This window comes from Biomphalaria glabrata, chromosome 14 (genome assembly GCF_947242115.1).
Source record: "Biomphalaria glabrata chromosome 14, xgBioGlab47.1, whole genome shotgun sequence".
NCBI classification, from domain to species: domain Eukaryota; kingdom Metazoa; phylum Mollusca; class Gastropoda; family Planorbidae; genus Biomphalaria; species Biomphalaria glabrata.
Genome location: NC_074724.1, coordinates 21,034,653 through 21,178,831, shown reverse-complemented (window position 1 = coordinate 21,178,831; position 144,179 = coordinate 21,034,653). Strand labels below are relative to the sequence as shown.

At 36.4% G+C, this 144,179-nt stretch overlaps 2 protein-coding genes across 2 annotated transcripts; both read left to right on the top strand.

The window, feature by feature from the left end:
- Nucleotides 1–17,829: 17,829 nt before the first annotated feature.
- LOC129922933 (snaclec echicetin subunit alpha-like) lies at nucleotides 17,830–47,854 on the top strand. The gene is made up of 6 exons (XM_056011185.1): nucleotides 17,830–17,958; nucleotides 31,885–31,991; nucleotides 38,757–38,859; nucleotides 43,243–43,455; nucleotides 45,148–45,260; nucleotides 47,741–47,854. Exons 1-6 carry the CDS (start codon nucleotides 17,913–17,915, stop codon nucleotides 47,852–47,854), a joined length of 696 nt encoding a protein of 231 aa, XP_055867160.1. The 5' UTR covers nucleotides 17,830–17,912.
- A 10,153-nt stretch (nucleotides 47,855–58,007) lies between these two features.
- LOC106063926 (uncharacterized) lies at nucleotides 58,008–129,774 on the top strand. The gene is made up of 15 exons (XM_056011439.1): nucleotides 58,008–58,627; nucleotides 58,750–58,849; nucleotides 59,007–59,207; nucleotides 59,685–59,785; nucleotides 62,924–63,017; nucleotides 70,145–70,345; nucleotides 73,605–73,832; nucleotides 76,679–76,852; nucleotides 80,663–80,783; nucleotides 100,687–100,810; nucleotides 112,136–112,294; nucleotides 118,032–118,161; nucleotides 119,772–119,975; nucleotides 120,567–120,739; nucleotides 127,759–129,774. The coding sequence occupies exons 1-15, from the start codon at nucleotides 58,229–58,231 to the stop codon at nucleotides 128,398–128,400; spliced, it is 3,051 nt and encodes a 1,016-aa protein (XP_055867414.1). The 5' UTR covers nucleotides 58,008–58,228; the 3' UTR covers nucleotides 128,401–129,774.
- The last annotated feature ends 14,405 nt before the right edge of the window (nucleotides 129,775–144,179 follow it).

The following is a 144,179-nucleotide window of genomic DNA, read 5'->3' as shown; positions in this document are numbered from 1 at the left end:
TTGAAAGACTTTGGATTAAAACAAAAATAACTTAACCCTAACTTTCGGATCATTTTTTGGTTTAAACAAAAATACATTAACCCTTTGTTTTGAAAGATTATGAATTAAAAAAAAAACCTTAACATTAAAATTCTGAAAGACTTAAGAATTAAAAAAAAAATACATTAACCCTAACTTAAAAAGACTGGAGAAAAAACTCTTTAGACGAAAAATAAATATTATCGGTTTTTATCTCAAAAACTAAATCGACTTTTAAAAATTTATTTCGCCATTGAATGCATTCCGCTCACAATAGGTTACGTCTATTGAGGTTCGAAGCGATCACGTGACATCATTTTGGGTTGAGCCAAATAAAAAACTATTCCAAAGAGATTACAAATACTATAATTTAGTCATGTTCTTTCAAGTGTGCAGTTGGTTTCATTTCAACTTTGTAAGTTCCAATGTACAAGTTAATTGTGGTAGGTCAATTGTTGATGTTTTCTATTGTGTTGTATGAAAGGTGAAATAAACAAAAAAAAAAATGGTTTGATCAAATATGACCACTAAGAAGTAATCATTTGACTACATTACCTATCCCTTAATCTGTTGGACAGTAGGGGCACTGTGCAAGATTTGACGACCGTCTTTCTCCATTCCTCTCTATTTGCTTTAGTTAAAACCTCTTTCAATGGCTGGCCCATCCATTCTTTAATGTTGTCTTGACTACACTTTTATTTACTAATCAATTAATACTAATTGATTAATTTTTTTAATCTATGTATATCTGTATTTTAATTTGTGTAAACTATCTAGGCTAGTGCTGAGTGCATGCGAGTCTCCCACCAGCTCTTTACCGTTAGAGTTAGTTTAGGTGAGTCATGACCTGGCTCTATAAATAGAACGGATGGTGCCGTGTCTTGTCCCTTTTTCCTGTTTGGGCCACTGGTCTGTAGGTAGCTGGTCTGTGTGACCATGTAGTGAGTGTTAGTAATTGTGTGTAATTTCAGCTGGGACCGCCTGTAAGTTGAGGAATTGTTTTATTTTTACTTTAGTTATTTTTAATTAGGATTGATTTTTTTTTGTTTTGATGTAAACGGATTAGTGCCGTGCATCACCGGCTTAATTACTTAGCCATTATCTATGATGGAACCGGAAGCTCCATTAATCTGGATATCGTGACCCTTCCCCCCCCCCGGAGCCATCCCCAATGATCCCCTTATTGTTTTTCCATACTATGTCTATTTGTAAATATTTTATTATCTTTTGTTTCTAAAAGTATTTTTATTAATATTATAATATTATTAGGATAACGGCTCTAACAAGTTGGCATGTTTCTGATTTTAATTTTTAATCTAAAAGATGGCTGCGTCCTACCCAATGATCCATAATGGCGGCTTTGTTGAGCCTAGACCTAGATTTATGTTATTGTTGTCTGGCCCAACGTGTGTTGTGGCATAGGCTTTTAATTGGGTATCATTAATGTATAGCTTTTATTAGCTAAATGAAGGTGATTGTTATTACCTGCGTATATTGTTTTGAGTATGTGTTGATCTAGATCAGTGATTCCCAAAGTGGTCTATATAGACCCCCAGGGGTCTACGAGGACTTCCAAGGGGTCTACGGAAGTGAAAAAAATAAATTGGGGGTCTATGACCTGTAAATGTTGGTCTACGATAGTGGTTCTCATTTAAGCATGTCGAGACTTTATATTTCATTTCCCATTAATGATTTTACCTTAGTTAATCCTTTCAATTGTAACTCTGTTAGTCTAATGAATTTTTTAAAAATATTTTTTAATTTTAACATCTTATTTTAAACATTGTAATTTTGTTTACATGAAAGTAACATTGTACATGGCCTAGTTAAAAAGAACTGTAGAAAGTACAGTGTTGGTTACTAGACATTTGTCTGTATTCGTCCTTGTCGAACAAGCCATTTCATATGTGCTTTTTGTTTTGTAACAAAGAAACTATCTAACCTGGAACACTATTTGAGACAATGACAACATGATAAAATAGATTGAGATTTGAAATACTTTCCAACACTTTTATTTCAGAACAGTAGAACTAAATGTTTGATTTAACATCCTAAAAGAAAAGAGGTTTGTGAGTGTCTTACGATATTTTTTCTTAGGCCTATATCAAACTCCAGAAAACTGCACTATTAAAAGCCACACATATCTGATAATCATAGTAAACATTTCTCTAAACAACAATACAGTTCAAAGGTGTAATGGTAAGAGGAGTTAGGACACTGGAAGGTTCTTATGGAACTACTTGCAAAAGACATACTTCTAAAAAAAAAAAAAGGGGACTGGTTAACCTTGCCCGATAATAATGTGTTATTATTATCATGTTTTCTTTTTGTTATGAATTAAGAAATCCATAAAGAACTGCTCATTGCCTGAAACTTTGATCAATTGCTTCATCACAATGAAGTATGATAGTTGTCGAAAGGCTTATGTTTGACAATATTTATTTCTGAGTTCTTGGGTGCTAAAAATCCAATTTTAACAGACTTATTTCATAAATTTAATGAGGGTAACTTACGCTACAAGGTGATTACCTAAATTTGATCAAAACGAAGGCATAATCTCAATGTTTCTTGTGAGGATTAAGTAATGAAGCATACAATAGATGGGATGAATTTTCCAAATTTTCAAATTTAAAACCAACATCATCTAATCGAGAAGTTATGATAGATTAAATCTAACTAAATTGAACCCTAATGTTGAAATGTTACACAAACTTGCTATCCAATAGGCCAGTGTTTCCCAAACTTTCAACATATACCAAATAGTCGTACACCTTCAATAATTTTCGTAAATCTCAGTACCGGTACCCCTTTCTCCCCACCCCCTTAAAAAATAGAATAATTGTTCAAAATAATAAACGAACTTTGGGAAATACTGCAATAGGCTTTTTTTTAGTCAATTCTTATAATGCATATTAAATCTTATTTTGCTTCATTTTAATGTGAATTTCATCAATGAATGGCCTAGAAATAAGTGAGAAAAACACAAATGAAGTTGAAGAATTTAAAAAAAAATGCAGGGGGTCTACCGAAGAATGGAAACATGGCAAGAGGTCTACGAGACAAAAAAGTTTGGGAACCACTGGTCTAGATCTAATCCATTATAATGATTATTTTGTATATTTTTATGTCTTATGTTTGTTTATATTTGTACTTGCAGGCTACAATTCCTGCTGCTAGTAGCTTACTGCCTGCTTTACTGCCTGCCTAAATGTCTGCTGGTAGCTAGTAGCCTGCTCTGCACTAGTTAATGTTTAGTCTGGGTTTAATAGTTCTGTCTGGTTGCTTAGGCGACTCTAGCCCCTTGGTCGCAGACCGAGGTGCACAGATTGGGCCCACCCAGTAGAGCTACCACCTGCCTACTGCAAATAATGAATAAATGTTGAGCAGATAAAAGGTTTGCCACTCAGCGCCTCCTGACCTGCTCACAAGTAGAAAAACCCTTGGATCTGATGATTGTGGGAAACAAAAGAAATTAATTTCTCATGTTCAACGAGTGAGATTCATTTTTTGTCTGAAATATTGACACAGATTTTGCTATTGGGAAAAAAAAAGCTTGAACCAGTAAAGCATAACTTTATTCGTCTTAAAATCATAATCAGCTCTCACTCTCTCTCTCTCTCTCTCTCTCTCTCTCTCTCTCTCTCTCTCTCTGTGTGTTTGTGTGCGCGCGCGCTATGTCAGAAAAGATAAATGATATTTAAATAATTAAAATTAGTTTTTTTTTACAAACCTTATGAGAGATGCGGAAAAATATGCTTGTCACAACTGGGTTTGTATAATCATGTGAAACACTTCTCAAATCCTTATTCTTCAAAATTGAAGACATCACCACTATTATTATCTATTGACTCAGTCTGTCTGTCTGTCTGGTAAAAGTTTGTTCACATTATTTCTACCACTCCCATTATCGGATCAAATTGAAACTTTGCACAGTTATTCATTGACACTGACAAGACATGAATCAATACAAAAAAATTAACCAGTTAGTCAATTAATTACTGGTAATATTGTGTCGGACATAGAGCGCCATATAATGTTTTGTTAACTGGTGTAAAAGGTCACTTCGTCTAAGAAATATATGATAAAAGTAATATATAATTTTACAGACTATGATCTACTAGCATGTTTCATTTAAAAAGTCAAGTGTTTAGGTTTCACTTTGTCTTGTTTTGAATACGTCAAGGTTAGCCTCACTGGGTCTCACAGCGGTTTTGACAGAACATTAGAAATACAATAAAAAGGCGAACAAACAAAATATCTGGAAAACAATATATTTTTTTAAATTAATTCTTTGCTTGACAAAATATATTTTTATTACCCAACTGATAGGAACATTATTGTATTAATTTTTAAATTTCTATTTAAGAAGAAACTAACAACATATATTGTAAAATAATGAACAACCTTCAAGAAGATTCTGCTATAACGTGGTTAAAAACTGACTACTTTGTTTTACCTTGACCGAGTTAGATCAAAGCTTCAATGGTTCAATGCAGGTGTTTCCTTTCTCTTGTTGCATAACTCAAACACAAAAAAGTCTGTCCCATCTTTCATTTCTGTCAGTTTGAACTTTAGAGAGATTTATGTTTTTGAGGAAATACATTTGTAATGAACAAAATAGTTTGAATGAAACTGGCGTAGCCAGCGTTACTGAAACTTCAAGAATTAACTGGGAAACAAAAAAACATTTAAATTAAAGCGAAACACACATACTTAGACCAAGACCAAGACTTAGGCAGTCTAATAAACAGATTACATTCAGAAATGATTCTATTGTAGGCTACTGTTCTAAAAAAAAAAGACCTCCCCCCCCCCTCAACTTTTGTTTCTATTTATTTTTATTTTTATTTTTTTTTTTGGGGGGGGGGAGGGGAGAAAATATTAGATTGTATAAAATAAAGTGTCTACAAAGTCAAACACCAAAGTAGGGGTGCACCGGATAGCATTTTTGATATCCTGCAGGAGCCAGTTTTGGCCAGATAGTAAGATAGAATATCTGGCCGCGGCCGGATAACTTACATACATGTATAGTTAATAGCAATTTACTTCATATTTTTAAATAACGTGTTAAAGAACATTACTATGTTCTATGTTTATTTTTTGTTTGTTTTCATCTTATTGTTTTATTCATTGATGAATTAAAGTTGATCAGCATTTATTTACAGACTAGCGTTACCCCACAGCTTCGCCCGTTCATTTGTTTTCAGGCTATTGTTTGTTTTGCCATGGATTCCTCTCATTTTTTTTTCTTTTTCTTCAATATAATGGTGGACCCCCTTCCTTTTTAGTACGTATAAACCTTCTGCATACATTCCCTTGGACAGATTTTCTATTACGTTGAATTCTATTGGCCCCCATCCCTTTTCTCTTTTAAAATTATATTGATAAAAAGCTTAACGCTCCCCCATACATTCCTTCGGCCAGCTTAATCTAGTACCTTGTACAATTAATTGGACCAGCCCGTAAATTCGAGTATCACTTCTCTCCTCCCCCCACTCACAACTCTCCTCCACGACAAATAGGGCCTAGACTTATGTACGCTATATGGACTTGTAATGAAACAACAAATACTAGTATACCAATACCATGGCTTTATTCGACAAAATTTGACCACAGTAAACAGTGAATGGAACCAGCACGTCTCGCATAACACTGATACACACTGGACATGAAACACACACACACTGGACATGACCTTCTGAGACGCTGGACGCACGCAGAAAATCAACTCAGTTACACTATAGGACTGTTCTTCTATTTTTCAGTTCTTATTTAGAATATTTAATAGTCTGTAAATCTATGATATTTTTTATCCTGTGTTCTTTTTTCATATTACATTCCGCATGTCATCAATTCTCCTTTAGGCAAGTGTATTCTATTCTAAGTTAAGTTGAAATGAAAAGGCCCGCTTGAACTCGCCTTTCCAAACACACTCACTTCTGGCCTGTTGAACTATAGAGCACTTTTCATCCATTACACCTTTTTTTTAAAGTACCTATTACATCTAATTGTCACGTGACGCTACCCCTTCCCAAACATATTGCTATAAATTTCCAGGAAAACACTCAACAGGTTAATGCTAATATAGATAAGGATTTAATGATTAAATAAATAACACACACAAACCACAGAATGTCAGTTTGTTCTAGATCTAATTCGATTCAACGAAATAAGCCGGCATCTACTATCATGTCTCCATTTCCTCCCTTCTCTTGTTCCACGCTCGTGTGGAACAGTGTCTAGTGCGCACCATGTAGCTCAGTGCGGGAATAGAGTTACAACTATATGTTTTGCTAGAACATTCGACTACCAATATCACTTACTCACCACACACACACACACAAACCTTACGTCTTAGAAAATAGTCCTATATCTTTCAACTTTTAATCGAATTATTTGAAAGGCTCTCTGGTGCTTTTAACACTATCAATCTTTTAATCGAGTGTTAAAAATCATCTTAGGATTGAGGTTATAAATCCTGTTTCAACTTTGATGTTGACCTAATTATTAAGATAAATAGTACCCAAAACGCTTAAAAAGTTTTCCGTCCCATTATGGGGCTGGACCTTTGACCCTCCGATGTAAAGTATGATGCTCTACCGTCTGAGCTAAACGACTGTTAGCAATGTAAGAGGAAATGACGCACACATAGTAAAAGGGAAAATGAAATTTCAGTTGTATGTTGGGTAGATGTATGTGTTCATTTATTTTTAGACCATCAAAAGCTATGAAAGTTATTAATAGTAACAATAAAACAACTAAAAACTACTTACTTTATTCATGGTCAACTAGTCACACAGACTAAAAACTAAAAATATATAGAGGTGTAATAATAGATGAAAAATTATCATATAATCCCCGTATTGATGAAAGCATTAAAACGTCAAGCAAAACATAAGGGTTTATTAAAAGAACATTTTTACAAATCATACAAGAACATAAGACTAAAATGTTATTTAACTTTAGTTAGACCAATATTAGAATATGCATCCTTTGTTTGGGATCACTCAGGAAAACAAAGAAACTGGAACAAATACAAAATAGAGCAGTGAGATTTATAACAAATTAATATTCCAATTACCTTTAGTAAAATCACTAATTTAGATACGATTCAGGCAGAAGAATAAAATTAAAGTAACTATATTACATAAAACACTAAATCCTATTTTACAAATAGAAAAACGAAACTAACTCAGAACCCGTGCAGAAGTGTGGCTTGTTTTCAGCCCCCCTAATTAAGATCTATCTCCAAGTAAACCAGCTTAGTTCTCTCATAAGATGGATAATAAAGATTATTACTATTATAATTATGTTAGAAACGAACGAGTATTCATTCTCTGACGCTGCCAGGGTCGAGTTTCGTTAAAGAGAAACAAAATTCATTGTAGTCCCTTTAGCAGTGTCCACTGAGGAATTTTCTGGTGATGTTGCAGTTCTGATGCAGTACCGTATTATTATTAGTAACTTAAATTTATATTTAAAAACTAAAAATACTAAAACACATAGAAAAGTTAGAGTCAAAATTAATACCACATTTTTACAAAGATTATATCAAGATTATCGACTCACTCTGTCTGTCTGGTAAACGTATGTACAGGTTATTTCTCCCAGATCCAATCTCTGATCAAGTTGAAACTTCGCACAATTATTCATTGGCATAGACCAGACATGAATCATCAAAAAAGTAACCAATTAATCAATTAATTACTGCTAATCAATTATTTTGTTTGATACCAACAAGGGAGAATAATCCTTCAGTATTCAGAGATATTGCTAAAATTGTTGGGTTTTAAACAAGGTTACAAAGACAGTTTGTTTGGAAACACAAACTCAGAATCCGCCCTCAAAGTGGTCCACCTTGAGCCTTCACCAGGATTCGATCACGGGACTTCCGGTTCCAAGTGCTTCGGTTCCAAGTGCTTTACCCTTCAGCCACAGCATCTCCATATATTCATTTAGCGTACACTTATATTTTTTTAAATAATAATTATTAACCTTATCCATACATTCAAAATTCATAACATGTTACATTGTAATAAAGAGAAACTAAAAAAGATTTATTCTTCTTACAAAATTAAATAAATTGGCAACACGAAACAAAAAAATTCTTGACCTACTTTAAGATACAATCTTGTACAAATGACTTGACAAGAATTTCCTCTCGCAAATAAAAATTAATATCTCCATTGTCATTTGTCATAGAAACTAGACATAGATCCAGCTAGATCTAGCCCTAGTTTTAGCTCTAAATCTACACAAAAAACTCTGCAAGGGTCTTTATCTGCAGCTGCGCAGATTAGATCAGATCCGACCATATCTGACAACGGAGTCAACAAAAAAGCTAGCTGTGGCATTCATTCTCTCCCCCTTGACTACTGCAACGCCGTGCTAGCAGGTATACCCGATGACAAAATAGCCAAGCTGCAACGTATTCAGAACAATGCCGCTCGAATAGTCCTTAGAAAAACAAGACGAGATTCTGCTACTACGCTCTTGCGCACGCTCCATTGGCTTCCTGTGAAAGCAAGAATCGACAAGGTGGCCACATTTTGTCATCAGTGTATGTATAAATGCCCCTAAACCTTAGCGAACTGATCACTCCATATGTCCCCCAGAGAGTCTTACGCTCAATGGACTCAACGCTTTAAGTGGTGCCACGTTTTTCCCTCAAGAGCTAAGGTCTTTTTCAGTGCACGGACCAAATGTTTGGAACTCACTCCCCATTGATCTCAGACAACATGCTACACTACTTTCAAGAAGAACATTAAGACCTACCTGTTTAAAACCTTTTTAGATTACTTTGTCATTTTTGCTCTCGTGTTTGTGTTTGTAATGTTAATACAGCGCCTTGAGCCTACATTTTGTTTTGTAAACAGCGCTCTATATATAAAATTATTATTATGTTAGAAATGAACGAGTAGTCATTCTCTGGCGCTGCCAGGGTCGAGTTTCGCTAAAGAGAAACAAAATTCACCGTAGTCCCTTTAACGGTTTCCACTGAGGAATTTTCTGGTGATGTGGCAGGTCTGCAGCAGTACCGCCCTCTGACAGGCAACGACGAAGATGTTCCTAGGAATGTTAAGGGTCTTGAAGGTGTCTATGAGGTCAGTTGTTATAATCCGCTCGGGTGATATAACAATGGGGTATACTGTTATTTTGGACAATTTCCATATACGCTTCATCTCCAAGCCTAGGTTCCCATATTTTCTTTGTTTTTCTATCTCAGTTTTTCTTAACTTATGAGACAGTGGTACGGCGATGTCGATAATGGTAGCGGCTTTTTCTTTTTTTTTATTAACGAACAGAAGATCCGGGCGTGAAATCTACCGTTTTGTCGGTCAGAATAGGCCTGTCCCAGTACAGCAGATGTTCAGTAGACTCGAGAACCTCTTGTGGCAAGTATTTATAATAAGGAGGAGTGTCCTTACCGATCAAATTGTGCGTCAAAGCCAAGTGTTGGTGTATTAACTTTGCAACTTGGTTATGGCGACCTAGGTAGGCTGATTCTGATAGGGCTGGACATCCTGCCATAATGTGTTCAATCGACTCACATTTCCCCATTTTCGGCATTTGTCGATAACATTGAGTTTCAGGATATGCTTCTCGTAATTTTTTGTCCTGATTACTCTGTCCTGTATTGCTGTAACAAAGCCTTCTGTTTCAGCGTAGAAATGACCTGCTTTGAGCCATGTTAAGGAAGCAGCCTTGTCGATGTTGTCCCCATGTAATAAAGCCGGGAATTTTCCGTGGAGGGTTTTTTCTTCCCATTGGCGAATCTCATGCCCTAAGTCGTCCAAACTGACATTGACATTAGCATTGTGTAGGTTCAGAGGGGTTGCTTCGGAGTCATATTTGCCTAGAAAGGAAACTAATTGATTGCTGGAGGCGAGCAGTTTTGCATTATTTTTAAAACTTGCATCTTACACAATTTGAAGATGTTCTGCAATCCACGACCCCCGATTATTCCTGGGCAGGTATAAACTTATGAAGGAGGACATTATTATTATTATTATATCGAATAAGGGAAATAGCTTGTACATTATCGATGAATATAGTTTTATGGGCGGAGTTCTTCTTCTTTAGATAAGCTTAGTATTTTTTTTAAAGATTTTTTTTTTATTTGGCAATTTATATTACATATTGAACGGTCAAAATCATTTCTGGTTCACCTCTGAAACTAAAGTTCATTATCAGCGGAATGATTCAGACTACCAAACGGTCCACACCCTTTCTGTCTTATTTTGTTGGATCACATTTTCTTTTGTAATATAGTCACAAATTTAGTCTAAATTTTTTTTTTTATTTCACAATAAGCATTATTGATTTTAAGTTCGTGTTCACAGTCTGTCCAAGTTATTTGCAGTGCTGTAAAGTCTTTTAGAAGTTGGCTCGATACTTGCTGAATTATTGAATCGCCAGAGAAGAACAAAGCAAGAAGAACAAGTGGATGTCAGAACATGTTGAATGGAGGAATTGGAGTTCTTAACATCTAAATAAATGTATCAAGTATTTATCTTACCTTAAAAATATCTCTTTAGAAAACGTTTCACACAGCAAACTTTGATCTCTTTCTGTGACTGTGTTTACTCACTTCACTACGCAATCATTGTGTCTTTTTTAGACGTCATCTGAGCAGCATCACTTGATCAATAATTCATTGTATTACAAAAAAAACTGAAACATTATTTCCCTTGTCATCAAAACATTTCTACTTTTAAGACCTGTACTGGACTGAACCCAGTCATGGTTACAATATCTCTAAACAAGATCACCAGCAACAGTTCTTTTCGCACACTGTGAATATTAAAATTTTGAAAACTTATTTCTAAAAGTTTACATTGTGTGATTTCTCTTTTTATTTTATTGTTTTTTTTTTAGTGTAAATTCTCCAGAGAACAGAAACGGTAAAGAAGGAAAGTAGGAAGAAGAAAATAAGGCGAATGAGGGAATGTGTGGGCACAGAGTCAAAGAGAAGTAAAACAAAATGGGAAAAGAAAGACAAGATCTAGGGCAAGACAACAATAAAGATATTAAATAAAAGAAGAAAACAGAGTTCAATAAGGATAAGAATATAAAAAAGAAATACTTTAAAAAAAAAACTTGCTTAGAAAGATTGAATTTTTTATCAATTATTTTAAATCAATCGTGTAATTAATTTTTAGTAGATCTAGACTAACAATAATACATGTGTGCGATTAGAAACATTTTTATAAACCTTATATAAACTCGCTCTGTCTGTCTGGTAAAAAAGTTTGTACACGTCATTTCTTCCACATCAAGCTGAAATTTTGCACATTTATTTCTTTTACCTGACAACACAAGAATCAATATTAAAAAAAATAATAAATAAACTATAGTTAATCTATTCTTTTGTTTGGTATCTCGAACAAGAGATAGAAATTGTACTAGAGTGAAGTGGTGGTACGGGCTGAATTAGTCCCTTTTATAGATCGCCACCCTAAATTTAAACAAACAATATATAACTATACCTCACTAGACATTAGCTGAGTGGTTAGCAAATAAGTGATAGGATCAGAGCGCATTGCGAAAGCTAAAAGCATTCAATAGCGCTAAACAAAAACAATAGGTCACTAATAGGTGAAAAAAACATTATTAATCACACAGATTCATTGTTGGTCTAGATCTATAAATAATTTAATTTCATGACTGACTGATACGATTAAACTGCGTATAAGCTTTGTTTTTTTTTTAAAGCATTGTTTTGTGTTTTTCTTGTTATGAATTATTTTTGTTCAGTGCAGCTATCTCGGTTATAAATATGTTCTGTGTGATATGGTCCAATCACTTTTGTCCACCAGTTGGGGGCGGGGGGGGGGGGGGGGGGTTATCTGGTAGAATATTTTCGTGCTACCTTCTCAAAAACGATTCTGACTTTGAACGCCATGATGGAAGGCCAACATATTTAACCACTCAGCGATCCAAGTACTTATAAAAGTAGATGGTTTCACAGTCTATTGTTTGTTTAAACAGTTTAGCAAAAGACCTAACTCTCTATACAAGGCTTATCTCCTCTTAGTCTAGTAGGCCCTACTGTCTCTATATAAAACAATTAATTAATTACGATTTATTAATTAACTAATTGGTTATTTTTGTGATTGATCTGTGTTTTCATCGACAATGAATAACTGTGCAAATTCTCACTTTGAACCGAGATTGAGAAGTGGGAGAAATAACATATAGGATTCTTCATAGACAGAGTGAGAAGCTTTGCAATATTTAATTAGTCATGTAAACTCATCAATGGGGGGTTAAACCTTTTCTTTATCTAATAAGCAAGCGTTTGAGTAGGACGATTGAGCGTAGAGAAACTATCTATGGCTTAACGTTGGCTGGGGTACATTTGTCTCCGTCATGTTTTGTGGTCCTGAGCTAACAGCCACTTTAGATCATGTCGACATTTTGTTTTCATCTGAGTAGATGTTTTCAAAGTGTACAAGTGAAGACTACCCGAGACTATATGACCAAAGGTCAAAGGTGCTCTCTCACTGGGGATCTCCTTATCTGGTAGTTAATATCTCAGTACTAGTTTTAGTACATTTTTATTATTAATATCTTATACAATCACCTCCATGGAAAACAAAAGAAAATGCTTGATTTGAGAAAGTAATTGATTGCTATGAAAAGTTTTAGTACAATCAAAGAAGTACAATGATCTTAGAAATAAACAGAAGCCTTCTTGACGGCCTGTTTATTAATTCTCATAGTTTACGCTCATTAAAAACTTCACATAGACCCCAAAGTTTGAGAACAGATAAATCTTAATGACAATGCGACCCTCTAAATGTGTTTTCAAACAAATTTGATAAAACAACAGCCCTCAACTAAATCACTTCAACTTGATCTGTAAAGCATTTGTTCCAAGACATTTATTTACAAGGAGCTCTGACTAATTATCAAAGATTAACTCTGAGGAGTGAGTCTTATACAAAGGAAAACGAGACGGACTTAAATGACAGATTTTTTGCTTTGATTTTGTTTATTTTAGGTGAGATTTTAATACTAAACCATCACTTGCCCAGGACAGCAAAGGGAGTTTTGAGTTTAAAACCCCTACCAGGGGGTTTTGCAGTTAAATTCCCCTTTTCTATAAAACAAAACAAAAAAAAATGCAATTGACAATCTCCAAATTCCAAGAGCATAGCTAAGAAAGATTTTGATTTTAAAACTCCTCCGAAAATTACTAGAAACCCCCTCTTCAATATAAAAAAACAAGTTACACACTGAAAATGCTATGAGCATAGTAGCCAAAAGGGTTTTTAGTTTAAACCCCCCCCCTTCAGCGGGGTTTAAAGCTAAAAAATACCTCTTCAATATAAAAAAAGCAAATTACACACTCCAAATTCTATAAGTGTAGCCAAAGGGGTTTTGAGTTTAACTCACCCCCCCCCCTCAAGTGGGGTTTGAAGCTAAAAAAAAACTCATCAATATAAAAAAAGCAAATTACACACTCAAAAATCTTTGAGAGTAATCAAGGGGTTTTAAGTTTAAACTCCTCTTCAGCGGGGTTTGAAGCGAAAAAATACCTCTTCTATAAAAAAAAAAGCAAATTACATACATACATATGATCATAGCCAAGAGGGTTTTGAGTTTAAACCCCCCTTCATCGAGATTTGATGCTAAAAAATACCTCTTCAATATAAAAACAAGGTTACAAAGACAGTTTGTGTGGACATACAAAAAATCGGCCCCCGAAATGGTCCACCTAGAGAAAGACGGACAGATCTAGACAATGATACAGGATAGAACATTTTAGGCTGTAAAAAACATATATTTAAAAAAATGCATATCTATTTTATAGGATGTGACTCACTCAAAAAAAATGAAGAAATACTTATTAACTAAAAAAAAGTTTCAACTGAGTTTCGAATCAAGTACCTTGTTAGGCAGATGTCTTTTCACCCAGAAAAATGTCAGTTATTAAGAGTAACAAAAAAATAAAACAAATTAATTCCACACAGAATAAAAACGCTAAATACCTGGGTGTTATAATAAATAAAAAAAAATGTCATGGAATCCCCATATTGATTGAGCTATTGAAAAATCAAACAAAGCATTAGGGTTTATTAAAAGAAATCTCTATAAATCAAATAAGAACATAAAACTAAAATGTTATTTAACTTTTGTTAGGCCAATAATAGAACCCTCAACTCAAGAAAACATTAAGAAACTAGAACAGACACAGAATATAGCAGTGAGATTCATAACAAACGAATATTCACATTAAACTAGAGTAACACTTTGGTAAAATCACTAAATTTAGAAAGCCTTCAGGACAGAAGACTCAAAAGTAAAGTAGCAATTATACATAAAACACTGAACCATAATATTCAAATACAAAAACAAAATTTAATAAAATACTCAGAAAGACACAAGGATAAAGGCACATTCCTCATCCCATATGCTAGGACATATTTGTACAAATACTCCTTCTTCCCTAGTGCTATTAGAGCATGGAATGGATTGCCTGAGCTAACCAGGAAAACCAGTGACTTGGCAGAATTTAAGTCATTGATTAATATGCATAACTGAATGCATGAAGCGTAGAACGTAATCATCTTCTTTTTTTGAAATAACGTCTGTATTATTTAAGATAAGAAGATCTACTATATCTAGACTAGAACTCGTAAATATAGCTATGTAGATCTGGCCTCTATTTATTGTAATTTAGATTCAGATTGTTGTCAAGTCTATAGCCTAATGAGGATGTGTGAAAATGGCGCGGGAAAAAGTAGTTGTTTTTTAAACTTACAATTGAAACGAAGTTCGTATTAAAATTCTTTTTAAAAACAAAATTCGAATCAGTATTCCATTCCATGAGTTAGTTAATAAATGGAAAATCTTTTTTAAAATGATCCATTGATAATTTTTCAAATATGACCTTAGATACATTTTTTGTACCGATGCGCGAATCTATGAATGAAGCTTGATTTATTAATGAAGAAGCTTGTGAACTTTTTAACAAAACTTACTTCCCCTGAAGTTTTTCATTGAAAAGTGGTGTAATTTTTTTTTAAATCTGCTTGCACATATAATTTTTTTAATTAGATGGTTCACTTTCGGAAAAGAAAAAAGTAGCCGTAGCATCAGAACTTTGAATGATCTAAAATATCATGATGTTCGATTTTCATTTTCTCTTCTAAATTCTGAGATCTAAACGGGACGGACGGACAGACGGGCAGACAGGCCACACAAAACTAATAGCGTCTTTTCCCCTTTCGGGGACCGCTAAAAAATGTAAAGTACACACTAAAATTCTTTGAGTTTAGCCAAGCCAAAGGGAAGGGGGGGTTGAGTTTAAACCCCCCTCCTCCAGATGGCTTTTTTTTTTAGTTTAAAACTACTCCAGATTTTTTTTAGTTTAAAATCCCCCAACAGAGAGTTTTGAGGTTGAAAACCCCCTCTTCAATATTATTCTAAAGCAAACTACACTCACCAAATTCTATAAGCGTAGCTAAATGGGAAGTTGAAGTTGTTAAAAAAAAAACTCCAGAGATTTTTTAGTTTAAAACCCCACAACAAATGATTTTGACGATAAAACTTCCCTTTTCGATATAAAATCTAAAGCAAACTATAGTCACCTAATTCCAAGAGCTTAGCCAAGACAGGTTACAAATTTCTACCAGTGGCTGGGCTCCATTAATAAAGTGCAGTGAATGGTCATCTGCCTAAATTGAAAAAGACTAAATGTGGCTCAACAAAAAATGGCTAAGACGGATTTTAGGAGTCAGTTATAGAGATCGGGTCTCAATCAAGGAAATCCTATGCCGAACTGGAACTCGACCCCTTGATAAGGTTGTGACAGAGCGTCTCATGAGGTTTGATGGACATGTATACCGACAAAATAAATTACGCATACTAAGAGTTGCGATGACATGGAGGTTGTCACGAGGAAATCGCAAACAGATACATCCTAGTACAACTTGGCGCACACTTTCATGGAGGTCCTCAGAGCAGGTGGGAAGAGGCTTCAGACATTACCAGTGACAGTTTTTTGTGGAAACAGCTTGCCGCCCAATGAGCCGAACGGCGCCGGAGGATCTAAATCAGTAAGAATAGCACAGGTTGTGAAATAAAACTTTTTAATAGCAGAATAATGCCCTGTAGATACCTCAGAATATGCATTTTTTTAGGCTTTCAATACCGGAAATAGTGCTTGGCGGCGAGGCTTCATTGACCCTAACTCCAGGAAGAACCTATTCTAGGGTATAATAAATATCTTCCGAAAGAATGAAGAGTCAGAATGTAATAAAGATTAATTATATACACACACAAAAATATATTTATATATACATGAATATAGATATAGATATTAATAATTTATGTATTGATTTTAATTTTAATTAGCGATAAAATGTTTTTGAAACTACAATGTAACGGTTTCTATGATAGGTGAAGTAGAGAACTCTTTTTTGAAAAATAAAATACAATAACTTTTAATTTCCATTGGCTTTTTCCCGAAGTTCCGTCAAACTTTATAGATACATAGAGGTTTCCTTAGCTAGACATTATGTACACATAGTATAGGAGTACGTACACATTGTAATCGAGTACGTATACATAGTATTGGAGGACATTATAATAGTTACACAGTAAATGGTTTTTCAATGTATTTCTAGTGGAGAAACAAGTCGTCAGAAAAACACAAGGGAAATAAAAAAAAAACATAGAAAAAATATTTTTAGCATACTTCAGTGTTTATAACTTGGTGCAATTGGTAAGAGCGTATACGTGTATGCATGTGTGACATTGAGCTACAGCGTGGTGAGTGTTGAGGGCGTGTGTGGTAGCATGGTGAGTGGTGAGGGCATGTGTGATAGCATGGTGAGTGTTGAGGGCGTGTGTGGTAGCATGGTGAGTGGTGAGGGCATGTGTGATAACATGGTGAGTGTTGAAGGCGTGTGTGGTAGCATGGTGAGTGGTGTGGGCATGTGTGATAGCATGGTGAGTGTTGAGGGCGTGTGTGGTAGCATGGTGAGTGTTGAGGGCGTGTGTGATAACATGGTGAGTGGTGAGGGCATGTGTGATAGCATGGTGAGTGGTGAGGGCATGTGTGATTACGTGTGAGTGTTGAGGGCGTGTGTGATAGCATGGTGAGTGGTGAGGGCATGTGTGATTACGTGTGAGTGTTGAGGGCGTGTGTGGTAGCATGGTGAGAGGTGAGGGCATGTGTGATTACGTGTGAGTGTTGAGGGCGTGTGTGATTACGTGTGAGTGGTGAGGGCGTGTGTGATTACGTGTGAGTGGTGAGGGCATGTGTGATTACGTGTGAGTGTTGAGGGCGTGTGTGATTACGTGTGAGTGTTGAGGGCGTTTGTGATTACGTGTGAGTGGTGAGGGCGTGTGTGATTACGTGTGAGTGGTGAGGGCATGTGTGATTACGTGTGAGTGGTGAGGGCGTGTGTGATTACGTGTGAGTGGTGAGGGCGTGTGTGATTACGTGTGAGTGTTGAGGGCGTGTGTGATTACGTGTGAGTGTTGAGGGCGTGTGTGATTACGTGTGAGTGGTGAGGGCGTGTGTGATTACGTGTGAGTGGTGAGGGCGTGTGTGATTACGTGTGAGTGGTGAGGGCGTGTGTGATTACGTGTGAGTGTTGAGGGCGTGTGTGATTACGTGTGAGTGTTGAGGGCGTGTTGAAAGTGTGTTGAAAGTGTTTGTGAATGGGGACATTCTTATAGACTACTTCCAGCATGATAACTCTAATGTTATTCAATAATAAACCAATAATCAATGCCAGGAAAGATGGGATGACAGATTCAACAGACTCAGTTTGACAGTGAACAAACTGTTGGCGATCTTAAGCCTATTTGAATATTAGTTCAGAGAGTAATATGTTCAGTTTTTCATCGCTTCAAATCTGTGGTGGGATTAAGTGATGGAGGAACTTATTCTTGTCTTCGCTCTGGCTCAGTTGGTAATAGGTATGTTAGGTCTAGTTCAAAGCCCAACTTGATTACTTTATTTTCTTGTGAGGGTGTCAGTGTGTACAAAAACGTTTGTATGAATCCTGTACCCAAAAAGATAAATAGTATAAATATATAAATGTAATTAGTAGTTTGGTCTCTATTATTCTCTAACGAAAACTAATTGTCTTTTCAATCAAATTGAGTTTCTAGAGCAGTGTTTCAACTTGTACATTTTGGACTCAGTCAAATAAAAAAACAAATATGACTTTACAGTAACGTAATTTGTTTATATCTGTAATTAGTATTAGATTTATTACACCACGATTTTTTAAAAAATTTTTAGCTCTATCGAAGCTCTTCCTAGAAAATCATTTATTTTTTTCTCTTTCGATCAATTACCTCAATCATTGACCAGAATTGAGTAATCTCAATTCTCCAAATATTTGAGCTTGGTAAGTTATAAAACGCAACCAACTTATCATTTGAACGAATTCTTTCAAAATAAAAACGAAATAGTTGAAGACTAAATCGTTATATCTGGTTTGTTTGCAATAAACAATTTCTACAATAATATATATATATATATATATTAGACTAGATATTTTTAACCCAGATTTATTTTTTCATCTTAAATGCAGATCGACATATCTGGGTACATATACACTATACCTCAAATAACTAGGGGTTGCTTGGCTGAGTGACAAAAGCCGCATGGTTACCTATCAAGGGATCTCGAGTTCGAATCTCAGGCTAAGATGTTTGCAAAGCGGCTAAAGTTAAACTATATGGGAACTTTCTCCCAAATACTCCCTCTTCAAACTAGTCAGTAAAGGAGATTGGACCGAAGCGCTTTCAACATGTTATGAGCATGAATGTTGCAAAAACAATTTTAAAAATAGATTTACCTTTTTTTTTTTATAAATCTCTGCAAACGCATCAAATTCTTTAAAGGGGCGCAATTTTAGAGGTAGACATACTGATAACATACTCAATAAAAATATAAATACTTGCCAACGAGACTATTTATATTTATATGCCAGCTATCATGGGCGTAGCCGGGGGGAACTGGGGGTTCACCCCCCCCCCCCGAAATGAAATCCCCCTCTCAGAGAGGTGGGGGAGTCGGAGTTTATTGACTGATTTTTAGCTATGATTTTGTTTATTTTAGGTGAGATTTTAATACTAAACCATCACTTGCCCCAGCGCAGCCAAGGGGGTTTTGCAGTTAAATCCCCCTCATCTATGAAACAATAAAAAAAAAAAAAAAGCAAACGACAATCCCTACATTCTAAGAGCACAGCTAAGGAATACTGTGATTTTTAAACCCCCTCCGAAATTAACGATAAAACCCTCTCTTCAATATAAGACATTCCATTCATCAGTCACCATATTCTATAAGCGTAGCCAAGAGGGGTTTTGTATTGCTCAGAATGTAATAAAGATTATTTATGTACACACACACATACATATATATATATATATTAGGGGGGGTCTCCACCCAAACTCCTCTCCACCGAAGAAAAATCCTGGCTACGCCCATGCCAGCTATTCATTATACTATCTTAATTGATAGGGGGAAAATACCAATGGTCGCTAAGGATTCTGTAAAATTCTCTCCAAAATATAACTTTTGATCTTCAGTTAAAACCCGAAAGATTGCTTCTGTACATAAAAAGGATCTAATCATTCTAGACACTAAATTTAGACTTGTTTATACTATCGGGGAAATTTCAGTATAAATAACTGACGTATGGCGTCTAATTCAAAATTGTATAGTCTAAGTCTTATAAGGAAAAGAATCCAGTTTTCTCTCGCACGTCCATTGACGCATAGTTGGAAGAAGTTGAGTGACTGTCACATATTTTACATTTAGTCAACAGACTGAAATAGGATTGAAAGCAATACACGTGTCACGGTGTTTATTATGATTAATGTTGATTGCCTCGAATATAACAAGTTCATTTGCTTGAAGTAGCCAGCTGGTAAGATGAATTAAATCTTATATGAAGATGTCAACTGATATATGTGACTTGCCGGGAATTCTTTATAATGCTTAGATCTAATGTTAACTGTTAGATTCAATGAAGAAGAACTTCTTGATTTAAATACAAGAACTTTAATTCTTAACTTGAAAACATTAAATGTATAAAACAGCAATTACAAAAGTGAACTGTATTTAATATAAAACATTGCTACAAGATAAACTAGATTCTAACTCAAGATAATACGTCTCTACCCTATCAATATCTCTCGATCGACTGAAGAATTAATATTCTATATCCCGCTTCTTTGTTCTCCATCTCGAGTCTGCTCCTCCCCCTTTCTGTGGCGCTACCAACAAAAGTATAGCTTTCTAACACGTGACAAGCGTATCATTGATTTGAGTGATGCTTGTCACATCATTGGCCTCCTTCAGTCGTAGAACGACCATGGTTCATCTCGCACACTTCCTCTTGTGGCTGTGGAGCCCTATTTGGGAGAGACACTACCGTCCACAAATATCGCAGGTTAACGTGGCGTTTGTTTCGGTGGTAGAGGGGCTGGCCATTGTAGGCATTGTCCGTTTTTCTTCCAGGGCTGAGGCCCATGTTCTTTTGCTATCCATAGCTTTCTTGGTCACTGTCTCTCTCCATCTTTTGCTGTCTAGAGCTATGTATTCCCAATGGTCAGTATTGATGTTCACTGATTTGAGGTCCCGTTTTATTACATCTATGTAACGGAGGTGGGGGCGACCAGTTTTTCTTGTGCCAGTCGCGAGTTGACCATAGAGGATGACTTTCGGGATGCGCTTGTCCTCCATCCGGCGAACATATCCAAGCCAGCGCAAACGGCATTGTCTGAGGGCTGTAAAGATGCTGGGAATACCTGATCGTGCAAGGATCTCAGTATTGCACACTTTTTCTTTCCATGTGACATTCAAGATCCTACGGAGACATCGCAAATGGAATGAGTTAAGTTTTATCTCTTGCTTTGTGTAGGTGGTCCATGATTCACTGCCATACAGTAGTGTACTCATAAAGCATGCCTTCTAGACTTCCATTTTATTCACTGTAGTGAGCTTCTGATTTTCCCAAACTCTTGACCTGAGTCTAGCGAAGGTCGAGTCAGCCTTCCCTATGCGTTTTTTTTTAATCCCCTCTTCTAGAGACAGGTCATCTTGACTTGTGGATCCCAGATAGCAGAATTCATTTACGGCATCCAGCTTGTTATCGTCTATGAGGATGGAGGGTGGTGCTGTAGCAGGTGGTCCCATAACATTTGTTTTCTTTGTGCTAATAGTTAAGCCATATTCTTTACAGGCCTGAGAGAAGCCGGACATTAGTAACTGAAGTTCCTCTGTGAGTGTGCCACTACTGTTGCGTCATCCGCGAAGAGCATATCTCTTATGAGGGTTGTTCTGGTTTTAGTTTAGGCCCTCAGTCTAGCAATATTTAGAAGTTTGCGCTCGAATCTGGAATGCAGTTATTTGCCTTCGGTGGATTTGTCAAACGCGTGGTGGATTAGCATTGAGAAGAGTATTCCAAAGAGGGTTGGGACCAGAACACATCCTTGTTTGACTCCGCTGCTTATATTGAAACTTTCGGAGCAGGCACCGTTAAACTGTACTGTACCCATCATGTTTTGGTGGAAAGAGACAATAATATTTAGTAGCTTGGGTGGACAGCCTATTAACTGTAAGATTTTAAAGATGCCATCTCTGCTGACTAGATCAAAGGCCTTTGTCAGGTCGATGAATACGATTTACAAAGGCATTCTTTGCTCTCTGCACTTTTCCTGAAGTTGGAGAAAATCATGTCAATTGTGGATCTCCCTGAGCGAAAACCGCACTGTGATTCTGGATAGACTCGATCAGCAAGTTTTTGTAGCCTGGGAAGTATCACTCGAGCAATGACTTTGCCTACAAAGCTTAGGAGAGAGATTCCCCTGTAGTCTGTCGCTTCGATAGTTACTACAGAGTAGATTACTCCCGCCCCTTTTTTTTAACGTGATATGTTGTGACTACGTGTTTTCCCCCTTCCCTCTTGTTTTCTCGTGGACTATCCGCAGAGTGATCTTTCCCTTACTCCTTACTACTCGTTTAAACTGTTCAGGGAAGAATAGAATTATATATATAGATTATTTAAAATGGACTTAGGTCGAGGTTAAATGTCAGGTCACTGGTTTTTCCTAGGACGTTGTGACATGCAAGGTTGTTAACGCCGGAAGTGGTAATGGTTTAAGCCCATCATTATCTATAAAATGCTTCCAATGACATGCGTCTCAAACAGCCTCTGACAACCACTCCAACTCCTGACCTTCACGAGTGGTTCAGATACTGAGCCTGGCGGAACCGTTACCACAGACAGGAAAAGGGGCAAAGGTGAGCAACTGGCGCCTAAACCAGTAAGCTTCGGGCAGGAGGGGGCTCGTTAGCCTTGGTTGGCTACCCATCTAGGAGAAGAAAACTCTGAATCCAAACCTCCGCTGCCTTGCAGCTATACCCAAACGCGGAAAAGGCTTCGGGAGACAACCCTGAGGAAAAATCAGGAGCTGGTGACCCTTAGGCAGATTGTGGCACACCGTGCTACAACCTGGCAGAGCCTGCGGCACTAATGATCCCAAACTGTATCGTATATTCCGTTCCTTTGGTCACATCAGCTGTGCGGAGAGGGGGGAACTGCTGTGTTGGCGACAACGTTCCGACCATAAACAATGCCCAGGCTTTCATCTCACTAATTCAAAGCCCTAACCCCAAAAAACTGGAGAGGACACTCCAGCTTCGCATTTGGCGTCGGCCAAACACGGGAAGTGGCAGTCACCGGTTATAAGCTCAAATGCTCAATTGACGTAGAGCAGGGCGCCAGGGGCCAAAATCTGAAAAGCAGGCCCAAAACGAATGTACCAGTCGACAAAGCCCCGACTCCAAAATAGTTTTCTTGCATTGTTCACTACAGAAACTTGACATCTACAGCTTATTATTCATCCTATTCAAAAGACCTTTTGAATAATATTTTACTTGAAAATTATTCTAATATGAATTTACAGTTTTTTTCTACATCGCTAATACAACATTGTTCTTAAAAAGATAAGATACCCAACATATTTAGATTAAGATTTTGAGGATCGCAGCCGATCTTTATTTTGTTACAGAACTATAATTCAAATCTCTAAATAAAACATTTCGAAAATGGGGGGATTCTACTCTAAATTTTTTGCACTTTTAGGATTTAAATATAGATAGTGAGTTATTGCCCAAATTTTTTATACAACAGAAAATTATCAGTATGAGTAAAGGTTTGAATAAGATGACTTGGAAAATTATATTTGGGTTCAGAACTCATCTCAATTTTTACTCTTATAATTGAAGATTTTGTATGAATTATAAATTTTCCAAAACAAAGTCTTATTTAAAATAATAAGATTAATTCGTATGCAATTACATAAACTCTGTCGCCACATTTGACTTTTCTGTTTTAAAACGCCATCTTTTCATTTCAAATGGGGAGAGGGCGGTAGAGTGAAAACGTTAATCCTCGCTCCTTTTTTTTTTATAATTTCTGCTAATGATTGCATTTGGCATTAAAGAATAGATGGTGGGGTTACTCGATAAAAGAATTTAATTTATAGCATATATAAATTATATTAGTGACAATTTTTTTTTCATTTTGTAATTTCTTAACTAAAATACAAAAAGAAAAAAAGGATTGGTTTGTCCATTGGGCGGAAGGCAATTGCAGGTATCACCTGGTACAACCCTTTTTCATTTTATATTTACAAATGATAAAATTTGAGAACAGAGTGTGGTTGCGATGAGAACCCATTGAAACCTGACGAAGTCTTTGAGAGACATTTGCAAGTCGAGACATTCCAACCAGGTCGGCACCCAACAGACGTTGGTCAGCCTATACAGACTGGAGAGGAAAGTCCTGATGGTGATCGAGAGAATCCAAGGAAGCCTGAAGTTGGCCCAGCTGCCAAGACCTTAAGAGGGAAGTCATGATGGTGGTCAAGAGAATCCAACGTGGATGGCGATGAAAGCACGACGTCGAGGCAACCATGTCAAGGCAAACTGGAGGAGAAAAAGGAAGCTGACTGCAACATGGATGGCTCCATCAAGCTCAAGAGGCAAGCCAACTGCCACCGATCGACCCCCACCTACAGCGATGAAACTTCGCAGCCAATGCCATGAAGCTGGATCTGCCCGGGACGGACAGATCTAAGGAGGGGGCAGTGTTATAAACCTGGTGGTGGCACAGATGGGGGTAGTGGTGTGTGTGTAGTCAGCCGACGCAAATCGCCCCAGGCCAGCGCTAGACGAGCGGTCAACCGTGACGAGTTACGACGATCGGCCGAGACGAGTGTCAACATGATGGTTCGGGAAGGATCGCCGTCGTGAACAGAGCTCAGGAGCGTCACGAGGAATGTAGTCATGTGACGAAGCTAGAAACGTCGAGCGATGTTCCGTCCGGTTCTAGAAGGCCATTAGGGACCCTATATAAGAGAGGAGGTGTCGCAGTCAAGACGGTCGAGAAATGGGGCTCAATACAGCAAAGTTCAGAAAAGGGGTTCACGACAGAAGGTTCACTACAGCACAGTTCAACGGTGTGGTTCTGTACGGAGCATTACGACGGTTCAGTGCGGAGTACTGTCAAGTACAGTTGAGACGACTGGAGTCTTGATCTTGGTCTGTGATCGAGTCCGACACAACGAGCCTAGTGTGTGAAGTCAGTCCTGAACTGTTGAACCCAGCGCAAGCCCGGAACGAGACGGAGAGGCCAGTGCAAGAGTTTGATACGGAGGTACGGTGTTATCGGAGAGATATTTGTACAGTGTACGTGTTGCCAATTGTACAGTGTTGGCTGTTATTTATTCAACTATTAAAGTGTTACGTTACTTTGGAGCCCTGAGTTGTCAAGTTCTTTAAGTTGGTGGTGTCTGGTGCAGTTTGCAGAGAGCCTGGATAGTGAGATTCGTAACAATATACAAATGGGTTAAAACATTAACACAAAAACTATGATTTTCCCATAAAAATAGCACCGCCCCCCCTGCATTCAGAGGGCTATAGTGGGGAGGACAACAGAAGCAATGCCCCCCCCCCACACCTCACCGAATCGGCTAAGAAACCAGTAGTGTAGCGACATAATATAAAAAATTATATTGTAATTTAACTAATTTAGTTCACAAACTATGATTTCTATTAAAAGTAGGACCGCCTCTCCACTCAAAGAGTTTAGGTTGGAAAGGCAGTAGATGTATTCGTCCCCACCCTCAAGCTGCTAACAGGGGAACGACATAATATTGTCACTAACTCGTCTTTGATACCTTCGCTCTTTATAAAGAGTCCTTGCTGGCCTTCTCGAAACGGACAGAATGCCGCTCGACGTTTCTGGGTGGTCAGATGACTACAATTCTCGTGACGCTCCTGAGCTGTGTTCAGGACGCCGATCCTTCCAGAATCGTCATGTTGAAACTCGTCTCGGCTGACCGTCGTAACTCGTCACGCTCGACCGCTCGTCTAGCGCTGGCCTGGGGCGATTTGCGTTGGCTGACTACACACACACACAGCATCCCCATCTGTGCCACCACCAGGTTTATAACATTGCCACTTTCTTAGATCTGTCCGTCCCGGGCAGATCCGGCTTCACCATGGTACTTGTGGAGTCTGTAGATGTGGACTACTTTCAGTTTGGACCTTGGGCTCTTCTGTATTCGATACACGACATCGTTGATTCTTTTTACCACGCGGTAGGGTCCTTCCCAGTCTTTTTGAAGCTTTGGTGACTTGCCTTTTCGTCTTTGTGGGTTGTACAGCCATACCAGATCATTCTCATGAAAGCCAGTGGCATTGGCCCGTTTATCGTACCTTGTCTTCATCTGGTCACTGTTGATCTTGATGTTTCTGCGGGCTAGAGCGTGAGTTTTCTCCATCCGTTTTCGGAGATTTGCGACATAGTCTGTCGAAGAGGCTGGCACATTTCCCGGAATCCCGAATAGCAAGTCACTGGGTAGTTGCAGCTCTTGGACAAACAACATCTTTGCTGGAGTGTAACCGGTGGTGCTGTGAATCGATCTCTATATGCCATAAGGAACATTGAAATATAGGTGTCCCAGTCATCTTGATGTTCATCGACGACTTTCGACAGGTGTTGTTCCAGTGTTCGGTTAAATCGTTCTACCATTCCGTTTCACTGGGGGTGAAGAGGAGTTGTGCGTGTCTTTCGATGCCGAGTACCTGGCACATCTCTTGGAATATCTTGGATTCGAAGTTTCGGCCTTGGTCGGAGTGTAATTTCTTAGGAGCACCAAAAACGGCTAATCCAATTCTCCACAAGTGTTTCCGCTATGGTGGTGGCTTCTTGATTTTGTATCGCATATGCTTCGGGCCACTTAGTAAAATAATATATTACTACTAGAATGTACTTATTTACTCTATGAGACTCAGGAAATGGTCCGGCTACATCGATCGCTATTCTTTCGAAGGGATTACCGACGTTGTATTGCTGCATACGTTCCCTCATTCTCCTGTGCGGGTCCTTTGCTGCTGCACATGTGTCGCACCTTTGGCACCATTCTTCTACATCATCTCGGTAGCCGAACCAGTAAAACCACTGGCATACTTTTTCAAAGGTCTTGTTGACGCCTAAATGTGACCCACTGGAATTATTATGGATTTCTTGCAGCACCTCAGAACTCTCACTTTGGGCAACAAAAGCTGTAAGCGATTGCATGTCCCATCTGCCGTTTCCCAGACTCTCTTGAGAACTCCATTGTCGATTTTCAGTGAGTCCCATTGCGCCCAATATGCCTTGGTAGCAGTTCTCTTATCAGAAAGGTGATGCCATTCCGGTCTTTGTCCGTCTTCCTTCATAAGCAGAATGGGAGCCAGATCTTCATCTTTTAACTGGTCTTCTCGGATTCTTTCGTCGGACCATGATCCGGAAGCTTGTACCCCAAGACGTTGGCAATCAATGTTAACTCCCTTTTCTTCAACCTTGCTGCAGTGTTTACATTCCACTCTGCAAGGTCGTCGAGACAGCGCGTCAGCATTCTGGTGAGTTTGTCCTTTTCGGTGATGTGTCTCGAAGTCATAGGTTTGCAAACGTTCAATCCACCTGGCGACTTGTCCTTCGGGATTTTTAAATGACAACAGCCATTGAATAGCAGCGTGATCTGTCCTAAGGATGAATTTTTGCCCATATAAGTATTTGTTGAAATGTTGTATGGCATCCACAACTGCCAGTAGTTCACGTCTGGTGACACAGTAGTTTCTGGGTGGTCAGATGAGTACAATTCTCGTGACGCTCCTGAGCTGTGTTCACGACGCCGATCCTTCCCGAATCGTCATGTTGAAACTCGTCTCGGCTGACCGTCGTAACTCGTCACGCTCGACCTCTCGTCTAGCGCTGGCCTGGGGCGATTTGCGTTGGCTGACTACACACACACACACACCACCCCCATCTGTGCCACCACTAGGTTTATAACAATATAAAGATTGGTTGAAATATCATTAACAAGTTTTAACTGTATGGATATTTATTGATTCCGTTAACAAGCTGTGGTTTCTTCAAATAAATTGGACCCCCTCCCCCATTCGGAGGTTTATGGTGTGTGAGGGGGCGGGATTGATGCCAAATTCTTCCGACTCCCCCTTCGGGGGTGGGAGTCGTCCGAGTGGGGAGTGGGCCGCCCCCCCCCCGAATCCGCCAGTGTAGTGTAGACCTATAAAGTAGATAGAGCGATTACGATCAGTAGGCCTACTAGTAGGTAATAGTGCACTATCCAGTTCGCATGGGAAACCGGTTACTTGTGCGGGGTAATTTTTTAAATTTTCTTGCCCTCTACTCCAATATATTAATCGACATTGTTGGGGAGATGTACGTATTTGGGAGCAGTAGCGACATTAGGGGGGTGCGAAGGGTGCGGTCACCCGGGTGAAACCATTTTGGGAATGACATCCAAGTTGACAAAGTTATATCTTGGCAAAAGCAGACACATAGGAAAAGATAATTATTATTAAAATCTCTAGATAAATGCCCAAACACGCCTAGACACGTCTAGATAGTAGTTTAAGTTTAAATATCAAATACCACTTCTGTCTTAAAGTATAACATAACAAAAGAAACCTGTTCAGGTGATGTTAAGTCCGTTTCTAATCTTAATTAAATGTCATTGTAAAATTTGCAATAACATTTGAATAAATGTCATAAACAGATGGATTTTATAATAGAATTGACACTCATTTTACATGAGTAGAAATCAATAATAGTAAGTAATCAGCTCACTGTATTTGTTCAACAAAAAGAACTAACTAGCAATAGTGTTTACTGAAACATATTTGAAGAAAATTGATGGGATGACACCTCGAGCTAACGCACCAGGTTTCCACCGACACGGGAGGTTTCCATTCTGTTTTTAGGTGATCTTGCTTTTATGTGAACAAAAAATGCGCAAATGCTTTTTTATAATTTTATTAATTCAAACGATCAAAAAAAGACTATGGCTTAAGTATTTTTGGTCCATTGGTGACTTCGATAGGGACCGCCTCTGTAATCTTGTTTGAATTTCTATTTGACGATACCAAAATACACCTTACTTTAACCATTTGATTGAGGGTATCTGGGGCTTCATGTGGTTATCTTGAAACCCCATTCAGAAGCAAACTCCCTATATCGATAGCTGTTGAATGGCGTATTGTCGCTCACTATTTCTTCTAGCAAAAAAATAACTTTCAGTGCCCCTGATAAGACATTCTGCTGTTTTGTTCTCCAATTGTTTTATTTCATGGTATTTAAAGATATTGTTAACAACTAGCATGTAGTCATTGTTCCACCATTCAAACAAATCTATCGCAACATTTTTCCATGGTCTGTCTGGTACAGCATGAGGTAGAAAATAAAAATTTTTTTTTACCTTTTAATTCTTTTAAACGTTGTATAAGTTGCGCATTTCATTATTGTCGAGAAAATATCTTTGGACTATCCTGGCCAAAACCTACTTTGTCTTGCCTTCGATCTGGTTTTCTCTGTAAACAAAAGACCTCATGTTCTTATAAAACAATATTCCATTCTCTTCATGAACACTGTCCTTTAATAGCCAATACACTTTAACTGTTTCATGAACTTGAGTTTTTAATTTTGGCCAACTTTCTCTGACATAATTAATTACTTGTTTCCATTTAACATCAGATTCAGTTTTCCGTCTGATTTCAACAAGCCTCGATCACTTCCTGGAAATTGTGCCGTTGCGCTAGGAATTCTCATAACCATGTCATCATCTGAATTTGAATGTTCCTGGCCACTGATGTACGCACGCTATAATGTATCAGCTATTTGCATTTTTGAACCTGGAGTGTAAGTTACTGTTTATATATATCTCAACAGTCTTAACATCATCAACTGAAGTCTTGGTGAAATCTTGTGTAAAGGCTTCATCACAATAGTTTGCAAAAGTCTGTGATCTGATTGTACAGTCACAGTTTGTCCGAAAATAGAGTGGTGAAAATGTTCAGCTGCAAACACTATAGCTAACATTTCCTTTTCTATCTGTGCATATTAGCACTCTGTTTCTGTCAATGATCTTGACGTATACGAAACTGGTTTGTCTTCTTGCATTAAAAATGCTCCCAACCATTTAGAAGAAGCATCACACTGAATAGTAACTGGTTTTTCAGGGTTAAACAGTTGAAGAACTGGAGCTTCACTAAGTTTTTTATTTATTTGTTGGAAAGCATTTCTTGCTCTGCATTCCCATGCCACAATACATCTTTCTTTAGTAATTCACGTAACGGACTGGATATTGTTGGAATGAAACTTGCGCTCTATTGGCATCTCCATTATTGCTTTGATTTGAGCTGGATATGGACGAATACCATCTGCTCCAATTTGTCTTCCGAGGTAAAACGTTTATATTGTATCTAGTTCTTGTTGAACTTTATATTGTTCTTTCTAGCTCTCTCCAGAACATTTTCAAAAATTTGATCATGTTCTTTTTCATCTTTTCTTCTTTTGCTGCAATCAGCATGTCATCTGACCTGATATGTACACCTGGGATGTCTCCTAATACCGATAAGCTCAAGAATCTATATATCTTCCAAACGGAGTATTGAATGTACATAAATAAGAGCTTGGTTCATCCAACTCAACTTGCCAATATGCATTCTTTTGATCAAGTATACTAAACACTTTTGCTGCTCCCAGTGAACTATTGATTTGATCAAATGTTGGTATAGTGAAATTTTCTCTCATTATATATTTGTTCAATTCTCGGGGATCTTTCTTCTTTGCTATGACCAAGTTATGAACCCATTCTGTTGGTTCATCAACTTTTGTGATCATTCCATCTTGTTGCATTCGTGTGAGTTTTTTTTTTTCAGTTCTTTCTGGTACAACTCTGAGCGCACATTGAATAACATACCTTCCATCTGACGACAGTTTAATGTGATACTTCATTTTATATGTACCGTGTCCTTCGAATACTTGCTTATATTTTTTTATCAACACACCTCATTTTGTTGCTTGACATCGTGTACTTCGACATTTCTCTTTGCTTCAATAAGTTTTAAAGCAATAAATGTCTTCAGACCTGGAAGAGAATTTATTTTTTTCTTGATCTCTTACAGATCATCTTTAACTTCAACATCGCTGACTTTAAATGTGACCGATGCCACTCACTTCAGTTCTAATGCGTCATTCCCAATTCTCATAGGGTAGTATTTGAGTGTTTCACTAATTCGGATATGACGTTGGCTCGTAATCCTGTGTCAACGATCCCATGTCAATCTTCATTTTGACTATTTCCCCATAATATTGACATCAACCATCCAAACTTTGACATTGTTGTCAGTACCAATTGCCTCAAACCAATTTCATCTTCCAATAAATCAACAGCCTTGAAATGTTTCAAACGACATTGTGCGTCGAAATGATTTCTCTTTTACATTTTCGGAATGTCTGACCTGTGGTTGTGTACTTCTGACCTGTGGTTTTGTACTTTTGACCTGTGGTTTTGTACTTTTGACCTGTGGTTCTGCTTTGTGACCTGTGGTTGTGTACTTGTGTCCTATGGTTCTGCACTTGTGTCCTGTGGTTTTGTACTTTTGACCTGTGGTTCTGCTTTGTGACCTGTGGTTGTGTACTTGTGTCCTATGGTTCTGCACTTGTGTCCTGTGGTTTTGTACTTCTTACCTGTGGTTCTGCACTTGTAACCTGTGATTCGGTACTTTTGACCCGTGGTTCTGTACTTGTGACCTGTGGTTCTGTACTTGTGACCTGTGGTTCTGTACTTGTGACCTGTGGTTCTGTACTTGTGACCTGTGGTTCTGTACTTGTGACCTGTGGTTCTGTACTTGTGACCTGTGGTTCTGTACTTGTGACCTGTGGTTCTGTACTTGTGACCTGTGGTTCTGTACTTGTGACCTGTGGTTCTGTACTTGTGACCTGTGGTTCTGTACTTGGGACCTGTGGTTCTGTACTTGTGACCTGTGGTTGGATTAGGAAGAAAATGTGAACTGATAGTAGGAATAGACAAAATGGCGATCATTAAAAATATTCCTAAAGTTTATTCCTGCTTGAAATAAATCATCAAAACTTAAAGATACTTCATTATATAAATTAGATACCTAGACTTGTCAGTCTTAACATGAAACTGGACAAATTATTTACCAAATTTGTAGAATCTTACACCAGCATACAAAATTGTTAGGCTATAGAGCGAAAGGTACTCAACTTAAAGTTTTGCCCATGATATTTAATTGGAATTTATACAGTTTATTTATATATAATGTTACATGTCATTAGTAACCTAAATCACGTGACAATGAGGAATGGGGTGGTAGTGCACTAACAAAAAGGCAGACAGACTGACTAACAGATAGATAGATAGAGAGAAAGAGAGAGAGAGAGAGAGAGAGATACTATATACACCTCTTATTACGTCTATTAAATGTCTTATTTACCTCTTAAGGTTCTAATAATTTCTGCTGGTCAGAGAACGGAGTTAATGACTCGATATATGTCAATGGTAAATGTTATCAGCTGTTTAACATTCCCCTGTCTTGGGATGACTCACAGGTAATTACTTAAATTTTCATTACAAGTAGCTAGTTATATTATTTATTGACACATTGGTATAACATTAAAAATTAAAATAAAATATAAAATCCTGGTTAGTAACAAACAAACCCCATTCAAACACTTCTATAAGAAAAACATTTTGAAGAAGTAAAAAGAGTTAAACCATGGAACTATACTAATGAAACACCAGCTTCGAGTTTTTTACAAAGGCAAAGAGAGTCGAAGTGCCGTCGCGCATCCATACCATTTTGAAAAATCGATGATGATGCCAAAGAAGAAATTTACTCCGAGAGTCACTTGGATTGACCTGCATTGAGAGTAAAACTTCCTTACTCTATATTTTATTAGATCTGTAAAAACTATATCCATTTTCTGACTATCTGATAAAATAGATCAAAAAAGTTATTTTTTTCGATCACCCTATAAAATGCCACTTTTTTTTCCAAAAAAAAAGAATCTGAATTCCGAAAATACAATCTTTCAGTGTTTCTGTGTTTGGTTTATTTACACTAAATCTGGATGAAGACCTGTCTACCGTTCCGCTAAATGCGTATTTGTTACGATATACTAAATTGCACGAAATAAAAATAGGAGGCCTAATACAGTTTTGACACTCCAAGCTACGCATTTCTAATCGTTTTTTTTTTTATTATTATCGAAAGGACTAAGCTATAGGCATACACGTCTGGTGGGAAACAAAGAAAAAGTTAATCTTGGTAATATTGTAGCCTAAATAAAATGACAAAAAAAAAACAAAAAAAAAAACTATAGCCTAATCTAAAATGAAATAGATCTAGCTTTATTGCTGCTGAGCTTTGAGCTCTTTTGCAGACTGTGCCAAGAAAAACATTTTTAAAATACATTTTTAAGAAAAAAAATACCTCCACTACACAGCTTAAATAACTAAAAAAAATAATTACATTTTTTTAAGCTTAAACCTGGTATCGAATTCGTGATTTTGAACACCGTGAGCTCCTTACTCAAACGATGCTACCCTTTAGGTCAGCGGGCATTGTATAGTTTACTAATTATTTGTTAGTACTTTCATTATATCGATATCTAGAAACAGATCAAGACTTCTGATTTACAACTCTAAGATCTAGTCCATATCTACTATTAAATCTAGAGTCTAAATCCAATACAGTTAAAGTTATTTTTAATAGCAACCAGGAAAACTTCTATTTCAGTATTCACAAACATGACTAAGTTTGTTGGGTTTAGTCCCCTTAAATAATTGTTAACACTATTTCTCTCTCACTCATTCTCCAATCAAGATAGTACTTTAAAAAATATTTATTTTACCTAACAAAACATGAATCAATAAACAACAAGATTACAAAGTGAGTTTATGTTATCACACAGAGAGAGATCCTGTCGGATCCCTATCTTAGCCGCATATTTGCAAAGAATATTCAAGACGTGATTTTGTTTGATTATCCAAAGTAATGTTTCAAAGATTTATCTGGCGTTGTAAAAAATGTTGTTGTTTGTTTTTTTTTTTTTTGTAAAATGTTTTACATGTTTCGGTTGTTCCTTTAAAAATTGAAGATAAACAACTTCCCAGTAGATCCTCCAGCTGAACGATGGGCGATGGAGGATGGCAGCGAGCATGTAATAAACCTGAGACCGTCGAGACAAATAGTCACAATCCATTGCTGTGAACGTAATAATAAACTTATAGTCTTTTATAGATAATGAGTTTTTTAAAAATACATTTTGTCAAGACAACTAGCGTATAAGTACAATATGTCAGACGAGCGATTTAAATAATCGGTTGGCAATGAATTTGTGATATTGAAACAAAAAATTATAATGATTTTATAAGTCTAAAAAATTAGATTACATCTAAATCTAGCGTGTACGTCTTTTTTGTAATACGAGTAAGTTGACGAAGTTTAATAAACATTGATGCGCCGTCTGCACCGAAGTCTTATAGCATTTTACATAAAGAATTTATTCCATAGGACATTAAAAAACAAGGTCACAAAGACAGTTTGTGTGGAAACACAAACTTAAAATCGGCCCCCGAAGTGCTATTTTCAGAAAGAACATCTAAATGGAATTAGGTCTATATCAAAGACAAATGAGAGATAAGAATGGAGAAAGAAGGTTAACAGATCTTGTGCAGTGCCCCAACGGTCCAGCAGATCAAAGGATAGGTGAAAGTGAATGTAAAGTTAGATGTAAACCTGGCCTAACTAGTTCCCCTTTCAGACCTTGTGGTCTATAGGGCAGATGATGTAAAGTTCATCTGTTTTTGTGGCTTACGGTTAACGAGGGTGTCATGTAGCCAGCACAACGACCAACCGCTGTTAATTTCCCCCAACTAATGTCAGGTACCCATTAGAGCTAAGTGGACTCAGAGGCGCCCAAAGATTCCAAAGTTGAAAATCCCAGTCTTCACCAGGATTTGAACCCGGGACCCCCGGTTCGGAAGCCAAGCGCTTTACCGCTCAGCCACCGCGCCTCCCCTGGCCTAACTGATGTCTTATAATTGATCTTATTGTTTTGAAAAAGCTTAATCTCTTATTCGAATCCTCAAAAAAAAAAAAATAATAATTCCGCAATAAAAAAAATGTTCACAAAAATGAACTTTACAAGATTACTATTCGTTTTAAATTAGGTCTATTTTATAATGCATACTAATTAGCTTTTTCTCTTAAGAAAACTGCTTGCATAACTGATTTTAAAAATTAGATTTTTCTATTTCAGAAAAAAAAAAGTAGCCGTTGCATCAGAACTTTGAATGGTCTAAAATATTGTGATGTCGGATTTTCAATATCTTTTCTAGTTTACGAGATCTAAACGGGACGGACGGACAAACAGACAAACGGACAGACATTTTGCACAAAACTAATAGCGTCTTTTCCCCTTTCGGGGGCCGCTAAAAAACACGGCCTAGTTGGATTAAACAATGTCTTTACAAACACGAGAAAGGGTTTTAGACATTCATGCACCGAGTTCTTATAGCATTCATTCAAATAGTCTTCTATACTATAAAGTAGAAACTAAGGCGTATGTATGTATGTTACGAATAGAAATCAAAAACGTTTGACCAATCTTGATAAAACTTGGCATAAATGTTCCTTGGGTAGTAACTGGAAACGTGACGTATGTAGAGTAGCCCTAAAACAAATTTCGGACCCTCAAAAAAAAAGTTGCCCAACTCTATGAAAGTATTAGTATTTTATGGATCTAGGCCAAGTTTACCACGTTTACATGAAAATATCGAAAGGATTTAGATCTAGATCTAATTTTAAGAACTACACTTTGCGCAGATTGTTTTTAACTTTGACACATGAAAATTACAAAATATATTGACTTCATTTAATAAAATTTAGCTTCAAATTTGTCTGTCAAAAGCATTTTTACATAAATTCGTTCCTTATATCTGCGAATTTAGAAGCCCTGGCGTACATGCTTTCATTAGACAAGACTGAAATGCTACACATCTCTATTCCTAGGTCTAAAAGTCTAATTCAACTCTAAGATGATAGAACTTCTCTTCGAATAGATAGTTTTATACTTCAACACACGAACATACTAATTGAACATAATAATTATAGACCAGTCATTTCATATTTTAATCAAATTAATTTGTTTTCCTAAAGCATTTTTCATACATTCGTTCGCTATATCTGTGAAGCCTTGTTGGCATACATTTTAATAGGTCCATTTATGAGTCGCGCACATCTAACAACCGTTTCATTCATTCCTTCATTAGAAAAGACAGATAGGTCACGCATGCGCAGAGCGAAGGCTCCACGCACGCAGAGAACGAACTCTATCCAAGTCAATATTTATCTCTAGATTTATCTCTAATTCTAGATATATTTCAAAGATCATAGATCTACTTTATACTTTAACACAAGAACATACAAAATAAAGTCTATTAATTATATATTTTTATTAAATATATGTAAGCCTACAAGCAAATGTTTTTATTTGAAAAAAATGGATTTATGTCGATTAGCTATTTTGATGGCTCCATTCATACTATTTTTACATTCACGCACTCGCTTTATATATATAACATTATTATTTCGTTTAACTGTTTCCTAAACCCTCTCAGTGACTATATCGACAGTGATACGCAAATTAAGACCCGCGGGCCGCTGGTAACATATGGCTAGTAGGGCCTATATATATATATATATAATGCAGGTATTTCCCGTTGCCTTTGTGAGTGACCTCCAGCTGTCTCGTTCTGAGACTGCATGTAACCAGGTGCTCTCTTTTTTGTCAGCTAAGGTAAGTTGGCGCCTAAGTTGGTATTTGAAGCGTTTCCGTGGAGCGCCTCTGTTACCTCGACCACCTTTTGGCGATGATTGGTAAGAAAATTAAAGTAATATAGGTCAATTTCTTTTTCAAAACAAAATCAGGAACATTCATTGCAAATGAAAAGTTTTTTTGATGCTTAAGAAAGAAAATTAAATGTAAAATTAAAGAGTGATTTTCAACAATCGTTTGTAGTAAATTACTTTCTCATTTTAAAATACTAAAATACCTTTTGTCGATATTTTGGTAAAATAAGTCATTTGGCATATATTTGTTTTAATTTGAAAATGCCTTAGGTGACCGCAGTGAGCTCCGCACTTATGCGACCGCAGTGGGCCCCGCACTTTCATAGGACCCGCGCTAATTCTAGGTGTATAAATTATTAAATTAAACCATTGTATAACTTATCCCAGATTTGCTGCGGCCTCCTATCGATTTACCAGGAGCTCCTGGAAATCTCCTGAAATTGTAAAATATACGAAAAAGTCCTGGAAATATTATTAGTAGTAGTAGTATTATATTTATATTATATTTCAGTGAATATTAATTTATTAAACTCTTGAATCAATATTGCCTTACATGTGCAAATTCCAGAAAGTACGCGATCGTCCTTTAACCGATGTTGGCTAACTGGAGGATCCAGGGGCGGTAGGGGCGATCGCCCCCCCCCCATTTGGTCGACCCTCCCCCCGAATGGGAAGGGGGGGAACGAGTTTTAATAAAGAAATCATACAATTTGTATACGAATTTATTAGTTATGTTAATAATATATACTAATTATTTATATTTAAACCTATTTTTAGATTATTTCGCCCCCTCCTCTAGTATGTTCGCTGATTTGGTGGGATGGGGAGAGGGCGATGGCATCAATCCCGCCCCCCGCCCACCATAAACATTCGAAGGGGGGAGATCCAATTCATCTTTAGAAATCACAGCTTCGTAACATAGTAATTAAATATCTATATAATTAAAACTTATTATTGATATTGTAACTAATCTTAGTTTTATGTCGTTCCTCTGTTAGCTGATTGGTGGAGGGGGGGGGGAGAATGCATCTACTGCCCTTCCCAACTAAACCTTTTGAGTGGGGAGGGGCGGTACTACTTTTATTTAGAAATCATAGTAGTTTGTGAACAAAATTACTTGAATTACTATATAATGTTTATATTATATCGCTACACTTCTGGTTGGGGAGGGGGGCAATTGCTTCTACTGCCCTCCCCATTCTAGCCCTCTTAGTGGGGGAAGGGCGGTGCTATTTTTATGGAGAAATTATAGTTTGTGAACAAAATTAGAAGAATATCTATATAAGGTACATATTGCTGTTTTAACCCATTTTTTATATTATGTCGCACACATCATTAGGAAATATAAAATGGAAACGGGTTGTACCAGGTGGGAGGGGCCATTGCCTTCTGCCAATCTTACAAACCAATGCTTTTTCTTTTTGAATTTTAGTTATTACATTTAGAAATTACAAAATGTAAAAAAATCTGTCACTAATATAATTTATATATGCTATTAATTAAAATCTTTTATCCAGTCGCCCCACCCCTTATTCTTTAATGCTAAATGCAATCATTAGCTGAAATTATAAAAAGGTTAAGAAACACTGCTTTAAAAAAAATCTTATATCTGGGCATTAGGGTTAGGGTTTGGAAAAAAACTCCCCCCCCCCAATCCTAAAATCTGTATCCGCAGTGTGTTGGATCTAGACCTAGGCCTAGTTTTTTAGCCAAATTTAAATGTATTTCTTTTCCACTTTGAAAAAATTATTACGGTAAGATTAAGTTTTCTTCCAGTGTTGGCAACGAGACAGTAATTCTTTTCTAGGAAAATCATTAGAGCCGTTTTTGACATCCGCGTCCAGGTTCTAGTTTCCTGGTTCCATGTTCCATGAAGTTCTGGCTGAAATAGATGTATTGTAAAAAAAAAAAGATCATTAAATGTTCGACTTTTTATATTACACCACAGAGATGTCACCGATCAAAAAATCAATCATATACATAAGATCTTTGGATGATTCTAAAACTAAATTTAAGTCAATTTTTTCATGTATGTTTCATATGTCAGTGTTTCCAAAACATTCTCATTAACGGAACAGAACAAAGAACCAACTCAATATGCGCATACATAAAATTTAAAACTATTCCAGTAGTTTGTGGAATACCTCTTCAGGAACACATGTTTGGGAAACACTGTCATATGTCTTGTTTTAGTAGGACATTGTCATAAAAATAGAAGTCGTTTGCTGGTGATGAAATGTTTTATGTGTAAGATAAACTGTTCATGAATAATAAACATGTATTATTATTATTATTATTATTATTATTATTATTATTATTATTAAATAACATCATAGAAGGTTTGCACGTGTACATTTCCATGTCTATGTGCGACACACGTACACATCAAGCACTACTTATGCCTGGAGTTTTCTAAATATTATTTTATCTTTTGGATTTGTTATTGTTTTCATTCTAGAATTTTTGCAACTATCATTTCTACAGTGGAAGTTTGGCTGAGCCGACAATACAATCGGAGTTCAATGTGTCTACTAGTTTTCTGAAGTCAGCTTCCTCGGGAGGTAGTGAATTTTATTAGTTGAAGACTGTCATACACCAATGTGGGCGCGGGCGTAGAGTGGCAAAGCGCTTAGCTTCCAAACCGGAGTCCCGGGTTCAAATCCTGGTGAAGACTGGGATTTTTTACTTTTGGGATCCTCAGGGCTCCTCTGATTTCAGCCATCTATAATAGGTACCTGACATTAGTTGTGGAAAGTTAAGGCGGTTGGTCGTTGTGCTGGCCACATGACACCCTCGTTAACTGTGGGCCATAGAAACAGATGGAAACATCATCTGCACCTTAGATCACTAGGTCTGAAAGGGGAAATTAACTCTTTTTATACGACAATTTAACAGTTTTCTTTTTTTTTTTTGCCACAAAGCACAAGTGCCTCAAAGGCCGTCCAAATTAAAAATAATAACAATCTACACATAATCAAGATGAAAACTAGTCAAAAGTAATAATAATGAAAGTAATAATATAAATAATGAATTATAAATCAGACATTGAACAATATAAATCAAGTATTGATGAATGACAAAAAAAAATATTTGTATATATTTTTTCTGGAAGGGTTATTTTTCTTTTGTCAGCGTTTGGGATCTCTTTTCGTGTTTAACAAATGATAGCAAGAAAAGTTTAGGTAAAATATCTTGTTGAAATATGTGCTACTTATGGCATTTTATTAAATAATAAAAAATAGGACATATGTTGAGCAGCATGAGTGACATATGTGTTGCGTATATATATATATATATATATATATATATATATATATATATATATATATATATATATATATATATATATATCATGGGCGTAGCCAGGATTTTTTTTCGGGGAGGGTTTTGGGGGGGGATTCCCCCCGACCCCCCCCCCCCGCGGAAATTATATATATATATATGTGTGTGTGTGTGTGTGTGTGTGTGTGTGTGTACATAATTAATCTTTATTACATTCTGACCCTTTCGGAAGACGTTTATTGTTTATTGTAGACTCCCCGCCCTTGCTAGCAAGGGGGTCTTGGGGAGTTCGCAGCGCTCCCCCAGCGCGGGGCGAATCCCCGCCGCCGAGCACTATTTCATGTATTGAAAGCCAACAAAATGCATATTCTGAGGTATCTACAGTGCATTATCTTGCTATTAAAAAGTTTTATTTCAAAAACCTAATGTGCTCTTCTTACTGAATTAGACCCTCTCGCGCCATTCAGCGCATTTTCCGGCAAGCTGTTTCCGCAACTCTTATTTTGCGTAATTCATTTTGTGTGAGAACATGTCCCGCAAAACCTCATGCGACGCTCTGTCACAACCTTACTAAGGGTTCGACTCCCAGTTCGGCATATGATTTCTTTGATTTAGACCCGATCTCTATGACTGACTCCTAAAATCTGTCTTAGCCATCTTTGTTGAGACATTTAATGATTTTCAATTTCGGCAGAAGACTATTCACACTTTATTAATGGAGCCCAAGCCACTGGTAGAAATTTGTAACTTTTCTTGACTACGCTCTTGGAATTACATGCCTGTATTTCGCTGTTTTATATCGAAAAGGAAAGTTTTTTCGTCAAATTATCTGTTGAGGGGTTTTAAACTAAGAAATCTCTGGAGTTTTTTTTTTTTTTTTTTAATTCAAAACCCCATTTAGCTACGATCTTAGAATTTGGTGACTGTAGTTTGTTTTAAAATAATATTGAAGAGAGAGGTTTTCAACTCTAAACGCTCTGTATGGGAATTTTAAACTCAAAACCATCTGGAGGGGTTTTAAACTTTAAAGAAAAAGCCATCTGGAGGAGGGGGATTTAAACTCAAAACCCCTTTGGCTACGCTCATAGATTTTATAGTGTGTAATTTGCTTTTTTTTTATATTGAAGAGGTACTTTTTAGCTTCAAACCCCAACTGGAGGGGGGGGGAGTTAAACTCAAAACCCCTTTGGCTACGCTCATAGAATTTTGAGTGTGTAATTTGCGTTTTTTATATTGAAGATGGGGTTTATCGTAAATTTTGGAGGGGGGTTTAAAATCAAAATCTTCCTCAACTGTGCTGTTGGAATTTTTTTTTGTTTTGTTTTATAGAAGAGGGGGATTTAACTGCAAAAACCTCTGGTAGGGGATTTAAAATTCAAAACCCTCTAGGGGTTTTTTAAACTCAAAGCCCCCTGGTAGAGGGATTTGTATCTCAAAACCCCCTGATAGGGTTTTTTTAAATCTCAAAACCCCCTGGTAGGGGGATTTAAACTCAAAACCCCCTGGTAGAAGGTTTTTAACTCAAAACTGCCTCGGCTGTGCTGTGGTAAGTGATGATTTAGTATTAAAATCTCACCTAAAATAAACAAAATGAAAGCAAAAATCAGTCACTTAATTGCGGGGGGGGGGGGGGAATTTCATTTCGGGGGGGGTTTGAACCCCAAGAACCCCCCCCGGCTACGCCAATGATATATATATAATGACATTTATATGGCATGGTGACATCTGTTTCTGTGTGTCATAGTGGCATATTGAATTTAGTGTACCTTGGGTATCCAGGAGAGGGATATGTGTACAACCCCCCCCCCCCCCGAAATGAAATCCCCCTCCCGCAAGGGGGGGGGGGGATCGGAGTTTAGTGAGGGATTTTTTACTTTGATTTTGTTTATTTTAGGTGAGATTTTAATACTAAACCACCACTTGCCCCAGCAAAGCCAAGGGAGTTTTGAGTTTAATTCCCCTATTCTATAAAACAAAACAAAAAAAAAATGTAAACGACAATCCCCAAATTCCAAGAGCACAGTTAAGGAAAATTTAGATTTTAAAACCCTCTCCGAAATTTACGATAAAACCCCTTCTTCAGTATAAAAAAAGCAATGTCAAACTCAAAATTCTATGAGCGTAGCCAAAGGAGTTTTGAGTTTAAACCCCCCTTCAGCGGGGTTTGAAGCTAAAAAATACTTCTTCAATATTAAAAAAAAAAAGCAAATTACACACTCTAAAATCTATGAGCGTAGCCAAAGGGGGTTTTGAGTTTAAAGCCCACTTCGGCGGAGTTAGATGCTAAAAAAATACATCTTCAATATAAAAAAAGCAAATTACACACTCTAAAATCTATGAGCGTAGCCAAAGGGGGTTTTGAGTTTAAAGCCCACTTCAGCGGAGTTTGATGCTAAAAAAATACATCTTCAATATAAAAAAAGCAAATGACATTCTAAAATTCTTTGAGCGTGGCCAAGCCAATGGAGGGTTTTGAGTTTAATCCCCCCTCCTCCAGTTGGCTTTTTTTTTAAATTTAAAGTTTAAAATCCCACTACCGAGAGTTTTGAGATTGAAAACCTCTCTCTTAAATAGTATTCTAAAGCAAACTACAGTCACCGAATTCTATGAGCGTAGCTAAATGGGGTTTTAAATTTAAAAAAAACAAAAAAAGTCCAGAGATTTTTTAGTATAAAAACCCCCTAACAGATGATTTTGATGATAAAACTTCCCTTTTCGATATAAAATCTAAAGCAAACTACAATCACCTAATTCCAAGAGCGTCGTCAAGAGAGGTTACACATTTCTACCAGTGGCTGGGCTTCATTAATAAACTGGCGAAATTGAAAAACACAAAATTTGCTCAACAAAGATGGCTGAGACGGATGTTAGGAGTCAGTTATAGACATCGGGTCTCAATCAAGGAAATCCTATGCCGAACGGGGTGTCGACCCCTTAGTAAGGTTGTGACAGAGCGTCGCATGAGGTTTTCGGGACATGTTCTTCGACAAACTGAATTACGCATAAGAAGAGTTGCAATGACATCCTAGTACAACTTGGCACCACACTATCATGGAGGTCCTCAGAGCAGGTGATAAGAGGCTTCAGACACTGCCAGTGATAGATTTTTGTGGAAACAGCTTGCCGCCCAATGAGCCGAACGGCATGGGAGGATCTAAATCAGTAAGAATAGCACATTAGGTTTTTGAAATAAAACTTTTAATAGCAGGATAATCCACTGTGGATGCCTCAGAATATGCATTTTGTTGACTTTTAATACCCGAAATAGCTCTTTGCGTCGGGGCTACCAGAGATCTTCCAGAACCCCATGCTGGAATTGGCGGGGAGTCTACAATTTTTCAAGTAACTCCATGATGAGCCTATGAAAGGTCAGAATGTAATAAAGATTAATTATGTACACACACACATACAAATATATACATGTATTTATATTTGGGTGGGAGGGAGTACAAAAATTCCCCCTACCCCTAAAAAAAAAATCCTGGCTACGCCCATGATGAGTACCATATGTACCATATGACATAGTGACGTGTCTGTCATAGTCACTTATGTCTGAGATATTTACTTATAGGCCATGAGAGAAATAAAATGACATATAAATAATAAATAAAAAATTGTAATTAGCAAAAAACCAAATATAGCATTAACCAATTTATTCCTAGCCTGGCTCGGAGCTAATGACATAACAACAGAGGGTTGGTTCCGTTGGTCAACATCGAGATTAAATCTATCAAATATTGACAGTAGGTGGTCAGTTGGAAGGCCTAGTATCCTCCAGCCACTAGATCTAAATGACTGTGTGAAACTTGATCAACCAACTGAACAACTTTTCGATACCAATTGTGAGGATCAGTTTCTCCCAATGTGTCAATACGGTAAGATCTTAGTACTACGTCCACGTATTAATGGGCTTTGCGAATTCAGTTCAGTATTTAAAACAAAAACTTAATAACATTTAAACATTGTATTTTTACACAACATGTATCTTCTATATATTTTTATATTATGTGTTGTTGTTCTTTACTTTCCTATTAGCAAAGTATCAATTCAATAGTTTAGAGAAATTCTGGGTGAAGTTTATTTTTTATTTGAGAATAGCAATATTTATTATTCAAGATGTAACCATTGCAACTGTCTCTCAATTCACGCACACACCTTTTAAGTGTGTAGTTACACACCGATGAAACCTGTTTTTGAAAGTGACCTGATGAAGTTAAATATCTTCATATATTTAATCAAATGAAATTGGCATCAAACATAAGTCATAAGTAAAATCCTATAAAAATTTAGGTAGCTTGACTCTTGTTTAAAGTCTCACAAAAAACTTTTCTAGACGATTATATGCCCTTTCTTAAACTTTCTTTCCAACTTTCTTTAGAATAGAGATTTCCTATTGATCCTTCCATTTGTATAAAGCTCTTCAATGTCTTTTAATATGCGCCATCATCCCAGTCAACGTTAAAGGATTTTACCTGACGACCAGGCGTCTACAGGTTCCTCACTGACAGCTATCATTATTACGATTGGCTAGTGTCACATATATGGTTCGCAGCTTCCAGTCCTCGGTCCGCTTGTTACGCGCTAATCAAGGAGGATTTCTTCCTCTTCCTATTCTATAACCACCACAAAGCTATGTAAGAACCGCCATTCCATCCACGGGCCTTTGATGACGGCCGCATTTGTGGAAAGAGGTGTCGGACTTGGACTTGGTTGTCAGGTTCCATCCTGACCCCGAGGAGAAATTTTAAAAATGCTCAACCAGACGGAGGCTGTGATAGCTACTCGTTATTAGCCTATACGCCCAATCAGATTCCTCTACCAGAGGTCTCAATCGAGACGCTTCGTGGAGGCTATAGGAACTGGAATACTCATAATGATTTACCCCCTAGCTTGACCTAGCTGTACAGGCTCAGGAGCCGAGACAGCAAAATTAGTAAAGATAAAATCCCCAAAAATACAATGCGTTAAGGATTTTTTGGCACATTAGTTCTTCCAGAAAATAGAATTCAATTTGAAACAGTAGACACATTAGTTCCTCCAAATAAAGAATCAGGTATGAAACAACAGACACATTAGATAAGCGGTGGCTGACTGGTTAATTAAGTTTTTGGCTTCCGAACCTAGGGTCCTTGGTTCGAATCTCGCTGAAAACTGGGATTTTGAATTTCGGGATTCTAGGTCGCCCCTGAGTCTACTCAACTCTAATGGGTATCTGACTTTAGTTGGGGAAATTAAAGGTGGGTGGTCGTTGTGTTGGCCACATGACACCTCGCTCGTTAACCCTTGGCCATTGCAACAGATGACCTAAACATCATCTGGCCCATAGATCGCAAGGTTTGAAAGGTGAAACTTTAAACTTTATTTTAATTTGAAACAGCAGACACTTAGTTCTTCCAAATAATATAATCCGATTTGAAACAGTAGACCCATTAGTTCTTTAAAATAATATAATTCAATTTGAAACAGTAGAGCTTATAAGTTCTAAGTTTGAAGTATGTGAAGTATTTGTGTAAAGGTCATTTGCAGCTCCAATGGTGATTTAATAAACTGATACGTCTGCTCATCAGGTACAGTCAACGATCCACCCATTGATCCATGTTATCCATTGAAAGGTGCTGTCTATAGTAACGGAAAATGTTTGCAATTTGTAAATCTCAACAAAAATTGGACTTCTGCTCAGGTTAATGCTATTATCTTAATTGTGCTTATATTGAACTTTTGATAGATTACTTTCTGTCTTCTGTTACTTTATATTCTGTCTTCTACTACTTTATATTCTGTCTTCTGTTACTTTATATTCTGTCTTCTGCTACTTTATATTTTGTCTTCTGTTACTTTATATTCTGTCCTCTGCTACTTTATATTCTGTCTTCTACTACTTTATATTTTGTCTTCTGCTACTTTATATTTTGTCTTCTGCAACTTTATATTCTGTCTTCTGCTACTTTATATTTTGTCTTCTGTTACTTTATATTCTGTCTTCTGCTACTTTATATTCTGTCTTCTGCTACTTTATATTTTGTCTTCTGCTACTTTATATTTTATCTTCTGCTACTTTATATTTTGTCTTCTGCTACTTTATATTTTGTCTTCTGCTACTTTATATTTTGTCTTCTGCTACTTTATATTTTGTCTTCTGCTACTTTATATTTTGTCTTCTGCTACTTTATATTTTTCTCTTCTGTTACTTTATATTTTGTCTTCTGCTACTTTATATTTTGTCTTCTGCTACTTTATATTTTGTCTTCTGTTACTTTATATTTTGTCTTCTGCTACTTTATATTTTGTCTTCTGCTACTTTATATTTTGTCTTCTGCTACTTTATATTTTGTCTTCTGCAACTTTATATTTTGTCTTCTGTTACTTTATATTCTGTCTTCTGCTACTTTATATTTTTCTCTTCTGTTACTTTATATTTTGTCTTCTGCTACTTTATATTTTGTCTTCTGCTACTTTATATTTTGTCTTCTGTTACTTTATATTTTGTCTTCTGCTACTTTATATTCTGTCTTCTGCTACTTTATATTCTGTCTTCTGCTACTTTATATTCTGTCTTCTGCTACTTTATATTTTGTCTTCTGTTACTTTATATTTTGTCTTCTGCTACTTTATATTCTGTCTTCTGCTACTTTATATTCTGTCTTCTGTTACTTTATGTCACGATCATCAATGGTGTTGATGTCACACTCTAAGATGGTGCTACTGTCACGATCAGACTTGAACTATATTGCACCATCAATGACCGTGATTGTCGAGGATCTTGAAATGATCTTTCAATAAGATGATCGTATAGAAGTAGACAGATCTATGTTGATGATACGATCATATAGAATGTTGCCAATTGATAAGATGATCATCTAGGTCTAGGAGTTACAACTTGACAAATATGATCTAAGTACGATCTAAATTCAATGAAGAAACTTCTCTTCGTTCAAAAACAATTGCTTTAATTAATAACTTGAAAACACTATTCACAAATAGTTACAATGGTTAAAATGTACTTGAATAACTGATCTATTCAATAATATATCTGAGTCTTGATATGAATAAAATATATATTCTTAACTACATACAAGTTAGATCTTATCTCTACAAATATATACACACGACTTTAGTACATCTTTACACTAACACATTTCGTACAAGACTGACTGGGAGCTACACGCTTCATCCGGGCTTTAGAGCGTCATCACGTGATCAACTACCTTCTCTTGCAAAACCAACCAATAAATGCAACCCAACATAATAATTAACATTTTGAAACCAATGAAATTCATTTCGAAAATGAAACTAATACAAGGCTGGTTTTTCCCGAGGTAGTTGACCTTGCCGGCAGACCTTGGCTGATACAGTGTACGTGACACTTTATATTGTCTTTTGCTTTTTTAGATTCTGTCTTCTGTTACTTTATATTCTGTCTTCTGTTACTTTATATTTTGTCTTCTGCAACTTTATATTTTGTCTTTTGCTATTTTAGATTCTGTCTTCTGCTTCTTTATATTCTGTCTTCTGTTACTTTATATTCTGTCTTCTGCTACTTTATATTTTGTCTTCTGTTACTTTATATTCTGTCTTCTGCTACTTTATATTTTGATTTTTGTTACTTTATATTCTGTCTTCTGTTACTTTATATTCTGTCTTCTGCTACTTTATATTCTGTTTTCTGCTACTTTATATTCTGTCTTCTGCTACTTTATATTTTGTCTTCTGAAACTTTATATTCTGTCTTCTGCTTCTTTATATTCTGTCTTCTGCTACTTTATATTTTGTCTTCTGCTTGACTAACACCTTGATGATCTTACCAGCTTATGAACATTTTCGTAGCACTATTGTTGTCATGACGTTTACTGTTGCAGGTTGAAGTAGTATTTTTTAATACTATATTTTCCTGCTTTTTAATTATTCTTTTATTTGTAGATAACAGTTGAACTTTTTTTTTCATTAGACTCGTTTTCCAGAAAAAAGGTAATCTACACTAAGTCAATGTTTCACATATATATCTATCCCGTCGGACAAATCTTGATCACGTCTATGCAGCACTATGCTAGAACAGTTCCCTTCACGCCATCAGATGCAACCGTCTATTTCAGCTAGTTCTTGATATCATTATTTCTGATTTCTGCTATAGCTTGCAGACTATAGATCTCTATATTTAAACAGGCTTCCTGTTCCGCCCTTCACCCAAAAGCCAAACTTTATGAGATGTTTACTGAAGCGGAAAGAATAGAAGTAACACAGTATGTCAATGCTTCTGGACTGTATTCATGTGAGTAGTGTATGTTTGTGTGACGTGATTGTCACGTACTGTTTGCCTTTATTGTTATTTCTTTCAGAAACAGTTAGAGTGTCCCTAGGCCTACTCGAGCACATCACGCTCTGTGATGAATGAAATCTAAAGCACATAAGATATTTAAAAATAATGAAATACAGATCCTTAATAAATTCATACGATTAATAACCTAAATACAATAACATAGCCAGTGATTTGGAATGTACATGTGAGCAGGTCAGGCAGGCGCGAGTGGGAGAGACCTATTATCTGCTGCTCAACATTAAAATTTACCTAACAGTAGGCAGATGTTTGCGCTACTGGGTGGGCTCAATCTGTGCACCTCGGTATGGTGACCAAGGGGCTAGAGTCACCTAAGTAACCAGACAACTAACTATACTAACTTAACTAAATGAAAACAAGATAACAAAATTTTAGTTTACGATAAATAAAACAAAAAGAAACTTTATTTACATACAAAAATAAATCAATAATAAAATATAATATATACACTAAACACTACAACTGAACCCATCAACTAACTAAAACCCTCTAAATCTACACCACTACAAACACTAACAAACTAACCAAACCAACTATCTAACTAAATCACTACAACTACTACCCTAGACCTAGATCGACAAACAAACTACAATAAACTAGTCTAGATCTACAGTATCCTACTACTACAACCAACCCATAACTAAAACTAAAACAAGAACACCTTACTCTTAGTCTTAGCGCATTACTAACTAGCTAAAGCAAGAAACAGACTATAACTAAATTTACTAAGCCACTAATAAGGCAACACTACAGAAACAAAATAACACTAGCTTCCCTAGAATTAGATATAGAATAGATCTACAGAAACAATAACTTGAATAGCAAAACTATCAATAGCAGAAACAAAATAACACTAGATCTAGATTCCCTAGAATTAGAATAGATCTACAACAGCAGCTATTTCAGCAGAGTAATTGCAGCAGCTAAAAGCAGTGTAATTGTAGCAGCTAAAAGCAGCAGTTAAAAGCAGTACCAATAGCCTGCAAAACATAAATGCAAAACTATATTATATTCTATTAGGACTGATGGACGCAGCCATCTTCAATACATCATGTTGCCAACTATTATGACAAATAGCCCAAGTAGAAAATAAAATAACTACCTTACACATAGTGTGACATAGATCTAGTAATAAAATAAAATAGTTACAAACTTACAGGCCGTCCTAGGTACAGAATAAAAATATAAATAGATGACAGACCACAAAGATCTTCAGCTGTCACACAGACAGATATGGTACTGACCACTGGTCAAATGTACACGCAACTGTTTTAAGACAGCATGTAGTACGTCCCTTTTATACTATCCCGCACTAACCTATATAAATATGCGGAAGTACAATTATAAAATCTGACACTAACCTATAAGAATAAAATATATAAAAATAGCTCTAACCCAGTGATGCCCAACCTTATTCGGTCTGAGGGCCATTTTAATTTTCGGCATTCGTGTCGCGGGCCATGTAACCAAAAAGAAAAAAAAATATACAATAAGCTATTTTTAATAGTTTTATTTGTGGACCTACTTACATAAATTAATGTGATGCATGAAGTTTATCCAAAACCATCTTCTGAATATCTGGCTGCATAGATGAAACACCAAGTCGGAGCACTGAATCTAGATGTTCATCCGTGAGGCGATTACGTAACATGGTTTTCGCCCGTTTCATCATTGAAAATGTTTGTTCACATAGATAAGTGCTTGAAAACATTGTGATCATCCATAGCGCTTGTTTTCGAAGATTTGGAAACACTTCAGCAGGTAACATGGAGTAGAAGTCAATGGTCTGCATCACTTGAAATTTGTCGAGCAGGGATGTCTGGCTTTGTAAATCAATCAGCTCCAATTGCAGATCTGTCGAGGCACTTGACACATCGGCAGCAAACGGATTTTCAAAAAGACGGATTTCATTTTTTAAATTCTGAAAATCCACAAATCTTTCACTGAAATTATCCATCAAGAGCCTCAGAAGTAGGATCATTCTTTCTTTAGGGAAAGACATATTTAGCTGCTTATCATTTTGTAGAGTGGTACAGGTTGGAAAGTGGACAAGATTCATCTTTTCTGCCTGTTGAATGAAGAGCTGCAATTTTGTTTGGAAAGCACATATGTCTGCATACACATGCGAAATCAATTTGTCTTTCCCTTGTAGTTTGGTGTTAAGTTCATTTAGATGTGATGTGATGTCGCATAAAATAGCCAAATCCCACAACCACGAGGGGTCGTTCAGTTGTGGCACTTGTTTTGATTTATGGGTCATAAATATTTCAATTTCGTGTCTCAAATCAAAAAAACGTTTTAACACCTTTCCTCGGCTTAACCAGCGCACTTCACTGTGAAATAGAACGTCTTCATATTCGGACTCTATTTCTGTCAGAAAATCTTTGAAAGTTCTGTGATTCAACGCCTGTGATTTGATGAAATTTACAGTGTTGAGCACAATCATCATCACATGGTCCAGATTCAAAACCTTTCCACAGAGATTTTGTTGGTGAATGATGCAGTGAAGCCGCAGGGGTTCAGTTCCATTTGACTCAACAACTTTTTTAATAACTCTTGCTGCCATTCCGCTGTGACATCCAACCATATTTCTAGCGCCATCAGTAGTCACTCCAACTAATTTATTCCAAGGAAGAGCAAGGTCCTTTATGATGGTTGACACTTCTTTGAACAGGTCTTCTCCAGTTGTTGTCCCATGCATGCTCCTCATAGCTGCTAACTCCTCGGTTATATCAAAGTTGCTGTTTGTACCGCGAATAAATACCAAGAGTTGCGCAGTATCAGTTATGTCAGTGGACTCGTCAGCAGCAATAGAAAACATTTCGAATTGTGCTGCTTTGTCTTTTAATTGTGAATGAAGAGACAGTAGCGGAATTTTCCAAGAATTAAAAATAGCTGTCTAGTTTTATCGTCATTGAAAAAAAACAACACTTGTGTTCTTACAATACAAAAAATATTTACTATGAATATTAGAAACCAAACCTAAAGATGAAATTCATCACAGAATGAGTGAGAATCTTAACTGAAAGGGAATAATTTTTCGACATTCTAATTTTTTAATTTAAAAAAAAAAACTTTTAAAATTTTTTTTGTTAACATTTAAAAAATTTTTTTTTTTTTTTTACATTTTGTTCCAATGCGTTGGCGGGCCGGATAGAAGCACGTCGCGGGCCGGATCTGGCCCGCGGGCCGTAGTTTGGGCATCGCTGCGAAAGTCTAATCTATACAACAAAAATACATTTAAAAAATAGCTAAAATTGCATATAAAACTAGCTCTGGGAGCACAAGCTCACATACATTTGCATGATGAACTTAGTTTTAATTCTATACTTATAATACTATGAGATGAAGATTCAGACCAATGATATATGAGGTATAGATGGACCCCAAATTTAATCTACTATGCGAGGCTTGAACTTTCAATACTACAATATAGCTCGCATAGAGGTATGTTTCAATGATTGGGCTATAACTTAATGAATGAATAGATTGTTACCTCGGATGATAATTTTATAGTAGTCTAGTGTGAACAAAGTAGTTACTACAAAGCAACAATAAGTATGGCAGTCATAAGATTTATTTACAAGATGATTTTTCATGTGCAATAAAAATATTCTCAATAATAGTGCTAATACATTTAAATGCACCAAAGCATAGAACTAGTTAACATAAATTACATCATACATAGATGGTAAAAAAATCTTGGACATTTCTCCAGTACAACACATGAGAATACACGCCAATCATGCAGTACAGACTAGGACCAGAACAGCACACCAACTGACTAGACTGACCACTGGATACACGTGAAAAACCCGTGATAAAAACAATTCACAACTCACAACTAATAAAATAAACAAAACCCCACAGTCTCACATGTTACACACCACTGCTCTGGATTGTTTTTGAAGGTGTAGAATGATGAAACCATGAGCTAGTCTGTCAATATTTATGTCAAGACGTTTCGTGGGTGTTATATTTCATCTGAAGTTCAATCTTTTACCTGACAAATCAACGAAAAATATTAATTTCTAATTAATTAATTAATTAAATAAAATTTGTAAATTAACTATTGGTAATATATTATTGTGTTTGTTATCTCGAACAAAGGAAAGAAATTGTACTCGACGGATAAGGTGGTATAAGTTGAATTAGTCCCCTTTATACTTTGTAGAGAGAAAAGTTTGAAACTAACAATAGATAGCTTTGAAACGTACTATTTTCATAAGAACTTACTTGGCACAGTGATAATTTCATCAGCCCCAGAGGAGGTTTTAGTCGTCGAGTTCGAATTCAGGTAATTAACCTTTTTTATTATTATTATTAATTCATTTAAAAAAGCGATCACCAAGATATCCTCTTCTTTATACCTCCACCCCTTTCCAACTGGTCCAGACAAGTGATAGCGTATTGGAAAACAAAAACGGATGGTAAAAATATTTCTAATCGCAGATATTTATTACTGTGAGTCAAGATCTATTACAAATTTAGTTACATGACTGATCCAAAATACTTGATACAACTACGCTTAATATGTTTTTCTAGTTTGTTTTTTGTTTTGTTTTTCTTGTTTCTACATGGGAACAATTCTATCGATTTTTCTTTCTTTTTAACAATATAGTTTGGATAGGTGGACAAGATCAAACGCAGAACGGAGACTACGTCTGGTCAACAAGTCCAATTGTTAGTATAGCTCGCAATATGTGGAGTCATGAAGAACCCAACGACTGGAATGGAGAAGATTGTGTTCAAATAGCAAAAGACGGTTTACTGAATGACTTCCCTTGGTCATCCGAGTTGTACTTTCTATGTCAACTACGTAAGTCATTTAGACATTTAAATAAATGTTTACTGGTTTATGTGCATGCATGGTCCATGGCCCATGCGATTGGTAGAGCTGTGTTAACAAATTCACGACTCTTTTATTTTATATGAGTATTTAGATAAATGTGTAGTTTCATATTTTAAAAACTGTTTTTTTCTTATTACTCTTTTTTTAAATAAACTTTTATTTAGTTATTCGTGTAAAGTGTTGAATTTTTGTTTATCACAGTCTTCTTTTATTTTAAAGTCTTCTTTTATTTTATAAGAACTGAAAATAATTCCAAAACACATTCCACACAAACGATCAATACACGTACTTAAAATCTCTATACTTTATCCTGTTATCTATTAAAACCTCTTCATTCAAAGAAATAAAAATATAATAGAGATGTCAAAGACTAAAAGCGTTCAAAAAAAAATTTGACCGTAACATTTGGCATGTTGGATACTCTAGTCTTAATTCTCACTTCCGCTGCATTAAAGTATCAAGGCTTTATGGGTCACCGCCGAGTGTCACGTAGCATAAAGCAGCTATTACGTTAAGTTTATTTTTAGTTTTCTGCAACCATCTGCAAAGCAAGATCATGGTTATTTGTCGACGGGTTCTTAGAGCAAACTTGCTTTTCTGGAACAGAAGCGGGCAAGTTAGTTCCATGAAAGGAGCGAGGTTGATTGCTTCTAGTTGTTTGTTGCTAAATATAGTATGAGGTAGATAATAAAAAAAAATTGAAAAGCCGGGGGAAATAAGTTGTAGTTATGAGTTTGAACGAAGATAGTTAACTTGTTTAATTGTATTGTACAGTGTGTATATTTTATTAGAGTGACTCCTACTTCAAGAATTTAAGGTTTGTATTCTTAAATGATCTTAGTTGTTGTCAAGACTCCTTTCCTCTCCAATATACGTATGTGTACTCCAATGCTGATTACTAAATGCACCCAAGACCTGAGCAATACCATAACGAATACCATGATAAAGATTCAGAATGCCAATTCACAGACATATAGCATGTTTATTACATAGTCTTTACTATAATACAGAATCAGTTCAGACAATTGAAATATCCAGTATCAATTAAAAATATAACTGCTTAATATTCCATAGACTGAATAGTGACAACACAGAGAAATAATTAGAGTCTACACTTCGACTATATCCAAAAGTCCAACTGTCCTGGACTAGGAACAAAACCACACTGCCATATTTTATGTTACATTATATTCAACAAAAACATCTCACCAAGTAAAACATTCCAAAACAAGAACAGTTTTGAAGTCAACAACCTGAATTGCCCCCCTTCTCCTCTACAGTAAACAGGAGACCCAGGCTGACCAGAACTCAGTCCTGACAGTTATTTTGAATTGATAGTTTACATTGCAATAATGATCTTATTTGAGTGTTCAATAATTTTTTATAATAGAAATTTACACTAAATTACAACATCATAAACGCATTGTCTGATCAACACAATCTTATAGTAGCATCAAGACATCTTTATATCTAGCACTTAAATAGAAATGATAATAACACCGACGAAATCTCAGTACTGAATCCCCTTAAGGATTTGGTACAAATGTACTCCATCAGACAACTCCTGGGGTTGTGCTTGAAGTTATGTGCATCATTATTGTATACAAAACTGAAGATATACACCCGCAAAGAGAGAGACATTGTCGTATGGGCAAATCTATGAGATCTTAATCAAAGGCCCAGGTATTAACCAACAGAAGATACACCAGTTCGCATTCCTTGTTTTTTTTTATTCAAATCCTTTTTTAAAATACAGTTGACTCTTGATAGTCCGACTATTAATAATCTGACTCTCTCAGTATTCCGACGCGTCGCCGATTTAAATTCGTGTAATTAATATATACTGTAGTAGTACTATGTATATTTTTAGAATGTAGGTCACAGACTTAAATTGTTATTTAGTATATTATGTGAAAAACTAAAATTAAGTTTAATATTTTTTTAGATCAATGAATGTTTATTTCTACAGTCCTGTAAACGTCGAACTATTAAGGACAGCTTAAACCCCCATGGGTCAAAATTTTCGATTTTTTTTCATAACTGAATATTATACAGTATTCATTTCTGAACAATTTGATGTATAAAGCATGTCAAAAATTCAAAGTGGAAGTATTTTAAATATTTTTTTTATTTTGTATACTAGACATTTATATGTCACCTAATTAGTATGCAAATTTTAAAAATTTTATAACTTTTTTATTTTTGGTCCGATTTCAATAATTTTTTCACCACAATACATGAAAAGAAATCCTCTATGTTCCATGAAGAAAAGCTGAAAACAAATAAAACAAACGTTTTCATTGGTTTAAAGATAAGTCTTTATCTGGTTTAAACCAATCAAAAAACACTTTACAAATATTGACCTGGAGTCCACATGTAAACAACTACTTGGGTATTTTTAGCCTTCCAACCCTTTGCTAGGAAGCTAGTTTTAGTACTTTTTTTTTATTTGCAATCAGTTCTCAAACACAATATGAATAGGAAATGGGATCTACACTTAAATTTTGAAAGGTTTACCTAAGTAAGCTTTGCGGAAATTAGCTCATTCAGCCCTCATAAACAAAGGCATGATGATTGCTACTAAAACTAGTCCTAGATCCAGTAGAGTACTAGACTAGATCTAACTAGTTACTAGACCTATTAGCAATAGTCTAGTCAAGATTATGATCTAGATCTACTCTTTGCATTTTAGATTTATGCTTTTAGGTCTACTAATAATCCGTAATAAAAACAGACCTAGATCTAACTAAATCTAATAGTACCATAGTAGTCATCATGGGCGTAGTCAGGGGGGGGTTCTTGGGGTTCAAACCCCCCCCCCCGAAATGAAATCCCCCCCCCGCGGGGGGGGGAACCGAATTAAGTGAATGATTTTCGCTTTAATTTTGTTTATTTTAGGTGAGATTTTAATACTAAATCATCACTTACCACAGCACAGCCGAGGCAGTTTTGAGTTAAAAACCCTCTACCAGGGGGTTTTGTGTTTAAATCCCCCTACCAGGGGGGTTTGAGATTTAAAAAACCCCTATCAGGGGGTTTTGAGACACAAATCCCTCTACCAGGGGACTTTGAGTTTAAAACCCACTACAGGGGGTTTTGAATTTTAAACCCCCTACCAGAGGTTTTTGCAGTTAAATCCCCCTCTTCTATAAAACAAAACAAAAAAAAAATGCAAACAACAATCCCCAAATTCCAACAGCACAGTTGAGGAAGATTTTGATTTTAAAACCCCCTCCAAAATTTACGATAAACCCCATCTTCAAAATAAAAAAAGCAAATTACACACTCAAAATTCTATGAGCGTAGCCAAAGGGGTTTTGCGTTTCAACCCCCCCCCCCCTCCAGTTGGGATTTGAAGCTAAAAAGTACCACTTCAATATAAAAAAAAGCAAATTACACACTATAAAATCTATGAGCGTAGCCAAAGGGGTTTTGAGTGTAAACCCCCCTCCTCCAGATGGCTTTTACTTTAAAGTTTAAAACCCCTCCAGATGGTTTTGAGTTTAAAATTTCCCTACAGAGCGTTTAGAGTTGAAAACCTCTCTCTTCAATATTATTTTAAAGCAAACTATAGTGACCGAATTCTTAAATCGTAGCTAAATGGGGTTTTGAATTAAAAACAAAACAAAAAAACTCCAGAGATTTCTTAGTTTAAAACCCCTCAATAGATGATTTGACGAAAAAACTTTCCTTTTCGATATAAAATCTAAAGCGAAATACAGGCATGTAATTCCAAGAGCGTAGTCAAGAAAGGTTACAAATTTCTACCAGTGGCTTGGGCTCCATTAATAAAGTGTGAATAGTCTTCTGCCGAAATTGAAAATCATTAAATGTGTCTCAACAAAGATGGCTAAGAGATTTTAGGAGTCAGTCATAGAGATCGGGTCTAAATAAAAGAAATCATATGCCGAACTGGGAGTCGAATCCTTAGTAAGGTTGTGACAGAGCGTCGCATGAGGTTTTGCCGGACATGTTCTCACACAAAATGAATTACGCAAAATAAGAGTTGCGGAAACAGTTTGCCGGAAAATGCGCCGAACGGCGCGAGAGGGTCTAAGTCAGTAAGAATAGCACATTAGGTTTTTGAAATAAAACTTTTTAATAGCAAGATAATGCACTGTAGATACCTCAGAATATGCATTTTGTTGGCTTTCAATACCAGAAATAGTGCACGGCGGCGGGGCTTCGCCCCGCGCTGGGGGAGCGCTACGAACTCCCCCAGACCCCCTTGCTAGCAAGGGCGGGGAGTCTACAATAAACAATAAACGTCTTCCGAAAGGGTCAGAATGTAATAAAGATTAATTATGTACACACACACACACACACACACTCACACACACACACACATATATATATATATATATATATATATATATATATATATATATATATATAATTTTTTTCCGCCGGGGGGGGGGGGGGGAATTCCCCCCCCCCCGAAAACCCTCCCCGAAAAAAAATCCTGGCTACGCCCATGGTAGTCATAGTATAGCAAATGATAGTAGTTAGATCTAGAAAGTAGATTTAGACTTCAGGACAATACTGTCACTTAGACATTTATGGAATTGATGAAAAGCTTGAAACTTATTTTTAGATCTAAAGCCTAAGAAATTTCAAAAACAATTTAAAGTACCAGAGGCAGTACCAGGATTATTTTGTATATATAGATCTATATAGATAGACATAGTGTCACTTAGGGTGATGGGCATAAGGTGCCCTAAAGTTTTCTATAGCATCCATGGGTCTACCTCAAACATTGTTCTGCACTGTTTTAAAAACATAATGCATGCAGCAACTAGTTGAACCATTGAAAATAAAAGTAAAAGCTGTGAATGAAACTAAACTAGTAATTCTTTTGACGAACGCTCGGCAAATGCAAAATGTTGATGAGACTTTCCACGATATTATCATCCTAAAATTGCTTTTTTTTTGGTAAAAGAAGTTATGAAATAGCAGTATATAAAGCTAGTTTCATCATATAGTGAAGGAGAACTACTCAGATTAAGGTTATATAGCAAGTTTAGAATATTTTCCTCCATAAATCACATCAATGTAGTATTCCTAGAATCTGAGAAATCGCATCCTATCGTCAAAACAGATAGGATATAACAGTACAAAAAGCGTTGAAAAGTTAAAAAAAATAATATTAGGAGTTGGCATGATACAAATTTTATTTATGAATATTTTGCCTTGAAATTTGGCACAAATAATGTTCTATATATAGGTATGAAAGTGAAGCTGAATAAATAGAAAAGGTTTAAAACTTTAAGAGTTATTAGTTTTTTTCTATGCCTACCCCCCTATAAAAACTTGAAATAATGGGCCGCAACCATGCTTAGAGCTATAACTTTTTTTCTATTTAATGAATTAGATTTATTCTGCTTCACTATCTTTTACTAGTATTGAATAATCAACAGCTGAAGTTTTATTGAACTAGCTTTAGTAGTTTTCAAGAAATCTTGACATGAAAAATAGCTATTTTTTCATCATTTTAGCTAAAAATAGCCCCAAAAATATTTTTTTTCTCAAAATGTTGATAAGATATAAAGATTTTTTTTTAAATTTTCTTCTTATTTGCATGCCTACACATAATAAAAAAGCATTTTTATTATTAAAACATGTAATTTCTATTTGGGGGTTTAAGCTGTCGTCAAGAGTCATCTACAGTACAGGTACTTATGTTTACCACTATAAAATAATCATTTTATCAGTCTTGCAATTTTTTTTCTTGCTGGTAGCTGTCATGTCTACAAGTGGCACAAGTCCAACATGTTCGTATCCAGGTCCAAACCCAGTTTTAATTCATACTAATAAATGTTTTGTTTTTATGACGAATGAAAAGAAGCAGCCATGGGAGGCTCAAGTAAGTTTTAACTTATTTTACATTCTTTAATCTTTGACGTAATCTTTGTAAATAACCCACAGATGGTCTATCGCTTTGAAAGCCAAATGGCTTGCAGCAAACTTTAATGTTTTGTGTTTTAGAAAGCTTGTGAGGAGATGATAAATGGCACCTTAGCAGAGCTGTCGACCGAAGAGGAGAGACTTTTTGTGTCTCAAAGTGTCTACTTTAATGTCTCTCTTTGTAAGTAGATCAAAGCCGAACATTTAATATTTTTGATAATCTCATAGATATACTTTTAAAAATAAATGTGTTGTTAATCAGCGCTCTGGAATAACAGAAAACAAAATCTTTATTCAATCAAAACGTTTGAAACATTTTGTTTCTCTTTTCTTATCAGTAATACTAGGCGCTAATGACTCCGACTTTGAAGGCGAGTTCATTTGGGTCAGGAACCAATCTCTTCTACGTTTGAACTGGTGGGCTAGCGGAGAACCCAATAATGCAAACGGACAGGAATATTGTGTGTCAATGAGTTCGATAAGTGGTGAGATCTCTTCTGACTCTTGTGAAGATTTAAAGCCATTCTTATGTCAGCTTGGTAAGTTTCTAAAATGTATGAACCTTTTAATTGTTTTCCTTCCCATATAGAGGGAATTATGTAATTCTAGATAGTTCTTGAGGCATAGAATCAATGGACATTAGTATCAAATAGTTACTGTCATATTTTTACACATTTTTATTTGTCATCATACATAGGATCTTGAGATTGATATATGTTTAATGTTTGCATACCTCAATACAATAATGATAGCATATAAAAATATCATCCCACATTTTAAAATCGGTGGGAATCGGTTATAGAATCAAAATTAGAAAGAAATTGCTAACATTAAAGTACTTCAAAAAACTGACCATTTGGTTGATCATTGGTTTGCATTCATTATTTTTCCCTTCGATACATAAAAAATAAATAGTGCTGATATGGCAACTTTTTATTGCAGCTATATGCCCCACTACTAGTAACCAACATATAATATTACGTAATCAATGTTGCGTCATTTGCTCTCCATTCCAGAGGTGCCGAACCCATGTGACACAATCCTACCTGGTGCTATCTACTCAGATGGACAATGTTTTAAGATGTACACACAGTCAATGAATTGGTCCCAGGCACAGGTAAGTTGTATTAAACTGTACCAGAACAAATGTTAAATGATCGTCTTATTTTATAGAATGATTTGCTACCTAATACATCTTTTCTTTTCTTCAGCCTTTTTTTACGTCAAGTTGGCAGGTGTGAGCTTACTAAAGAGTAACATATTCTTGCTGTCTTACTTTCACTTTATAAACATATTGCTTCCCTCGCGCCTTGTATCTCGAGTATTTAATGAAACATTCTTGAGGCTGATGTACTGTAACATACTTTGGCTGCGTATTTTATTATCCAAATGATGTGACAAGAGCACCCTTTGTTATTCTTTTTCTTAACACGATAGAGAAAAGCGTTTTAAAATGTTATTATTATTTATTTATTTACGTTTTGCCTTTTTTATTCCGGTGAAAAGAGCTTAGATAGTATCGAGCAAATAGATCCAATTTTATTTGATTTCTTTAAGGCTTTTGACAAAATTCACCAACAGAAGAAATGGGGGAACTGGCACCTAAAGCACTAAGCTTCAGGCAAGAGGAGCTCGTTAGCCTTGGCTGGCTATCCAATCATGGGTATTGCTTTTGAAGTCTACCCTGAAGAAAAATCAGGAGCAGTAACCTTTAGACAGTCTGAAGCTCTCAGTGCTACATTTGTCAGGGTTCTATTCTATTGCTTGGCTTGACTTGGCTCATTAAGGGTTACTCAAATAAGAACAATTATCACTAAACTCCAACTCCAGATGTATTGAATAACGATCATACTTTAATATTTAATAAAGTACACAATTATATCACTCTCAAGAAATAATACAAAACACCAGTCCAGGAAGCGACCGTCCAACCTTCCTGGACCGGGAACAAGACCTCACTAACTTACACACTCTCTGGCACATTCAACGAAGACTAAATCATTCAGTTCATAGCACGTGCAAAACTATTCACATTCATAACCTAGGAGTATTTAAACAAGGGGGATATCACTATCTTACCAAAATATCAACGTAACATATACACTCTCGCCATACCTCCACCTGACATCCCCCCTCTCACGATATGACTGTTATTAAATAACATTCAAATATATACATACATATTCATACATACACATTCTTATATACATATATATAATATATATATATATATATATATATATATATATATATATATATATATATATATATATATATGTATACACACACACACACACATATATATATACATGTATTCCAATAAACAGCACAACAGGAAATTATTAGTGCTCATTTTGGTTATATATCAAAAGAATAAATGAAAAAAAATCTATGAAAAAAAAATTGTGGCTTAGAGAGTAAAGTTACAATCTGAATTAGGCCTAATCGTTCAAAGTTTGTATTTAATATGTCAAAACAACAGGAACAGAAGTAAAGATCAACTCATGTGTCTATAGCAATAATATACGAAAAGATACAATCTCTTACGGTTTCTCATTGTATTGGAAAAAGAATTGCTAACAATTACAATCTTGATAGACAATGATCTGTGGTTGCACTGGATTGTAAATTTAGTTCCACAGAGGTATCTGTCTAGGCGTTTGGACACTCATGCTGATGATGACATAATGCCATTCTCTAGGTAACAGCTTTCTGCTGAGGTACTATACTGGATGAAGCATGCCATTCTCTAGGTAACAGCTTTCTGCTGAGGTACTATACTGGATGAAGCATGCCATTCTCTAGGTAACAGCTTTCTGCTGAGGTACTATACTGGATGAAGCATGCCATTCTCTAGGTAACAGCTTTCTGCTGAAGTACTATACTGGATGAAGCATGCCATTCTCTAGGTAACAGCTTTCTGCTGAGGTACTATACTGGATGAAGCATGCCATTCTCTAGGTAACAGCTTTCTGCTGAGGTACTATACTGGATGAAGCATGCCATTCTCTAGGTGCAACACGCACCAGCCAGCTATTCTCTTGTCGGGTGCACTGTTTAGATAATACAAAAACTGTTTGGGCCGATATTTTCACCAACACATATAGTATCAGGGTCGTCTGTATTCTTCAGTTTCACCCACACCGATGTAAGGTTGTCTCTGCGGATGGTGATGTCACGCCGTGCTAAACCTCAAGACGTCAACAAAAAATGGGGAATGACGCAATGACCTCGGTATACAAGAAGTAGCTATAAGTCCAAATTGGTCAATGACAAATTAGGTTCCTCAAATACGGTTTTAGTAGAAATGTGAACTTGTTTCTTTTAATGGAATGTCGTTTTATCTAGAGTTGATGAAACATATATATATATATATATATATAGACGTTGTCTACGTTGACAAAAACGCTATTGGAGTACAAGATTTCATTCAGATTCTATCTTGAGTTTACTATCAAAACAAACATTCGTGTGCTGATCACTTGTGTAGACGTCAGGTCAACCAATAAAAGAAATTGCAGGCTCCGGCTAGTGATTAGGTCAATGACCTTTCGTAGATTTTCTTGCAGACTGGTTTTACTTCAACGTTAACGTGTTGATGACGAAACAAATAGTTCCTCCGTGTTCTCGTCTGCTCCAAAATATAACAAATGTCAAGCTCCTCCGTGTGTGTCAAAAAGACTCTCCGATACTGGCCGAACGAGGCCCAAACATTTCAACGATTATAAGTTGACAAACATATGTCCTTGTAGACTGGCTGATCAAAGGGAAAAATGACAGATGACAGGTACAATAGACACGGTACCTGACAGAACGAAGCCATCAAATGTCGGGGGTTCTTTTTGTTGATTTGCTTTTACATTATTCTTTTCTTATAGACTTCTTCAAAGTGTCGAATACACGGTACCTGCCAAAATATCAAAGTCACATATTCACTCTCGCCATACCTCCCCCTGACAAAATTCTGGCAGAGCCTGCGACGCCGCTGACCCCAAACTGTATCGGCACTTGCCGTTCCTTTAGATACATCACTTGCGTGGAGAGGGGGGAACTGGTGTATGGGCGACATCGTTCAGACCACAGCTAATTCCAAGGCATTCATTTCATGTCCACGAGATGAGTCATAGTCACTTTACAAATGAACAAGGCCATAATAAAATAAAAAAATAATATCTATACTTGTGTAAGCGTCGTTGTTTAGCCCTTATTATTTCCTAATAATAGTTTGTATTTATCAATATTTTTTTCATACCAGGCCTTCTGCTACAATCATACTTCCCACTTGGCTGAACCTACCAGCAAATTTATGGAGCGTGCCTTAAGAACTTACTTGAAAATCACGTCAGCTAGTAAGTTATGTTTTTGTAAGCTAAAATTTACTTCCACACAATGCAGCTTTTAAGTAGTAGTGTTCCTTAGCAGGGGCTATGGTGATGCAATTAAAAATTATAGGTGTCAGTCGCATTTTAAACGAATTTGTAAAAAAAAAAGTATCGAACGTTATATAATATATATTTTATAAAATAGAAAGTAAGGCGTATATATGTATGTATGTATGTCACGAATAGAAATCAAAACCGTTTGACTAATCTTGATAAAACTTGGCATAAATGTTCCTTTGGGTTCTAACTGGAACCGTACCTATGTATAGTAGCCCTAAAACAAACTTAAGACCCTCAAAAAAATGTTGCCCAACTCTATGAAAGTGATACTATTTTATGGATCTAGGCCATGTTTACAATGTCCATATGAGGAGACTAGACGGAGAGGTCACGCATGCGCAGAGATGTCTTATCTTATCTTATTTAATACAGACGTTACTTCAAAAAAGAAGATGATTACGTCCTACGCGTCATGCATTCAGTCATGCATATTAACCAATGACTTAAATTCTGCCAAGTCACTGGTTTTCCTGGCTAGCTCAGGCAACCCATTCCATGCTCTAATAGCACTAGGGAAGAAGGAGTATTTGTACAAATTTGTCCTAGCATATGGGACAAGGAATGTGCCTTTATCTTTGTGTCTTTCAGAGTATTTTATTAAATTTTGTTTTTGTATTTGAAGATTATGGTTCAGTGTTTTATGTATTATTGCTACTTTACTTTGCAGTCTTCTATCCTGAAGGCTTTCTAAATTTAGTGATTTAACTAAAGGTGTTAACTCTAGTCAAGTGTGAATATTCGTTTGTTATGAATCTCACTGCTCTATTTTGTGTCTGTTCCAGTTTCTTAATGTTTTCTTGAGTTGGGGGGTCCCAAACGGAGGATGAAAATTCTATTATTGGCCTAACCAAGGTTAAATAACATTTTAGTTTCATGTTCTTTTTTTGATTTATAGAAATGTCTTTTAATAAACTCTAATGCTTTGTTTGATTTTTTGATAGTTTCATCAATTTGGGTATTCCATGACAGTTTTTCATTTATTATAACAACTAGGTATTTTGCGTTTTTAGTTTGTGTTATTAGTTTACCATGAATAAGATATGTGAAATTAATTTGTTTTAGTTTTTTTGTTACTTTTAATAACTGACATTTTTCTGGGTGGAAAGACATGCTCCAATTTGATTCCCATTTCTGTAATTCATCTAATTCTCTTTGTAAAATATCTGTGTCTTGTGTTGTTTTTTATTGTTCTATATATTATGCAATCGTCTGCAAATAATCTGACTTTTGTTCCTGAAGTAATGCAATTTGGTAAATCGTTTATGTAAATTAAAAATAGTAGTGGACCTAAGACTGTTCCTTGAGGTACACCTGAGTTTACTGTTATTGGTGTTGATTTAGAGCCATTTATTATTACAGTTTGTTCTCTCCCTATCAGAAAATCCTTAATCCACTGATGTAATGGACCATCAATGCCAAAATATTTTAATTTTTTAATCAAACTATGGTGGTGAACTTTATGAAAAGCTTTGGAAAAATCTAGTAAGATAGCATCTATTTGATCACTGTTACCTAAACCTTTTGAAAAATCATCAATTAGTCCTATTAGTTGTGTTTCACATGATCTATATTTCCTAAAGCCATGTTGGTATGGAGTAAGGACATTATGTTTGTCAAAGTGGTTTATGATGTTGCTACATATTATGTGTTCTAGGATTTTACATGTGATGCTGGTAAGTAATACTGGTCTGTAATTTCCTGGGTCTTATTTTCCTCCTTTTTTAAATAGAGGGGTGACATTAGCTTCTTTCCAGTCCCTTGGTACTCTGCCCTGGTTAAGAGATGCCTGAAAAAGTATTTTGAACACTGGTGCTAGCTCATTGCTTAGTTCTTTGAGTAATCTAGCTGGAATACCATCAGGTCCAGGTGCTTTATTCGGTTTGATGTTATCTAATAGTTTTTGGATTCCCTTTTCTTGTACTACTATATCTCCTATGTTGTCTACTTCGTTCAAATTAAGTAATGTCTTTGTCTCGTGGGGCTGAGAATGCTGATGCAAAGTATTTGTTTAGGATGTTAGCTTTAGTTTCATTATCATTGTGTATTAAGTTGTCTTCCCTTTTTAATGGCGCTAAGCCTGTTGTTACCATTTTCTTAGACTTAATGTATGACCATAGGTTTTTGTTGTTATCTTTAGATATTATATTGTTTATGTATTCACTCTGCAGCTGTCTGCTTACTTTTTGGGTTAGGTGTTTAATTTTTATGTACCTTTTATAAACTCTTTCTGCCTTAGTGTCTTTAAATTTTCTATATAGGTTTTCCTTCTGTTTAGAGAGCATCTCTTCAATCCATTATTAAACCAGCATTTATTAATTTTGTTTGATGTGTATTTAGTTGGTATATGGTTTTCTATAATGTTTTTAAGATAGTTTTTTATAAAATTCCAGAGGTCATCGACTGGTTGGTTAATGTCTCTTTCTGATAAGAATGTTTGTTGAAAGTTTAATGCAGCTTGGTGTAGTTGTGTTAGGTTGCATTTGTTCCAGAGTAAGATTTTTCTTTTGGGTTTTATATTGGCTACTGCTTTTTTCTGACAGTGTATTTTTATGATCTCATGGTCTGATACACCAGGGATGATATCATAATCTACTACTAATCCACATCTTTTGGTTAAGAAGAGATTTAATGTGTTGTTTAATCTAGTTGGCTTTTTAATGATTTGATGTAAACTTAGGTTGTGTAAAGTTTCTTTGAAAAGCTCATTTATGTCCTTAAGATTTTGGTGTTTATCTTCCAATGTATATCAGGTAGGTTGAAACCACCCATAATCCAAAAAAACTGCATTTTTATTTGTCTCTTTAAGTGTAGTAAACTGATTACATAGTTCCATGCATGTATTCTAAACTAGAATTTGGTGGTCTGTAAATACTGCCTATTAATAGGGATGTTGGTATTAATTTTACAAAATGTTGATTCTATATTTTTTGAGTTGGGTAAGGTAATTTCTTCTGCTATAAGAGTGTGACAGGTGGGGAAATGTGACGTGTGTTTGGCGCGTTTAATGTCTAGGGGATGATTATTTTCAAAGCTATCACACACCAACCTATCAGCATATGAATCGGGAGCAGGCACGCAACGAGACAAGCAATGAAAGATAGATACAAAAGTTAAAATAAAAGAATATTTATTTACATAAATATACATATAAGAAGAAAAAGGGGGAGGGTTTGCATCTATCTCTGAATAATAATAGATTTAATCATCTCTCTTGCATTTAATAAGAGAGTAGGTCACTTTGTCCTCTGACTTAGCTGGTTGTCCTGTTGATGTCGCAGCTGGCTGTGTCCTGACTTGAGGTTCCGCAGCTGGAGGTGGCGCTCTAGCGGATAGAGGGACGCCGGTGATATAGTTCTTGTGGAGTCTCAATCCCAAGTTCTAATATCTGTAGTGGGCACAGTAGGGCGGGGGGCCGGCTACCGTGGGCACAAGGTTACTGCGGGCAGAGCTGATCTGCCGTGGGCAGCGTAGTTGACAGGATATGTCCAGTGAGTTGCAGAGGATTGGCGTAGCTATGACGTCTCACACAGATCTGAATCTATAGGGACGTCGCACCTAATAGCTTGACAGGTGGGCTGTCGAATAGGCGGGCAATGCCGATAGCGCCAAGTGGTAGAGTTGAGTAGTGTCGTGTAGACACTGAACAGCAAATAGTTGAGTAGTGTCGAGTAGACACTAAGCGGCAAATAGCAAATAGGCAGGTAAATAGATCGTTCATCCAGTAAATAGGCAGACACCTGAGGGAGGCTGCGGATAAATAAAGACAAGTTAGGACATGTCTCTCATACATCTTATCGATGCCCTCGACTGAGGTGCATTCGTCAGATTGGTGAAATTGCTCTAGAGCACAATGAGGAGATGATGACAAATGGGATTTGGAAAATAGATGGCAGATAGTAGCAATATAAAAATGTACATAAAAGGGAAAGTAATAATATAAAAATGTACATAGAAGGGGAAATAATAATCTCAAATGAACAACACAGGTGGATAGAGAAAGAAAGGGGGGTGAATTGGGCGGTGGTCAGCGACCAATACGGTTTGTTTACATATGACCGTGGGTCCAGAACAATGGAGCGCGCTTGAATGGAGAGGGTGTCCGTTCAAGCGGCGCAACTCTCATTAGAGTAAAATGAGTAAAGGGGAGATAATTCATAACTCTTTTCTAGACGCAGTATTAGTGCGCTAGTAAAATTATCAAGGCGGTCAACCGAGATAAAGGAAATAAAATAAGATGTACAAATATATACATGGTTGCATCAATGATCAATTGAGCAACATAGCATTAATAGATTAATGCAATACATAAATAAATACATAGGACATGTTTATGTTTTCTACTTACGCCAGTGAGAAATACACAATGCACTAATTAAATATAAATGAACTAAGCAAGATACACATGTTAATATCCAATGGAAATAGCACAAAGTAACTAAGGTGGAACTTGTGATTAAGTTCGGCTTACCACCAGGTATTCCTCTAGGAGAAAGGATAAATGACATAGTCCAGACTCGATAGCTCAGCTCGAATGAGAATGAGAGAGTCTGACTTGATTTAATTTACCTTATATACAAAGGCCTGGAAAATGCGAGCGGAAACAGGAAATGTCCTAGGCTTAGAATTATCTTACACGTGGGTGAGGCAGACTTGAGATGGGAGTTGCACATTGGGAATGTCAATGGGCGTGTTTGTCCTCGTGGTCTTCTAGATCAAAGAGAGACGTGGGAGAAAAAGGGGGTGGGGGAGTGACTTTCATTCCACACAAGGTAGTGTCCACTGCGGCCGTCAGACATCCTGCCGATAAGATCAAAGAGTCTGTGCGTATCTTTGCCCCGGTCAAGGGAAGATAAATTGAAAGACGTGGCCTAGCTATCTCCAATGTGGTCAACTAAGTCTAGCCTGGAGCGGAAACGGTGGTGCGGGTGGAGAATTTGGGGGTAGGATGGGAAAATAATTAAAATAAAATAAATAAATAATGAAAAATAATAATTAATGCTGTGATAAATTTGAGTGACTCTGACAGCGAGTTCTTGACTTGTCACAAAGAGTGTATTTTATTGCTAAAAGAACTCCTCCATGATTATTAGCCCTATCTTTTCTAAAAATTTCATAATTAATATTGAAAATTTCTGCATTATAAATTTCACGATGTAGCCAAGTTTCTGTTCCTGCAATTATGTCTGGTTTCTCACATTCTAATAAAATTTCTAAATTAGCTCTAATTCAAGAAATTTTTTTTTTACTTTTACACATGAACATACAAATTAGTGTCTATTTATTTTATTATTTAATGAAAATTAACCATCAAATTTGAGTTAACAAAACATTTTTTACATAAAATCGTTCGCTCTAAATGTGAATAGCTTTAGCCGTGCTGACATACTTTTCCGTAACTCGCGGCACCATTTCATGGGCCGCTTAGTGATACAATTGGAATTAACGTCAGAGGACATAAAGACGCTTATTATAAAAGCATATCATTAAACTAATAAACTACTTACATAATACAATTTACTTTCCACTGTGTTTTTTAAGCATTTAAGCCTACAACTACCGATTCGGTTTAATTTTAAATCTTTATTTTCAATTTACTTTTTTTCCCTTCAGATTTGCTTATGTGCATTTAGATCTCTTAACAACATTGCTACTTATATACATTAGCTGTGGTGACAAAAATTTTCATCCATCATATCGCGTATCAAAAGTTTACGCATGCGCGTGACGTAACAACTCGCAAAGTTTACATTTATTTTTCGCAAAGATAGAGATAAAGATAGGTTGTTTTTTTTTACTTTAACACACGAACATATATAATATAGTCTATGAATTTCATTACTTAATATAATCAACATTCAAATTTGTGTTTCAAAAGCATTTCTACACAAATACGTTCGCTATAAATGTGAATGGCTTCAGCCATTTGACATACATTTTCATTCATCATAGCAAGATTGTAGCCTACTGTATCTAGGTCAACACAAGCTCAAAGTGTTAAGTCATTTACTAGGCTCAAAGTTTTTAGTTATTCACTAGAATACTAGGGCCAATTTTGTGCTTTTTAAAGCATTTTTCATACATTTGTTAGCTATAGCTTCCATGTTGACAAACATTTTAATAGTCTCATTCAAGTGTCGTGCACACCTCTATGTAAACACACTATGATTGGACAGGCTACATGAGGCTCTATATGGGGGATATTAAATATAGGCCTTCTAACATACAATAATTAATAAGCTTCTTGTGCCATTGAATTCACTCTTATAATAGTATGTCTACATCTATTATAAGAGTATCTAGACTCTAGACCTAGATCTAAATGTGTGTAGACCTACAAGCAAGTGTTTTTATTTTTAAAAAATGGATTTATGTTGATTAGCTATTTTGATAGTCCCATTCATACTATTTTGTAAATTTACGAATTCGCTTTCTTATAGCATTATTATTTCGTTAAATTGTTTCCGAAACTGTCTCAGTGACTATTTCGACAGCGAAACGTAAATTAAGACCCGCGAGCCTCGTCAATTCCTTTTGGCATAGGGCCCCACAATGGTTAAGTCCAGCCCTGCTATTTAGTGACGGGTGAATACAGAGTAGATTACTTGTTCTCTCGTCCTCTTTCTTCGCCGCTAAATTTAAAGTAAGATAGAGATTTTTAAAAAAAGAGTGATCTTTCCCGGTCACAACGGTCTGGCCCTGCTATTTTGTGACGGGTGAATACTACTTGTTCTCCCCCCCCCCCTCTTTTTTTTTTCGTTGGGTAACTCTAGTTCGTTTGACTTGCAGAAATAAAAGAGTGATCTTTATTTTACCACTCCTTGCGCGTCCAAACTCTTGAGCCATGAAGAGTCATGATATATTTATATATATGTATATATATATATATATATATATATATATATATATATATAGAGAGAGAGAGAGAGAGAGAGAGAGAGAGAGAGAGAGAGAGAGAGAGAGAGAGAGAGAGGGAGAGAGAGAGAGAGAGAGAATATAAATAACAGAACTTTCTGTTTATGCTTACTTTCCAAAAGACACAACATGGCTTGGGGGTGCGGATATCTACAAAAATCGAACTTTTCAGTGGACGCTAAATGAGACTGTAGTATCCAGTCAGTACTTGAGTATTTCCAGCAACAGTTCCAGGGATGCTCTTGTGTGGCGTAAAACTTCAGATGAAATGTTGTATGAAGACAGAAGTTCTACAGAACTGTACAGCTTTGTTTGTCAGACAGGTAAATAAAATGAACTCTATTGCATAGCTTGTCATTGTTTTGTTTGTCAATCGGAAAGATCTAATTGAAATATAATTACTACATTATAAATATAATTTGTTATGATTTTTTTTCTTTTATTTCCAGATTGTTTATTATTATTAAAAACTTTAAAGGTTCATACCTGCTCATTATGTTTGGTTGAAAAATTAAAAAAATTGCATTAGAAGTATAGTTAAATGAACGTGTCTACATTCAGTTTCTTTTTTTAATCTAATTATATTTAGATATCAAGTTGTTATTTGCAATATGTTTGTTTCTTTTCTTAATATATTTGTTACAGCCAAAACCTGAACCTTGCAATTCGCGATCTGGCTGACCATTTCACAAACTGGCCATTATCGCTTCACATTGACTCGCCAATGCACTTAATGGTCGACCTTTCCGTGGTTTGGCCAACCATTTCGCGAAATGGCCAGGGATGATTGGAGAAAGTCGGATCATCTGCTATGTAGATTGCAAGGAACTTTACTACTTTTCAATATTAACGAATCTGTCAAATGGCTTTTTGAAAGAACATTATCAATTCTATCTTTACTAGTTACATCAAGTTGAATATTTAATAATAATAATAAGGCTTTTTTTTTTAAAATATGCATTGATTTGTTGAGCACTTGGTAGTGTAATCAGGTGTAGCCTTAGCGCCAGTCAGTGATTGTAGAGGCTCGACGCAAGGAATAATGTTAGAACTATAAGAACTTTAATTTAAATTAAATAGCATTGGTAATGGCAATTTCTTCAATTCCGAAGGCTGAGTGCAGTGTTTCACGTGACTACGCAAACGCAGTTGCGACCTGCATATTTTCCCGCATTTCGTGCAGACAAAGTTGTTGTCCGCTGGCGGTCTATTTAAGTTTTCTTTCCGTCTTCTGCGCCTGTCTTCCATAATGGCTTTTCTTTGAGTCACAAATGTTAGTCCCGCAGCCTTTGTGAGAGCTATCCAACTGTCTCTCCCAGAGGCCATCAGCTGCCAGCTACTTTCTTCTACGCCAGTGAGGGCGAAAATGCGGTCGTCTCCCATGCGGGATAAGTGTCCGACCCAGTGCAGCTGTCGAATGATAATTAGTGCTTGTATACTGTTCACACCTGCCTCCAGCAGAACATTTTTTTTGTAATGTAGTCTTGAGATCTTCGTTGAATTTGTCCTCCTGAAGTGAGCATAGTGTGGGGGCATAGGCACTAATTAAAGTGACTTTTTCAGATGTTGTTATCATACTTATGCTTAGTAGCCGTTCCGAGCCACCAACTGGAGGAACTATCGTGGGAAGTAGATTGTTCTTGACAGCAAAGCCCACACCATGCATTCGCGTCTCATCCTGAGCTTTTCCTTCCCAAAAGAAAGTGTAATCAGCCTCGCAGAGCATGGCGTCTTCTGCCAGTCGGGTTTCTTGGAGAGCTGCAATGTCAATGTGAAATCTTTTCAGCTCTTTGCTTTATGACTACCGTCTTCCTTGCATCGTCAACCTGCCGTAGGACATCTGTGAGACCAAGACACATTGACGTTCCTGACGTTCCATGTGGCTAGTAGCATGATATAATTTTTCTTTTTTTTTTTTTTTCATTTTTCTTCTTTTGTTCTTCTTTTGTTGCTTGATGCAAGTTTTCCGCCAACTTTTCATTTTAAACTAAGCTCTAAGCATCCATTAGAAACTAAATCTAGGTCTATTGACAACGGTTCCCCGACAAAATGGAGCAGACAAAAACCGCCGATAATATAACGCGGAAAAAAATATATTTCAGTCATTTTGCAAGAAATACTTTAGATATCGTAAAGTATGAATATACACACAAGAATTATAATAAGCTAAAATGACCAATTGCAAAATATATCTGAAGAAAAAAAACTCTACTAAAACACCTATATCATGCTTTATTCAATAATATTACAGTAGTCAGTCAAGGAGCACCAACACGTCTCACTGTCACATGACATTGTTTAAATACTATGAAAACATACACAAAGTACATGATCTTCTGGAACGCTGGACGCACGCAGAAAATAAAGATCTCAGTTGCACTATTTAAATTTCAAAAGAGCACTTCAAAAACAAAGATACTTCCATAATGGTCAGATTTACACACGATTTAACAAGAAACAGCTGTTGATTTTTGTCAAGGATAAGAATTTACCCTAACGAGAGGAAGTCGGGGGTTTATATTCTTGTCTCATGATGAGTGTGCTTGGGAGAGAAGGGAAGTTAATTCAGACCTACAAACTATATTGACTTTGATATCTACGTGATGGTGTTAGACGTTAGACAAAGACGGACAGGAAATAGCGAAACTAATGATCGAATTGGTCAGTCACTCAAATTTCCTCAGTCACTGCAAATTTCAAAAAACTTTTTTTAGAAATATATTTATTTTAAACATTGGTGAAAAAGGAAAATGAGATACAATTTTTAAGTACTCTCTTTCTCTGCAAATATGGCATACTTTAAGATCTATTTATATTAAAGAAGATAAAAACCTCAAGAAAAATTCTGCCAATGACGTTCACGTATATATATCTGGTACTTTTATACACATCATATAGAAGTCCGCGCTATTTTATCTTGCGCTATTTTGTCTGTAAATTTCGCGCTATTGTGTCCGCGCTATTTTTTCGAGTCACCATTGACAACATGACATAGTCAGCCGTATTACAGTAATTATGCGACAACTGAGTAAATTAAAAGTTGCTTCAATTTTATTGAAGTTTATAAGCGTTGCTTATATTTGTACGTCAATCTAAGAGATTATATTTAGATTCTAGATCTAGAAGTAACTCTGAACTACATCTTAAGAGTTTTAAATCAGAACTTTAGGTCTAGTGTTAGATCTAGAAGTCCATATAAAGAACATATCAATATATAATCTCACAAATATGTCTTCCTCGCTTGCCGAATCAGATAATGCGTAAGTTCTAGCAGCTGACGGTACCACTGGTACAATACCAGAATGGAACCCTAAATATTTTGAATTAAAAAAAAAATTATTTTATTATATTTTTGATGCCCTCACGGCTGTATTGTAATTTTAAAAAAAAATATATTTTAAAATTGTTTTTCGTGTTTATTTTTCAAGTTATGACTCTTGTGTGTACTCTCTACAGATTTCTGTAGTACCAATAATTGACTTCATAGCAAAATATACTTTCAAATTTCAAATTATTTGAAGTAGTTAATTTAGAATAATAAAATAAAATCGTTTATTCCAAATTAGTTTAATATTCTTATAGCTGCAGTCATACAAGGCACAGAAACGTATGTCGCAGTTGTTCCAGATTTGTCTACAGATAGTTCAACAAACTCCTTCCTTCAGGTCACTGCAAGTAATCCTGCAAATGTGATATATTTAAACATTCAAAAGGTTTGTGATGGCATTGTTCAAACGACATTCCTGCCTTTGTCTTACATCAGAGCAAGACACATAGACATCAGCAAATCCTGTGGCTTATATGACATGTGTAAGTTATATATATATGTTTGTGTGTTTGTATTTTGAACGTGATGAAAGAAACAATGTAGAGGTCTGGGTGCTTCAACTGTTAGATATCATAGAACAAAATGACTCATTGTGACAAGCGTAAAAGCATGTGTGATGACAAACTGGATTATGGTGTGTCTGTGTTATTTGTCTTTTAACTCCATGACCGTTTTTTTTTCTTTCCAATTACGCAATGTCATTTTCATCTTTCTTTAACCATCTGGGATTATGCTATGATTCAGATAAAAGTTTTAGTCCTTCGATGTATTCAAAAAGATTTCTTTTTTTTTTCAACCTCGCAAACTGACAAGCTGGTTATCTGTTTTTTTTACATTATCTACTAGATAACTTCTTAGGTGTGAAATCAACAAGGTAACCCTATACAGACTGTGGAGCTCACCCTCCCCTCCTCCCCCTCCCCGACTTCTCGATGGGAGCACAACGTCCTGACACAAGGAGAAAGAGAACACAGCTAGGCCATTTATTTCTAAGAAAGACAAACATTTCTATTTTCATTAAAGTTATCAAACCATGTTTAAATACTAAATAAGTAAAATGGCATTACTAATGTTTCCAAACGTAAAATAAAGACATTGTTTCATATTTTGTTAAGTAGAACCTTTTAAAATGTATTGCGTTTTCGCGAGAGGCGCCAGAAGCTAGATCGATTCTTTGATCTTTTTAAAGAAGGCATTTCACAGCGTCACCGCCAACAAAATTATTCACAACTTGCTTGTGTCAGAATGGTTGAAAATTCTCCCGATAGATGAACATTGTTATGTTGAATTTTTTAAAAAATTTAACAATTTCTGCAGCATGACGTCTTACATAATACGGTGATGATGAAAAACTAGTATGCTGTTTTCAGTGTTTTGTATGTCTCTCGATGGTCTTTCGCATAAGTGCTGCCTCCCTCTTTATTTGATTAACTTTGACCTGAACCTTTTTTTTTATTATGATAAATAGAGCAAGAAAACACTTCTTTTTTCGGCCTTTTTACTTCTTACTTCGATGAAAGGTTGTTTTAGACGTCATGACAAAGAATTTTTGAAGCTCGAACGCATTATAACGTTTGGAACTTGTTGTCTCTCCAATACGATCTCCCGAAAGAAGATAACAGTTAAAACTCTATAAGGAACATGATTTTTTTTTTAAAAATTATAGACTAACTTAATGCACATTCAGTTCATAAATTATAATTATAATAAAAATTATTACTGTAAATATTTATGCGGTGAGGTTAAAGCCTTCCCCCATTCCCATAAAAAGAAAAGCAAAGCTCAAGTCACTAAATTACATAAGAGTAGCTTAAAAGGGTTTGTGTTTAACCCCTCTCCCTATTTTCACTAACAATTCAAAGGATAACTAGTTACGAATTCCGTAATCGTAGCCTTGAATGTATAGATATTCAAATTCCCTTTCGAATAAAAAAATAAAGCGACAGAGACTACATCCCATGAGAGATTTGAGGTTCAAACCCCCTCCGATAAAAAAGAAATGAAGTGCAAACTACAGCCACTACATTCCATGTGTGTATGCTAAGCCCTTCCAATGAAATAAAAATTACAATAACTAAATTCCATAAGGGTAGCCCTCCCACCAATACAATACTAAAGGAAAAATATAACTACCATTTGATTATTTAAGAATTGAAATTACACTTAGCGTATGGTAAAACCTGAGCTTTATGTGTATTTTTAATCTAAAAAAAATCATTTGTTCATTTCTGTGTTTCTTTTCACTGATTTATAATAAATGTATAAATAGCTTCTTTAAAAAGACATTTTCCTCTAATGCAGAACTAGTCATTCTATATAATGCCTCGGCCAAGTAGGAAATGGATAATCAATTCGTACGTTTCCTAAAAACGCCATTCGCATTTTGCCGGTAACATATATATTCAGGTATTTGATAGTTTAATTCTGCATCTTCATTGATCTGTATTAGTGTTTCTTGGTCAATTAACGTGTCTATATCTGCTGGGGTAAATGGCGATGTAAACAATATCATCATGAGGCTCAGCTAAGTTCTGCATTCGTTTGTGCCGGACTGGTCAGAAAATAGTTGACTGCATTTTGTGGCAGAGGATTCCATCAATTTCCTCATTTCATTTTTCAATAGTTTTTCTTCTACTTTACCCTTCTTTTTTTTTTTCTTTTCGATCCATTTTTTTGTAATATGTTTTCAAGTGTTAAAGATTTTAAATCAATTTCTGAATGACTTCTGGGCGAGGAAATCCTGGCATCTTGCGACGGTCGACCAACCAATTCCGATACCAGTTGAGCTATAGGCTGCTGCATACGATACTAGTTCATTTCATTGAGAAATCAGTAGTACTAATTTGTACACTCATGGCCACGTTTCGGAATCCCCTGAGTCGGTGTCTATAGACTTGATGTAGTTTGTTAATCACCTAAATTGTATATAAGATTGAAGATTAAAAGAAAAGTTTTATTGACAATGTGGTCAATATCGTACAGTAAAGTCTGTTCAAATCTTTTATGAAAGGTAAGGCGTGGACCAATCACAACGGGACTGGCTATTATTCAAAGTGGCCCATTTGCCGTCCCACTGGCCCATTGGGGTACCGATACAGCGGGTATTGGCCCGAATGCCCATATAGCCAGTCCACCCCAATGTCAATTCGTTGGATCATTAAGGAGGTTGTTAAAACCTCGTAACATTACATTGACAAATTAAGGTCCGGACGATAAACACATTAGCAAATAATTTATATTAAGAAAGCCTCAGTAAACATCACTAACGTTTCAAAATAATTTCTTTAACTTTAAGTACATTCGTATGCTCAATGATGTATTTCTGCAGATACTTTCTCACGCTACGTTCAAGTCCAGTCTAGCCAGCCAGTGACTGTTGTCCTGTATGTAATCAACAGTGCCTCTGATCAGGCCAGTTCAACATTAATACTTCCTGACAGTATTTACACAAAATCAAAACTTGCAACTTCATCTATTGTACATTCAGCATTTCCTGGCCGAGGTAACACAGCAGTGTAATTAATTAACTAATAAATGTTCTAAACATTTTATAAAATGTAGACAATTATTTCCCAGACTCTGACTCTTTACTGATCCTTATTAGATTGGATCCTTTTGTGAGTACAAGGACTCTTTTCTCAATTAAAAGCAACATTCCACATAAATATAACAGAAAAACATACAGAGATGTTCATTAAGTGACCTCACACAAACGTCTTTATCCTTTTTACGATTTTTAGTCAACGACTAGCACTGACCGAGAAGAAACAAGCGAGATTTTGTACCGTTCTTGGTGACAGGCGAGACTTAGATATAATGGAGCGGGTCGGGGATGTCTTCTAAGATTTTTCCGACTTTATTGAGACTTTTTAGCGGCCCCCGTAAGGGGGATAGACGTTATTAGTTTTGTGTGGTTTGTCTGTCCGTCCGTCCCATTAGATCTCGTAAACTAGAAAGGATATTGAAAATCCGACATCATGATATTTTTGACCATTCAAAGTTCTGATGCAACGGCTACTTTTTAGTGGCCCTCGAAAGGGGAAAAGACGCTATTAGTTTTGTGTGGAATTTCAGTCCGTCCGTCCCGTTTAGATCTCGTAAACTAGAAAAGATAGTGAAAATAGGACATCATAATATTTTAGACCATTCAGAGTTCTGATGCAACGGCTACTTTTTTCTTTTATGAAAGCGAAAAATCTAATTTTTAAAATCATTTATGCAAGCAGTTTTTTCATAAAAAGTACACTACTTTTACAACTATCCACTATTAATAGTAACAAACACGTGAGGCTCTTTAGAAGTGGAGGACATCACTCACCATATTGTGACATATTTAGGCAAACGGTTTTACATTTTTTGTCAAAAAAAAATTCAATAAATTTGCATTGCTAAGTTATGTAAGTTCTGTCATATTAATTACTACATTTACACACACAAAATATTTTTTCTTATTTAAGTGAAAAAATCTATTTAGTACGCATATAGGCTACACATAACTTAAAACAACAATTAATAAGCCTTTTTACATGCCAGCGTGGACCACTTCGGGGGCCAATTTTGAGTTTGTGTGTCAACACAAACTGTCTTTGTAACCTTGTTTTTTTTTTCTGAAAGCGAAAAATTTATTTTTAAAACCATCTATGCAAGCAGTTTTTTCATAAAAATATTCCATTTTTACAACTATTGATTATTAATAGTAACAAACGCAGGAGGCTATTTGGTAAGGGAGATGACTATTTACCATTAACATAGTTATGCAAACGGTTTTAGATTTTTTGTCCAAAAAAATATGTATTTAGTATACATATAAGTGAAACATAATTTAAAACAACAATTAATAAATATTTGTTTCATATTATCGCGTGAACTGCAAGGCGGTCACACTACCGTGGAACACTGAACTAAAGGAAGGGGAGAATTTGTGTTTTTTTTTTTTACGGAAATGTTTTTTTTCTTGAGGCTTTAGATAAGAGATTGACCCTTTACAGAACAATTAGAAAAATTAGATTATCATTATATAACATTAGTTAGGCCAGGTTCTCATTGTACTTCTCCTTCACTTCACTTTTCCGTTAGGGCACCACACAAGATCTGTCAACCTTCTTTCTCCATTCTTCTCTGTCATTCGCCTTTGATAGAATTTCCTTCTGATATTCTTTCTGAAACCATTGAAACTTGCCTTTTTACCTGCCTTGGGTGGACCACTTCGGGGGCCGATATTTGTCTTTGTAACCTTGTTGTTTAAAAAAATTCATTTAAATATGGTAGTGTTGTGGTGTTTAAGCTGCCCCCGAAAAGGGAATATCTGCTATAAAGTTTTTGTGTGATCTGTCTGTCCGTTCGTCCATCAGTCCCTTTTAGGTCTCATAAACTACAACAGATATTGAAATTCCGATATCATGATATTTTAAATCTTTCAAATTTCTGATGCAACTGCAACTTTTTTTTCTTTTGTGAAAGCGAAAAATTAATTTTTAAAATAAAGAAGTTTTTTTACTTAAAAAATACAAAATACACCATTTTAGAACTATTTACGACTAAGGCTCGAACCAGTGATACTGGAAACGACAACACCGCCTAGTGATAACGCACTATGCAAACTTAACCTCTAGACCATCCAAATGTCCAAAAATACATTCTTCTGGTCCAGTCATTTACCCATATGCAAATTACCACCCCGGTGGTCAATGTTCACATGCCCTAGCTAGCCCCGCCCCTCACCTCGCAACATCCATGTCCACCGACCACTTCAATAGAGCCGACACAGGCAGCCGTTAGGCATGCATTAGACAAACAATACCTCTATATAATTGTGTATCTCTCATAATGTGTCTCCTACTCTGCAGGCTCTCTGCAAACTGCACCACACGACACAAGAAACTTAAAGAACAACATAGCTCAGGGCTCCAAAGTATTAGTAACAGTTTAATTTCAAATACATCACAATTGGCAACAACATTAACACTGACCACATAAAAACCTTGTCACTGTTCCGGACTGACTTGACACACCGTCCTGGTTCTGACTTCGCCTCATACTGGTCATATTGCGAGGTAACGTGAAGTGTCTTATATAGGGGCCCTACTGGCCTTCTAGAACAGGATGGAATGTCGCTTGACCACTCGCTTGGTTACATTCGCCGTGACCTGCGTGCATAATATTTACAACATTCCTTGCTGAACTGGCGTGTTGTATCATCACTCGTTACGGTTGACCGCTCGACTAGCGCTTGCAAACACAGCACTACCTCCATCTGTCTCACCACAGGTTTATAACAGTAGCATCATCTGTCTCACCACAGGTTTATAACAGTATCATCATCTGTCTCACCACAGGTTTAGAACAGTATCATCATCTGTCTCACCACAGGTTTATAACAGTATCATCATCTGTCTCACCACAGGTTTAGAACAGTATCATCATCTGTCTCACCACAGGTTTAGAACAGTAGCATCATCTGTCTCACCACAGGTTTAGAACAGTAGCATCATTGGTTTCAGCACATAGCTTCGCATAGATATTGTTATAAACCTGGTGGCGGCACAGATGGGGGTAGTGGTGTGTGTGTGTAGTCAGCCGACGCAAATCGCCCGAGGCCAGCGCTAGACGAGCGGTCAACCGTGACGAGTTACGACGATCGGCCGAGACGAGTATCAACATGATGGTTCGTGAAGGATCGACGTCGTGAACAGAGCTCAAGAGTGTCACGAGGGATGTAGTCATCTGACCACCCAGAATGGTCGAGCGACGTTCTGTCCGGTTCTAGAAGGCCAGCAGGGACCCTATATAAAGAGCGAAGGTATCAGAGACGAGTCAGACACAACTTCCCGATCTACAGTTCGTTACAACGGCTCAGTCTTCAGATCTCGACCACGGAGCTCTTCCTTCAGTTCCTTAACAAGGAGTTGGTCTAACGTTTTCGTAGTAGCCATTGCAGATCCGATCCCACTTCTGACACCAGTTGTTACGAATCTCGCTATCCAGGCTCTCTGCAAACTGCACCATACACCACCAACTTAAAGAACTTGACAACTCTGGGCTTCAAAATAACGTAATAGTTTAATGTCAATAAATAACAGCCAATACTGTACGATTGGCAGCACGTAACACAAGACTGTACAAATATCTCTCCGCCGTATCAACTCTTGCACTGGTCTCTCTCTCTGTCTCGCCTCTGACTTGTACTGAGCCGTTGTAACGAACTGTATATAAATATTGTTACGAAGACTATATAAGTCTGATATAACGCGATGAGCAGTTAGAAGATTTATATGTCTGTTGTTTTTTTTTAACTTTTTATACTGATCTTCAGATGACACAATTACAGTGGTCTCCAAATTCTCTGGAATAAACAACATTACGTTTATCTATAATACTGATACAAGTCTAGGTCAAAGGCGACCAGTATTGAGTGCAGGAATTGTTCCAATAAGGTAAATACTGAAATATATCGAAATATTGCCCCAAATAGTATATCTTTTATTTTATTGTATTCGTAATATGAAAATACATGGAATGGTTAAAAAAAAAAGATGATGTAGTTGTGAGAATTTTAACTCAATAATAATGAAACGTATAAAATAAAATATTCTTCAAACCAATACACAGCTTTTTGAAATACAAATGAAATATAGAAAATCATCTAATGTAAACCAAAATAAAACAAATACAAAGTAGTCTACTTAAACTTTTCGGAAATTGAAAAATATATAAAATTTAGAAATTTATTTATTGTAGATCTAGATCTAGAATAAATCTATTGTTCTAGAATTTTAGAAGCTAGATCTACATATTTCTTTCCACATTTCGCAGAGCCCTTTCGTATCTCTTTTTACACACAATTTGGGCTATTTGCAACTGATACATATATAATGTTTACTTGCAACGACATAGCCCTTTATATTTAATAATAATAATAATAACGCTTGTATTCAAGCCCGAAGATTAATGAGGAGTGCAGTATTTCATGTGACTACAGTCCCAGCTGCGACCGTCAAATTTTACAATGCAATGATTAATGATTACAAACATGGAAATGGAAATAATTACATTAAGGTTGTCATATCATTTTATCGTTATAAGTTGCTTTGTACAGGTTATTCATCACAAGGCCTTTTTTTCTAATAGCACAAAATGAATATTTTTAAATGTAAAGTACTTAAGATGTATATAGAGAAAATGTCAATAATAGATAATTCAATAGAACAATAAAAAAGTGAAAGAACATTAAATGATATTTAGGCATTTTTAACCTCTTAGTCCCAATTTTTTCCTTACTTTGTCTCCATTGCTTAGAGCATTGGTCTACAACGAGGGCGATGTCACCCCCCTTGGGGGCGTTTTCGAGATTTTGTTGGGCGCTGGGAGCCGAAGGGGCGGTAGGGGGGCGCTGGGCACAATAATGGGCGTTAAGGGGGCGCTGGGCATAAATGGGGAAAGAAGAAACTAAAGGTGCACTGAAACAAAAGAAATAAAAGAATTCTTCAAAATTAAAGTTGGCAAACTAAATATAGACAAATTATTATTAGTTTGCCTCTAATTTAACGTTAGAAATTGAGTTTTCTTTGAAATTTTCTATTTTTAAATTTTTACTTTTTTGCTGAAATCGGATTGTTTTTAGTGTCTTTAGATCTTGCGCGCATAAACGTTCATGATTTGCTAAACAAACTAGGCAATACGCCTTTTAGATTAAAGTTTATTATATCTACATGTTAATATATTGATATGTAAATATGAATTAAGAAAAACGTTGAAGCCAACATTCTAATAGAATATAATCTTTAAAAAAAAAAAAAAATTGACAAAGTGTTATGAAAACTCGCTGGTATGTCATGGAATATTGCAAAGAGTTTGAGTGAATTGGTACTTCTTAAAAAACAAATGATGAAAAACAAATGATGAGGCGACCTTAGCAGTGGGCGGGCCCTGTGCGAATGTCAAATGCGGTGCCCTGCGCTGTAAAGGTAGACTAGATATATCGTACCATGTCAGGCTAACGGGATCGTCTGCCACTAACACTGAAAGCTTTTTTGTTACTAAACATACCGGTACCTTGCGTAAGTACTGTACTATATTAACCTTTAAACTACATAAACTGGAAATGTTCTCTAGTTTAACTTCTGTATCTGATACGTCCACAAAACGCTATGTAAAAGACAAATGCTCTTTGTGGCTAACATCAAGCGTGCAGTCAAGGACGTGAAAATGTGTCATCAGGTCCGTAAGCTCGTTTTGACTCCTATATCCGAGTTACTAGTCGTGAGCCTTGGCGTTTTAATTCGTCGAATTTCTTGCATGATTAGGTCAATGTTGTCAAGCATCTCAACCAGGCCTTAAAACTGGACGTTGTTCGGCGCATAAAGGTCTCTTTTCCCCCACGAAATGCATTATGTTTTATTTTTATTCATTTTATTATTTTTTTTGTCATTTTTTCATTTTTTTTTTGGTCATTTTTTTATGCCAAGGTGAGTTCTTAAACAGTGATAGTTGCTTAGAATGTACAGGTCATAAGATGATGTCTTATATTATTCGAAACTGAACAGTATTTCGAAACCAAAAATGTTTTAAGAGCTGAAAAGGTAATTGGTATCATAGAAATGCCCTGTAATATTGAGCAACAAGTTGTAGTTTATGAGAACTGGTCTGGTTTTCGAACCTGACGGTGACACGAGAATCTCCTTTCGCTGGGGCCTGGAGCGGTTGCCCCAATGCCACCACCCTAAGGCCGCTACTGCTTGTAAACTGAAGTTTGCTGCATTTTGGTTTGTTATTGCTCGTTTTGTAAAGCTCTTAAATACATTTTTTTTTTGAGAAACAGGAAGATTCAACGGTTGACGATCATTTAAAGCAGGCTAAAAAATATTTTTTTAAAGGTAGGCATCTAACATAAATGAATGGAACCAACCTCCGACTTCTAGGAAAGAAAAGGATTTTCATTGATTATACAATTTTTTTTTTCATTTATCGAGATATTAAATCTATTTTAAAGAGTTTTACAATCTCACGTAGCCTAACTTGTTTGTTGACAAATGAATTACTACCTAAAGACACCGCAAGCTGCAATTCACAGAACAATGCTCTATAAAGAAATTACGTTTCGCTTCTAATATAAAAAATATATATATAAATGACAAATAAAAAAAAACCATCTGTTTCTGATATTTAAATTGAGTGGCAGGAAAAAATAGATTTACAACATTATGTCTTCAGTAAAAAGAATGTTATCATAGGAGCCGAGGAGGCACAACAGAGATGTAGCTGCAATTGGATGTTTGAGTACAATTCCAAAGCTTTGGTCGAAAATCGAATTATGTTTTAGCTTTTCCATCAACATACATGGTTAACCTAGATTTAGTGGGTAACAAAATTAATAAGCAAAGAAAAAGAGTGGATGTAGCCACTAGAGTAGACCTTCGCTTTGCTTTGACTAATTTAAAGCTTGAACTTTCTAACATTGTCAGACTGTAGGAGGCAGTGGATTCTTATTAGCTAAATTTCATTCTGTAGTAAATTTAGCAATAATAATGTTTATATTTAAAATAAAATTTACAATTCAACCTAAAAACAGTAGACCCTGATACTTAATAATTGAAAGTGGATTAAAAAAAAAGTCATGACAATGAGATTGATTTTTGCGCGCAATCACTGCAAATTATTTGACATAATTTTTGTATTATGATATTTGCAATGCCTTCAATTCCGAAGATTACGGCTGAGTGCAGTGTTCCACATAAATACGCAAACACAGTTGCGACCTGCATATTTTCCCGAAACTCAAGCAGACAAAGCCGTTGTCTGCTGTCGGTCTATTTATGTTTTCTTTCCGTCTTTTGCGCCTGTCTTCAATAAAGTTATTTTTTTTTAGTCTCAAATGTTTGTCTCGCAGCTTTTGTGAGAGCTCTCCAACTGTCTCTCTCAGAGGCCATCTGCTGTCAGAGAATGCTGCCAGGTACTTTCCTCTATGCCAGTGAGGGCGAAATGAAGCCTGAGTGGATCTTTATAGCCCTTACGTAGGGCACCTCTGTAACACCGTCCTCCTCTAAGCTCGCCAAAGAAGACCGCCTTTGACATGCAGTCGTCTCCCATGCAATAAGTGTTATTGACAGCATAAAAACTAATAAATAGCTGACATTTTGTCCATATTTGCCTTCTCACGATTCTTTGTGAGTGTTTTACTAATAGGGGTCGCTGGCGAATTTTTCAATAGAAAAAATACGAAAAGGGGGCGGTAGGCAAAAAAGGTTGAAGACCACTGGCTTAGAGTTTTTGCCTTGTGTTTTTTGCTACGTTAACCCAGTTCTTTATATTAACTTTTATTAAACCTGTCTGTGTGTACACACTTGTGACAAGTCAAAAGCTCGCTGTCAGAGTGACTCAAATTTATCACAGCATTAATTATTATTATTCATTATTTATTTATTTTATTTTAGATATTTCCCCGTCCTACCCCCAATTTCTTCACCCGCCCCACCGTTTCCTCTCCAGGCTAGACTGAGTCCACCACCTTGGCTGCCTTTTCACGTATCTTCCCTTGACCGGGGTAAAGATAAACACATTCTCTTTGATCGTAACGGCCGGATGTCTGACAGGCGCAGTTGACACCACCTTGTGTGGAATGCAAGTCGCTCTCCCCCCCCCCTTCTCCCACGTCTCTCTTTGATCTAGGAGATTACTCGAGTCAAAACGCCTCTCGACTCTCCAAGGTGCGACTCCCACTTCAAGTCTAATTCACCCACGTGTAAGGTAATTCTTAGCCTAGGGCATTTCCTGTTTCCGCCCACATTCTCCAGGCCTATATATAAGGTAAATTAAGACAAGCCAGACTCTCTTATTTCTTTATCGCTGTCAATCAAGTCTGGACTACTTCATTTAATCTTACTCCTAGAGGAATATCTTATCTTATCTTATATAATACAGACGTTACTTCAAAAAAGAAGATGATTACGTCCTACGCGTCATGCATTTAGTCATGCATATTAACCAATGACTTAAATTCTGCCAAGTCACTGGTTTTCCTGGCTAGCTCAGGCAACCCATTCCATGCTCTAATAGCGCTAGGGAAGAAGGAGTATTTGTACAAATTTGTCCTAGCATATGGGACGAGGAATGTGCCTTTATCTTTGTGTCTTTCAGAGTATTTTATTAAATTTTGTATTTGAAGATTATGGTTCAGTGTTTTATGTATGATTGCTACTTTACTTTTGAGCCTTCTGTCCTGAAGGCTTTCTAAATTTAGTGATTTTACTAAAGGTGTTACTCTAGTCAAATGTGAATATTCGTTTGTTATGAATCTCACTGCTCTATTAAGTGTCTGTTCCAGTTTCTTAATGTTTTCCTGAGTTGAGGGGTCCCAAACGGAGGGTGCATATTCTATTATTGGCCTAACCAAGATTAAATAACATTTTAGTTGTATGTTCTTATTTGATTTATTATAACACCTAGGTATTTTGCGTTTTTAGTCTGTGTTACTGGTTTACCATGAATGAGATAAGTGGAATTAATTTGCTTCATTTTTTTTTGTTACTCTTAAACAACTGACATTTTTCTGGGTGGAAAGACATGCTCTAATTTGATTCCCATTTCTGTAATTCATCTAATTCTCTTTGTAAAATATCTGTCTTGTGTTGTTTTTATTGTTCTATATATTATGCAATCGTCTGCAAATTATCTGACTTTTGTTCCTGAAGTAATGCAATTTGGTAAATCATTGATGTGAATTAAAAATAGTAGTGGACCCAAGACTGTTCCTTGAGGTACACCTGAGTTTACTGTTATCGGTGTTGATTTAGAGCCATTTATTATTACAGTTTGTTCTCTCCCTATTAGAAAATCTTTAATCCACTGATGCAGTGGACCATTAATGCCGAAATATTTTAATTATTTAAGCAAACTATGGTGGTGAACTTTGTTAAAAGCATTAGAAAAATAAAGTAAAATAGAATCTATTTGTTCACTATTATCTAAACCTTTTGAAAAATCATCAATTAGTCCTATTAGTTGTGTTTCACATGATCTATATTTCCTAAAGCCATGTTGGTATGGTGTGAGGATATTATGTTTAAGTGGTTTATGATGTTGCTACATATTATGTGTTCTAGGATTTTACATGTGATGCTGGTAAGTGATACTGGTCTGTAGTTTCCTGGGTCAGTTTTTTCTCCTTTTTTAAATAGGGGGGTAACATTAGCTTCTTTCCAGTCCCTTGGTACTCTGCCCTGGTTAAGTGAAGCCTGAAAGAGTATTTTGAATACTGGGGATAGCTCATTGCTTAGTTCTTTGAGTAATCTGGCTAGAATACCAACAGGTCCAGACGCTTCTACTATATCTCCTATGTTGTCTACTTGGTTCAAATTAAGTAATATGTCTTTGTCTCCTGGGGCTGAGAATGCTGATGCAAAGTATTTGTTTAGGATGTTAGCTTTAGTTTCATTATCATTGTGTGTTAAGTTGTCTTCCCTTTTTAATGGCGCTATGCCTGTTGTTTCCATTTTCTTAGACTTAACATTAGCTTCTTTCCAGTCCCTTGGTACTCTGCCCTGGTTAAGTGAAGCCTGAAAGAGTATTTTGAATACTGGGGATAGCTCATTGCTTAGTTCTTTGAGTAATCTAGCTGGAATACCATCAGGTCCAGACGCTTTATTTGGTTTGGTGTTGGCTAATAGTTTTTGAATTCCATTTTCTTGTACTACTATATCTTCTATGTTGTCTACTTGGTTCAAATTCAGTAATATGTCTTTGTCTCCTGGGGTTGAGAATGATAATGCAAAGTATTAGTTTAGAATGTTTTCTTTAGTTTCATTATCATTATGTATTATGTTATATTCATCTTTTAATGGCGCTATGCCTGTTGTTTCCATTTTCTTAGACTTAATGTATGACCATAGATTTTTGTTGTTATATTTAGATATTACATTGTTTATGTATTCACTCTGCAGCTGTCTGCTTACTTTTTGGGTTAAGTGTTTAATTTTTATATACTTTTTGTAAACTCTTTCTGCATTAGTTTCTTTAAATTTTCTATATAGGTTTTCCTTCTGTTTACAGAGCTTCTTTAGTCTATTATTAAACCAGCATTTATTTTAAGATGGTTTTTAATAAAATTCCAGAGGTCATCGACTGGTTGGTTAATGTCTTTTTCTAATAAGAATGTTTGTTGAATGTTTAATGCAGCTTGGTGTAGTTGTGTTAGGTTACATTTATTCCAGAGTAAGATTTTTCTTTTGGGTTTTGTATTGGCTACTGCTTTTATCTGACTGTGTATTTTTATGATCTCTTGGTCTGATAGACCAGGGATAATATCATAATCAACTACTAATCCACGTCTGTTGGTTAAGAAGAGATTTAATGTGTTGTTTAATCTAGTTGGCTTTTTAATGATTTGATCTAAACTTAGGTTGTGTAAAGTTTCTATGAATAGCTCATTTATGTCCTTAAGGTTTTGGTGCTTATCTATGGTTAGTGTTTTCCAATTTATATCAGGTAGGTTGAAATCACCCATAATCCAAAAAAACTGCATTTTTATTTGTCTCTTTAAGTGTAGTAATCTGATTACATAGTTCCTGCATGTATTCTAAACTAGAATTTGGTGGTCTGTAAATGCTGCCTATTATTAGGGATGTTGAAGTGGTATTAATTTTACAAAATGTTGATTCTATATTTTTTGAGTTAGGTAAGTAATTTCTTCTGCTATAAGAGTGTTTTTTTTTATTGCTAAAAGAACTCCTCCATGATTATCAGCCCTATCTTATCTTAAAATTTCACAATTACTATTGAAAAATTCTGCATTATAAATTTCAGGATGTAGCCAAGTTTCTGTTCCTGCAATTATGTCTGGTTTCTCACATTCTAATAAAATTTCTAAGTCTGCTGTTTTGTTCCTAATGCTTTGAAAATGTATTACTAAGGTTTTAAGGTATTTTGGTGTTACTTCTTTATTAGGTTTGTTTAGTGAGGCTGTTGTATTAATTTTAGTAGATTTAGGTTTAACAGGAGTGGATCTGGCTAGTGGTTGGTGAGTTTGGTTTGGGATGGTGTTTAGGATGTTGTATGGGTTAGAAGTGTCTGCATCTAAGGAATCAAACATTCCTTATGTAAACTGAGGTAACCCACATGGTACACAGTGCCATGATGCATCTTTGTTGCCTAAGGCATAATACACAGGTGTATTCATATGGAGACATGATGCATGGTACCATTCATCACAGGTGTCACATTGAATACCTGGTGGTAAGCCGAACTTAATCACAAGTTCCATCTTAATTACTCTGTGTATATTTCTCATTGGAAACTATCATGCGTATTTTAGTATTTCATTTATATTTAATTAGTGCATTGTGTATTTCTCACTGTCGTAAGTAGAAAACATAAACATGGCATATGTATATATTTATGTATTGCATTAATCTATTAATGCTACGTTGCTCAATTGATCGTTGATGCAACCATGTATATATTTGTACATCTTATTTTATTTCCTTTATTTCGGCTGACCGCCTTTATAATTTTACTAGCGCACTAATACTGCGTCTAGAAGAGATATATATGAATTATCTCCCCAGTAGTCATTTTACTGTAGCGAGAGTTGCGCCCCTTGAATGGACACTCTCTCCATTCAAGCGCGCTCCATTGTTCGCGGCCGACGGTCGTATGTAAACAAACCGTCATGGTCGCTGACCATCGCCCATTCCCCCCCCCCTTTTCCTCTTCCAACTTGTGTTGTTTATTTGATATTATTATTTCCCCTTTTTATGTACAATTTTATATTGCTACTATCAGCCATCTGTTTTCCAAATCCCATTTGTCATCATCTCCCCTCTGTGCTCAAAAACAATTTTATCAATCTGACGAATGCACCTCAGTCGAGGGCATCGATAAGATGCATGAGAGACATGTCCTAACTTGTCTTTATTTATCAGCAGCCTCCCTCAGGTGTCTACCTATCTGCTTAGTGCTATTCAGCACTGCACTTGCCCACTGAGATCTACCCAACTATTTGTTTGGATCACCTGCCTATTTACCTGCCTATTTATTTGGCTTTGTCTGCCTAGTCAACTGCCTATTTGCTATTGAGTATCATCTCCGTCTACGTGGATCTACTCAACTCTACTACTTGGCGCTATTGGCCTTGCCCGCCTATTCGACAGCCCACCTGTCAACTTGTTATAGACCCAGATCTGTGCGAGACGTCATAGCTACGCCAAACCCCCTGCAACTCATTGGACTTACCCTGTCAACTACGCTGCCCACGGCAGATCAGCTCTGCCCGCAGTAACCTTGTGCCCACGGTAGCCGGCCACCCGCCCTACTGTGCCCACTACAGATATCAGAACTTTGGATTGAGACTCCACAAGAACTGAATCACCGGCGTCCCTCTATCCGCTAGAGTGCCACCTCCAGCTGCAGAACCTCAAGCCAGGATCACAGCCAGCTGCGACATCAACAGGACAACCAGCTAAGTTCAGAAGACAAAGTGACATACTCTCTTATTAAGTGCAATAGTGATGATTTAATATAGTATCAATTAGAGATAGATGCAAACCCTCCCCCTTTTTATTCTTCTATGTAAATATTTATGTAAATAAATATTCTATTTTAACTTTTGTATCTCTCTTTCATTGCTTGTCTCGTTGCGTGCCTGCTCCCGATTTATATGCTGACGGGTTGGTGTGTGATAGTTTTCAAAAATAATCATCCCCTAGACATTAAACGCGCCAAACACACATCACTTTCCCCAACCTGTCACAACACTTATACGTACATAGGCTACATTAATATTGTTTCTTTTATTTTCTTCATATGACAATTTTTGATTTTCTCCTTTGAGATTCGGAAAACTACTTCCTCATCATCAAGGTGGAAATTATGTCTGCTAGAGTCAGTGTCTCGGGATCACAAGGATTAAGTAGAGTCGTACAGAAAAGTTGTTTTTTTTTCGTTTTTCCCCCTTTTCTCTTTTTTTTCCTCTTCCCTTCTTTAGTTAATTATTTGTCTGTAGACTGCACAAGCATGCACAATATTGACAATGGTGGTGGAGAATTATTGTTGTTACATTCGTGAAGCAATAACATATGTGTAAACAAAGAAATTGAACATAAATATTAACTTTTTAACAATTTAATGCAAAACGTTTGTTGAGATATGGGGTTATGTTGATGCTCAATATAAGAACAACAGAAGAAAAACAGTGTTTAAATAAATAGTAACAGTCTGCCCTTGTTCTAATTTCTGAGTTATTTTTCGTTCCCTTTTATTGACTTCTCAAGTGTTCACTTATTGATTTCTTATTTTGTTTCCGTTCTCTGACTTGCTGGCTTAATGCTCCATTTCAATATAGTTTTCCGTTGTAATTGAATACGGCCTTTCGTTTCTTCCTTCCAAACTCGTAGATCAAATCTTTTATTTAAGTCTCTACACAGTCACAAGGTCAAGGTGTGGCCCACGTGTTTGCGCACTGTCTTTGAATTGTCTTAACTTTAGTCTATTTCAAGGGGCGACCATTGCTTTTTTTTTAAATTTTGGGGTACTAACTTTTTAAATACATGGTTACTATAAAAACATTTAAACTAAATAGAAAGGTTTATTTGGAATATATATAAACATACATACACAGACACATATATTTCTTTCTCTTTTAGTTAATGGACAATCTTGATAAAGAAATGATAATTGATTTTAGGAAAAACAAAGACCATAGTGCAGAAATTCGGATAAATAACCAAACCATAGAACAAGTACAAGAATATGAATGTCCAGGTACAACTATCAACAACAAACCGAAAAATATATAAAAATTTCACAACATATACAAGAAAATTCAACAGCGTTTCAGAAAGTGGCAAAATTTAACATAGACAAAACAATAATCAAACTTTTCTACACAACTATCAGCAATCTAATCAACTTTGCCATCACCTGCTGGTATGATAATAATTCACTTGCACAAAGACATAGGCTTAATAGACTAATTAAAAAAGCATCGTATATCACCCAAATACAGCTACAATCTCTTGAAGAGCTCTTTCAAGAAAGATGCCTTTCCAAAACACGATTTTTAAAGATAACCTGCACCCATTAAACCACGGTTACATAAGATCTGAACAAAGTGGTCGTTTCCTTTCCATTAGGACTAAAACAGAAAGATTTAAAAACTCATTTATCCCACTATCTGTGAGAGTGTTACAAGATCAGCTGTCGTCATCGAGAAGTACATAAAAGTCAAACTCATAAAGCGCTGGTTGTGAATGTGTATGTGTTTCGAGAGTGAATGTTGTTCGAATTTTTTCATCTACATTGTTTTTGTAAAGTAGTTACGCTGAGGTTGTCAATTGTAGTCAAACTGAATTTCCATTTGATTGGATCAATAAAAATTATTTTATCTTATCTTATATATTTATTTAGTGCTAAATCATTTCACTTTGCGTTCAAAAATTTTCTTTAAAATGTGATCTAATATAATTTTATTACAGATTCTATTATGGTAGACAATTTGTAGGTAAATAAGATTTCTATATTCTGCTAAAATAATTACATTGATATCTCTTAGTTTTTTATGTATGGCTTTAGATACTTTATTTAAAAAAAATAGCAGTATTTACATTTGCACAGGTTTGACTGTTTGCGTTAATAATATCTTCTAAGTTTTTTTTTTGTTTTTTTTGCTTTCTCAACCATGTCACATAGGTGTTTCTCTGAGTTTGGTTTTTCTTTTTTTTTTTTTAAATTTCATAGGTATATGTGGACCCTGTTGTATTGGAGAGTCTTCCTTCTATTGGGGTCATCCCGAAGAGTAATCTGTAGGCCACTTCTCGTGCTTTGGGTGTTATGTATTTGTTGTGTAATTGCGTGAATGTGTCTGTCCAGTTGGTTGGTTTAACCCCTATCTCCCTGCCCACTTTATTCTAACTTCTAGGTTTTCTTTCAACTTGTCTCTGAGTATAGTGTATATTGTTTTTGAGTCGTGTTGTGTTATGTTTTCATTGCTGGGTAGGTGACTAGCGAGTGATCTATAGAATGGATGTGTATGGTTACCAAAATGATGGGGTGTGTTGTTTTGAATGGGAAGGAGTTTGTTTAGTCCAAAATAATATAAAACTAAGGGGAAGTTATTGGGAGACCTTACTACTTTCCCTTCAAATTTTATTCTAAGCGTTTTGATTTTTGTGTGAATGTCTTGTAAGCCTATACCTCCTTCTCTTTTGTCTTGTATGAGTGTTGTATGTTTTAAGTTCCTTATTGTGTTTTTGAAAATAAAATTTCTGATAGTGGTATTGATGTTATTTATGAAAGTAGGAGGAGGTTCTACTATATTTGCTAAGTAGATTATCTTTGGGATGACCTAGTTGTTTATTAATATAGCTCTCCCAAATAGGGCTGTCGCCATGTACCGAAACATTCCAATCACGTTCTTTGTGTGGGCTAGAATCTCCGCCCACTGTTCATTGCAATAGTGTGCTGGGTTGCTGGTCCACACGATGCCACATACTTTTATTTATTTTTGTATTCTAAGGTTAAAGAGAATGTTGGGGGGGGGGGATTTCCCACCTACCAAGTCCCATAATAGAGGAATTATTAATATTTATTTTGGACCCGCTCGCCCTACCAAATAATTTTAATTTCTCTATAATTTTAGCTATATCTTTTTCTGAGGTGGGGAAAAGTGTGGTATCATCAGCGTAAGCATTATTTTGACTACGGGAGTTGGACCGGGGATTTTATTACTGAATTTTTTTTGTCTAACTTAATGTTCTCTAACAGGGGTTCTAGGCAAAGGGTGTATAAAAAGGGGGAAAGGAGACAACCTTGCCTAACAGATCTTCTAATGGAAATCTTGCTGCTAAGTGTTTGATTTATTATAAGTTGACCTGTGACATCGGTGTAGACCAACTTTATGTATTTTATCAAAGTCTTGTCTATGTCTGTCTTGTCTAGTATTTTGAATAAGTAACAATGGTCGATCCTGTCGAAAACTTTTTCTTGTTCAATGAACATGATGACTGCTTTCAAGTCTTTGTCTCTACAGTAATATAGGATGTCTCGTAAGAAGTGGTTTAGTTCGCCTATATTTTTACAGGGTTGCTACAGTACTGGTCTTGTCCTAGTAGGTGGGATATAAGGGGCTTTACTGTTAAAAAAAATTAGGGCAGCAGTTTATGGTCGCGTTTAAAAGGGAAATGGGTCTAAAGTCACTTGGGGTTGTGTTGTTTTCAGGGTTTTTTTCGGTAATAGCGTGATGTATGCAAGATTAAAGTCTGTAGGTGTCTGTCCTGTTTCTAACATGTCGTTGTATAGTCTTAGTAGTAGGGGTCCTATTTGGGGGAAGAAGGTTTTATAGAATTCATATGTCAAACCGTCTGGGCCAGGGAATTTCTTATTTTGTGTTGTGTCTAAAGCAGCCCTCAGCTCCTCTAATGTAAAGGGTCTATTTGTCGTTTGTTTTTCCGTTGGAGGTATTGTTTTACAGTGTTTTAGAAGTATGTTTTGTGCGTCTATAGATCTGCTTGTTCTTCATTATACTTGCTGACGAAATGTTTTGTACAAATTGCTATTATTGTGTCACTCTCCTGTATTTCGTTCCCATCTTTGTCTGTTAGGTTGGTTTTCATTCTATTTTGTTTTTGCGTATTTTGTTCTACCGCTAAGTATAATTTATTTGGCCCTTGTGCTATTTGGGTGCTTTTCCACCTGATGTCGGCCCCTCTATATTTGTGGTTATATATCTCTTCAAGTTGAGTGGTTAGGTCTGTTTTTCTATTTCATCTTGCGTTTGAGTTAGCACATTTTAAATTCTGTTTTCTTCATTTTCCCTCTTTGTTTGTTTCATTCTTGCTAAAATTTTAACTTGCTCTTTAATTGAATTTTTAATTAGTGTCCACGACTTAGTTAATTTGTATTCGTTTTCTAATATGTCTTGTGTTGTTGCTAGGAGTTGGTTTATTAATCTTTTGATTAGTGGATCTTCCAAAAGGTTGTTATTTAATTTCCAATGGGACTCTTTTTTTTCCTTTTTATTATTATATATAATGAAGATTAATTACGTACAAACACACACATATATATATCCTCCTTCGTAATCGAAGATGAGCACATTTCTCATTTCCTATGGACTCGAAGATGACTGTTAAGTCCAATCCTCCCTTTAAAAAGCCGGCCGCATACGTGGCATGGGTAGGTTAGGTCTGTTTCAGATAGGCCTTCTTCTTCTCAGCTTTTTGTTGGTTCGGCACTCTTTCGCTCTGGCCACTCTTTTTGCTTCATATCTTGAGACTCCGAGACTCACAGCTTCACACCATGAGGATCGATCGAGAGCTGGTGCTTTCCAGCTGTGAATGTCGATATCGCATTCCTTGAAGGAGCTCTTGAGAGTGTCTTTGTAGCGCTTGTATTGGCCTCCCTGGGAGCGCTTTCCTACACATCTCCCCGTAGTCGTTTGTGAAGGCGATTGTCTGGCATGCGGACTACATGTCCCGCCCATCGAAGTTGTGACCTTTTTACTGTCGCATTGATACTGGTCATGTTGGATAGTCTTAAGATTTGTGTGTCTGGTATGTGGTCGGACCAACGCACCTTATGGATACTCATTAGACAACGTAGGTGGAAGGAGTTTAGCTTTTTGGTGTGACGGGAATATAGGGTCCAGGACTCTGATGCATATAGGAGTGACGGGAGAAATACAGCACTGTAGACTTTCAGTTTTGTGGATATGCTGAGTCCTCTTTGTTGCCACACTTGTTCTTGAAGTCTGCCAAAAGCAGCACTGGCACGAGCAACACGGAAGTCAACCTCATCATCTAGGTTGGCGTTTGCTGATATGGTGCTTCCCAGATAGACACACTTTCTGACGTTTGCTAATTACTGTCCATCTATGAGAGTGTCTGGCTCTGTTATTGATTTATTTGGAGGAGGTTGGTGCAGCACTTCTGTCTTTTTCACATTGATGGTGAGGCCAGAATTTTTGCATGCATTAGCGAAGAGGGACAGGCTCTTTTGAAGGTCTTCTTCGTTTGCAGCATTAAGGACGCAGTCATCTGCGAATAGCAGGTCTCTGATGCAGTCGTAGATTACCTTGGTTCTTGCTTTGAGTCTCTGAGCATGGAATACACATGCATCGGTCACTAGCGGATCCAGAACTTTAGAGTGGGAGGGGGCGTTTTTTTTCCAAACCCTAACCCTAACGCCCAGTAAACCCTAACCCTATGCATAAACGTGCGTACATCACACACATACACACACAATATATATATATATATATATATATATATATATATATATATATATATATATATATATATATATATATATATATATATATATATATATATTTATTTATTTATTTATTTATTTATATATATATATATATGTATATATTTATATATATATATATATATATATAGGTATATATTTATATATGAGAAAAAAAAAGCAGCATTTCTCAACCTTCGGCAAAAAACAAAACAACTGGGGCAGCGCTATAAGGTTCTCTAGTGGGGTTCGGGGCAAAGCCCCGGCGACAAAAGCGTTTCCTTGCTTTTTTCACTGCAGAAACCTATTCTCCTGACATATACAGCTCATTATTCATCAGTGGGGTTTGGGATGAAGCCCCCACGCCAATAGCGTTTCCTTGCTTTTTTCACTGCAGAAACGCATTCTCCTGAATATCTGCAGCTCATTATTCATCAGTGGGGTTCTGATGCCAAGAACGTTTTCTTGCATACTTCACAGAAGAAACGGTTTCTCCTGACCTAAAACTCATTATTCATACTATTAAAAATGGACCTTTTGAATAATGTTGTACTTGAAAAATATTCTAATATGAATTTATAGGCCCATAATACATTGTAAATAAAACCGATTTGTTCCTTGAAAAGATATGATACCCACAAATTTAGATTTTGGCATTGAGGATCGACGCCGAAAAAAAAAATTATTCGATAAACAATATTCAATAAAATGTAAGTATAAATTTTGAGTTATAGTCCCAAAAATATTAAACTAGAAAAAATATCAGATTGAGTAAAGGTTGGGAAAAGACGACTATGAAAAGATTATTTGGGTTTAGAACTCATCTCAATCATGACTCTAATACTGAAAAATTTCGTTTGAATTCTTTCTTAAAATAACTATGATAAATTCATGTGAAAGTACATAAACTCTGTCTGGAAAGGGGAGGGGTGGTAGAAAGAAGACGATTAATCCTCGCTCCTTTTTATAATTTCTGCTAAAGATTGCATTTGGCATTAAAGAACGGGGTTGGGGCGACTCAATATAAGAATTTAATTTATAGTATATATAAATTATATTAGTGACAGATTTTTTTTTAATTTTGTAATTTCTTACTATAATACAAAAAGAAAACGTATTGGATTTGTACGATAGGGGGGGGGTTGCGATTGCATGTATCGCCCCTCCCACCTGCTACAACCCTTTTTCATTTAAGTTTACTAATGATAAAATTTGAGATTAGATTGTGGTACGACATAATATACAACGGTTTCACATATCAATACGTAGTTTATATTATATAGATATTCAACTAATTTTGTTCACAAACTATGATTCTCCATAAAAATAGGACCGCCCCCCCAATCTGATGTCTAGAGTGGGTGGGAAGGGCAGGACATGCAATCGCCCTCCCCCCAACCCCACCGAATCGGCCAAGATACCAGAAAGGGATTGACATAATATAAAATTTATATATTAATTGAATTAATTTTGTTCACAAACAATGATTTCTCCATAAAAGTAGGACCGCCCTTCGCCCTCCCCCCACTCAAAGGGTTTAGGTGGGAAGGACAGTAGAGGTATTCGCCCCCCCCCATCGGCAAACAGGGAACGACATAATATAAAGATCTGTTAAAATATGAATCATACGTTTTAATCATATAGATATTTAATTGATTCTGTTAGCAAGCTGTGATTTCTACAAATAAATTGGACCGCCCCCCCCCCACTTGAAAGTGTATGGGGGGGAGGGCGGGATTGATACCATCGCCCCCTCCCGACCCCACCGAATCGGCCAACATACTAGAAGGGGGGGGGGGCGAAATAATCTAAAAATAGGTTGAAATATAAATAATTAGTATATATTATTTACATAAGTAATAAATTCGTATACAAATTGTGTGAATTCTATACTAAAATTCGTCCCTACCGCCCTCCCTTCCCGGATCCGCCAGTGGCATCGGTGCGATATCGTATGCCAACTCAGATGCTTTCTGTGCGAAAGGCATCTTTCAGCATGGCGGTGAACATTATGCTGAAAAGTGTTGGAGCCAGCACACAGCCCTGCTTCACGCCATTTGAGACAGGAGCTTGGAGTAGTCTCCGTTTGTCTTGCACTCTTGCTTGCATGTTATCATAGAATTGGCGCACCATTGTTATGAATTGATCCGGGCAGCCGAATTTGGACATGATTTGCCAAAGGCCTTCGCGACTGACATGTATATATATATATATATATAGTGTCAACGTTAACTGTGTGTTGACGAAGTATTATAATATTACACATGAGACTGGTTACTATCAAGTTACTGTCAAGAATGTCCTAGAATGCTGGGTTCGTGCTTTCTGGAGTCACACTTGACACGTGACAAACATAGATATTACTGAGTGACTTAACGCCACTTTAGCAGACTAAATATAAAGTTTATTTAATGACAATAATAATACCGCACTTCTTGGCAGTGACATAATCCAATAAGAAACAAAGTCACATCCACATAACAGCGGGTATCAAATAGATCCAACATGTTGAATTCTCCAAAATAGACATCAAGTAACGTCCGCATCACAGCGGGTAACAAATACTTCAATAATAATAGTACAGAATAATAACTACTAGAAATACATGTCTCAAGTGACCGCTGGCTTCGACTGCCCAAAAGATACTTCTTAACTCAAAATTACTACTTGACTCTCTAAGTCACTACTGTCCGTACCGGACCAAAAGATACTACTGACTAAATAAATATATATAAATATAAATAAATAAAATAAAAATATATATATCATGGGCGTAGACGGGGGGGGGGGGTTGGGGTTCAAACCTCCCCCGAAATGAAATCCCCCCCCCTTGGGGGATCGGAATTTAGTGAATGATTTTTTGCTTTGATTTTGTTTATTTTAGGTGAGATTTTAATACTAAACCATCACTTGCCCCAGCACAACCAAAGGTGTTTTGAGTTTAAAAACCCCTACCAGGGGTTAAGAGTTTAAAACCCCCAACTAGGGGTTTTGATTTTAAACCCCCTACTTGGGGTTTTTGCAGTTAACCCCCCCTCTTCTATAAATGAAACAAAACAAAACAAAAATGCAAACGAAAATCCCTTAATTCCAAGAGCAGTTAACGGAGATTTTGATTTTAAAACCCCCTCCAAAATTTACGATAAACCCCCTCTTCAATATAAAAAAAAGTTAATTACGCACTCAAAATGTTATGAGCGTAGCTAAATGGGTTTTGACTTAGTTTTTAGTTTAAACCCCACTTTATCGGGGTTTGAAGGTAAAAAATACCTCTTTAATAATAAAAACAAAGCAAATTATACACTCAAAATGTTTTGAGTGTAGTCAAAGGGGTTTTGAGTTTAAACTCCCCTCTAGTTGAGTTTGAAGCTAAAAAGTACCTCTTCAATATAAGTAAAAGCAAATTACTCACACTAAAATCTATGAACGCAGCCAAAGGTGGTTTGAGTTTAAACCCCCCGCCAGGGGGTTTGAGGCTAAAAAATACATCTTCAGTGTAAGAAAAAAAGCAAATTCCGCACTCAAAATGCTATGAGCGTTGCCAAAAGGGGTTTTGAGTTTAAACCCCCATTCAGAGGGGTTTAATGCTAAAAATACCTCTTCAATATAAAAAAAAGCAAATTACACACTAAAATTATTTGAGCGTAGCCAATCCAATCGGGAGTTTTGAGTTTAAACCCCTCTTCTACAGATGGCGTTTGTTTAAAGTTTAAAACCCCTCCAGATGGTTTTGAGTTTAAGATCCCCCTACAGAGCATTTTGAGGTGGAAAACCCCCAAAAGATGATTTTGACGATAAAACTTCCCTTTTCGATATAAAATGTAAAGCAAACTACAGTCACTTAATTCCAAGAGCGTATTCAAGAGTGGTTACACATTTTTACCAGTGGCAGGGCTCCCTTAATAAACTGCAGTGAATAGTCATCTGCCAAAATTGAAAAACACTAAATGTGGCTCAACAAAGATGGCTAAGACAGATTTTAGGAGTCAGTTATAGAGATCGGATTTAAATCAAGGAAATCCTATGCCGAACTGGGAGTCGACCCTTTAGTAAGATTGTGAGAGAGCGACGCATGAGGTTTCGGGACATGTTCTCCGACAAAATGAATTACGCATAATAAGAAATGGGATGATATCCTTGTACAACTTGGCGCAACACATTCATGGAGGTCCTCAGAGCAGGTGAGAAGAGGCTCACAGGGAAGTCACTAATTCCAGGAAGAACATAGGATACAATAAATGTCTTCCGAAAGAATGAAGAGTCAGAATGCAATAAAGATTAATTATGTACACACACACACACACATTTTACATATATATTTTTTTCACTGGGGGGGGGCAAAAGAAAAATTCCCTCCCCCCCCCCCGACAAAATCCTGGCTACGCCCATGTTTGCTGTACATTACTTGCCTTGTGATTAAAGGATGCAAAAAAAAAGATAAAACTAGCCAAAGGTGCTATGTATATAGAATTCAAAAACTGAAAGCGTGCTTGTGTGTGTAATGGGAGTGAATGCCGAAAAGCAACATAGGGTATATTTTATGTTGAATTGAGAAGCCAAAGAAAAGACAAGCCAAAGAAAAGACAGAGGTTTTACGTAGGAAAAGCTTTTTGTTTGTCATGGGGTGGCGCTATAAAGCGGGCTTTTCCACATTAGATCAAAGGTGTACGTCGCACTGGCGGATTATGGCCAATACAGGGGGGTGGGCGGTAGGGTCAATTGCCCCCCCCCCCATCCGGCCGACGAATTTTACTATAGAAATCACACAATTTGTATACGAATTTATTACTTATGCTAATAAAATATACTAATTATATATATTTCAACCTATTTTTAGATTATTTCGCCCCTTTCTCTAGTATGTTGGCCGATTTGGTGGGGTGGGGAGGGGGCGATGGCATTGAAGAGTATCATTGATGCTCGAATTTCTGGACTAATGTTCAAATCTTAAAATAATTGGATCAGAGGCATTTTGGAATATTCAAAGAAGAGTGTGATTAATGAAGAAACTAATTCAACGGGCGTAACAGGTGTGCAATGCTAAGAAGTTTTTGTTTCAAAAATATTACATTTTAATCTTGTTATTTCTGTTTGTTTCAGCTCCAATTTATTATCTATTTTTCATAAGAGTAAAAACGATGCCTCAAGTCTTAGATTACAAGCTAATCTTGATGGTAGCTATTTGTTTGCTGATCAAAATTTCGCTACATTTTTACAAACAAAGGTAATGGCTGGTATTCTTTTTATCTTTTAGAACTGACTTAAATCTCGGGCATTATGACTGTAAATAATTATTTTGTTCCATCACCGATTAAATTACTGAAAAAATCTCTTAAACCATCTTACAGATCCCCATACAATTTGTACATAAGTTCCTTTTACCTCCTAGACGCTTACTAAGAACGGTCTTTTGACAGTCTGATGACTGCTATTCGCGAAAAATCAAAACCAATATAATAATATTTTAGACCATTCTTAGTTCTTATTCAACGTCTACTTTTTTTCTTTTCTGAAAGCGAATAAAACTGATTTTGTAAATCGCTTATGCAAACAGTTTTTTTCATAGTAATACATCACTTTTACAACTATTCACTATTAATAGTAACAAACTAGTAGGGGAAGTGACTATTTATCATATTTTTAGCACATTTATGCAAATGGTTTTTAGATTTTTGTAAATTTTTTTTTTACATTTGTACTGCTAACTTATGTAAGTTCTGTCACACTAACATTTACACAAAAAAATGTTTACTTTTTTTTAAAGAGAAGAAATTCTGTTTAGTATACATATAAGTTGGACATAATTTAAAACAACAATTAATAAGTAGATTTTCATATTATCGCGTAAACTGCAGAACTATAAAGAACCGAACTGAAGAAAAAATAATTACGGAACAACATATGAGTGTTCACAAGGTTTAAGTAATAAAATTAAATGTAAAATAAATTAGAAGAGCAAACAGACACTCGTTAACATTGATTTGTTTTTCACAAAACCATCCGGAACAATCTATTATAGATAATTAAAACTATAGAGATGTTACGGAAGGAACATTAAAGATTAAATCAGATTTTCTATTGCTTTTAGTGTTGTTGATTTTAATCTAAACGTGACGAACAGACCGACAACAGACAAAAAGTACAAAATAAGCGACTTTAATCCTGATGGGGCACTAAACAAAAAATAAATAAAATCTGATTATTTAAAAAATTTTAAGGAATTGGTTTAGCACCATATCACGCCACGGCGTTACGCTACTGCACGAAAGTCGCTGCATAAAAAGTCCATTTTAAAAGATGTGCGTGATATTTACATACAAAGTGCATTCTTAGCCTTTATAAACAAACATAAACATAAAACATAAATGTTTTTATTTTTTTATTTTAGCAGCTAGTTGACTAGAAAAAACACCTTTAACAAATATTTATATTTGTTGTGAACATTTCTTGTATATTTTATTCGACATCATGGGCGTAGCCAGGGGGGGGGGTTGAACCCCCCCCCCCCCCGAAATGAAATTAAGTGACTGATTTTCGCTTTCATTTTGTTTATTTTAGGTGCGATTTTAATACTAAATCATCACTTACCACAGCGCAGCCGAGGGGGTTTTGAGTTAAAAACCCTCTACCAGGGGGTTTTGAGATTTTAAAAACCCCTATCAGGGGGTTTTGAGATACAAATCCCTCTACCAGGGGGTTTAAGTTTAAAACCCCTACCAGGGGCTTTGAGTTTAAAACCCCCTACAGGGGGTTTTGAGTTTTAAACCCCCTACCAGAGGTTTTTGCAGTAAAATCACCATCTTCTATAAAACAAAACAAAAAAATGTAAAAAACAATCCCCAAATTCCAACAGCACAATTAAGGAAGATTTTGATTTTAAAACCCCCTCCAGAATTTACGATAAACCCTCTCTTCAATATAAAAAAAAGCAAATTACACACTCAAAATGAGCATAGCCAAAGGGTTTTTAGTTTACCCCCCCCCCTCCAGTTGGGGTTTGAAGCTAAAAAGCACCTATTCAATATAAAAAAAAAGTAAATTACACACTATCAAATCTATGAGCGTAACCAAAAGGGTTTTGAGTTTAAAACCCCCTGCCAGCGGGGTTTGAAAGTGAAAACTACCTCTTCAATATTAAAAAAAAAAGCAAATTACGCACTCAAAATGCTATGAGCGTAGCCAAAGAAGGTTTTGAGTTTAAATCCCCCTCCTCCAGATGGCTTTTTCTTTAAAGTTTAAAACCCCTCCAGATGGTTTTAAGTTTAAAATTCCCCTACAGAGCGTTTAGAGTTGAAAACCTCTCTCTTCAATATTATTTTAAAGCAAACTACAGTCACCAAATTCTATGATCGTAGCTAAATGGGGTTTTGAATTTTAAAAAAAAAAAAAAACCTCCAGAGATTTTTAGTTTAAAACCCCTCAGATGATTTTGACAAAAAATCTTTCCTTTTCGATATAAAATCTAAAGCAAAATACTGGCATGTAATTCCAAGAGCGTAGTCAAGAAAGGTTGCAAATTTCTACCAGTGGCTTGAGCTCCATTAATAAAGTGTGAATAGTCTTCTGCTAAAATTGAAAAACACTAAATGTGGCTAAACAAAGATGGCTAAGACAGATTTTAGTAGTCAGTTATAGAGATCGGGTCTAAATCAAAGAAATCATATGCCGAACTGGGAGTCGAACCCTTAGTAAGGTTGTGACAGAGCGTCGCATGAGGTTTTGCGGGACTTGTTCTCCGACAAAATGAATTACGCAAAATAAGAGTTGCGGAAACAGCTTGCCGGAAAATGCGCCGAACGGCGCGAGAGGGTCTCAGTCAGTAAGAATAGCACATTAGGTTTTTGAAATAAAACTTTTTAATAGCAAGATAATGCACTGTAGATACCTCAGAATATGTATTTTGTTGGCTTTCAGTACCAGAAATAGTGCTCGGCGGCGGAGATTCGCCCCGCGCTGGGGGAGCGCTGCGAGCTCCCCCAGATCCCCTTGCTAGCAAGGGCGGGGAGTCTACAAGTTTTCCACTAATTCCAGGAAGAATCTATTCTAGGGCATAATAAACGTTTTCCGAAAGGGTCAGAATGTAATAAAGATTAATTATGTACATATATATATATATATATATATATATATATATATATATATATATATATATATATATATATAATTTTTTCCGCGGGGGGGGGGGAGAGGGCGGGGGGACATCCCCCCAAACCCCCTCCCCTCCGAAAAAAAATCCTGGCTACGCCCATGTTCGACATAGTGATACTTAAAATACACAAAAGACTGTGGTTCTTTGTTAACATATTCATACATTGCCTCCCTTACATTTACGTAATTGTTTTAGAATTGGTGTATTTTTATGAAAAAATCGCTTGCATAATTAATTTTATAAATTAAACGGTTTGCTTTTAGAAAACCAAAAGTAGCCGTTGCACCTAAACTTTTCAAGCCGCATCGCATGGTGAAATAATATTTTTCATTTCTCCTCTAGTTTTCGAGATCTGAGTGTGACAGACGGACAGACGGACATTTTGCACAAACCTATTTGTGGCTTTTCCGCCTTACGCGGCCGCTAATAGCATTAATAAGATAGATCTATAGTCTTTTTCGTTGAGACAGATTGAGAGACAGAGCAAAGAATTTTACTTTGTATCATTTTAAAAAAAACGACTAATCCTATAATAGCATCGAAAAGATAAATCTAGATCTATTGTTACTTCGCTACATTCAAAAAAGGGTTAGATAAACGATTACAATAAATAAAACCAAATTGATATACTGGACGTTGGTATTCTATTTGGGGCGAGTGGGGGTGATAAGTGAAAGTGCTACTAAATTAACGGGCCCGTGCGTATACGACCTATGTGTCGGTTTTGCATTATGAAGCGGATCTCTCCAAACTGAGTCAAAATCTATGTCGGAGAAGTTATGATGCGAAAGTTGAAATAAAATGGGGGTTCCGGAAAGCGAAATAGAAAGAGGGAGACAGAAAAGGAGAGAGAGACCGAGCTGTAAAATCTCATTGTAACAGATACACTGATTCACGGACTAAAATTGATAATCTGGCAATAAAATCATTAGAGTTTAAGTTTGATATAATCTTTCTCACATGTAAATTATGAGTGAGTCAAGTATGAATGTACATTTTTTTTATAGTTACAATGTTTTGTTTGGTGTAATGCACAAATTGTAAGACAAAATTTCCTCACGGACAATAAAGATTATTATTATTACTATTATGTAGTCAATCTCTGGCGCTGCCAGGGCAATGTTTCGCTAAAGAGAAACAAAATTCATCGTAGTCCCTTTAACAGTTTCCACTGAGGAATTTTCTGGTGATGTGGCAGGTCTGCAGCAGTACCGCCCTCTGACAGGCAACGAGGATGTTCCTAGGAATGTTAAGGGTCTTGAAGATGTCTGTGAGGTCAGTTGTTATTATCCCCTCGGTTGATGGGGAATATTGTTATATTGAACAATTTCCAAGCCTAAGTTCCCATATTTTCTTTGTCTTTCTCAGTTTTTCTTAAATTATGAGACAGTGGTACCGCGACGTCGATAATGGTAGCGTTTTTTTCTTTTTTATCAACGAACAGAAGATTGCGATTGAAATCTACCGTTTTGTCGGTCAGAATAGGCCTATCCCAGTGCAGCAGATTCAGTACACTTGAGAAACTCTTGTGGCGAGTATGTATAATAAGGAGGATTGTCCTTACCGATCAAATAGTGCGTCAAAGCCAAGTGTTGGTGTATTAACTTGGTTATGGCGACCTAGGTAGGCTGATTCTGATAGGGCTGGACATTCTGCCATAACCTGTTCATAATGTGTTTAATCGACTCGCCCACATTTCCACATTTTCGGCATTTGTCGACAACATTGAGTTTCAGGATATTCTTCTCGTAATTTTTTGTCCTGATTACTCTGTCCTGTATTGCTGTAACAAAGCCTTCTGTTTCAGGGTAGAGATGACCTGCTTTGAGTCATGTTAAGGAAGCAGCCTTGTCGATGTTGTCCCCATGTAATAAAGCCTGGTATTTTCCGTGGAGTTTTTTTCTTCCCATTGGCGAATCTCATGCCCTACGTCGTCCAAACCGACATTGACATTAGCATTGTGTAGGTTTAGAGGGGTTGCTTCGGAGTCATATTTGCGTAGAAAGGAAACTAATTGATTGCTGGAGGTGAGCAGTTTTGATCGTATTTTTAAAACTTGCATCTTGCACAATTTGAAAATGTTCTTCAATCCACGACCCCCATCCTTCCTGGGCAGGTATAAACTTATGGTGGAGGACTTGGGGTGTAGGTATCGAAATTCGGTTAGTAATTTTCTAGTGAGTCTATCAATGTCATGTAGGTCGGCGTCAGTCCATTTGATCACACCGAATGTATAAAGGAGCACCGGGACGGCGCAGCTGTTTATTGCAGTGATGAGATTACTGCCAGACAGTTTGGTGTTGAGGATTTTATTAACTTTTTGCTTATATTTGCCAAGAAAGTCCTCTTTTTAATTTCTTATGGTTTATCTTGGCTTTCTGGTTTATTCCAAGATATTTATGAAGAGAGGCGGAGTTCAATTCCTCGATGCCTTCAAATGCAATGTTGGTGTTCGTTGCTTTGCCCTTTTTAATGCTTATGATGCCACACTTATCCAGGCCAAAAGACAGACAGATATCGTCACTAAAGCATTTTACCGTTTTGATTAAGGTGTGTAATTTTTGCTCGGTTTCTGCATATAGCTTTAGATCATCCATGTATTATAAGTGGGACACATATTTTGTACATTTAGTGTCAACCCTAAAACCGTTCGTTGAGTCTTGGAGTAATGTAGATAGAGGATTAATCGCTAGGCAGAACCAGAGTGGAGATAGTGAATCACCCTGGTATATACCTCTTCTTATGTGCACAGAACCTTTTTTATCACGATTAAGGTACAGATATATCTTCCACTTATTCATACAGACTTTCAATGGTTGTTTTATTCTTGAGTTGATTCTAAGAATATCCAGGGTTTTTAATAGCCAATCATGCGGAACTGAATCGAAAGCTTTTTTGTAGTCGATGTAGCACATGTGTAAATTTCTCTTTCTTCTATTAGCTTGGTGCAATATAATACCATCTATAGTTAGCTGTAATTTACAGCCCATCGACTCTTCAATGCAACCTTGTTGTTCCTCAGCTAGTAGCTTATGGGCAGAGCAAAATGTATTCATTTTACTTTTTAAAAGTTAAGTTAATAGTTTATACACAACTGACAGACAATTGATAGGGCGATAGTTTGATGGTTGATTCGGATCACCTTTTTTTTGGGGAGGAGAGATGTTCTCCCTTCAGTGAGTTCTAACAGCATTGAAGACGGTTCTGATATTAACTCGTCAAAACCTGATGTTAGTGCACTGGCGGATCCAGAACTTTGGAGTGGGGGGGGCGATTTTTTTTCCAAACCCTAACCCTAACGCCCAGTAAACCCTAACCCTATGCATAAACGTGCGTACAGCATATATATATATATATATATATATTCGATATATGAGAATAAAATAAGACTGTTTCTCAATCTTCGGCGAAAAAAAAACAGAAAAAAAAACAGTCTTTCTCTTGCAAGCTTGGGGGTCTGGGAGAGCACTTTAAGCTTCTTCACTGGGGTTCGGGGCCAATCCCCGACGCCAAAAGCGTTTTCTTGCATTATTCACGGCTGAAACGCATTCTCCTGACATGTACAGCTCATTACCTATTAGTGGTGTACGGGGCGAAGCCCCGACGTCCAAAAGCGTTTTCTTGCATTTTTCTCTGCAGAAACGCATTCTTCTGACATCTACAGCTCATTATTTATCAGTGGGGTTCGGGGCGAATCCCCGACGCCAAAAGCGTTTTCTTGCATTATTCACGGCTGAAACGCATTCTCCTGACATGTACAGCTCATTACCTATTAGTGGTGTTCGGGGCGAAGCCCCGACGCCCAAAAGCGTTTTCTTGCATTTTTCTCTGCAGAAACGCATTCTTCTGACATCTACAGCTCATTATTTATCAGTGGGATTCGGGGCCAATCCCCGACGCCAAAAGCGTTTTCTTGCATTATTCACGGCTGAAACGCATTCTCCTGACATGTACAGCTCATTACCTATTAGTGGTGTTCGGGGCGAAGCCCCGACGCCCAAAAGCGTTTTCTTGCATTTTTCTCTGCAGAAACGCATTCTTCTGACATCTACAGCTTATTATTTATCAGTGGGGTTCGGGGCGAAGCCCCGACGCCAAAAGCGTTTTCTTGCATTATTCACGTCTGAAACGCATTCTCCTGACATGTACAGCTCATTACCTATTAGTGGTGTTCGGGGCGAAGCCACGACGCTAAAAGCGTTTTCTGGCATTCTTCACTGCAGTAACGCATTCTCCTGACCTACAGCTCATTATTCATTCTATTATAAAGTGCCTTTTGAATAATGAGAAAAATATTCTAATATGAATTTATAGTCCCTTAATACATTGCAAATAAAACCGATTTGTTCTTTGAAAAGATTAGATACCCCACATATTTAGATTAAGGCCTTGAGGATCGCCGCCGAAAAAAAAATATTCGATTAATAAAATTCAAGCATAAATTGTGAGTTATAGTCCTAAATTTATTTAACTAAAAAAATATGAGATAGAGTAAAGGTTGGAAAAAGTCGACTAGGAAATGATTATCTGGCTTTTGAACTCATCTCAACCGTGACTGTTATATTGAAAAATTTCGTTTGAATTATAACTTTTCCAAAAAATAGTTATGATAAATTCATGTGAAATTACACAAACTCTGTCTGGAAAGGGGAAGGGCGGTAAAATGAAAACGATTAATCCTCGCTCCTTTTTATAATTTCTGCTAATGATTGCATTTTGCATTAAAGAATAGGGGTTGGGCGACTCGATATAAGAATTTACTTTATAGCATATATAAATTATATTAGTGACAGATTTTTTTTATTTTGTAATTTCTTACTATAATACAAAAAGAAAAGGTATTGATTTGTCCGATGGGGGGAAGGGGATTGCATGTATCGCACTTCCACCTGTTTATATTATATAGATATTCGACTAATTTTGTTCACATACTATGATTTCTCCATAAAAGTAGGACCGCCCCCCCCCCCACTCAAAGGGTTTAGATGGGAAGGGTGGTGGAGGTATTCGCTCTTCCCCTTCCAATCGGCCAACAGGTGAACGAAATTATATAAAGACCGGTTAAAATACCAATAACAAGTTTTAAACATATAGATATTTAATTGATTCTGTTAGCAAGCTGTGATTTCTACAAATAAATAAGACCGCCCCCCCCACTCGAAAGTTTATGGTGGAGGGGGGGGCGGATTGATGCCATCGCCCCCTCCCGACCCTACCAAATCGGCCAAAATACTAGAAAGGGGGGGGCGAAATAATCTAAAAATAGGTTGAAATATAAATAATTAGTATATATTATTAACATAAGTAATAAATTCGCATACAAATTGTGTGAATTCGATACTATAATTCGTCCGCCCCCCCCCCCCCGACCCTACCAAATCGGCCAAAATACTAGAAAGGGGGGGGGCGAAATAATCTAAAAATAGGTTGAAATATAAATAATTAGTATATATTATTAACATAAGTAATAAATTCGCATACAAATTGTGTGAATTCGATACTATAATTCGTCCGCCCCCCCCTTCGGGTCGGCCGAGTGGGGGGGGGGCGATCGCCCCTACCGCCCCCCCCCCCCTGGATCCGCCAGTGTGTTAGTGGTACATGTATGGCTCAATGGCTGTACGTTTTTTCAGCCAAAATTTGTGTATATTGTCCGGCCCAGGAGCAGTCCATTTGTGAGTTTTTGATACAGATGCTGAGACTTCCTCAGCTGTGAAATCCTCATTAGGCATTTCTGGTATTAGGTTGTTTTTAGTTCGGATTTCCTCGATCCAGTCAGCCTGCACATTGTAATGTAGCGGGTCGGACCAAAGCGCCGCCCATTTGTCGGTAAAGGAGCCGTGTTTAGTGCTATCAATGTTTTGAATTTTGTCAGCACCATTATCAGCTAATTTACGGAAGAACTGTTTTCTCTTGTGCTGAAAAAGAGCATTATGCTCCTTCCTTTTGGTGGTTTCGTTGTAGCGCTTTAACCTAGCTCCCTTTAGTTTAGCTTTCTGTCTCAGAGTATCTTTCAAACATAAGAGTCGTGCGTGGCTATCACAGTCCGTCAATTTGATTCCAGTTGTTCTTAGTATTGTCTTCATTTTGTTAAGTATTTTCGCGGAATGGTTGTTTCCCAGATATTGTCCAATTGTATCCATTTGGCTCCTCAGTTGATTAATATTGTCTTCAAGGCGCCTTTTCCATGCTGGTTGTTTTAGTCTCTAATTGATTGGACTAAGTTCAAAGGTCTTTTGTCCAGAGAGCTCCGTGACAGCCAGAGCAGCGCAGTATGTAGCGAGGTGTATCTCAAACACATTTCTTGGTGTTTTAAAATAGTTGGCTAAAACTGTATTTATTTCATCAATAAAATGTTTGTTTGTAAAATGTTTTACATGTTTCGGATGTTCCTTCAGAGTTGAAGATAGTTTACTTCCTAGTCCAAACTTCCCGCAGGACGACGGGGGATGGGAGCGGGCAGGGTTTGAACCCTCGACCGTCGATAAATCCGAACGACAGTCCAGCGCGCAAACCGCACGACCAGGCAGCCATATAAGTTATTGACTCTTTCTTGACGTTTAGCTTAGGGATACGAGGTCTAGAGTTAAGATTGGTGTTTTATAACAGTCCATAAGAGTAGAAAAATTTGAGTAGCTCATTGCTTATTGCCGATGTTGGGTCATTCTCTTGTTGGTTGGATGTTATACTAATGTATTATTATTATTATTATTATTATTATTATTATTATTATTAAAAAGGTATTTTAGGTTTATCATTAAATGTCACCCATGAATTAAAAGAAAAGATAAATAAAAGAAGGGGTTGTTCCGGACATAAAAACAAAATAAAGCCTTTAAACAAACAACGGGCTTAGATGGTGTGTACTGCTTGTAAAGTTAAAGACATTAAAATACATTTCTGGCCCGGATATAAAATTATATCGTTGATTTTTATCGTAAATATTTTAGATGTATATGTCTATCTTTCCATTTTAGCGCCCCCCGAAAGGCGATTAGACGCTCTAAGTTTTGTGTGGTCTGTGTACGTCCTATTTAGATCTCGTAAACTAGAAAAATATTGAACATCCGAAATCATTCTATTTTATATCTTTAAATGTTCTGATGCAACAGCTATTTCTTTTCTTTTAAATCAACTATGCATAGCTGTTTAAAAATACACAATTTTTACAATTAATAGAAAAAAACACGGGATACTATTTAGTAAGGGTGATGACTTTTTTCCATATTCTTAACTTATTTATGAGAAAACATCTATTTAGTATGCATATAAGTGAAATGTAATTTAAAACAATAATAAATAAGTAGTTCTCCATATTAAAAGCGAGGCTGTAGGTGACAACATATTCAACCAATGACAATTAAGGGAAAAGTTATATTTTTTTATGCTTTGAATGTGAGATTAAAGTTCCCCTTTCAGACCTTGCGATCCATAAGGCAGACGATGTCATCTGTTTCTGTGCCCTACGGTTAACGAGGGTGTCATGTGGCCAGCACAACTAACAACCGCCTTTACTTTTCCCCAACTAATGTCAAGTACCCATTAGAGCTGGGTGGACTCAGAGGCGCCCGAAAATCTCGAAATAAAAAATCTCAGTCTTCACCAGGATTCAAACCCCGGACCGGAAGCTAAGGGCTTTTCCGCTCAGCCATCAATAAGATAATTATTCAATAACATCTGCTAGGCCAGGTTCACATTAACTTTACCTTCACCGATCCCTTGGTCTGTTGGACCGTTGGGGAACCACACAAGATCTGTCCTTTGCCATTAATAGAATTTCATTCACTGGCAGGCCTGTCCATTCTTTAATGTTGTCTTCCCATCGCTTTCTCTGTCTTCCTCTTCATCTTCTTCCTAGTACTGTTCCCTGAAGGAAGGTTTTTGCGAGTCCTGAAGAGCTTGTAATGTGGCCATCGAGTTAGAGTTTACGTTTTTTGACAGTGGTTAGCAGGTCCAATTGCTGTATTAATCATGTTTCTAAAGCATGTTTCTAATCTCTTCGTTCGTGATGTGGTCTTTGTACGTGACATCTAGGATTTAACTATATCTTCATAAATATCAGTTCATTGAATACATACGAAATTAACAATTTAATAATAATACCATTAATAAATCTCCGTATCCGGTGGCTAACGTCGTTAGTCGAACTATCAATATAATATCGGTAACACTTTCGACACGAGTACGTCTCTTCTTTTATTATCGACGTAGACAGGGTTGTAATTGTTGATTATTGTAGTTCGTAGTTTCTGATGCTCTTTCTGAAAATATTGAAACCTGCCTTTTTGCCTGCCTAGGTGGACCACTTCAGGGACCGTTTTTGAGTTTAAGTTTCCACACAAACTGTCTTTGTAATCTTGTTTATTTCTTACTATTATTATTTAATATTTTCTTTTTCAGGTTACACGATCTGTAAACAGTGATTACACAATGGACACGCTAATACCTATAGATTATCTTGGATCTGAATACTACACAATACCTCCACTTTTTCGTCTTTTAGTAACTAACAAATATAGTATCAAAGTTGTATCTGCATTTGAATGGACCCGGGTGGAAGTAATTATTTTATTTTACTCACTTTTATAAGAGAGTGACCCGTCAGATAAGTCTCTCAGCTAAATTAGTTGTATTTGAATAGTGACAGAGACGTTGCAAGGGTTGGTGTCATCATCTGAGAATATCTAAAGGTGTCATCCCACCCCAAGACATCTTAAAAGAAAAAAAAAACTTTCACCCAAAAATGCTATCATTAGTTTGTGTTTATCATCCCCCGAAAGAGATAAAGACCCCCTTAGTTTTATATTGTCTTTCTGTTCCACTGTCTTGTGTAAATATAAAAAACAAGAATACTTTCTTTAAACGAGAAAAACGTTTAAAAAATACAAGTTTTAGACAGGCAATTTAACTTAAAATATTATAAAATATTTAAAAAATAATTAAAAAGAATGTTTAGTTCAAGCCTGGTATCAAACGAATTATTTTGACACCGTCAGCTACTTGAACGATGTACCAGTGGACAATGTAAACTTGTAATATTATTTGTTGGTACTTTCATTATATGGACCTCTAGATCTAGAACTATATCTAGACTTCTGATTTAGAACTCTTAAGATCTAGTCTTTCCATATTAGAAAGACTAGATCTTAAGAGTTCTAAATCAGAAGTCTAGATTCTAATAATATGGAAAGACAAAGGCTTAGCCCTCGGCACCAAAATCCTTGGTCATGGCCAAGTTTTTATATGCTTGTGAGTCTTGGACGCTAACTGCAGAGCCAGAGAGGAGGATCCTAGCAATGGAATTGAGCTGCTACAGAAGGATCATAGGTATCACATTCAAAGACCGCATCACCAGGGATTAGAAACAGGGTTACTGAAGCGATTGGACCCCATGATGACCTGCTAACTATCGTAAAAATATGCAAGCTAAAAATCTACGGCCATATTACAAGATCTTCGGGGCTCGCAAAGAAACTTTCTTCAGGGAACAGTACCAGGAAAAAGAAGAGGCAGCCAGAGAAAGTGATGGGAGGACAACATAAAAGAATGGACGGCCAGCAAATTACACACTTAAAATGCTATGAGCATAGCCAAAGGGTTTTTTAGTTTAAACCCCCGCATTTTTCCAATCAAAATGCTATGAGCGTAGCCAAGCCTATCGGGTGTTTTGAGTTTAAATTTCCCTTCAGATGGGTTTGATGCTGAAAAATACCTCTTCAATAAAAAAAGCAAATTATACACTACAATTTTTTGAGCATAGCTAAGCCAATGGGGGGTTTTGAGTTTCAACCCCTCTCCTCCAGATGGCTTTTTTAAAAGTTTAAAACCCCCTCAAGATAGTTTTAACTTTAAAATCCCCCTACAGGGCGTTTTAAGGTTGTAAGCATCTCTCTTCAATATTATTTCTAAAGCAAACTACAGTCACCAAATTCTATGACCGTAGCTAAATGTGGTTTTGAATTTTTTTTTTTTAATCCAGATATATTTTAGTTTTAAACCCCCTAAAAATGATTTTGACGATAAAACTTCCCTATTCGATATAACATCTAAAGCAAAATAGTCACCTAATTCCAAGATCGTAGTCAAGAGAAGTTACACATGTCTACCAGTGGCTAGGCTCCATTAATAAAGTGCAATGAAATTGAAAAGCACTTATAATGGCTCTACAAAGATGGCTAATCTAGATTCAATCAATAATATATTTACGTAAAAATATAAGCAAAGCTTAGCTAACATTTCAATAAACTTAATTAAGCAAGCAACTTTCAATTTAATAAACAACTTAGTTATCGGTACACTAAGGTAGTAAGGCTGAATATGCAATAGTTTTTTTTTATTGAAAATTCCAATGGTAGTCCGTTAAATATAGACTTACATTAGGAAATTCTCGAACGCGATAGTCCTTTCAAATTTAGAGCTTTTCGTCCCGAAAAGAAACAGTGCAGTGGAGGTTTTTACAGTTCATGTAGAGGTCTATCGGTGGGAGCCACAGATGGAAGGATTAATGTTTCCCACGAAGCCATCTGCACAGTTTTCCGCGGCCATCGCTTTCTTTCCCTCCAGTTGGCCAGTCTACGCTTGAGACGATATCGTGGTCGCTGCTTTGACTTCATGACGAAAGTCTCTGATGCCAGCCAGCTGACACGGGGGAATAAGTGGAGGTCAGGGTTGCCAGCCACTTAACACAAATCAAGGTTCTGTCGATGACTGTAGTTCCCAGCCAAAACCAGTGACTCATTTGGGCGCATCCATTGCCTTTCGAGACAAAAGGAGCCATATACATTAGGAAATTCTCGAACGCGATAGTCCTTTCAAATTTAGAGCTTTTCGTCCCGAAAAGAAACAGTGCAGTGGAGGTTTTTACAGTTCATCGGAACAAGGAATGGTCCCCCAGGAATTGAAAGACTCCAAAATTGTTACAATTTATAAAAATAAAGGCGACCGCTCTGATTGTAACAATTACAGAGGCATCTCACTGCTTAGCATAGTCGGAAAGGCTTTTGCTAGAGTATTACTAAAGCGATTACAGATCCTGGCATATCGTGTTTATCCAGAGTCGCAGTGTGGCTTTAGGGCAGGTAGATCTACAACAGATATGATTTTCTCTCTTCGGCAGCTACAGGAGAAGAGCAGCAACAAAAGCAGCCCCTCTTCATAGCATTTATTGATTTGACCAAGGCCTTTGACCTTGTTAGCAGAAGCGGTCTGTTTGCTGTACTAGAGAGAATCGGCTGCCCAAATAAGTTAAGAAAACTAGTGTCAGCTTTTCACGAAAATATGCAGGGCACCGTTCAGTTTGAAAGTTCTTCCTCCAGGCCATTCTCCATTAAGAGCGGTGCCAAACAAGGATGTGTACTGGCCCCTACACTATTTGGCATCTTCTTCTCAGTCGTACTATCCAGTGCTTTTAAATCCCTGGAAGACGGAATATACATCCATAGCAGATCCGATGGAAGGCTCTTTAACCTGGCACGTCTTAAAGCCAAAACGAAAAGGCGTCGTATCTTGATAAGGGAGCTGCTGTTTGCCGATGACGCGGCACTCGTATCTCACTCACAAGAAGGTCTACAGAAGCTAGTGAACGCCTTAGCAGCTGCTTGTCAAGAGTTTAGCCTTACTATAAGTCTCTCCAAGACCGAAATCCTGGCACAAGACGTCGCAGAAATACCTATAATACAAATTGGGAACCACACCCTTTCAGTGGTGCAGGAATTTACCTACTTGGGTTCAACAATTGTCAGTAACCTAGACTTAGACATCGAGCTGACAAAAAGGATAGGAAAAGCTACCACAGCATTGGCAAAACTCTCCAAGCGCGTCTGGGAAAATGGTAAATTGACCACAGCGACCAAAATCCTAGTCTACAACGCCTGTGTTGTGAGCACTCTCCTTTATGGCAGTGAGAGCTGGTCAACATACATGTACCAAGAGCACAGATTGAATAGTTTCCACTTGCGCTGCCTGAGACGCATAATGGGCATCTCTTGGAGGGACCATGTCTCCAATCAGGAAGTTTTAAGATTGGCCAATATGAACAGCATGTATGTTCTCCTGACACAAAGATTACGCTGGCTCGGACATGTCACCCGCATGCCAGATGGCCGAATCCCGAAAGATATCTTATATGCTGAGCTTGTGGAAGGAGTCAGACCCAAGGGCCGCCCAAGACTAACATATAGAGATGTCTGCAAGTGAGACATGAGAGCCTCAGGCATCAGCGAAAGTATGTGGGAAAACATAGCCAAAGACCGGAGTGCATGGAGACAGACTGTGCGTGCTGGGACAACCCTTGCTGAGAACAAAAGAATTGAAGCGGCTTTAATCAAGAGGGATAAAAAGAAAGCTGCCCTGTCTGCTAGCCCTAAATCAGAGGCATACACATGTACGAATTGTGGCAAAGTCTGCCGTTCAAGAATTGGCTTGATTAGCCACACCAGATTCTGCCCCGTCTCAAGATTAAGCCAAAACCAGTGACTCATTTGGGCGCATCCATTGCCTTTCGAGACAAAAGGAGCCATATACATTAGGAAATTCTCGAACGCGATAGTCCTTTCAAATTTAGAGCTTTTCGTCCCGAAAAGAAACAGTGCAGTGGAGGTTTTTACAGTTCATGTAGAGGTCTATCGGTGGGAGCCACAGATGGAAGGATTAATGTTTCCCACGAAGCCATCTGCACAGTTTTCCGCGGCCATCGCTTTCTTTCCCTCCAGTTGGCCAGTCTACGCTTGAGACGATATCGTGGTCGCTGCTTTGACCTCATGACGATAGTCTCTGATGCCAGCCAGCTGACACGGGGGAATAAGTGGAGGTCAGGGTTGCCAGCCACTTAACACAAATCAAGGTTCTGTCGATGACTGTAGTTCCCAGGGCTGTTGTTTTAAGACACCAAGTCAGCGGACGTTGTTTTTATCTGTTCGGTTCATTGAGGTACTCGTTGCAGATATATTAGGAACAAAAGCTTCAGGCACATAGCAGTCTTCACTAGTTTCTTTATTTGTTTCTTTCCTTTGGATTTGGTAAATCCCATTGAGATAGTCGCAGCAATAGTTGTCACGTTTCGTCTTGATAGTCACCTCTGCAAGACTTGCCCACAACACAGTCACAGACGGCGCTACAATCCCCAGCGCAACCTGGATGGCTGCCTGGTCGTGCGGTTTGCACGCTGAACTGTCGCTCGGATTTATCGATGGCCTCGGGTTCAAACCCTGCCCACTCTCATCCCCCGTCGTCCTACGGGAGGTTTGGACTAGGAAGTAAACTATCTTCAACTCTGACGGAACATCCGAAACATTGTGCAGCCACAGTCCTGGCCAGTCAACTGCTCCTTCACTAACGAGTCTACAGGCAGCTGCTCTTTCATCAAGGAGTCTGTTCCTCCTATTGAGGAAACAGAATTGTTATGATAGAACAAGTAATCTGCTACCCGTCACTAAATAGCAGGGCCGGACTTAAGCATTGTGGGGCCCTATGCGAAACGGATTTCGCGGGGCCAAGTTTGGGTAGAGAAGCGGATAATAAGTGAAATTTAAGAGTTTATATTAGAAAATAAATTCGTCTTTGCATTTTATTCATTCTTTACTACGTACAGAATTACTTTACGAGTCTTGCGTGTAGCAAAGTCATACAGTATATAATGATAATTCTTTTTCCTACATAGATCACGCTCAATATCAAGAATTACCAAATGTTTCAATCTATCTAAGAGAATTGTTGACATCAAGTAATTCTTCATTAGTTTGAGGCGCGAGAAGCTTCTTCAACCAGATTACACAATTACGGCTAATGCATAATGCCGTTATTATTTATCGAGCGTAGGTTTGGCGTTTTCCATATTGAATGACACCCCAAAATGACAATTATAAATTTTTGTCTATATATTTTTGAATATTTTAAGGACTTTTTCGTATATTTTGTAATTTCGGGAGATTTTCAGGAGCTCCTGGTAAATCCACAGCAGGGCGAGGGAATATGTTTTAAGTTATAAAATGGTTTAATTTAATAATTTATACACCTAGAATTAGCGCGGGTCCTATGAGAGTGCGTGGCCCAATGCGATCGCAATGCCGGCCCTGCAAAATAGCGGCGTATGCTACGCCGCCGGTCGACTAGTAGTGTTATAAAAAATTTGGTCTTTGAAAAACAATATTTGCCATGTACTATAAAAATATGAAAAGTTTTAGGTTCTGAAAATTTTTAGGGCCATTGAAAGATGGAAAAAAAAAAGAGAGCTATTTTAGTTAATAATAATAATAATAAAATAATTATAATAAAAAGATATTCTTTTATTTTTTTTCAGCTCTCTGCTTCCTCTGAAATATATCCACCTGTAATACTAAAAGCTGTTGGAGAAACCTATCAATTTGAACAAATCGGCACATACTACTATCTTAAAGGAAATAATAGTTTTTATGCTTATGTATTGGCAGGTAAATTAAAGTGTGAGAATAAAAAAAAACGATAATTCTCTAACACAATATTAAAATATTATAAGAACTTAGTTTACACTTATATCCACTGTCTAATTGAACACAAATTCTACTATATCATTTTTTTATTCCACACAATACAGTGTGTACAAATAATTCTATATCGCTCAGATCCGAAGTATATTTAAATATTGTACGATCATAATTTAATGATAAATGTAAATATTTAAGGCCTATCCGCCTTTCTAAAACTGGGGCACATACTTGTATGGTGGGCGCTGTCAGGTGTAGTCTTTCTCGGGTTCATTTAGGGTATGGTGTGCTTCCCGGGCTCCCCAGTTGAACAGTGTTTATTAATTTCCTGCCGGAGTTGTAATTTGGCCGTGGCTCGTTTGACCGGACATCCCGGAAAGTGTATTAGTTAATACGTAGATAATTATGCAACCAAGTACTGACTATACGTTAACTTATATCAGTTAATAACAAGAGTGTAAATGCAAAAAATTAATGAATAACTAATGTAACATGACATGACAGATGAATACGTGTTTGATAAATAGTATTTTACAAGGTCAAGTACAAACAAGCAGCTTATTCAAAATAACATAGCACAACTTAATCTCAGTGTCACAATTCGATCAGGGCCCAAGCCCGCAACTCTAAGCCATGAATGCAAGAACCAAACCATTCAATCAGGCTTGACTACAACAGAGTCCGAAGCCTGCGTCCCTAAACAAGAAAAATACACATTCCTTGAGATTCACAAGATTATAAAAGAAACAATTTTAGATCTACAACATGAAGAAGACAGTAAAATAAACTAACTTACCCAACACTGGGGCAAGAATACCACAACACGGAGCTCCAACTAAAGGCAAAGCAAACGGAGCAATGACACCAATACAGCGCGTCCTTAGAAACTAACGCACAAACCATTATGGTGCACAAAAGAGAGACCACAATAGAAGCTAAAAATGAGGGCATAAAGCCTTTTTTTTTGTACGAACCTAAAATCTGATGTATTTACACTATGGTTTAAATTCATATTTTAATATTGATCAGGCATTAACGTTTATGAGAAAAGTGTGTGAAAAAACATCGATTCGCCCATGCAATTATATATACTATTCATCTTTCCTACGTCAGAACAGTCAATTTGCTTCCTAATGATGTCTCGTCTTTCTGTTCAACTTAGTTTGCGTGAACAAAAAAGGCCTGCAGTAAAAAGTGTTGAACACTAGGGTGTCATGACGATCAAACTTTTTTCAAACCTACATGAAGTACTGTCTCTCACACTCCCCTTACACGTCCCAACCATTCTTAAGTATTTGAGATACGCTTTTCTTATTAGGAAAAATTATAGGATGCAGGAAAATCTATTTATGAATCTCTGAAAACAGCATTTGTCATTGGGGCTCCCCAAAAGCCCCAAGCTCTAATAGCAGATTTTTCTTTTGATTAAAGTAAAAGTTTAAGAAACAATATTCTAAATACTCCAATTTTGTAAGAGTAAGCACTAAAATTATTAATAAATATTGTAATTGTCAAGGTGGGTATTAGTAATAGCACAAATTTCGTATCTATTTAAGATGCATTTTTATTCTTTCCAGATGCTGACAAGTTTCCGTGTGTGACGTCACTACTGCCAATGTCAGCCTGGAAGTATCAATATGATATTTATATAAGTCAAATGTTCAGTTCATACAATATTTTGGTTCAGTTTATAGTACCTGCAGCGTACTGGCTTAACTTGACAAGTAATGCTAAGTTCTCAAAAACGGGACCAGGCATTCCTGGAAAACCACAAGGAGCTGGTGAGTGAAGAGAACTGCACGGCCAAGTTTTAGATTTCACAGTTTGTATTCACATGTGTACTCTAAAGTGTTGCAGATAAGAGTTTATTTTAGTAAATAGCATAGTGATTATTTGTTATTTATGTGACGGAAAACTAAATTTAAAACAAGATTACAAAGAGATGGCCCCCATCGAATTCACCAATGGACAAGGAGTATGCAAACCATAGTCTTGTTTTAAATGTTTACAGTATTAAAATTGTTAAAATAATTTATTTAGCGTTGCTTCTACCCCAAAGCAAACATGAAAACACCTCGTCAATGATAGGACTATTATAATTCTTAAGGAATAAGGATTTGAAACAGAATCTAAAATAATTCTTTGTCCTCGTGTTGATGTTGGATATTATACGCCCGTTATGCTGTACTATGCGTCCATTAAAACGTCTGCCTACAGTAAAGCTTCAAAGTCTTGATTCCATTAAACTTTAAGAGTAATTATGATGGTGCTGCCTGTGACACAGCTGTTGTAGACTTTTATAGCCCTCGGTCTATTGAAACGTTTCGTATTACCTCAGCTGATGGCTCGTTGAATTTTTTTTCTTTTCACAGATACAGCCTTTTATGGACTCCAGTATGCTCTGAACAACCCTGTAGATAAGTATTATCACTTCCAACTGTCTAATAAAGTCAAACCATTCGCTGCTTATGTATTTGCTACTAAGGGAACATCCTCGTTTTGCCATCCACTTGGATTTTCTTACAATGCAAAACAAACGTCTATAGTAAGAATATTTATATTTATATGAAAAAAATGTGCCTATTTTATTATTTCCTGCATTTTATTTTATGACATTTACTATGTTCTAGACTTCAGTCCAGTAGGCCATTGGCACAACCATTACAATTCCTCTTATCACATTGTAAATTCTTCTAAATAAAAAAACACGGTGGGTGGGTGGACACGGATTTTTTTAAAATTTGACAGTTTATATGTATATCTTTGGGAAAAGAATTGCTATCTCGTTGGCAACACTGGGGTAAGTATGGTCTAACCGTTAAAATGTTTCAAAATATAATAATCTTAAAATTAAATTTGGCTTCAGTACGTCAGTGTGTATTCCCGCATGTATTCATTTAAGAGTTTAAACAAGCTAAATATAAAAATACTAAAAAAAAAAAGGTTATCTACCTGAATCAGCCAGAAAAACTAAAGGCTTAGCAGTGTTTAAGTCTCTAATTGACACGAACCTTTATATTAACACGTGGATACGCATGTGACGAATTATCTTCTGTTTTGTAGGCGCCCCTGTAATGAGAGAGAGAGATTTTAAAAAGTATGTAAATTTCAAGTTTTTTAATGTTTATTTATTTAAAGAAGACAATTTAGAACATATACATGTAGAACATATAAACTGATTTTTTTTTATAGTTATCTGACTGAATAGAAAGAAACACTTTTTTATTTAGCATTCCGTGTATGTACAAAAGTGTGTTAAGTGTAATAATAAAAGAAACAACTTAACATAATGTTATAAACCTGATGGTGACACAGGTGGGGGTAGTGCTATGTGTTTTTAGCCGACGCCAATCACCCCGGGCCAGCGCTAGCCGAGCGGTCAGCCGTGACGAGTGCTTTACACGCCAGCTCGAGAAGGATCTGTGTTATAAATAGTACGCACGCAAGTTACGTCGAATGTAGTCATGTGATAAACCAGAATGGTCAAGCAACGTTCCATCCGGTCCTAGAAGGTCTATAGGGACCCTATATAGTAACGAATGTGTCAGAGTCAAATCGCTTCACGTTACCTTGCAATGTGACAAGTACGAGGCGAAGTCAGAACCGTGTGAGTCTCATTGCACTGAGGCACCGTGCTGAGAACACTATTCTCTGATAAAACGGACAAGGAAGAGGCGTTGCAGAGTTGCCCGGTCTTGTACAGAGCTAGCTCGCCATGCGTACCAGTTTCTTTTTCACTCAAATGACCATTTTTGGTGTGTAGTATGGCGCACTCGTGAAGTAGATGGCTAACCGTTTCGTCGTCTTGCTGGCAGTGTCTACAATGTGAATCGAAGTTAGCTTTAAATTTAGCAAAAGAAGCTCCGATTCTGTACCTAGCTGTTCTTCCCTGTTTAACTGCCATGCGAGCATTCGTCCGATTTAGAGGGTCTTTTCAAATTTTCCCAGACCTCCCTGCCTATGCTTCCGTTTTCCCGATTCCGGTGCCACTTTTCTCTAATCCATTCGTCTACAATTGCCCGAGCCTGCTCAAAAGTCTGTGGCTCCTCCACAGGGTCCAGATTTGTGCCGAGCTTGGCTAGTAAGTCAGCTCTCGCGTTACCTTCAATACCAACATGCCCCGGTATGTACTGAAATGTCGTCCGAATGCTGTTTTTTTTTCTTGAAGGCGTCCCGCGCTCGCCAATGTTTTTGCCAGTGGTTCCGGTAGTGTTCCAACAGAGCTCTCGATGGCTTGTAGGCATGACAATGAGTCTGTAAATAGCACAATAGGACTGGGTTGTGCAGATTTCTCGTTAAGTCGTTCTTCAATGTGCTCTACTGCATTTTGAATTGCAACCATTTCAGCTACGTAGTTGCTCATGCTAGAACACGGACCCAGCATCTCGTCGTTTTCTGTGGAGCCAGGGAATCGTACTACCACGTCATACCCAGATGTTTTCTGACCCAGGTTCTCTCTTGTAAAACCATATGTGAACACGTTAATGGTATCGGCTTGGTACTGGGCGATAGTCTTCCTGGCCGTGCTTTGAATGATAGTTTTTGTGCATTTCTTGTTCACTTCAGGGTCAAGCATTGACCTCCTCATCTACGGGAGTCCATGAGCATTCGCCGGGGAAGAGGCCCCAGACAGAACGACAGTGTACTTGAAAGAGTTCCGTTTCAGCCGATCCTCACCCCTCCAGTTGCCAACCAGACTTCTGACGGGGGAGCCTTCTTCAAGCCGTTTGAATTTTTCCAAAGCCTTAAATACGGCTGGCTCCCTTTGCAACCTGAGTGGCGGAAGATCCTTCATGACCTCACCTGCTCCGATTGGTGTCGTACGAAATGCACCACAGATGAGTCTAATGGCTTGGTTCTGCACAGAGTCCAGCCCCGCTAGAGACGTTTGCGAGGCATAGACTTGCGCAAGGGTTGAGTACTCTATCCTTGCCCTCACAGATTGCAAAACGTGCGCGTTGGCCCCCCACTTGGTCGTGGCTAGTCGCTTTACTACCTTATGGCTTTCTGACGCTTGTTCCGGCACTAGTCTCATATGATCTAAAAACCCATCTCTATGTTTTTGATTAATTTAGTGCAGACCACTCTAAGTATGAAGAATGGATATCAGCCTGGTGTTGTGTAATATTAGAGATTTGACAATAATTACATAACAAACTTAAATACCAAAAATAGCGGAGAAAAATATTTCTCCTTCTGTACGTGAAAAAAATGTCTTAATACAAACACTCCTGCAAAACATAAATATACAGAATTCTTTTTACAGAAATAATACAATGAACGTGCATAATGTATTTCGCGCCAAATCGTCCTTTGCGTCAAAACGGCGGCGCCAAAACGACCTTCGTGCATATATAATTTTAAAAATTAAATGGTTCACTTTCGGAAAAGAAAAAAGTAGCCGTTGCATCAGAACTTTAAATGATCTAAAATATCATGATGTCATTTTCTCTTCTAGTTTCTGAGATCTAAACGGACGGTCGGACGGACAGACAAATCACACAAAACTAATAGTGTCTTTTCCCCTTTCGGGGGCCGCTAAAAATAATATTTAAATTTCAAATTATAATTTAAAAAATGACGTGTTTTTTTTTTTTAATTTAAAGATTTTATGATCTAGAACAGTGACTCCCGAAGTGGTCTATATAGACCCCCAGGGATCTATAAAGACTTCCAAGGGGTCTACGAAAGTTAAAAAGGGAATTGATGGTCTATGAGATGTGCACGGGGGTCTACGATAAAGAATCTCCATTCAGCATGTCGTGACTTTAATTTTGAAGATTGTAATTTTTTCATACACACATTTATGATTTGTACCTTAGGAAATCCTTAAAATTGTTATCCTGCTGATTGAATAAAAAATTATTATTTTTAAATTTTATAACTATTTAAATTGTGTAGTTTTGTCTAGTTATAACTTTGACAAAAAGAAATGTAGACTGTACAGCATTAAGTATTTGAAATTGAACTTCATTACTTCCTTGTCAAACAAGCAAGTGTTAATGTGCTATTTTTTATGATGCTATGAAACCAATTAAGCTGGAGGATCATTTGAGATGATGCCACCTTGATAAAAAGATAATGGTTTGCAAAACTTTCAAACACTCAAAGATAAAGTTCAGAATACACCCACAAAATCTCTCTTTGGCCTGACAGTGAGAAGAAGATGATTTTTGAACGTTTTACTATATCTCTTTACTTATAGTAAAATACTGAAAACCTTACACGATATGGAAATTATTGATTTTACCAGCCGTTAAAAAAATTTAAAAAACGCTTGCACAGACTTATATCATTAAAAGAATTTCATGTTTGGGTTTTACAGCCTGTGTCTTGTTTTGGGCCTCTTTAATGCAATTTTGAAGACATGGTCGACATTCTCTGGTGACACTCCAAAAGGGCACATTTCAAATTTTGAGCTTCCAGAACATATGTTTTCTCACTATGAGGTGTACGGTTTTGATGTGAACAATTTAGGTGGTTCTATCGGGATAGTTTATAATAGGTGTCGTTTTCTTGTATATCGAATAAGAGCTTGTCCATTACTCGTATTTACAATTCACTATTAGTTTCTTCATTTCTTCCGGATAGAGTGCGATGTTCAAGTGTGTATTTGTTTTCTCACATTTGCAAGTGTGTCAGCCTTCTATTTCGTTCTATTTAAACATTGGAGAACAGTGTTCTTGCTGTTGTTGAGCTTTACAAAATCTTTTGTTCCTTCAGATTATGTGGATAATTACATCCTAGCCCAAACCTCCCGACGGGAGATGCGAGCAGGCAAAGTGACCACCGAACGTCAGTCCAGGCATCATGAGTTATTTTATTTAGGAGGCATCAGAGTTTGTCAAGCTTTGAATGACTATTTTTTTTTTTTGTAAAAAAATGTAACTGTTTTATGAACTTGGCTGATTTGCTAGCATGGAAGCTGTTAGCTCCAGTGCTTCTATTTCTTTTCTGTGGTTGTCAAAAAGATGCAATGATTTCAATTAACTTAATTTTTTAATTATTTTTTTCTCCATTGGGCCATTCAATGAGTATTCCAGCTCCTCCGTTTGTGGAGGCTTTCTACGAACCCTCCATGCAAACTCTGACCCATTGGTTGTTAGGACAATGGATTTGCAGAAGAGTTCACTAAATTCTTGAGCTCTGTTGGAATATAGTCAAATATTTCTTTCTTCTGCAAACTACATATTTCTGTAGACAGCTGGCTGAGTCAACCTTGTCTGGTAATGATGTATTTTTTTATTCAAATTATTATGGCTCAAGAAATCCACGAAAAACTGCTCTTTGTGAAAATTTTTACTATGATACTTAAGGCACATTAATATTTCATGTTTTGAAGAACTACTTCATAAAACAACAAATCCCAATATGAAAAATTATCTCCGTAGCAACGGATGGTGAGCTTGCAAACCTTTAAAAATAAAAAGTTTCCAATGTGTTTAGTGATTGTATGCTATACGTATTAACTGTTATATAATGGGTTTAAATTTGAATTTTGTTAATAAATTTATTTTAATGTAGTTTCAAATTACTTTTTCACTCCTCGTATCACTGGTTAGAAGTTATGTTACACAAAATGTGTAATTTGAAATTGATGAACTTTCAAAAATTCAATATAACTTAATTAGGGGGTCTACGGAAAACCAGAAAATATGGCAAGGGGTCTACGAGACAAAAAAGTTTGGGAACCACTGATCTAGAATCTCGTTCTAGTTGGAGATTCTAAAATAGACTTTGCTGCTTAACGGGAAAGCCATACAACTATACAGTTACATTTACAAATGTTCAAATCCTTCTCTTTTGTAAGTTTCAGTGAGTACACAAAGTTAGAAAGAGTGCAATGAAGAAATACTGGAAATCGGCATTAGTAAAGATGGATAATTGTTATTCTTAAAGCGGGAAGAAAATAGAGTGTGTTTTTGAAACAATCGTAAATTTGAGCGCTGACAGATTGAAAGTATAAAACTGAGGGTTTTTTTACAATTTCTCTTATGAGCTTGTAAATTCTTCATGGGTTCTAAAAGCTGAGTGGATGGACACGGATGTCAAAAACGCCTGGAACGATTTTCCTAAAAATGTAACAGTTTATGTATATCTTTGGGGAAAAAAAATATTAGCTAATTGGCCATGTCGGTGGAATTTCCCGCTCACATTCACTAAAGAGTTTTAAAAACATATTGACTTTCAGGAATAGTTTGTGCATCCTTTATAGAATGATGTTATTATACAACAACTCGACTCGTAACTTATTACGAATCGAAAATTCAAAAACCTAAAACCTGGGTGGGTGGATGCGATTCCAAAAACTACTACTCTAGGACAACTAACGAGTCTTCTAGAAATTTAACAAGTGATATTTATAACGCTGGGAGGCGCGGTTGCTGAACAGCAAAGCGCTTGGCTTCCAAATCGGGGGTCTCGGGTTCGAATCCTGGACAAGACTGGGATTTTTATTTCGGGATCCTTGGGCGTCTCTGAGTCCACCCAGATTTAATGGTGAAAAGAAAAGGCTGTTGGTCGTTGTGCTGGCCATATGACACCCTCATAAACCATAGGCTACAGAAACAGATGACCTTTACATCAGACCACAAGGTCTGAAATGGAAAATTTACTATATATAACGCTGAAAAAAGAATTACTAGCTCATTGGCCAAACGGGAAAACTCTAGTTCGACCTTTATAATTTTCGTAGGAAAATTGAAATACATTTAAATTTGGTTAGAGAACTAAGTCTAGATCTAGATCCAACATCTGTTTTGAAAGGAGTATCGTGTTCGGGAATTTCTGAATGTAAGGAATTATTGACTCATGTGTTTCAAAAATTAATGTTCAGGAGAAATTTGTGCATCGTTTTGCGCATCTAATTCTAAGGTTTATCGTTGGAAGATTATAAAGTGTAGAAGAACTATTCGTTAACTTAACCAGGATTCTTCTCTGGGGGATGGGGGGGGGGGGGAGGGGAGGACGGGGTAAAAAATGTTTTATTTTTTAAATCTAAAATTCATTAGTTATTAAAAGAAATACAAATTTTATTTTCATAGCAAATATTTCCCATTAAAACATTGAGCTGCACTAAAATATTTGGGCAAGGGTTTCGGTTACTGAAGGAGCAGCAAGGGAGAAGTATTACATACTTAATTAAAGCCTAGGCCAAGATTTGAAGTTGGTATACATTGGGTACTTTCCCCTTGCTCGTAGAAGAAGGTGAAACAAAAGTTTTGTATCAAAAATAGCTAGGAAAAAATAAACCAAGAATTTTACGTGTGCAAGAGTTATTACAGATCAATCTGGTGCTACTTCGTTTAAGTGTTAAATCTTATGGGCTGAATGTCTTGGTAGGTTGTTTGTCACCTGTTCGAGTGGAGGATTCTAAATAAGTCAATTTCAAAAGTAAAACAACTTATTTCCCTTTTTGAAAAATGCATTGCTGCAATGTAAGTATGAGACTTTGAGAAAAGACACCGAAATAAGCGTTTTGCAAGATTATAATAATTATGGTAGATATACTGGGAATAGCGATCTGTAAAATCTAATAATATAATTTTATCTTTTTTTTTCAAGAATTTTGATGAAAAGTCATTTGTAGAACAACTAAAAGCTCCTGGTGAAACTACCCAGCCTCAAGTAACTTGTGGCATGCAAGAAACAAGCACAAGTTTGTCAGTAGACAACTCTTCTTGTACGTGTGATACTGTTGAGAATTCCGCCTCTACAGTACCCACAACCATAGCTGATACTACAGGAACAACCAATAGTGACACAACTAGCCAGATAGAAAATACAATTACGACTTTTGTAACTGACACTACTCCAGATTTGAGTACTGATACAAACATCCAGTCAAATACACAAGCAAGCACTCAATCCAGTATTCAAAGTTCTCAATCCAATTCTGGGTCAACTTCTGAGTCAAGTATCCAGTCATTTCTTCAATCATCTACATTAAATGGTATAAGTACTTTTGACGACACTTCAAGTACCACTAAAACATACACCGATTTAGACTTTTCTGATCTAGTTATTGAAGCCAAGAACACCTCAGCCTATAGAAGAACTTTGATCTCTATACCTGACACTAGAGTCTCTGCTAAAGTCATTGGTGGCTTTGGAATTATCATTATATCTTCAGTTTTTACTTTCGTATCTTCAGGGGATCTGACGTATTTAAAAGTAATTATCACTAAATTTATGTTCAAACACTAAAGTTTATCATTGAGACATTTTTGACCTACTGCATAAGAAATATCATAATGTATTGATTCAAACTTTGTTGTTGTTCTTTCTTTTTTTGGCCTGTTGGTTGACTAGGTGGAATAACAGGAAAATACACACCAAATAAATGTGCTCTATAGTTACATCAAAAATATATTTTGTGTAACTATGGACTTATTTTAATTCCTCTTGTTAGCTGGCAAACTCTTCATGGGCTCAACATGGACAACGATCTCGAAAACGGCTTTGACGATTTTGCTAGAAACTTGAAAGTGTTAAAATATATCAATTGGAAACAAAATACTAGCTTATTAGCCACACAGAAAAAAAAACCTGGATAATTAATAATTTTTGAAAATATAATCTTTAAAATTAAATATGGTTTGGAGTTCACATTGGTTATTTCCACATATATTCACTAAAGAGTTAAATTTAAAAAAAAATAGACGTTTAGGAACATTTTGACTACTGTCTTCTTTTTATGTTTCTAAGTCTGGATTTATATCACCAAACTAGAATTTTCTATAGTATTCTATACCACATCTGTAGTTGGATTCATTATTGTAGTGTTAACTACTGTCGTTTAACATTACCATGTATGGATCTATATCACCAAACTAGTCGATTTATACAGGATTTTTTTCAGGGATGGGGGTATTGGGACGCGGTAAAATATTTTTCTATCAATCATCCAATCATCCATTAGTTAATAAAAGCAAAGTAAACACTGTTACAAAAAATCATCTGCTCCAAAAAGAAGGAATTGTATTTTTTTAAATCTGTTATTATATTGTTTGTTTTAACATCAAGCTAATCAAAGTAACTTCCTGTGTAAATTATTACATGTCGATATGATTGATATTCAGTATGGAGTGTTCTGTGACTTCTATTTATGCTAATTTTAATGTATTACCTTATGTAAATTTAACTCTAGACAAATATGGAACAACAGTACATATTAAACTAAGGCGGTGAGGTTCCAAAGAATAACTACTTTAATTTCATTAAAGGGAAATAGTCCAAAGTCCGTAAAAAAGCAATTCACTACTCTATGCAGTCTCAAGTATCTATTGTCCGTTGATTCTATCTCCTCCTTCTATCTCTGTTATGTTTTTAATCCATTGTCACATCACTGAAGAAACTGCCGATTATGTTGCTTCTACGCGCCAGCCAATCAAAATTCAAAAGACATTTAGAAGAGGACAAGTAAATGGAAGTAATTAAATGTGGAGAGACACTTTATGAGGACGTCCATAGAGACACTTTATGAGGACGTCCATAGAGACACTTTATGAGAACGTCCATAGAGACACTTTATGAGGACGTACATAGAGACACTTTATGAGGACGTCCATAGAGACACTTTATGAGGACGTCCATAGAGACACTTTATGAGAACGTACATAGAGACACTTTAGGAGGACGTCCATAGAGACACTTTATGAGGACGTACATAGAGACACTTTATGAGGACGTACATAGAGACACTTTATGAGGACGTACATAGAGACACTTTATGAGGACGTCCATAGAGACACTTTAGGAGGACGTCCATAGAGACACTTTATGAGGACGTACATAGAGACACTTTATGAGGACGTACATAGAGACACTTTAGGAGGACGTCCATAGAGACACTTTATGAGGACGTACATAGAGACACTTTATGAGGACGTACATAGAGACACTTTATGAGGACGTACATAGAGACACTTTATGAGGACGTACATAGAGACACTTTAGGAGGACGTCCATAGAGACACTTTATGAGGACGTCCATAGAGACACTTTATGAGGACGTACATAGAGACACTTTAGGAGGACGTCCATAGAGACACTTTAGGAGGACGTACATAAAGACACTTTATGAGGACGTACATAGAGACACTTTATGAGGACGTACATTGAGACACTTTATGAGGACGTACATAGAGACACTTTATGAGGACGTACATAGAGACACTTTAGGAGGACATCCATAGAGACACTTTAGGAGGACGTACATAGAAACACTTTAGGAGGACGTACATAGAGACACTTTATGAGGACGTACATAGAGACACTTTATGAGGACGTACATAGAGACACTTTAGGAGGACGTCCATAGAGACACTTTATGAGGACGTACATTTTTTTATATTGATTCTTGTTTTGTCAGGTGCAAGAAATAATTGTGCAATATTTCAACTTGACCCGACATTGGTAGTGGGAGAAAAAACGAAATTCTTGAAACAAGGCTTAAAAAATCTATTATATTTGTAAGTTACCAAATCACTGATCCAAAATAAAATACAAAGTTTTGATAAAAATGCATGCGTTTTTTTTTTTGTGTTTTTTTTTTTTTTTTGCGAATAGCGGTGGTCGCGAATATGTCAAATTCGGCTCTAGAAGGTGTAAGAAACCTGTGTACGAAATTACATTCGTAATGCGACGATGAAAAATGAAAAGTCTTATAAACAGTCGCACGCATTATAATGTAAAAGTAAACAACAAACAAATTGGAGACAGAACTGGTTTCTCAGACCATAGACCAAAAAGATATTATTATTTACCTTGGGAGTGTAATCAATGTATCAGGTGGATCAGATGAAGACATTGAACGTCATAGACAGTCAGACATTTACACACCTAAAACAAACATCTTTAACAAGACGAAAATAAGAATTTTTAACTCTAATGTCAAGGTAGTACTAATGTATGGCTCTGAAACATGAAGAACAACTGAAGCAACAACAAAAAAGTACAGACCTTCATCAACAGATGCCTGAGAAATATCTGTACAATATACTGGTATGAGAAAATAGACAACACCAAACTGTGGGAGATGGGTGGAATGAGACTGAGACTCATAGAGATGCAGCTCTTAGATCGTGCAGATGGATTGGTCACACCCTTAGAAAAGATACCAACAACAGAGCTAGTCAGGCCTTAGAGTGGACCCCACAGGACACAAATAGCAGAGGAAGACCAAAATTAACGTGGCAACACAGTGTACTCAATGAAACCGAGAGGCCAAGAGATAGGAAGCCATTAGAAATCTAGCAAGAGGCCATGGAGAGTGGAGTGTTTTTACTAAGGCCTTATGTTCCATGAGGTACTCAAAGAAAAGATGAATATGTATTTGGACAAGTCAATGCTAGTAGGACGTAATCATATTCTTTATTGAAGTAACGTCTGTATTATATAAGATAAGATAAGATTTAACAGGACTCTTCATTTGTTATTTGGACAGAGAAAGGACACAATTTCCAACACTAGTGGCATCTGTGTTTTCCATAAAAGAGCATCTACAATTAAACTCAAAGAGCATAACTTTACAGCCAAACCTAGTAATATAGAATTGGCCATGGCAATCTTAGGCAACATAGTCAGCCCTTGCTGATTGAAACCTCAGAACAACATCGTCAGACTAATCCCGGCATTTAAGTGCCTACAACGAAAAACCAAGTCAGAAGTACTTAGAACTTTGCAACCTTGGAGGTGCTTTATCCCAAACTATAATTCTTTTACTTTAGCTCAAGTAATACATAAACAGACATGTTGGTCTAAGGGACAATATGTAAGATTTAAGACATTTTGCTAAAGACTCTATTCAGAACAGAAACAAACATTTCTACTTGCTACTGACGCTTCATCTAGATTTTAGAGCAATAGAATTTCTCATACAAGTATGCCAATGGACTTTGCGTCCAGTATTAGAAAACTGTCATCAGCTAAAAAAATAATAAATGAGTGTCTAGCCATTTTCTGGGTTGAATTAGTCCCCATTATACTTTGTGAAGGGAATTAGGTCACCACTTAAAAGTTTGAAACTAATAATAGAAAACTATAAAACAATTCTATTTTCAAAAGCACTTTGTTGTCACAGTGGTTAATGTATTGGCCTGAAGTCGTACAACTTAAATATATATATATACTAGCCTGACATTACCCGCGGCCTGCGGGTCCTAGTTTATGTTTAATAATCTAGTTGATTGAAATTAGATGTATGTTAAACTTTGCTAATGATCCTTTCAAGTTTTTCTCTTTCGCTATGAAAATAAAATTAGTTTTGCGAAAATGGGTTTACCCGGAGCCGATACATTCATATCTATTAAAAACGAAAGGAGCGATAGATAAATAGGATATAATTATAAAGTACAATTAAAACTGGTTTACCCGATTTGTTAAAGGAATGGTATTATAAGTAAGTCCGGACGTTCTGAATTCGCAGACATAATGGAACGAATTTATGTAAAAATGGTTTTGAAACACAAATTTGAAGGTTAATTTTATTTAATAATGAAATCAATAGACTATATCTTTGATTTTCACATGTCAAAGTAAAAAAACTATATGTGCAAAGTGTAGTTCTTAAAATTAGATCTAGATCTAAATCCTTTCGATCTTTTCTCATGTCAAGATTCTAAACAAAGCCTAGATCCATATAATACTTTAGCTTTAATAGAGTCGGTCAGCTTTTTTTTGAGGGTCTTAAGTTTGTTTTAGGGCTACAATACATACACTACGGTCTAAGTTAGTACCCAAGGAACATTTCTGCCAAGTTTTATCAAGATTGGTCAAGCGGTTTTGATTTCATACATACATACGCCTTACATTCTACTTTATAGTATGGATAATGCATTTAAAAAGCTATCACGGTAACATTCACACAGATACTTGGCGCTTATGGAAAACTATTGGTAGAAATATTTCTAATCGCTCAGAATTATTGTTGTTACTCTAGATCTTTTACAAATTTAATTACATGATTGGTCCAAACTAACTCAAGAAAACATTAAGAAACTGGAATAGACACAAAATAAAGCAGTGAGATTCATAACTAATGAATATTCACATTAGACTAGACTGACTAGAGTAAAACCTTTAGTAAAATCACTAAATTTAGAAAGCCTTCAGGATAGAAGACTCAAAAATAAAGTAGCAATTATATATAAAACACTGAACCATAATCTTCAAATATAAAAAAACAAAATGTAATCAAATACTCTGAAAGACACAAAGATAAAGGCACATTCCTCGTTCCATATGCTAGGACCAATTTGTACAAATGCTCCTTCTTCCATAATTTTATTAGAGCAGGAAATGGGTTGCTTGAGCGAGCCAGGAAAACCAGTGACTTGTTACAAAATGCATGACGTGTAGGACGTAATCATCTTCTTTTTTGAAGTAGAATACATGTTCTATAAGATAAGATAATTGATTCAATCACACTTAAGATAAGATAAGATAATTTTATTGATCAAATCCAATGGAAATTCAGTTTGACTACAATCGACAACCTCAGCGTAACTATGGATGAAAAAATTCGAACAACATTCACACACGAAACACATACACATTCACAACCAGCGCTTTATGAGTTTGACTTCTATGTACTTCTCGATGACGACAGCTGATCTTGTAACACTCTGACCGACAGTGGGATAAAGGAATTTTTAAATCTTTCTGTTAGTCCTAATGGAAAGGAAACGACCGCTTTGTTGAGATCTTATGTAACAGTGGTTTAATGGGTGCAGGCTGTCTTTAAGAATCGTGAGTGTTTTGGAAATGCTCTTCAAGGGATGGTAGCTGTATTTGAGTGATATACGATGCTTTTTTAATTAGCCTATTAAGTCTATGTCTTTGTGCCGGTGAAGTATTACCATACCAGCAGGTGATGGAAAAGTTGATTAGACTGCTGATAGTTACTGTGTAGAAAAGTTTGATTATTGTTTTGTCTATGTTAAATTTTCTTAGCTTTCTGAGATAGAAGATTCGCTGTGAATTTTCTTGTATATGCTTTGACAGTGTTTACTCTATTTCAGTTTGTTGTTGATAGTTATACCTAGATATTTATATTATTGTACTTGTTCTATGGTTTGGTTATTTATCTGAATTTCTGCAATATGGTCTTTGTTTTTCATAAAATCAATAATCATCTTAACATAAGCTTTGCTTTTAAAAAGTATTGTAAAAAACTTTTTATTGTAATATCGTCCGTTCTAATATCTTTTAATAATAAGTTAGAGCTCAGATACTGATGTCTTTATTCAGAGAATGGCTAGCGTTCATCTCTTATTCAACTTGTGACAATGCTTCGCTCCATCTTTCCTTTGTAATTTAAATGTGCCTTTCGTTTCTTTGAGAGGATTTTTGGATCTCTTTCACTAAAGCATGTAAACTAAACATTTCTTTCAGAGACTTTTTCTGAGTGAAATATACATAATTTCTATTCATTGAGATGATTATCATTCTGCAAAACAAAATCAAAATTGTGTACGTGCAAGTATTATAATTGTATCAGGACTACATATAGTATACATTATACATTATTAACTACACCTAAGTGCTGTAATGGACTATGACAAACATTAAACATAGCAATAATTTATGAGTTGCGATGTGAAATCTATTATTACAAATAAAAAAGCATGTTTTCCATACATCTAGAAACTGACAACACTATTCCTTCTCTAAGAAGTGAAATACAAAATGAACTACATTTCTTAACGTCTCTATCTGTCGCATGTTATTCCATTATTAGAGAATTATTGCCTGAACTGTTTGGACTTCTCGGTTCAAGACGTAGCCCAAAATCAACTGTAGGCTTGTCGAAACAGAATCAGTTGATTACTTCCCTTCGTGCAAGCTGTTAAGTAAACATTTAGGGAAAACAATGTACAGGAAAATAGAAATAAACAAAGGCCATAAGAAGTTGTTGAAATGTTTGATTAAGAACAAAAACAAAAGCTTTAAATGTACAACAATTGTGTGTATTAGTGAATGGAGCTTTACATGTCTAGAAACTAAGGTGGTTCATTTATTATCTTAAATCAACTTTGTTGATTTTGTTCCCATTGTAAGGTATAAACAAAACTGATCTGCACAATGAATGTGTTCACCAGTCCCCCTCTGAGTGTAATAATCAATCGAATTATAGGTAATCGTAATGTTAGAGAGATGTTTAAAGTTTTAAACGGCTGTTTTATATGCCTTATTTATTTTGCGTTCATTATATTAGTTACAACAAATAATGTCAGTTCCTACAATTCCCTTTAAACATTCATTTTTTTCTTGTATGTCTAAACATCTTTGATGACATAATGAAGAAATCTAGAAATTCATGTCTATAAAAACCTTATACGAAATGTTTATAGAAATAAAATATCAAGTGCAATTTCCATGAAAATAATTACAAATATTTCTATATAAACCGGACATCGTTTTGACGTAAATTATATGGCTATTTAAACCAATAAAAAAAGATCAAGATCACAAAGAAATTCTAAACAAAATAATAACATAATCATACAAATGTTCTTAGATTCTAATAAAATCATATTAAGTTATTAACCTCTAGCTAAATGATAAACAACGAGTTAACATGTGCAGACAAAGTCAGGACAAATTTTGGCAACTAAAACAAACGGTAAACTATGAACTCATATGTCCTTACTCTTACGTTTCTCTATAAACCTTTAACAGAACAAATAGCGAAGTCAAGAATCTGACAACTTGGGCTCTGAATAACGATACACTAATGAAATAATAATAACAATCTATATATTCAATTCTCTTCATGGCTCAACAGTCTGGACACCAAGAAGTAAAGGAAAGATCACTCTTTTATTTCTACAAGTCGGACAAGAGTTACCTAACGTATCTTAAGCGGCGAAAAAAAAAAGAAGAGTGGGGGGGGGGGGTAGAACAAGTAATTTACTCTGTATTTCACCCGTCACTAAATAGCAGGGGCGGACTTAACCATTGTGGGGCCCTATGCGAAACGGATTTCGCGGGGCTAAGTTTGGGAAAGGATACGGATAATAAGTGAAAATTAAGACCTCAAGTAATTCTTCATTAGTTTAAGGCGCGAGAAGCTTCTTTCACCAGATTCCAGAATTATCGCGCGTAGGATTGGCGTTTTCCATATTGAATGACACCCCAAAATGACAATTTTTGTCTATATATTTCAGGAGATTTGTATGAGTTTTCAAAAGATTTTAATAATTTCCAGAGATTTCTAGGACTTTTACGTATATTTTGCAATTTCAGGAGATTTCCCTGAGCTCATTGTAAATAAGGAAGCCGAGGGAAATCTGTTATAAGTTATAAGATGGTTTAATTTAATAATTTACACACCTATAATTAGCGCGGGTCCTATGAAAGTGCGGGGACCACTGCGGTCGCATAGGTAGCAGTGGCCTAAGGCCAGCCCTGCAAAATAGCGGCGTATACTACGCCGTGGGTCGACTAATGATGAATAATAAACAATCAAATACTTTACCTCATTCACTAAAACGAACTGTCAAGTGATAACCATGATAAAACAACGAAACATAAAAAAACTCATGTGATAACCATTGTTGATTCGAATTAGATCATAGGTTGTATAGTGAATCACGTGGTTCAATGTTGTCTTTTTACGATTGGTGAATGAGGTTCAAACAGCTATGCAAAATTGTACTCGTTCACGCCTTAACACTGCTGGTCCTCTACTGTGTCGGGCTGACTTGACCCTATCTTGTAGAAGAACAGTCCATAGTCAGATAACCCTAACACCCTTGATCTACATAGGGATTGTGTTCTTATGTCTCGGTTGATTACACAAAGGGCTACACTGACCGGCGTTACAACAATATAAACAACCATATAACCGAGTTATGTGAATATTAACAGCTTTGGTAACGTTGAGAGGCTTGTTTCTATTATATTGTTTACCCAAATGCTCATAACTTATATGCTCACCAGTGTACATCACGTGATATGCTCACAAGTCTTGGGGGTGCTACCATCTTCTACCAAGCACCAAGATAGCGGATAGGGGAAAAACCCTTAGATATAAGGGTTAGCTGGGATTATCAAATAAATAGCTGTAGACAAACTAGTTTGCAGTCAGGGAGGATGGGGTGGGTATTCCAGTGGTTAGGATATTTACTTAAAATATCTCAAAAATCCAAGGAAACGATTGTATAGGGCGCTTAAACTCGAAACCGGGTAGTTGAAACTCGTTAACTAAGGCTAGAAAATTTATCTAGGAGAGACAACTCCGAAAATAAACACCTGCTGCCTTGCAGATGATCTTGGATGATCAAAGGCTATGGGGGCACACCCAGAAAGAAAAGCAGGCTGAAGTCTGAGTCAATGGGCCTCCTGGTGCTTAACACATTGACACGCAACCTCATCAATGAGAATGATGAAGAGGCTAACCAGTGTACATCGTGTGATAAGTTTGTTCTCGTATTTTGTAGTGAACCAGATCCTAAAGAGATAGTATGATGAGGGAATGTATTGTGAAACATCTTTTAAAAAAAAGGAATATGGATCAAAAGACACATCGTGATGAGACCCAAGAAAGGTTTAGAAAATCAATCAAACAAAATGTTGACAACTTCTAATGGATGGCACGCAAATGTTGATGCAGGTATGTGAGAATTAAAATATTTGAATTGGAGACAGCAAAAATGGATCCCCGCTTAATTTTAAATGCAATTATGAAGCTAAGTGCTGAAACAATAAATGATATATACATGCTACATAAAGACAGCACTAGGAGAGAATAGTGATTTCAATAAAACAAAATAAAGGACTGAACTGTCACGATCCAGTCGCCCTGAGATACGATAACCTTTAGACCATACAGATGTCCAAAAAACATCTTTCTGAACTATAGCAGCATTCCCAAGAATGCAATTGCTACCCAAATGTCAATTGTCACATGGCCCTCCCAACCCTCACATCACCACACCTATCTGTGTTGCATCAAAGGGTCACTGGTTCGTGCCCTGGTCAGTTCAGTTATTGTTTCGTTATATTTAATTCACCATTTTCTCTCCTTAAAAATCTGGTCCCTAGCGCTGCCTTCATATTTATAATTTGTATGCACCTCTCGATTTTTGCTGTGGTTCTTAGTAAAACAGAGGATGATTTATATGAACTTATTAAAAAAGACAATTTGAAACAATTGTATGCAAAAACTAAATTCAGTATTTGCGATCTAAAAGATATAAAATGTCCCTACTGCAAAAATATCTGAACGTCAAGCAGCAATAACGCAATCCCTTGATAGTGTTCAGGGTTTTTAAAATGTAGCACTAATAGATGTGATTGTCGCAAAATGCAACTGCTATGTAATTCAAAGTGTCACCGATCTACAGATTGCACTAATAGGTAAACATAATTTTGAAATATGTTTTACTACTTTATTTCTTTTATACAATGTAATGGTTTAAAAGGTTTGATTCTTTCTATTATAGTTTTTTAATTGATTGATTATTAATAGTTGATTTGGTTCTAATTTGTTGTTGTTTGATTATATTAACTTGATTATTTAGAAGTCAGTAAATATTTAAGTAACACCACTAGACATTTTATTGTCCAGAGCTTAGTATGTAATGTAAATTTATCTAGATTATTTACATATTATTGAGGTCATTAGAGACAAGAAACAGTTACCCGCACATGAACAGATTACCCTGCACAATACCTAGATAATCTGTAGAATAAATTATTTCTGTATTTTAACGGTAACATATTCATACAAACAGTTACATGACAAAGGTTGAGTTCAGGTATTAGTATAAATAAATGTAATACTCATAGAAATATTAAAAAAGAAAACTAATACAACCATAAAAAATTGACTGACAGTCGAAGAATAGAAGAATCGATGACCGACTCGATGATCATTCAGAGCTTATTACGTCTACAGTTCAAAACGGTTGTACTTTGAAAGGTTGATTTTTACTTCCATAGAAAGTTTGAATCAATATTAAAATTAAACAGATCTCACAAATAAAGTGTTTACAATATTTTATACAGTAACTGCTTCAAACTCTATGCTATTGATTAAAGATTATTGGAAGATTATGCACACTGTTTGTATTATGGGGTTGTTAACTCCCAACAGTGTGAGGTTTTGACCCAATTAACCTGTCAAACATTTGATGACACAGTGAAAGATTTAAACAAAACATATGTATTTACTCCAATAACGGAGAAGTGATTACTGTAAAAACAAAGCCTATAATAAGTGAAATTGCGTAAATTATTTCGAATCAATCATTTAATTCATTTTAAAAGATCTAGACAAACGATAATACACTTAAGCGATTAGAAATATTTTTATAAATTGTTTTTGTTTAACGCAAGTTTCGTGCTTATAGAATGCTTAGTGTGCTATGGTTCAGTCACTTTTGTGGACTTGTGGAGTGGAGGAGAAAGAGTTATCTGGCAGAAGGTTTCCAAGCTGCCTTTTCGAAAGTAAATTAAAAAAAAAAGTTGCTCGAGGTCTGAATTCAAAGTCGAGGTCTCGAGCCTCCAGAGGAAGGCCGACGTCTTTAGCCACTCAGCTATACAAGCACTTATTTAAAAAAAAATATTTAGTCTGTTGTTAGTTGTTCTAGCAAACAACCTAATTCTTTTCACAAGACGTATCTCACTTTAGATGAGTACAGCTTCCATATAAAATAAAATTACATACATTCACTTCATGTTTTACAACTGTTAAATGAGTTAGTTTTTTAAGTTGGTTGTTTATGACATTTTATCAATAATTATTACTTAAATAGACCCTCGGTGGACAACAGCTTTGTCTGCATAAGACATAGCAAAATATTGTTATAACCCCGCCATGCACACCGCTATCCAAGATAGTGCAGAAGGTGCGCACTATTAGTGACTAGACAGGAAGGATGTTGACATGGAAGAGAAGAGAACGATTTCCGCCCAAGTCTAGAACAGAGCTTATGAAGATGCTGTGCTCAAAGCAGACGTTGTTATATGTATGTGTGATGTCTTCGTGTAAATAAATATCGACGCCTCGTTGAGTTGCCTCCCTTCAGTTATTACATTGGTGTCTGGAAGTGGGATTATAGGCGACTCAACGAGAGGAGGTAGGGTTCGATCACAATGGTATCTTTGAAACAACTAGACCAACTCTTAGTTAAAGAGCTTAAGCAGGAACTTCGTTACCGACTTCTGAAGCTTGGTGGTACCATTGAGCTGCTTACAGCTCGTCTCCGGCAAGCCCTGATCGATGAAGAAGAAGATCCGGAGACCTACCTATTTAAAATTAACCAGAGATTTAAGTTGCTATGGATCTTAAAATTTTCTGCCTATCTTACGAGGGAAATTTGAAGCTCGATAACTGCATCCAAATGTTTAGCATGAACTGTACGTGCGACGCTTCACACAGAGAATTTAGATGCCAAGAAAACCACCAACAAAAAAGTGTTTATCTGCCATCATCATAGACATTTGCTTAGACCAATGTCAGTCAATCCAGGCTAAATCTGAGCTGGCAAGAGGAAGACATCTTCAACTTGAACTTGAAGAAACCTATCTCCTATGCATAATTTCTCATTGTAAGAAGCATTTAAATAAAGGAGTTTAAAGAGACATTTAAGGCAGCAGAGCATTAAGTTTAAAATGTTTAAAAAGACTTCTTGTATCGGGCCTGTATTGATGATATAATGATACTTTACTCAGGAGACATTTTCCGTTCTGTTGTAAGAAGGTAGTAGACTCAAAAGTCGCTTGAGTGTCTTCTTGAGGAGAAACTTTTAAATCGATCGTGTTGCTAATATCTTTCAAGATAAAAAAAAAGATGTCACTTAATTTAATCATTTAATGTCTACGAAGCAATGACTAGATATAAGCCTTGTAAAAAAGATTTTTCAGTTGATACATAGAGCTGATACAAGTAAGTATCTGTCATTTAAAACCAGCACTAATCTCATTTCAATAGATCTGTTAAAATGTGTAGTTGTTGTTAAAAAGAAACGCTAAAGTCTATAGAGTAAATAGTCATTGTTCTTTTCTCTGCATCGATTTTCTGAACATCTACAATGCAAGAGCTGGTGTTACAGTCCATTTAACAATCAGCAGATTAACTCTTTGAAAACATTCATAGACAAAACTGATGATTTGTTCAGTAGTCTTTGGACTTCTCTTAAAGTAGTCGGCAAAATACTATAGTGTTTTACGTGAATAACTATATACACACTTTGTATTTCGTCAAACATTTACACCATGGATATAAATTTACTTTTCTTTTTTCTCTATTTCATTAATATAGTAAAAGGTAAATTATTTTTAAGTTTCAGTTCTCACGAAAACGTTAAAAAAAAATGTACATTATTTTTTTTATTTAAAGAGTAGAACAAACATGCCTTTTTAAAGAATTGCATGGTTATTGGATTCATTCATTCATTTACCCTGAGACAATCATGAGTTATCAGAAATAAAAAATGTTTCTTTTGACTAATGAAGATCACTCGCATGTTCACCACGACCAGTTTTTATAATAAGCAGTTTAAAACCACAATTCTGTTTAGCATTCGTGAAAACAACAAGTTTTCTGTTAAGCTTGTGTATTTTATTTTCGGTATTTTCCCAAAAGGTCACATCTATACTATAAAGTAGAATGTAAGGCGTATGTATGTATGTATGTATGTATGTATGTATGTATGTGTGTATGTATGTATGTATGTATGTATGTATGTATGTATGTATGTATGTATGTATGTATGTATGTATGTATGTTTGTATGTATGTATGTATGTATGTATGTATGTATGTATGTATGTATGTTTGTATGTTTGTATGTTTGTATGTATGTGCCGAATAGAAATCAAAACCGTTTGACCAATCTTGATAAAACTTGGCATAAATGTTCCTTGGGTACTAACTGGGACCTTGGCGTAGGTATTGTAGCCCTAAAACAAACTTAAGACCCTCAAAAAAAAAAGTTGCTCAACTCTATTAAAGTTATAGTATTTTATGGATCTAGGCAATGTTTACCATTTCTACATAATGAGACAAGACGGAGAGGTCATGCATGCACAGAGATTAAAATTTCTTTGATCTAAAGTAGCCCTAATTTAAGAAAACATAATATTTTACTTTTACACGTGAACATACATATTAGTGTCCATTTATCTCATTTTTAATTAAAATTAACCTTCAAATTTGAGTTTACAAAACATTTTTCTTACATAAAATCGTTCGCTCTAAATGTAAATAGCTTTAAACGTCTTAACAAACTTTTCTGTAACTCTCGGCACCATTAATTGCGCCGCGTAGTGGTACAAATAAAATGAACGTCATAGGTCATCATAGCGCGGTATCTAGGTCAACACTATAACCTACTTTATCTAGGCTATTTTCTAGGGCAACAGAAAGTGTATATAGTCTTTTACTATAATAGGCTCAAAGTTTTTGTTTATTGACTAGACTAATGTGGCATTCAAATTGTTTAAATTCTAGATCTAGATCTAAATAAAATTAAACTAACCAATAAACAATTACATTCGCGCGTTCGATTTGATTAAAGATATTTTTAATTGCTTTTGTCACCTACACGCCTGCATTATTCACCAAGGCAACGCGTATTGAGGTCATGAACTTTCGGCTCTAAATAAAATTAAAAACAGATGTTGGCTTTTGACTAATAAATTGAATAAACTCTTTTTTGCGTTATTTTTAGATTTAAACCATTGAGAGTTCAATATTTTACTCTCTTAAATATACGTTTGACTATACTTTTAATGAAGAATACACATTTTAAAAATAAATCTAAAACCTACTTTCATTTTATAAAACGTAAACAAGACAACGGGATCTTTACTAGATCTAGATCTTTATCTTTATATAGTTCGTCCATCGTGGTTCGATGATGACCACTTTGTCATCCAGGGGGCTGAGGGCTTTGCACTGGGGTTTTATGCCTCCTCGTGTGGCTGGTGAGACCTATGTGAGCCCGGAATGTTCGGCCGCACACTGGGCAGGTTATTTCAGCTGGAGCTAGTGTCGTTTGTCTTGCTTTTCTTTTCTGGCGTTTTTCTTCTGCCTGCGTTGTTCTTTTTTCCTCAGCAACCTGTGCGCCAGTTTTCACAGCGCGACGCCATGATGCTCTGTCATGTGCCTCTGTCTCCCAGGTGCCAGGGTCTATGCTGAACGCCTTCAGAGAAGCTTTGAGGGTGTCCCTGAAGCGCTTTCTTTGACCACCTTGCGAGCGCTTTCCTTCGCTTAGTTGGCCATACAAGAGTCGTTTTGGGATGCGGTGGTCTTCCATTCTGTAGACATGACCTGCCCATCGCAGTTGGGACTGCATCAGGATTGTGTGGATGCTTTGCAGACACGCTCTTCGAAGGACTTCTGTATCTGGTATTTTGTCTTGCCATTTGACATTTAGTATTTTTCTCAGACATGTCATGTGGAAGTGGTTTAGTTTCTTTGCATGTTTACTGTACACTGTCCATGTTTCTGAGGCATAGAGCAATGTAGGGAGGATGACGGCTCTATAGACCCCTAGCTTGGTGTTTGTGGTGATACCACGTCTGTTTCAGACATTTGTAGACAGTCTGCCATAGGATGCACTGGCCTTGGCGATACGCAGGTCGATTTAACTATCGATTTTTCCATTTCTGGAGAGTGTGCTGCCAAGATATGTGAATTTGTCCACTGCGTTTTTATCCTGTCCATTTATAGTAATGCTTGGATCCGAGTAGGCTTTCCCAGGAGCAGGTAGATGTAAGACTTCAGTCTTGTTCGTATTGATGGTAAGGCCAAAGTCGGAGCATGCTCTTGAGAAGTCACTGACGATACTCTGCAAATCGTTTTCAGAGCAGGCATTTAGGGCACAGTCATCAGCAAATAGCAAGTCTCTGATTACTGCTGCATTTGTTTTTGATTTTGCTTTAAGCCGCCTCGGGTTGAATAGGCCACCATCAAATCTGCATGATATATTTATCCCTTTGTTTTCTCTATTTGTGAATGCATCTGTCAGC

Bases quoted from the DNA above. Each gene is read 5' to 3' on its own strand.
- LOC129922933 (XM_056011185.1), top strand. From the start codon at position 17,913: ATGGAGGAACTTATTCTTGTCTTCGCTCTGGCTCAGTTGGTAATAG. The intron at 43,456-45,147 runs GTAAGATCTTAG...TCTGCTCATCAG, and splicing joins TCTCCCAATGTGTCAATACG to GTACAGTCAACGATCCACCC. The intron at 45,261-47,740 runs GTTAATGCTATT...ATATTTAAACAG, and splicing joins AAAATTGGACTTCTGCTCAG to GCTTCCTGTTCCGCCCTTCA.
- LOC106063926 (XM_056011439.1), top strand. From the start codon at position 58,229: ATGAAAAATAGCTATTTTTTCATCATTTTAGCTAAAAATAGCCCCAAA. The intron at 59,208-59,684 runs GTAAGTTTCTAA...TCTCCATTCCAG, and splicing joins GCCATTCTTATGTCAGCTTG to AGGTGCCGAACCCATGTGAC. The intron at 119,976-120,566 runs GTGAGTGAAGAG...TTCTTTTCACAG, and splicing joins TGGAAAACCACAAGGAGCTG to ATACAGCCTTTTATGGACTC.